At 36.7% G+C, this 144179-nt stretch overlaps 3 protein-coding genes across 3 annotated transcripts; 1 reads left to right on the forward strand and 2 right to left on the reverse strand.

Moving 5' to 3' along the window:
- Window positions 1-792: 792 nt before the first annotated feature.
- Window positions 793-35121, reverse strand: LOC115454860 (solute carrier family 15 member 1). The gene is made up of 15 exons (XM_030183571.2): window positions 34798-35121; window positions 33721-33862; window positions 32464-32550; window positions 29852-29936; window positions 28798-28987; window positions 28155-28237; window positions 25586-25765; window positions 23627-23863; window positions 22263-22508; window positions 21577-21680; window positions 20572-20718; window positions 16994-17237; window positions 13706-13813; window positions 2387-2530; window positions 793-2163 (listed from the first exon to the last, which is right to left on the reverse strand). The coding sequence occupies exons 1-15, from the start codon at window positions 34877-34879 to the stop codon at window positions 2005-2007; spliced, it is 2238 nt and encodes a 745-aa protein (XP_030039431.1). The 5' UTR covers window positions 34880-35121; the 3' UTR covers window positions 793-2004.
- Window positions 35122-37261: 2140 nt separating this feature from the next.
- Window positions 37262-73240, forward strand: LOC115455389 (trypsin epsilon). Its single transcript, XM_030184039.2, has 8 exons — window positions 37262-37297; window positions 37358-37479; window positions 38106-38239; window positions 39520-39681; window positions 43600-43693; window positions 51980-52102; window positions 67377-67573; window positions 72832-73240. The coding sequence occupies exons 1-8, from the start codon at window positions 37270-37272 to the stop codon at window positions 73238-73240; spliced, it is 1269 nt and encodes a 422-aa protein (XP_030039899.2). The 5' UTR covers window positions 37262-37269.
- A 13287-nt stretch (window positions 73241-86527) lies between these two features.
- LOC115455377 (protein scabrous) lies at window positions 86528-128394 on the reverse strand. The gene is made up of 6 exons (XM_030184030.2): window positions 128125-128394; window positions 108125-108281; window positions 105861-106028; window positions 90550-91011; window positions 90070-90270; window positions 86528-88053 (listed from the first exon to the last, which is right to left on the reverse strand). The coding sequence occupies exons 1-6, from the start codon at window positions 128295-128297 to the stop codon at window positions 87343-87345; spliced, it is 1872 nt and encodes a 623-aa protein (XP_030039890.1). The 5' UTR covers window positions 128298-128394; the 3' UTR covers window positions 86528-87342.
- Between the last annotated feature and the right edge of the window lie 15785 nt (window positions 128395-144179).

Raw genomic sequence — 144179 nt, forward strand, 5'->3', positions numbered from 1 at the left:
AATTATACATCACGCATTTATTCCCGAAGGGGTATGCAGAGGCGCAACTTGGGCATCTACTTTCTGCCAAGTGTGTTTCATCCCATGATGTGATAGGAGGTTCGCCGAAGGACTCACTCGATATATGGATATAGCTATATCGGGCACAAATTCCAGACTACGGGCTGATACTGAGTGGAAAATCTCAAATATCACTTGCCCGACACGAGATTCGAACCTAGGACTTCAGAGCGCTGCCGTACCACGCATGCGGTACAACTGTGTGTACAACCGCATGCGTGCGAGGCAGTCTGTGTGTTGTGGAGCGTATTTATTACCGTTATGTATATTTTTATTAACCACGCAAGAGCTGTTGTCTCCCGTAAGACATATTAATTTTAATATTGGCATGATCCCGAAAATAAATCATTTGACAACATGTAAAAAATATATCCTGATTTTGAATCGAAAATAGCGACTGCAGTTGTTTATTGAACATGGCGGTATGCATATAATTGAAAACCTAGATTGAAAACAGACTGATTATCCGAAAGGCAAATTACGTCACAAACTGCGTCAATGACATTTCGAACTGCCAAACCCATAACCGCTAAAGGTTAGCTGAACTTCGGAGATCCACTTTGTAGTCTGAAAATTTGAGCTCGAAATTTCAGACGTTATTCTTTTGTACTTTACTCCGAAACATCTATATCGGGAGCTCGTCTCCGAAACCACTTATCCGATTTGTCTGCTAAAATAATATAGGTACTGCCCGTGTGAATGTTGGAAAGGGGTAATAATAAAAGATATCTATTTACTGCGTATCTTTTATTTCATTTATGAACATACATTGTTATGACAAAGTTGGTCATGTATAATCTTGTGTCTTCGATTTGTGTTCTGCGATTACTAATTTTTGGTTTATGCTAAGGTTTTGCTGAAGTTGTTGGACCCGGTATCCTTAATTTTTGATAATGGAAAAATACCGGGCTTAATACAGGACTAAAATTACTTAAGTTGGGCAATAATTTGCATAGGTTTTTCTAGCACTGTTTGATGGATTGAATTGGATAGACGTCGCGTATATCAGGCAGCCGGTAATAAAACTTCATTCAAAAATGGACAAGCTTTAAAAAAATTACTTTGACGCTATAACGGTGCGGGGCGAGGGCTTACGAAAGATTGCTACAACAATAGAACCAATAACCATCAATCCTAAATGATGTGACGTATCTAATTAATTTGCCATTTGCAACTGATATTGCTTTGAGGTCGCCACACATCAAGTTGATGCCACGCACGGCGTGCTGTGACGTGCGCACTATATACTCCCCTAACAATGACTCTAAAAATCTTTGTCATGCTTGTAACTCATAATATAAAACAAAGTATCCGAAAATATAGGTAGTCGACAGTAACAAATACTGTTCCAATTCTGATAATTATTTAATTACTAGAATGTTACCTCTGTTTGATGTAGATAGCCTCAAGCGTATATAATACATAATTAATATGAGATTTGGTATCATATTGCGTCGTCGGAATGCGCTACTTACGTGTAGGTATAATTTATACGTAGATATCAGTATGGACTATGTTACCAGTTACCACTGTTTTCACAAGAAGTTGATACGTAATTTAAGTTTCAGCGATCAATAATATTGGTTGGGCCGTGCGAGCCGCCGCGATCCCTTGCGATACTGTGCGATGTCCCGCGGTCATGTGTATAGGTCTTTTATCCGCAAAGAGGATTATTATAATTATACAATATAATTGAAACTTTGGACTAACCACAATTGATATTTGCCTTACAGTAATAGTAATCGTCAAATACTACAATAATTATTGGCAATGCTTGAATGCGTAGAGAAGCCGTGCCTTAATCCTACTAATTTGGGGTGAACAAAGTATATTTTTATGCCAAGCCTCTTTGGAAGATGGATTGGAATTAAGAATACCAGACCATGGTTCTAAATTTTTTTTTAATTATTTTTAAATTTTTTATTTTTAATTAAAATGACTAGATTAGTCTTTAGCGAGCGTGGTGGGCGGTGGTCCAGTGGACCGAGAGCTGGGCGTGCCGAGCCGCACAGCCGCGCGCGCCGGCCACAACGTCGAAGATGCCTCGCTCGCACCGCTGAACGCGCGAGTGCTCGTCGTAGACAGCGAGTGCACCGATATCACCTGCAATCATAGGCTAGTCATTTCCCAGCGAGATCTGACATTCTGACTAATTGAAAGAGAAAGCAAAAAGACTTCTGTGTCGTTTTTATTTACAAAATTACGTGTAAAAATGCGGTACTCTATACTCTAGTCTATCTCTTTTTTTTAAAGATTAGAATTATTTATATATCCCAACAGTCAATATCTTGAGATGGGTTGGGTGTAGCCGCGAAACCGGACTAACCCTAGACCGGTGCCGTAAGAGTGGTCGACTCTCCGACGAGGAGCCGTCTCCCTCCACACTCCTGGATTCATAGCCCTGTGCCATCCGCAGGAACACCAGCATCGCCAGAGCCAGAAACCCAGCGTACACGAAGAACTCTGTCGCCTGAGAAATTACACACATTATGTATTACTAGCAAAGTTCTAAGATTTATTTATAGATTATAGATTATATAAAGCGGACATTGGCAGTATTTTCATTAAATTTTTTTCGCTCATACTGCGGTCACTTAATTTACATTGAAATAGCAAAAGACCAATGTAATTATACTTTTATATTTTCTCCATATCATGGTTTATAAGTTTTTAATAACCATTTTAACATATTCTCGGAGAATATTTTATTTTTCTAGTAATATCTAAGGACGCTATGACATTTTATCACACGGAAATCTCATATAAGACGACGACTTATTACCAATTAGTAATAATTTTTGAAGCTCTTGGTCCTTATGTCCGGTCTATAACTAACTGTACTGTATTATTTCTTTGATTACTAGCGACCCTCGCTGGCATCACACGGCTAGCAGAGCATAATTTATATTAAACCTACTTTTTGAGTTAGAGTATCCCTCAGCGCGCTTCATCGCTCGACTCATGTACCAATAGTGAGTGACAAGTGGGTGAAAATTCTGAGGCCGCTTGAATTTATTTTGTCGCGCGATAGTTTTACTTTGTGATAACTCTTAAGACATTAATTAAAATTGTCTGGTATAGAGGATTATTTATTATTTTTGTATCGGACCCTACAGTCGTCACCGGGGGAAACCTGAGAATAAGATACTGGAATCTCCCGATTTAGCGACTGTAGGATCCTGGAGGAAAGTTGAAGGGGATATCCGAGGAAGGGTGAGAAAGGAAAAAGGAATCCTCTTAGGATGGGAGGAGAAAAGGCCAGGAAATGTTTGCGAGCCCTCGTAGGCCAGAATGTGAATTGACAACCATGAGGTATACACACTTAACTGTGTGTCTAGAGCTGCGACAAATATCCCCCGTGCATGGGCGACTATTCCTAGTGGAGACCGAGTAGGAACAAAGGATTAACTACATATAATGTGCATGAAATGTGTAACGTAAACAACGCGCATAATTAAGCGCTCGTATTCATAAACGTTATTTATCTAAGGACGAAGCATTGCTGTGATAACAAGTCTGTTTCTCAGCTTTGTTTATCTGACAGCTTGCTGTTTGTTCAGCTTTGTTTATCTGAAAACCAACTAGATTAAATTTGTATCTCAATATTAGCCAATCACAATGGCCCTATGTCTACCCGCTGCGAAGGCTGCCATGCCGTCAGCACTGAGAAACAGACTTGTTATCACAGCAATGCTCCGTCCTTAGATAAATAACGTCTATGAATACGGGCGAAGGTATTGAAATTTAAAGAATTAATATCGTGTCCGTATAAGTAACTTTCCAATAACCATATTAAATGTTACCTTTTTTGCAATTGAATGGGTAAAGCATTCTACCCTTAACAGATAAGCGTATGCCAGCGCAGACTTTTTTAAAAGAGGGGAATAATTCCACACTATATTCTTATGCGTTTTCAATGAAAACTCTCAGTCGATTTGATTTTTCCGACATCTTTAACAATCATCGTTATATTTCTATCAATTTACATAAAATATGAATTAATTGTACACATGAACAACCTTCAATAATCTTCCTCTTGAATCACCGTTCATTGGTTAAAACCGTATGAAAATTCGTTTGCTAGTTTTTGAGTTTATTGTGTTCAGACTTCAGACAGACAGAAGCGGCGGGTGCTTTTGTTTTATAATAAGCGCTAATAATGGGGAACACTAATTAGAGAGACTCGAGTATGTATGTGAAATGGGAATCTCATCCAAAATATTATTAAATACGTTAAAATTTTGTTTGTGTCTTTTACAAAAGGCTAAGATATAGTAATTGGCAAGATAATAAAAACATCATATGTCCTACTAAAACCTAACCTAGAAGTTTATTTTGCTTTCTCTCTCTTTCGTTGGGGTATTTTTGAAAAGCCACAAAAGTAATAACAAGTCCAATTCTTCAAATCGCCTATACACGTTTAGTTTAAATTATACATTTTTTACTTTGTGAGGTAGAGAAAAACCCCTTTATTTGATTGTTGTGAAGAAAATATTTTTATTGTACGACAAAAAAGTGTATAATTAACACTAGGTACAACTATTTGTTTGTTCTTAGACTGTTACAATTAAATCATATTTCTTTCTGTATAGGCTATTTAAAGTTTTTAATTTGCCGTAAATGTAGGTGATTGTACACTTAAAATTACTTGAGCAGGGAGAATATTAGTCAATATAGTACCGAGCGCATTCGAAGAGACAATTAGTGTTGCTAGATTCATTTCCCAAACATCGGGAACTCCAAACAAAACTGGTATGAAAAATGTATATCGCTATAAACGTTGCATGCCTGTTCTATTGCATCAATACTTGTGATACAATAAGATATTTTATCTGTTTCAAAGAGTTTTAAAATGATATAAGGCGGACATTGGGATGGTTGTCATACAAAAAATTAAGCTTATGTGATGGTTACGTAATCTAGTGTGAAATAGCAAAACATTATGTAAAATACTTTATATTTTGTCCATATCATGATTTCATGTTTTTAATGGACGTTGTCAAAAAATGGCTAAAATTGTATTCTGTAATTATTTTGCTAATATAATGTTTATTGTAAAAATAACGTTTAACAATTTATTTATTTGGCAGATAGAATTTTTTCCTGTACTGAAATAGACAAATGAAAAATGTCAATGCAATTAGATTTTACTAGTAGAGATATTTCTATTCCGCATTTAACTAAATCTAAATTTCATAAATTTCTTGCATCGCATTACCCGAAGCGGGATGGGTAACTGAAAAACGAGATTCTTCGTTCAAAGCGTGATATTGACAACCCCGACGATAGGGCTTCCGCTAATTGGTTATTAAGCTCATTCCCGATCCTGTCAAAGACAATCTTGGGAACTAATTCAAAGTGGGGGACTGGCCAGCCTCCACGGACTGTCGTCAGCCATGGATAATACTTATAGATTATTATAAGCGTTTTATTAACTTGAAGACTCCTGAATACCTTCATTGATAAAATAAAATATCAATGTGTTTTATAATTGAAAAGTTATGATTCTATTGCTACACACCTTTCATAGCCATATTTTGTTTCGTTACGTTTAGTTAAATTCATAACTTTAATCGAGGATAATTTACGTGGAATGATTGATACATGCTCACCCACGCCTATTATACTCGAAGGGGAAGGCAGGGATGTAGTGTACTTGTGGCGATATGTATTGCATTTCATGATTCGATAGAGGGCGCGCGTGTCGCCACATCGGGCACACTCTACACTCCAGATTGGTCCAGAACAGGAGAACTCAACAACATTCACTCGACCAATGGATCAAATCCACCATCTCAGGCCAATTGTTACCGTTACCATAATTAAAAAATAATAGTTGTAACATGTTTTTTAACTAAGTATATAAAATACTTTCATTAGTAAGAATTTAGAATCCTTTATATTTATTAAGTAATCCTTATAATAGGTTATTTTCGGAAAACCCACAATGTACCTACGTGACCACAACCTACTGCTTCTACAATGAATATTCCTAATCCTAAAAATTCGCAGACAAAGAAACAACAAATTAAGTGAATCCACGCATCCATCAAATGGACGAACGTAAATAGAAGTGTATGTTTCATTAAGCTTCCAAAAACATTCGTTGACACCAGAAAAGAATTTATGTTTTATTATATCTCCTGTAAACCCCTTTACCAATGACACCAGAGAAGAATGTCAAAGGGAGTTAATCCTCAAAGGTGCAGGTGTTGTGCGCAGTTATAAACTGCAACACACGATCTCACTTCAAAGAATCAGCTCGCTGTTGACCTAAACGACTCTGTAACGTGATTGTCTGAACAAATCTTTTACTTGTGTTTCATATCACAATGGTTCCGTTTTCCTTTGTACTGTATAAATATATATTTGTAATCTTTTATTAAAGTTGTTTCTATTTCATAATATACGCGATAAAGTTATTATTTTGTACGCAATATAAAATTAAGTAGTGGATTTGAGATTAGGTGGACTTACAGGGGTGAGTTTAAATATTTTTGTATCAAAAAAACTGCAAAGGATTGATACTACGGTGTCTAGTTTCACAGCCCCGCCTTTTCTGCCCACGGTAACGCGTCTACGCCGTCTTCTATTGATATTGGAATATATAATCTATTCTCGAGGATCGGATTATGCTCAACAATATTAGCTATAAAAACGAGCTTAGTAGGATAACGTAATGAAATTATTGTAAATAAATAAGCGCTTATAGAAGTTTAACCAATCCACGAATGTGTGACTTTAAATCAATTTACAGGTCTGCCTACTACTTCTCGGCACAGTATAAGGAATAAGAGGTGCCTTTTTCACTTATATAAAATAGATAGGTATAAAAAATAATCCGGAAAAGTGCAATTGGACTCGCGCACTGAGGGTTCTGTACAAACTTGTAAGTTATCTAGTTTCAGAAATGACACACGTCATTTTGCCGGTTATTGCACCAACCATGTATAATAAGTACTCGTAATAATAGTTAATTAGCTTTTTTTTGTTATTAAAGTATGAACGCTTTAATTTACTTCTTGGCAAAATTCATAATTCCAGATTAACACAACCTACTACCCTATAGGTTTTGAAAACCTTGTGTAACCGCAAAATATGCAATATCAACGGTCATATCTTTTGCATCGGATTCACTTAAAAGTTTGATGGGGTTCCCTTTGAGGTAGGTACGGAATCCTAAAAATATGATGAAGTGACTACAGGAGTGACATCATTGCTATTACATTGTGGACGAACGAAAGAGTTGAATAACAATTCAAAGCCTATACTAATTTTGGAATCGCAATTATTGTAATTTTTCTACAAATTTGAGTACTATTTCCTCTAGTTTGTATCATATCATTTGCTTACGTATAATCATAATGTTACTTATATATACCCATCGATATATATTACTACGTACTAGATTTGGCGTACCGAACATTCCCTGTGTTCAACTAAATTGAACTGTAATCCATTCAAACTGATTTTAGTTTGGTCAATATTGACCGCTTGTGGCTGTGTACGGAGTGGCGCTTATGATATAAAAACTCGAGTCTAAGTGTAAACCTGGATTTGAATAAAAATATTAGTCAAATTAGTAAAATTATTTGTTTTTCAAGTGAATAAATAGGTTATAACAGTGACGTTTTGGCTGCCATATTAGTTCAGATTTGAACAAATAGTTTATATGGACGTTCGTATCTATAGAATATACGATAATGTATCTACCCTTGTACTAATCACATACTCTACCTAACGTTGTCAGTTCGTCGACACAGTCCTGCATGTATGTACCTATGCTCGCGACCGCAGCCTTTAGAGGGGCCGACCCCTGAGCGGAGCCAATCGTGGTCTACGAGTTGATACGTCAGACAAACCACAACGCCGTACCAACTCAACGTACAGACGGATTTGCACGACCTCTCGTATTACGAGCGGAGAGGCGGTCATGTAAAACTATCATTTAGACTCTAAGTATAATTGGTTGTAAATTTGGTCGCGTGTTTGTATTTTGTACAGGCGATAAGACTGTGGCTAAATATCGGTTTTGATCAACATTAAAATAAAACTATTTTCCGATTTTATGGCAATTTTTATATTATAAATTTCTTCTGGTGTTTCGAAGACGATTTTTTTTTAAATTTAAGCCGTTGGTGATCTAATCTTGCTAAAATAAAGAATGATATGATTGTAAAATGTGGCTAGATATTGTAAGTTTGACTTTTCGGATGACTAACATCTCAGTCCCCCCGTGACCACGAAAGCTGCAAAGTATTCAAAACGTCGGGAGAAAATAGTAACATAAAAACCACGACAAAATCCGAAAAATAGTTTTATTTTAATGTCTAACATTCACGTACATATAAGAAATCATTCGATCAAGATTATCCGAAAATGATTTCTTTTATTATTTTTACAATAGTTGTAAAACGTTTATAGTATTGCCTGATGACTTTGATCGACTCTACTAGATAGATATTTATTATGTATGCATAGATATTTACAACAATAAGAAACAATAAGAATATTCGTTTGATATATTATTTCAACGGTATGGATTATGATATGTTGACGTGGAAATGTAATGTTACATGTGATTTATTTAAGATGGTGTGGCAAAACATTTTTTTAAATCAAGTCAAATTTATATGTGGGGCTGACGTGACAAGTCAACGTGGGTGGTGGGGTTGGGAGGGATTTTTTTTATTGCTTTCAATGACGAGACGAGCTTTCCGTTCGCCTGATGGTAAGCGATACGACCGCCAATAAACAGTAGAAACACCATCCAACACCTTGAATCACAAAGTTTTATTTGGTAGTCCACTACTCTCGCCATTGTGAGACATGAGGTATTGAGTCTTATTATGTCCAGTAGTTACACTGACTACATTGTTATTCAAACCGGAACACAACAGTGACTACATACTGCTGCTTGGCCGCAGCAATAGGCATTGCGGTGGTACCTACCCAGGCGGACTCTCACATATGAGAGACCTACCACCAGCAAAATATATTAGAGTATCAATGAACGTAACAAGTTTTATGGTTTAAATAAACTTTGAGCTGGTAATAAATCACACCTTATTTATATTTTGTAGAAAATAATCAACAGTATATGTCAGGCAATCCAACATCTTGCTCATAGAAAAATACGTTACACAAAAATGATTTTCCACAAGTTTTGTTGTTTAACGATTATTTCAAGGGTAAAGACGATGTATTATTTTCATAGGTTACAGGTATTTCGGGTTGGCCGGCATTGTCGATTTATAACTGGGTAATAATTAATAATAATATCAGCCCTATATTATATACTGTCCCACTATTGGGAGCAGGGGCCTCTCTACTACTGAGAGGGATTAGACCTTAGTACACACCGTGCTGTCCTAGTGCAAATTGATAGATTTCACATTTCCTCAAAATTCTTATAGAAAACTTCTCAAGTATGATATTTTTTCGCATCAATTATATCGTCCAGAAATACTACTTAAACTTTATAAGCGTGATTTCAATAACAGCTGTCAGAATCTAAGTCATATTTTAAAAGTATAGGTTTTACGAGTGGTTATTATTCCAACACCCCGCTAGAATGCAACTTAAGGAAAATATTAAAAAACTCACATGGAGTGCCTGACCCGGGAATTGAATCCAAGGGATTGGGTAAACAATTTATGTGTACGTTTTTTCAACATAAAACCTTTTTTAATTTTACACAGTATTTCATTACCATAGTATCTGAACTTGACTGACTGAAACTTCAATCTGAACGTCAAGTCAATACAAAGTCTTTGTTATGGAAATAAGATTTAAAATACTTTACCACACACTTTTCCACGTCGCCATGGTTTGTATTGTGGGTAAGCGACAAGCATCTATTTGGAAGGCTTCGAAGCCTGTCTGAGTACAAACAATAACGGACAGCGTAGAAAGATTATTTACTAGTGGAAGTGACTTCCCCACGTGCTGTTGCCTCTTACCTTTATTTGAACGAATATAGTATCTTTGCCAAGCGATTTGGATCTGTTTTCCATACAAACACGATCTGAATCTTTAATCCGCTTTCGAGAATCAACCAATCAAAATAACTCATTGTAAGCATGTAAAAATACTTTGCTTTGATTGGCCAATTTTTGAGATAGGTCGATAAAGGTATTGGGATCGTTTATAGAAAATGACAGTGACAAAAATAAATACCATATTAATTAATTCTATACTGCATATTTTAATCTACTACAATTCCTAACAGTGATAAATCAAATTTATTTTGTACTAGTAGGCCCGGCACTTGTTCTGCCACAGACCGCATTCACGTGAATAGCATTTTATTTGGATTACATTTAAACGTTTATATCTCGACAATAGCGCTACTTATCGGGTCCAATACTCAATCTTTTAGCTGGAACCAACTTAACAAAACATTGTTACGTGGTGTCGGATATTATCGTGGACTACACGCGCGACAATTGCTGTAAGTAAATTTTACTATGATACCTTCCTAATCGAGTTTCGGCCACGGTAGCCAATCTCAACGGGGATCACCCAAGTACGCAGGAGATATTATAGTAAGGTGTGCGCAATAAAAGTGCACTCACTGTTCCTTCACTCTCATAGTCCGGTGAGACGGCAGTCCGACATGATCGGAGAGATCAGGCTCAGGACCAATGGATTTACGTGCTTCTCGAGGCACGGGGATATCACACCGCCAACTTCCTAACTCCGAGCTGCGACTGAGTAATTTTTTTAAGATGAAAAAACCCAGTCATAATGGTTTGGGCCCGACTCGGTATTCGAACCCAGGACCTCAGCGCCGTAGTCGTATGTGTACCGTGTACAATTACAACTACGCCACCTATACCTATAATCTTACCGCAATAAGTTCACAAACTTTTATCTCGATCGAATAAACTATATGGGAGCGTAATAAATACGAACAAATATTGATTTTCAGATAAAGTATATGAAACCGGTGGTCATCCAATGACCGAAATTCGACCATCGAATTTAATATATGCGTAACACATATACATAAAATATATTTTTTTGCATATCTATATGTATCAATCTTCCCAAATTACAAACCAAAAATTGGGTACAACATTTTCGCTTCACGTAATATTAGATTTGATAACAAAGTACCTGTTTAACGACTTCAGCTTGCAAATAAACTTAGTGATGAACTTACAGGCTACTTTTCTCAGATAAATACATTAGAATTTTCCATTAAGGATAATCGATTAAATTTATTTTCAGAATACTATTGTCGTTTCATTTATTTTTTATTCTGTGTTACAAGGTATCAATTTTAAAGCGGCGCTCAATACATTTCAACCGTTATGGATGAAAATAAAAGCCTCCGAGAAACAGTGTTGGGGGGTCATTCTAGCGTAGTCGACATTCATGCCTAATAGACATAATATAGAATATATTATTATGGACATTAGCCTTTTGAATGTCGCGTACAACTCAACAAACGTAGCGTAACGTATCCTGGACACAGTGATAATAATGTATAAATAAATATATACCAACCCGCACTAGGCCAGCGTGGTGGACTAAGGCCTAATCCCTCTCAGTAGTAGAGGAGGCCCGTGCTCAGCAGTGGGCAAGTATATAATACAGGGCTGATATTATTATTATTATTAAATGTATACCTACCTTTTTTACAATTACCATTAAATATTTGTCAAGATTATATCGAATCTGGATGAAACTAACTCGTGACCGTGAAAAGTAGCAATGGCACTTTAAAGGTCGTGGACGATGCCTACCAGTGGCGAAGTGTACACACTAGGCACATATAACTCGATTCATGCCGGCTTCCCTTTCAAAATTTAAGTAAAACCTGTCATTAAAACGATTTGTAAACCTTGTTTATGCATATTAGTATCTATATGTTGTATTGGGTTCTCTTTGGAAAGATTTCACCCGTCGCCACTGAGAAGCATTTCGAATATACGGGAATTCCCCCCCACCTGTGTCTCTCCCGAGCTACTCACACTTCACACGGAGAGTGTTCCGTATAAACGGACGCCTCAGGCTGGACAATGGAGCCCAAACAAAAGAGCCATGCATAATTAACGACAGTAGCTTGGCGAGCACTACTTTACATATCCTATTAAATAAGAGTAGCCAAGTTTTTCTAAGCACAAGATTAAATTCCTCCCGTGCAAACAAATCAAATGGTGAGTGATTATGTGTGATGTCGCGCGGTTTTCGAGTTTTGGAACAAGGAATCCATAATATGCCCATAATATCCATTAGTAGTAAGAGTAATTTTTTTGTAACTTTTTACCGCCTTTGTGGCGTAGTTGTACTGCATGCGCGGTATGACAGCGCTCTGAGGTCCTGGGTTCGAATCCCGCGTTGGGCAAAGTGATATGTGGGTTTTTCTGCTCAGTATCAGCCCGGAGTCTGGAATTTGTGCCCGATATAGGCTCATCCTCTATCACATCATGGGACGGAACACACTTGGCGAAAAGTCGGTGCCCTGGTTGCGCCTCTGCATACCTCTTTGGGGATAAATGCGTGATGTTGTGTGTTTGTAATTTTTGAGCGGCATTTTCCATGATTTCATTGATGTTAAGCCGATCGTCATTTATATGTATTATCTTTTATGTTGATGATAGGATATATTTTATGTCCGCGCGTATAGCGACCTCCGTACACCAGGTATTAAAACCCGCCATAGCATCAGCCTGTGTATATCCGCTTCCAACAGGCCGGCATAATTATGTCGATCGTCGAGGGATTTGTAGAGTACAGACGAATAGTCACGAACACGAATGTATCATATCATAGTCACATTCATGCACGAACTTTTCGCCAATTGTTTGTGAGACATTATATGATACTTCCGATGTCGCGCAAGCCACATGTTTATTTCGAATCGAAAATTCGGTTACCCCTCCTGAGAATTTCAGTCAAGTGCACTATTGCTAAACTAATGAATCGATATTGAATCCACTAAAAAAATTCACAATCTACGCAACGCAGTAGTTTCAAACGATATCGCAACTAATTGATATAAAATGATTAGTATATTCAAAAGTTTCCTTGGGGAATACAATTGCTATCGAATAAGAGCCGACAAGGTATTCGTTTGACACAATACGGAGAAAAAAAAAATCGATGCCAATAGTTGCTATTACAAGAAACCGAAGCTTCGAATCGGCCTCGTCGTTCGGCCAACTCCGTTTTCAAAGAATTCCACGTTTGTATTATGCAATACGAACTTAATTTAATTAAATAACTTCGTTGAGCCATTGCATCTTGTCTGTAAAGGGGCGATTCCGAGCGTCACCGCAGCAGCGAACCGAGGCCGCGGACTCCAGTCGCCGGCCGCAAACTCCGCCACTTGTTTTATCGATATTATATTGCTTGTTTCCCACTATGGGGTGCAGTCATAATAGAATTCGCCTTAACACAGTATCCTATAATTCCTCTTAAATGTAAATTTTGGAAGTTATACTTTTTAATATAGTCCTTAGGCTATACGAAGATCACATAGCGAATAAATTGGTAAGTTTTATTATTATAATTTTACTATTGTTCATAGAAAAAGTCACAGCAATAATGTTCGTAAACCCACTTTTACAACACAGTTCAAATGTTGAAACGCTGACTGGCAGTTTTATTGGTAGTATATTTGCTGATACCTTACCCGGGACTCGAATATCTTCGTCTGCGCCACAAGAATCACGATCAGGTTCCCAAACGCGACCGACACGTACCACGCCGCTATTGTTATTGTCTTCATACTCTTTGGCGCCTGAAACAAAGCTTGTACCGATAAGGGGCTTAAAGATTAAATCTGAGTTTGAAATACGCTTATAAATCTCGCATATGGAATAGACCCTTAATAATAGGAAATAAATTCTTTGTTCGTTTCACAGAAAAACAAAACTACACTCACCATGAGCCTGAAAATAAAGTAACCAGCATCTGCATACAAACATCGATATATTATTATCGAACGAAATATCAAATAGCAGAACCTCACCCCCACCGTGACTTTGATTGTTAACCCCAATATTACCTTGGTCAAGAAAAGAATACTATATTAGTCATATATTTCAAGCACATTTATATAGACATAATATTTGGGTGAGGTACATATCACATACCAAAACCTCACCCCCTCTTCTGTCATTCCATAATGTACATACAATTGGTAATATAGACACAATTATTTTGCCATCCAATTTTGAAAGAACAAGATACACCTCAATACACAATATTAAGTGTTCATTGCACCCAAAGTAATAATATGTAAAGTTTTTTAAAATATCGCGACCATTACATTATGTACCGTACGCCTTTTGCTGTGAGTGCATTAATAGAGCTCCTCAATAGACTCTAAAAGTCATGTCTCCTACAAAACATACCTCAAAGGACTATAAACAATTTCATTTCATACTAAAAGGTTTGAGTGACGCGACAGGTTGAAAATAGAACAAATTGATATGAAATATTGAAAGTGCTCAGCTTTCACGAGAGAACAATGCTGTTAGGGGCGGTTTATTGTGTTAAATAAATATTCAATACATTCGCGCCCGGCTTTTGTACATGGGGTACGAGACTATGCCGCTTTCACACCCACCACTACAACCCCTGTGAGCCAGGATCGGCAGAAGCACGCATACACCGAGCAGTGCAGCTCGGCGAATCTCAGGGAGCACTAATTAGTCATAATACATATTTGTTTATAATTATTTCCTATGTATACGCGATTGGACATTAAAATAAAACTATTTTACGTACGAAACGGAACGTCGGGAGAAAATTCTAATATAAAAACCGCGACAAAATCCGTAAAATAGTTTTATTTTAATAGTTCTAGCTAGTTCCCTTCATAGTAAAGATGGACTCCATATTATGAACTACAGAAGGTATTTATAAACTTAATCAGAGATATTTGTAATGGAAAAGGATGTAAAGCAATACGGGTAGAATTGGTCCTATCATTTGAGCTGTTAGATTTGATGCCAATGGTAGTTATGGTACAAATAAAAGCACGGAACTTCATGTCTCTACAAGATCCATGGGGTAGACAGAGCCTTGACTAATGTTTTTGGACTTCACCGAGCATATGAACCCGTTGAATATTTACCCGACTTGGAAATAGAATTTCAAATCTCATCGCTCACAGCTCGCGCTGATGTAATGTTTCTATCGGATATGGTTAGTATGTAATTATTTTAATTAATTAATACAGATACATCAATTACACTAATTAGAGTGTAATCAGTGAAATGTACAAGTATTATACATCAACTATAGTACATCACGAGTCAATTATAACCTAATCTAAAAGTAGAGATATAAAAATCAAAATCAAATGAAACGGATACGTGTTTCGTACGCACACAAACATTTTCGATATTGATGGGTCATGAAATAATTGACGTATTTAATGGAGTACGAGAAAAAAGATGGGCAGTATACGTTATTTACGCGTAGTGTATGCAGTCGCCTCAATTGGGACAATTTCGAGATTCCAGATTAGCGTCTAATGGCACATTATGATCTTTATTATATCTTTGCTTGTGGCTCCGCCCGCGTGCATAAGTAACTTCTGCTTTATATAATAATAGTATATTCAGCCTTATAAACCTTTGCGATGAGTTCAATTTGCAATAAGCATGTTTTGTGAGTGGTACAGCCAGTATAATATTTGCTAGTGTGCACCGTGGCTCGGTAGGAATAAGCAGGCTCGACCGGGGTAGTGTCAGTCTCAGCAGTCTCACACCACATACATCATGCAATATTTTTGAAGTGGTTGGTAGACGCAAGATGTTACCACCAGTGTGCCCATTAACGTTATGTGGGTTCCGTCTCTTTATGTGATAAGAGGCGAGCCTGCCACCATATTTGACACAAATTCCAGTCTCAGCGATGGTATTAAGAAACTCAATATAACTGCCCGATCCGAGGATCGAAGCCGAGACTTCAGCACTGCAGTCGTATTGTAACAAAACTAAGTTACCGACGCAGTCTAGAATTAAAAAGCAATTAAACCTCCCCTCGCCGCCTCTTCTGCAGATTACTCGACAGATCGGCTTATAGGCTTATCAGCTGCATTTTACTAATTATTGTCATCGTTGGTTTGACTCCGTCCGAACTAGATATTGTAAAATAATCCCTTTATCATTTATTAGAATAGACCATTCTTAAAATTAAATATTGCCATATATTTTAAATAGTGTACCTATTTATTTTGTAAAGCTTTAGTCAAGGATATGGCACCCTTATAAAGTACATTCCATCCAAAATGTATGCAATACGGTTAATAATCAAATTCAATGATAATTCATTTCATAATAATTTTCCATAGGAGCTTTAGTAGGAAAAGGAAAGTAAATATTATGGTAGTAAGTATACTTATTAAGAACAAAACAGATAAATTAATTTAGAATATGAATGACCAAGTACAATTAATATTTAAACATCGTTTCCAATATAGCAATTGATATCGTCAAAATTAATTATAGGATCTACATTTGGTCGCAGAATCAAAAACCACGTAGTTTCAGACACTGCACTGGTTTCCACCATTTCGTATGTACAAAATGGCGCATCGCTGCAGCTCGCACAAAACGACAAAATCGCTGATTGCTGATGTTTAAAGTGTCGTGTGTTGTGTCCCTTTTAAATGAATGACAATCCGGACGCGCAAACGGTTCTCAAATTGAAGGATTTTTGGAAAATGTGTTAAAAAATCAGAATAATTTATATCACCTCGTGGGTCCAATGGAAGAGTAGTTGAGCAGTGAGGAAGGCAGACAAAAAAAGTTGATGTGATTTTTTAAAAAAATAGGTAACTAATAACCTTATAAGACTTTATTCCTTATTCCGGGTTACGCTGGACCGCCATAACGTGAGATTACAATTTCCGAAAAGTGGGTACATTGCAGTCAACTACTATGGTTACAAAAGGCGTATGTATTACCTGAGTAAAAGAAAACTCTAATCCCGAAACGGCGAACATGATCTCAGCGACGGACACCAGCAGGTACTGGGGGACGATCCAGGCCAGATGCAGCTCGTTGGGAGGGTTCGGCGCGTGAAGGATGGCCGCGTCCAGCCGGCCCAGCCTCTCTCGCAGGCAGAGCACGTACACGCCGCCCGTGCGCAGGTATCCTTCCCCGGACCCTGACATATCGCCCTTAGCGTCTTGCGCGCGCCATTTGAATCTGACCACAAAAGATTAAATGGTACAGTACGGTCGCTATGTCTTGGCCGGTTTGAAGTTGAGTCACATTCTGCATATCTGCTGCTACCTGCCAGTCCTCAGTGACAATAGCTTTGTCGTCACTTGTAACAGACTTTAAGCTGCTCGTGACTGAACGGCTTTAATCTACAAAGATGAGAAGTTATGTGAAAAGTATTTGTCTAAAACATGAGTATGTTTGACTGGTGGAGTGTCGCCTTTCATTAGTGGTAAGATAAGTAGCAGCGGCGATAGCCTAGTTGGGTGTGGAACGGACTGCCAAGACGAATGTCCGCAGGTTCAAATCCCAAGGGCACACACCTCTGACTTTTGTGAATTTATCGTTCGCTTTAACGGTGAAGGAAAACATCGTGAGGAAACCTGCACATCTGAGAAGTTCTCTATAGGAATTTCGAAGGTGTGTGAAGTCTACCAATCCGAACTAGGCCAGCGTGCTGGACTAAGGTCTAACCTCCCTCTCCTCAGTTGTAGAGGAGGCCCGTGCTCAGCAGTGGGACAGTATATAACACAGGGCTTATATTATTAAGATAAGTAGGCCTACGTGAGTGCCTTAGTCTTTAAAAATATATTATAGGTAAGAGTGGGTACATAGTGCACCATAGCTCTGTTCTGAATGGAACGACCTACCGAGAACAAGCTTCGCAGGGTCAAAACACCTGACACACATATTTAACTTCCCGAAGTTTTTTGTATTGTTAGTTAAATATTGTTTACTATAACGGTAACGGGAAAGATCGTGAGGAACCTTATTTTCCTAAAATAAGTAAAAGTGGAACAAAAAGAAAAGGTTTGACAATCAACCTAACGCGGTCGATTAAAGAGTTGAATTTCGAGGCGAAAATTATACGCGATTCGGTAAACACCACACGCGGGCTCCGGATTTTTACGTCAATTTTCACTTTAGAAGTGTTACTTAATTTAGTTTCCTTTCTAGTTGCCTTTTATATAGGAATAGATACCTATTCAGCTATCATTTATCATATGTGGTATATACTGGGCGTTTATACAATGCAATCTTTCATGATAAATGCAATACATTGCTTGAAAATTCAGAGTTCAATTGTTTATAGACAGTCGTAAAATCAGGCACGCGTCAAACTACGTGAAAGCTTGATTCGAATATAGTTACATATAGATTTATATTTTCAATGAACCTCTTTATACTATTTAAATATTATCAAAGCACACTTTGCATCTCTGTCTACCCCATCTTAAATCTAATAAAAATTAAAATCGGATGAAAGCTTGAACGAAGGTCAAACAAAGACAGGGTCACGTATCTGGAACAAGGTCAGTGTCTGTAATTATGAGTGCGTTTCGAAAAAGCATCATTACGGACGGCTAGTGACGTCGTTATATCGAATTAAAGCTCAGATATTCCACTGGTTAATTTATTTAGAACACACGTATTGCTATTTTATGGCAAAAAAAGCATGAAAGTAAAACTAAAGCAGTGGAAATGAGAGTATAAGAAGTATGTGTGGGGTGACTATGAATGATAGAGTGCGGGATACTATGGTCATGGATATGTGTGGAGTGACAGAGGATGTAGTTACAAAAATTGAGAAGGGTATGCTAAGGCGGTTTGGGCATTTGGAGAGGATGGATGATAAGAGACTGACAAAGAGGGTTTATGAGGCGAATGTGGATGGAAGAGCCGGTAGGGGTCGACCGCGCCGAACTTTCGAAGCAAAGTGGAAAACCATAGTCTCTGCCTACTCCTATGGGATAGAGGCGTGAAACTGTATATGTGTATGTATAATGATTTCTTATGTTTACGCGAATGTTAGACATTGAAATTAAACTAATTTTCCGGATTCTATCGCGGTTTTTTGTTTTTTATTTTTCTCCCGACGTTTCGAAGACTTTGCAAGCCTTCATGGTCACGGGGGGGACTGAGGTGTTGTTCACCCACAAAGTCACAGTTACAATATCTACCTACATTTTACAATTATACAACTTTTTTTAAATTTTAGCTGTTGGTGGTCCGATCTACGCAGAATGAGCTCACAGTGTCTTGAAGTCTGCAGTCGTCGGAAGCTGTTAAAAATAATCCTATTCAATATTGCGAAGTTCCCTTTTGCATCCACGAAATCCAAGTCCGATATGAATGAAATTAAAATGGTACTAATTTGCCAGAAATCTAAAGCAGAAAGAATTGACGCAGTAATTGGTGAAATACCTACGTAAAAAAACATACATACAGCTGAACAAGAACCTTGTTTTATTTTGAAGTCGGTTGATAATTATTCCCTACGCACACCTACAGTAGCTTGGTGTTTAGTTTAGTTAATAAATATCATCGTTATCATCTCAATAGGGTCGCTTTTTCATCCTTATAATAGATCGGTGCTTTTAATAGATAGCTTATAGATCGGTGGGTACAAAAATATATCTTATGTCCGTTCAGATAGAGATCGTAATTGGGTGAAAAATCTATAAATGTTTTATGCAGTTCCTTTTTAAAAAAAATCAACAATATTTTTTAAAAGACAGCCATCTAGCGTGAATGAAAGGAGACTGGCAAAGAGAGCTACTATATATTATTTATGGGAAGGATGAGTAAGCAATTGCAAAAAGCAAGGTAGGCAGTATAGGACTCCAGTACATCGCAATAAAAAAGGCGGCCGTCAGCGACTGACGAAGGAAACATTGTGTTAGTTAATTCATTTGTCACATTGGTTCATCCAGTGTAGCGATACCTTTATTTATCCTGGCACAGAATAACATGAATTTAATTCTTTACACACTGTTTACCTCCTTAATCCCAATGCGTTATTATCTATGATTTGTCTAGCAGACAGTGATCAAAAACAGAGAGTAAAAAATGAAACATTGTTTTCATACATTTGTTCATGTATTTATCTTTTAATTTGTCGCCGACTCCAAACATTGTAACCAGTATATAGGTTATGTTAAATATGTTTTTTATAGTGGTTTTTGAACGCATAATTGTTTTGTTGAAAAATTTGAAATTTTTTGCTTTTTTGTGTCAGTAAAAATCCGTATACCTTGACGACATCTTAGTTGATGACATCATTTTAAGAGTTTTCTGATGTGTCTCCAAATTTCAGGGTCCAACAACAATTCAATTTATGTAGGACTATATAGGAAGCACCAGCTTTCAAATTAAAAAAAAAACAATCATCAAAATCAGTTCACCCAATCAGAAGTTCTGAAGTAACAAACATAAAAAAAAATACAGTCGAATTGAGAATTTCCTATTTCTGAAGTGAGTGAAAAATGTTGCACCTCTGTCTACAGGAGAAGGTAAACTTGTGATGTTATGTACTAACTTGCCGGGCTGCATGCACATGTAGGCCGACTCTCCGATATGGTCGATCGGCGCGTCTGATACATAATAAATGTCGCTAAGACGCTTGTCCGTCTCCACAGCAATGGACACGTTTTTATTGGGACCCGTGTCCCCCACGTACACGACCCTGGAAAATTAATATTAAATAGATCTGACCAAATATTTCAACTGTTTTTTAAGCTAGTGAATAGCGTAAGGAATAAACCCGATAGGATCTGCCAGAGGCTATTACCGCCCATAATATGCATATGGTCTATCGATTTCGAAATACTTTATTTACAAATGTGCTTGATTGTTATGTTTGAATCGAAACTACGAATATGTCTAAAGAGGCCTAGGTGTGCTGCGGTTCCCGTGTGGAGTTGCTAGCCTCCTATCGGGAGCGAACCGGGCGTGATACAGTCTTTTACGGAGCTACGAGCTGTCTATCCATAATAATAAATAATATCAGCCCAGTCTTATATACTGTCCCACTGTTGTGCACGGGCCTCCTCTACTACTGAGAGGGAATAGGCTTTAGTCCACCACGCTGGCCTAGTGCGGGTTGGTAGACTTCACACACCCTCGAAAATTTCTATAGAGAATTTCTCAGGTATACAGGTTTCCTCACGATGTTTCCTTCATCGTTAAAGCAGCGATAATTCACAAAGAATGCAAACATATTTTTTTTAGAAAAGTCAGAGGTGTGTGCCCTCGCGATTTGAACCTGCGGACATTCGTCTCTGCAGTCCGTTCCACGGTCAACTAGGCTATCGCCGCTTTCTATCTGAACGTCATAAACTCGAAAACAACCGGACGGATTTTCATCGTTTTCACCAACGGAGTGATTCAAGAGAAAGGTTTATGTGTATTAATGTTTTGAACGCGGGAAAAAAATGATATATATGTGTTCCACGACCCGTACGAAGCCGAGGCGATACGCTAGTACTTTATACAATAACAATGCGATGGCGAATTACAAAAGAAAATTTATAGCTATACTAACTTCAGCTTTGGTTTTCCAGTAAGCGACTTGCCAAACGGATTCGGGTCCATGAAATAGAAAGATATTTGGTCATCGGAATTCTGGCCAACGACAATCGGCATGAACTGAAAATATTAAAATTATTTATTAAATTTGATAATTTAGAAGTAATTATTCCTAAATTAAATAAAAGTACTGAGTAACGATTTGGCTAATTAAATGTTGTGGTGCCAGGTAAAAGTTGCCAACTCTAAACAATTTTTTTTAATATTGTGCTTGATGATTTGTATAGCCGGGAACCCAGGACCTTCCCAGGCTTACTAATATTCAAAATCAATTAACACAACAGTGTAATGCGATTTATTATTGCGTTAATAAATTTTGAATATTATTTCAATGAAGACATTGTCGATAATAGTTTGACAATAAAAAAATATCTGCGCTGCACATCGCTATATACGTCCCAGCTCTTAGATTAGGTATACAGTTCCATAGATGCTACTGTTTTTTTTCTTTTTTACACAAAATAAGACGCAGCGTAGTCAGGTCCCCCACGAGACGCACCGACGACCTGGTGAGGGTCGGAGTCCGATGGATAAGGACGCCCCAGAACCGGTCCCTATAGCGCTCAATGGGGGAGGCCTATGTCCAGCAGTTGACGATTCCCGGCCGAAAATATGATGATGACATAAAATAAAAGTATTAACCATGCCGGCGACAGTCTTCAAGTCAGCCCTGACTATGTGCCGTTTCATGACCCTGCCAGCGCAGTCGACAGGGCAGCTGACTGTCAAGGTGTGGACGCGGTGCGGCAGCGGCGTCATGAGCGCCGTCCCGTGCTGTTCTACAGGTGCCACTCCCTCGCCCCGCACGGACACGTCTACAGGACAAGCCAGCGTGTTCAGGAACACCAGCCCGGTCTGATGGTGCCCTGGTACTTGCAGAGTGGAGCGCTAGGGAATAGATTGTTTATACAAGAAAAGTTAAATGTTAAAATTGGAAAACGGGTAAAAGTTGTTACTCAACTCGGGAATCGAATCCGCAACCTCACGGTTCACAACATAGATGTAGGTACTACGCTATTCGAATGAAGCTGGTGCGATCAGTACCCGGGGTTTTTCCAAATCTTCCCGCAGCTATAGACGACGATGTCATTTGCGTGTATTGTTTCCTTTCACTATTCAACAACCTACATTTATACACCAAAACGTTTTCAATTTACAAAAAAAAGAAATAATTACTAGTCAGAATTTTTGTTTAGTTTAGTAGAAATATTAGTTTACATAGATGTGCGTCAGAAATAAATAGTTAAAATTAAAGTCTTATGAATTGACTAATGGACATTAGAAAACCAGAATAAGAATAATATGAATCAGTAACTTTAGCCAACAATTAAATGTTTTAGGGATAATTTTAAGACATCGTATTTTTGTTTTCGCTTTTTAAATATGTGTTCAGTTGAACATATTTTTAAATTTTTTATAAATAGTAATTTAAATCTTCAGAAAATGTTTAATCATTAACATTTCAAAAAGAACTACACTCAGTGTTAGAAAATATGTTAATTATACATTTTCAAAAACGGCGATAGCCTTATTGTTTGTGGAACGGACTGCCGAGACGAATGTCCGCACTCCGCAGGTTTAAAACCCAAGCGCACACAGCTCTAGGTTTGTAAAGGTTAATCTTTGGAACTACTGAACCGATAAAAAAACAGTTATAGGAAGCTAAATTACTCTTGAGTGCTAATGCTACTTTTTATCTTTGGAAAATATTATTAAACGCTCTTTTTGCAGTATTAAACATTATATTAGCAAAAATAGTTGCAGAATACAATTTTAGACATTTTTGACTACGTGCAAATACAGAGAATAATAGAATAGTCGCCGCGTGACACATCTTCTCCACTGCCAGCCTGGCCGCGCAGCCGAATACTTCCGGAAACAGCCGATGTCATCGGCTAGGATAGCAGCGTGTAACAATATATTATATACTGGAAAATCTTTTCCCGCAGTCGGGGTCGCGAGTACAAGCTAGTGTAATATAAACTAAACAAAACACAACGGAGCACCTCGATGCCAATCTGAAGAATGCCAGCAGACATAAAAGCCAGTGCCGCCAGCATTCCTCCCAGGAACATTTTCTGCAGCGGCGGCAGGTCCGGGAACACTGGCCACACCCCGCCGGGACACACCGGGATCATGAGCAGCACCATCGCGGGGTTCATCACCTGCAGCTGGTCGGGCATCAGGGTTACTCCGAAGATCTCGCTGCGCAGCCGCGACGCTTGAAATGTCCATCGGGATCCCTTGGGGATAGGTTGAAGGTCAACAGATGGAGCGTAGTCATTTCTTATCGGATCCCGTAGTTAACCCCCGGGGAAACCTGTGAATAGGGTACTGGAATCCCCCGGCTTAGTGATTGCAGGGTCCTGGAGGAAAGTGTGGGGAAAGGAAATGTAGGGGAAGGAAACGGAAACTTCTAAGGATGGCAGGAGGGAAGAAGCAAAGGAAATGTTCGCGAGCACTTATCAGCCCTAATGTGTAGATACCAACCACGAGGTATACATACTGGATTGAGTGACTAGGATCGCGGCAAATGTCCCTCCATATATAGGCGTGCATTCGGTGCGAAGACCGAGCGCACAAGGATTTCCTCGGGGGTGGGTGGGGGGGGGGGGGGTGTAGTTTGTGGAAGGCTGACCACAGACGTAATATCTGTTATTCTATTCACGTTGTCACTATCATTTAAAATAAAGGATATAGATTAAAAAGCGTCAATTTACACATGTCGTAATCTCCGTGAAAGTTCTGGTACCTTTTTCACATGGAAAATTAATAAAATGATTCGGTTTTCTTTTGAATATTCGTTTTCAATTCAGTTTACCGTAAGGCTATCATTGCTCTTTCACGAATATACGGACATTTTAATTAAACCTTTCGAAAATGTACATACATAAAATGAACACTATTAACATTTTAAATTTAATCCGTACACAGAATATTGAATACGGTCTCAAATTTTAAACACATTATTAAAGTCTGAAATAACAGTCTTGTCATATTGACAACTCTTGTGAGGTAAATTTTACACAAGCTCCATTAATTTGTATGGAATTTTAATTATCTTCGAAGCATCCATTAAAACGGGAGCTGAATAGGTTTGTACAATATAAATAAATTTTAAAGCATGTAACAAGAAAATAATCCCGTTTGATATCGAAATAGTGGTTCAATATCGTAAAATAGGATGTATTCAAAATACAGCATTATGGGACCACTATAATAGGTATATTAGTGGTCAAATACCGCTGTATTTTGTTGTAGTTGAGAACATAGGGGTACTCGAAATACGGGTTTATGCGACCATTCTATACATACAGTAGTTCGAATATAGTGAACACATTTCTCATGTAAGTGAATAAAATTATTATTCAGAAATATCTTAAACCATTTATTCTTCTATAATTGGTTTTCCTTGTTCAATATCGGGCTCAACGGCTCGTGACCTATCAGCAAGTGTCCTTTCGTAGTGGTAAACGTAATGATTCTGTCAATTGGCGAGGAATAATTATGTCACGTCGGTTCATACTCCATCAAGACTCCACTCTCGTTACCATCAGGTTTAATGGACTTTGGCATATCCATGTACAATGATTGATCCCTTCCTAACTGAATTTCGGCCACGGCGGCCAATATCTGTGGAGATCAGGCAAGTGGACGGGCCATGTTATAGTGCATAAGTGTGTGCGCCAAACACACTTGCACTCTCTGTTCCTTCACTCTTCTTTCGTCTCTTTTCATTCTTCTTCTTCTTTCGTTTGGTGAGACGGCAATTTAATATGAATGGAGAGAGATTAGGCGCATAACCAATGGCTTTACAATTATTTTGGCCCGACCCGGGATTCGAACCCAAGACCTCAACACGATAGTCGTACCGTGTACAATTACAACTACGCCACCAAGGCAGTCAATATATAGTAGTTGGATGGTAATCTTTAGATTAGTAATAAACATATTAGGTGTATTACTTGCTGATCGAATAGCGACCAGAAGATTGGCACCGGCAGGTAGAGGTACAGTATCGCGAACACCACCTTCATGTCCGTCACCAGCTTCTCGCCGTACTTCTCGATGGAGTGGTCCAGCCAGTGCTCGCATGGAGGCCCGTCCGTCTCCGAGTCGTGTTTCATGCGCTTCACAGCCGCGTACTGGACATTTTAGATTACAATCTGGATTGTTACTAAGTATAACTATAGTCATGGGTTGAAAATAGTATATGAGGGGTGCGAGGAACCGAGTTTAGTACTCATGGGATATACAGGCAGCCAACTACTTATTTATTGATTTAATTAAGACGCAAAACAGGTTACAATAAAAAAAAAAGAAAAGTGATTTGCATTTATTAACACCGCCCTTAGTTTTGTTTTTATTTGAATCATTATAGTCATTGTTTATGCCCAAACCTAGCTCGTAAGAATAATATTAATATGTCGCACGTCGACTTTTTCGATGCCAGTTTTTATCTTTGATCTGATCACGAGAGTACAGCACTAAACATAATATTATGTAAGCATGTTTAAAAAAAATCTCATTGGTTGATTTTCACGATAGAACGAAAGAAGCGATCGGGACCGTTTATTATAATGAGTATTATATCTGTTAATATCATCAGATTTATAAGAAAAATGCCTTGTCGTTGGCATATTATGAAAATTTCAAATAGCATAATAATTTGAATTTAGTCTTCCGGAGATAAAACATCCATTTTTATGCACGTTAAGTGATTTGTTGGAAGTCTTTCAATTATCACGAGCTTTTTGTATTTTAATACTACATACAATGAGCACGATTCTAGATTCCGGGCTGATGTTTAGCAGAAAAATCAGGTAAAACTTTATCCGATTTGAGAGTAGAACCAAATATGCCATTATTTTTGTATCGGACCCCATAGTCCTCACCGGGGGAAACCTGCGAATGGGATCCTGGAATCCCTCGGCTTAGCGACTGCAGGACCCTGGAGGAATGTTCGGAGGTGATAGCTGGGAAGGAACTGTAGAGGAAAAAGAAGAAAACCTCTTAGGATGGGTGGAGGGGAGAAGGCCAGGAACTGTTCGCAAGCGTTATAGGCGACTGCAGGGGCCTGGGGGGGATAGCTGGGAAAGAATTTTGGGGGGACGGAGAAGAAAACCTCTCAGGATGGGTGGAGGGAAGAAGGCCAGGAAATGTTCGCGAGCGTTATAGGCAACTGCAGGGGCCTGGGGGGGATAGCTGGGAAAGAATTTTGGCGGGACGGAGAAGAAAACCTCTTAGGATGGGTGGAGGGAAGAAGGCCAGGAAATGTTCGCGAGCGTTATAGGTGACTGCAGTGTCTTGGAGGGGGTAGCTGGGAAAGAACTTTGGGGGGACGGAGAAGAAAACCTCTTATGATGGGTGGAGAGAATAAGGCCAGGAAATGTTCGCGAGCGTTATAGGCGACTGAAGGGGCCTGGGGGGGATAGCTGGGAAAGAATTTTGGGGGGACGGAGAAGGAAACCTCTTAGGATGGCTGGAAGGGAGAAAGCCAGGAAATGTTCGCGAGCGTTATAGGCTTCAACATGAATGGCAAGCATGAGGTACATACATGCCAATTGAGCTGTGTACCTAGGGCCGCGATAAATGTCCCCCCGTACATGCGCGAGCATTCGGTTTGGAGACCGAGCGCACAAGAATAGCCTTGGGATGGGGGGGGGGGGAGTTGTTAGGTTGACAGCAGATGTATCGTACCGGGCTTGGTAATTCAAATTCCGGTATTACTCCCGTTTCTCCTAGTCATGAGGTTAACCAAGAAGCTGCGGCACGCTCATCTCGCCATTCATAAAAAAACCACTCCTAGTAAAAAAGGTAATTGCTCACATCTCTGATCAAAGATCTATTCTTACCGTCTTATTGTCGTTACAAACGATTTCTGAGGGACAGACCATAAATCATAAGAGATAACATCTCTCCCTCCATTAGTTTGGCAAAAAAACCTGTGTAAAGGACGTATACCGCGGAAATGATTGATACCTCCAGCTATCGAGGGCTGATGAATGGCGTCTAACGGGGCCGAGTTCTTTACAATTACTGCACTCCTTCCGCACTGACCAGTTTACATAGAGCTCTGTTATGATTACGCACTAAGGACTGTCTTGTCCTATGTATGCATTTAATGAAACTATTTGATCTCTGTAATAGCTAGTTGGATTTTGAAAGTTCTTGCGGTGAAAGGAAACTAAATTATTGTTGTGTTTCATAGAATACTTTTTACGCAGGAACGTACTAACAAGGCGGAGAAGCGAGCCTAAACTAGTACTTATAAAGCTATACTAATATTATAAAGAAGAAAGATGTGTTTTTGCATGTTTGTAGATTTTAGGGGCTAGTCTCAGGACCTACTGAACCGACCTGACCTTATGAAAATCCTTTAACTACATTACTCCTGTGTGCTATAGTCATTATCTCGGGTAAATATAAATCGGAGCTTTTATCCCGGAAAAACATTCAAGCGAGCGGAGTCGGAAGCAAATGTTAATGGGGATATATTTTATTTATCTTAGTAGGAGGATGTTTAACACTCACCCACGCGCATGACACGAATTTCAGCGTGATATTGTCTCGCGGCTTCTTGATCCTGTACCATGGTTTACCCACTACAAATATAACTGAAAGGGAACACATTCTTTTATTAAACGAGAGGCATAAGTAAATAATGCTTTGGGTGGGATTAATATTTCTCAATATCACTGTGTATTCATAAATATATCTATAGACTTTTTGTTTTGTATCTGTATAGTGAAAACGTAGTATATATTTTGAGATATATTGTAAAAAGGTATGTATAGTATTGTAAGTCAGTATAAAGCATCATCATTTGGAGAGAGAATTAAGAATTTACCTACAAAAGGTCATTATAGGTGTGAGACAGATAACATTTTACAATACTTTAACTAAACGTTTATAACTTTTAGTGCTTACTTCTATAGGTATATTTTTGCCAATACAGTGTAGTGCCTACATTTATTTATCTATATAACAAAACAGTAGTTTCATTAGTAAAATCAACACTAGTTTCTTAAATTACTCCATACATACATACATACATACATACATAGTATCACGCCTTAACCCATAGGGGTAGGCACAGACTATGGATTGCCATTTTGCACGATCCTGGCATACTTCTTAAATTACTACAATACCAAAAATTCTTTCAAACACTTACTAATAGATATCAAAACCAACAGAGCGGGGAATCCAAACCCCAGCGCATAGCACGTGTCGTCGCCGAAGCACATTACGCTGCGTCGAAGGGCCGGAGTCACCACCATGCCCATGAACCCGCCCAGGTTCACCGTGCAGTAGAACGTCGAGAAGAACCGCTGGAGCCGTTGGTTCTCTTCCGGCAGGCGGAACTGAGAAGAAGGAAAATGTGGGCTAGGACTAAGGTGTAAAGTTTTCTTTGGTTTGGCTAATTTTCTGTATGACACTGCCGTCTTTTCTCGTAAAAATATTGTATGTATATTGTATAGCATCACCCGATGTTCCTTTTTAGGGGTAGGCAGGTTACCACAATATTTCGCCAGCTATGTAAGGTTGCATATATGAGAGCGAGCTCGCTGAAATTAGGCACAAACCCAGGCCCCGTACTGATCCTAATTTAAAACCTAATAATACCCGATCTGATAATTATCAAACCCGAGTCATCAGCAGTCGTATTTCAATCGTACACCACTGACACAGCATAAAATTTCTATTCCTATTCACTATGAAATAAAAATAGACTCCATTTTTAGATATTGGTCCTTCTGTGAGCCGAATATTCATTCATTTTCATTCGTTCGACGTTCCATGTTAAATAATGTAATTTTTCCAATCGTATTGAATTCATGAACTAAATTTAGTTGTGGCTTTGCATATTGCGCGGCAGTAAACGTGGCAGTAGATTGAATAAAAAAAATGGTCCATGTGGGTAAAGTTTGAACAGGGGCTTGTCTAGTCGCAATATCTGAATGTTCTCATACGTAGTCGATCGAGGAATCTAAATACGAAGTCTTTCGTAACAGACGTTATGAAGTAGTAGGTACTGGTTGTTAGCGGAAAAATAAAAAAAGAAACACTGGCATACTGTTGCCCTAATTCCACATTCGGTCACTGCTTCATTTAATTTGCTCTATTCCACTCATATGTGGATTTGAATGGCAGTAAGAATAAGTATCTTAACAATTTATTAGCTTCGTTAACTATGTATTTGGGTATTAAATAACTATATTGTGTACCTGGTCTCCGCCGAATGCTGCTACGCACGGCTTGATGCCACCAGTGCCCGTCGCGATAAGGCCTAGACCGATCATAGATGTGGTGCTGAGGAGTAACATTATACGGTAGATTAGTCATTGTTGTAAAATATTTAAAGTTATATTAAGCTTTAGTGAAAGTAAGTGTGATTACTGGTAGAAGATGAACAATAGATAAAAAATAATACATCTTTCTATAATCCTCTTACAAGAATGTGTCGCCTGTATAATGAACTATCTATAAAACATCCCGCACTTGATATTCACACTTTAAAATGTGCTACTTTTCTACGCTCAGTAAAATACATATTATCCAAGGCACCCAAGTCTAATAAAACTCCCACATCGTCTGCCTTACCTTAGACAACATATTTTATATTTATTATTATTTTGTAACTAAACTACATGTACGTGCACCTAATTTGAATAAGTTGTATACACTTTTATTATTCTCAGTAATCTGTTTAGTGTATCTTTATAATTAAATAAATAAATATATAAAATGACGTCATTGCTATTACGATACGGAAGTGCGAAAGAGATAGCGTTATATCTCAAATATAAAAATGGATTATAGGTAAAATACCATTATTTAATTAAATTGCCAATTTAAATAAGATAATCAAGTGCAAGTTCGACTCATGCACTAGATTGTTCCGTATAAATATGTGGGTAAGCACTCTTACTTATAGCTTGTTTTAGCATTAAGAGGTGATTAAGAAATGCTTAAATAGGTGTCAAAAATATCACCGATTTCCTAGTTTAAACCTTAATAGGAGGCAAGATGGTGGGGTTTGACCTACAGCTTATCGAGTAAATTTTTATCTTAATAAGCATAGCTTTGCGATTTTTTATAAGTAAGCCTGTAGGTATCTAGGTATATAAGTTCAAACTTGACAAACCTAACTTAGCCGTAAATAATAGTAAATTAGCTTTTTTGTTTAAAGGACATATTTACGGTTTTCAGATTTTTTCTAATACATGTGTTGTTACATATTGCCAAATTTCTAGGTCAACGGGAACTACCCTATAGGTCTTGATGAGATCGCAAAATATGCGACTTTCAAGTTTGATTTTTTCACATGAAAGAGGTCGTACACCCGAGTATACAATTTGAACTTGATGCTTTTACGCTTTCCTGAGAAAAAGGGGGGATGTTTGACAGAGACGCGAACAGACGGATACAAAGTGATCCTAAAAGGGATCATTTTTCTAAAGATTAATTAAGTACGTACGTACTAATTCATTTTATTCATTCCACACAATCTCTATAGAATGTGTGGAAACTAATTGCTTATTAGAGAGAAGAGCCCTTTTAAATTCCAGTGGGTAATTTTATATTATTCACTAAGTCTCATAATGCCCAGTAATTGGCCTTTTCTCAAGAGCAGTGTTCTGGGCGCTCTTCGAAGAACCACAGCTCTGTGGTCTCTACATATCGGCTTGGATCTGAAACTTAAACTGAACTATTTATTTCCCGTCTGTATTGGGGATTCTGAATATTACTAAAACCGGTGTGTAAGTAATAAAAAGTTTCTTATTGGTAGACGGTCAGTACTTTGAAATGATAACGTTATGTCTAAATAGTTGCAGTTTCATATCAACAGAAATATTTTGAAATAGGTCGAGTAGTACTCAATATCTGCATGGTAGAGTGACCAAATTTTGTATTTTGCTCGGATTTGTTCACAAGAGAAAAATTCGTAGAAGATACTTTCATTTATTTTGATTTATAAAATTGGACTTAAAAAATCATTTTTTTATGTAAAGGAATGTGTTTAAGTATTTTTTTAGCTTGGTCTTGTTATATCTGATTTTGTGCAGTAAAAATTATATAGATAATTAGACTTTAAAAAAGTCTGCGAAGTTATCAAACATGTTGCATTGTGTCCGGCGCATATAATTTGAAATGATGGTAAGTGTTTGTTGAATAGCGTTTTATTTTTTTTTATTTGCGCAGTGAAATTCTGAGTGTAAGGAACAACTTTGTTCGCTTTGTAGTTGAAGTGATTTAATTTATTTAACAATGTTAAACAACTACTTATCCTTTGTTTGCTATAATGGCATCTATGAGCTAGAGAAAGGTCAAAGAATCGATTCTCGGACGTCACGTTGTGTCAGTTTTTCACATTGGAGGATCATGTAGAAGAACAATGCAGTTATACTCAAAGATTACAACGATATTTCAACTGTTGGCAAAATTATCTAAATGAATGCGGTTGCACGACGGACATAGTCATATAAAACTAGCTAAGCGGAATTTGCGTTTATGATGTCAAAATGATTATTTTTTATCTGTAATTGTAAACTTACAAAATTATTGACTTTTCCTAAAAATGTATAAATTTTATTTTTTTCTTGCGTGAAGCCTACTGTAATATTGATTATTAAATTGGCAATATTATACTTATAGAAGAAAAAAGCAAGGGTGAAAACCTAATTATGTAAAAGTTCGCACGTCCCATCCTCAACTAGACCATCGCCACTTATTCAGCACTAAATTTACATAAATAGACGGATTATAATACTGCTATAACGTCTGATTATAATAAAGATTAAATACGAAATCTTCATGTGTGTTTATATCAACTCACGTCGGGGGCAGCATGAGAGGAGGGATCGCTGAGCAGCATGTCAACAACGTTCCCAACAGGTATATTATCGAGAAATATAATATCACCCTGAAAATTAATATTATGGAATAATACGTATCGCCGGCAGCTCGGTTCATATCAAGCTCGGACCACGCGACATGCGTTGCTGGATTTATCCATTTGCCATCGTTATGTTAGCCAGGTAACATGACAGCTACATGACATTACGCGTGCCACGAAAAAATAACCTTATTATGTAATAAATAATAATGTGTAATGTCATGTAAATGTCATGTAGCTGTCATGTTAGTCGGCTAACATCAAGCATTAAGGGATTCATCTACATATAATGAGCAAGGTGACGTAGTCAGTCGTGCGAAAAAAAATGGCGCGAAACTGAACCAGCTGGCCAGCGGACCACTGCGTCGGCGATACACTTTTGCTTGCATTTTGCTTACGATCAGACGGACGTTCACAATCGTTGCATTTCGCTAGATATATTTTTTAGTTCTTATTCTTTTGTTTACTTGTTAAATAATTTGATTAAAATTGTTGTCTTTTAGTAAATAAGTTAAGTTTTTGTTATAAGTACTAAATACAATTTGAGTTTTGAGTTCAAACAAACAAATGTTAAAAACTCTAAATCTGTTATATAATGGTATAGATGTATACAATACATGTGCTAGTGAATCTGAATATATAAAAATGAATCTCTTTTTCCCTTGGTTACAGTATAACTTGAGAACGACTTAACCGGTTTCATTCAGCTTTTTTTTCTTAAATTTTCTAATACTTTGAAGAAAGTTCTTATGGAAAGAAAAATTAAGAAAATTGTTTCACGATTTGAATTTATCAGACAGCTGCTTTTTTATATTTTTGGATAAAAATGTATATATTATGATTACTTGTTTATGTCATTGGATTTCTAGTAATGACACATTTTTATGTTTATATATATGCCAGTGCAATATATTAAATGAACGTATTTACTCCTTATACTGTTATACTTTATTACGGGTAGGGTAAACGAATTCTACTGCACTCGTAAGTGGAGTGTCGAGATTCTGCCGACTGACGCTTAATTACCCCTCGCCAGTTGTAATAATTATGCCGGCCTTTTTAAAACCGGTTGTGTCTTAACTTATACTATAACCAAAATTGTAGTATTAATACGATTACTTTTAAGTCCTTCCTCACTGTATGCGCTACAGAAGCTATTATATTAACTGTTTATTTCTAAAAATTCTGTGCACTGACCTGTAGCGGCCAATAAAGTTATCAGCAAGTATCGCTCCGACGAGCGGCATGGCGTAGCACATCATAATGAAGATGTGGTACACCACAGTCGCGGCGTTCTCGTGGAGGCACAGCACGTTCCGGAGGTACAAGGAAAGTATCGCTGCAAGGTCAAGGGAAAGATCAGATCGTTACCACCCGCCTATCTTAATATATCCCATCGCTTTGTTTGATCTATCGTGAGAATCGACCAATCAGCAAATTTTTGTTACGCTTAAAACGTATTTTGATGGATTAATTCTCAGTTGGATAAATTAAGATTGAAGATTTGTTAGTCGCTTTTGTGGTTAATAAGGTTAGTGAAAATATATTTGAAATTAAATGAAGTCAAGCAACCCAAGGTCGGTTGGCAGTTAATTGTTTTTCTCCTATATATTTATACGGCCACTGCAAAGGGACTGCACAAGTAGGTAAGTGGAGTAGGGTTCAGATCATCATCATCATCATCATCATCATCATCATCATCATCTCAGCCACAGGAAGTCCAGTGCTGAACATAGGCCTCCCCCAAGGATCTCCACGTTAACGAGTGTTCAGATAATGACGAGAAATGATTATTGCAATATATCATTCCACCTGCCTCGGTGGCGTAGTTGTATTGCATGTCCGGTACAATAGCGCTCTGAGGTCCTGGGTTCGAATCCCGGGTCGGGTAAAGTGATATTTGGGTTTTCTGCTCAGTATCAGCCCGGAGTCTGGAATTTGTGCCCGATATGGTGATAGGCTCGCCCCCTATCATATCATGGGACGGAACATACTTGGCGAAAAGTGGGTGCCCTAGTTGCGCCTCTGCATACCCCTTCGGGGATAAATGCGTGATGTTATGTATGTATGTATGTATCATTCAACCTGCCCCTTATCCAACTCCAATACAATCCGATGCAGATCTTAGCATGGGCATGTCTTGGGTTCCCTTGTCTGCTCATGCAAATCTTGTCACAAAATTTATATGTAGGAAAGCCCGCCCTAGGACTCGAACCCGAGACCATTCGCTCATTCGATGCTATGTGTACTAGCTATATTTAAAAAAGAACATACTTCTTAATCCACAGAAGGAAAATCTTTCGCAAAATTCCGTCGCTATTATGCAAAATATAGACGTAGGGTGGCTGTGTATCATTGTACATGTTAGAACAGTACAGTCTTTAAACTTCTTGTTATGCTTTCCACCGTTTAGTATTACCACTCTCCAGGAGTAATAGCAAATATAATAAATAATTGTTGTCCAGCGCAGCGCACTTTGAAAAGAGAATTATAATTTATATGGAAAGCACTATTCCTGTATCTATAACAAAAAGAATTATTTATTATATTATATTTGAAAAATCTATAATGACAGAAGAAAGCAAAGAGAGTAATAGCAAAGAGAATTATAATAGGCATGGAAAGAGGAAAGCATTGTGGGATTGATCCAAAGTGCATACATCAAAGAGGATTATATATACTACGGAAAATAAATGCTCTTTGTTAGAAAGAAACGTCGCCTTGAACGTTAATTAATGTTAATTTCTAAAAAGTATCGCTGTAACAGCGAGTATAGTTTTTTATTTTCTTTGGGCGATTATTCCGATCTTTCCTTAAAGATCATTTAGTAAATATCGGGAGCATTTTAATTAAAAAGAGCATTACAATACTACGGAAAATAATAATTCTATGCTCCGAAACATACGTTCCATCACGTGTTATCCGCTCAGAATTTACAATACCTATTATAATCCCTTCGCCCAGAATCCTATGCTGGAGAAATCATGTTATGTGTTTTCCGACCCAGAGAGCAAACCTTTTAGTTGCCTCAGCCGTAAATCGAACTGGGAAAACAATTGGAAACCAACATAACATTTACCATTAAAACCATTATTTACAAAACTAATTGATCAGCGAACCTAGAAGCTGGACCGATTTGGTTATTTTTTTTAAATTGTAATATTCTGAGTTCTATAATGACATTTTAAACCCAAGAAATAATGCCGGAGATGAATTATATCGCGTGCAAAAATTGTGATAATAACAAACATTTTATGAAGCATGTTCGGTCTACGAGCGTGATATCTAAATCTCGCCCTAGGCGCTCAATTGACCCAAGATACTACACGAATGTCTCTCATCAAGGCCGTCTTTACGCGGGGAGCAAGGACTCGGGCCCAAGGATCAAGTGGCGTAATTTAATCGCCCTGCAAAATAGTAGACGGTATAAGACCCGCTGATGCCGGTGGTGGGATATATTTTATATCCGCCCGGATAGCGACCACCAACAAGGTGTTAAAACCCGCCATAGTGGCCCACGTAAGTGTGTCGCGTTTCGCGGTCAGTCTGTGTATATCTGGTTCCAACAGGCCGGCATAACAATGGTTTGACGTCCTTTTTAAGGCACGGGGGTATCACCGCCAACTTTCTGACTTCGAGCTACAATTGAGTAATTTTTAAGATGGAAAAATTCAGTCACTATTATTATTTTCCCGGCTAAAGATTCGAACGCATGAACTTAGTGCGGAAGACGTACTTGTACTTTCAATTATACCTACGCTGCCGAGGTAGACACAAATATTGAAGTAACGCAACAATAACTTCAGTTCAGAGTTTACTTAAAAAACAGTATGGTTAGTGTGAGTATTATTAGGTATTCTGGCATGCAAGAAGCTAGAATCGTGCAAAGTGGTTGTCCATAGTCCCTGCTTGCCCCTACGGGATAGAGGCGTGATACTATATATGTATGTATTGCAAGTGGACAGAACTGCTCAACATAAAGTATCCTGATACATTACTGATTCCGAAACTAACCGAAATTTGACAAAGCATAGAGTAACAGAAGCGTGTATTTAAAAATTGTATTACAAAATTTAAGATTGTTTATTTAATTCTTATAACGTTTCAACATGTTAGTTAAAGTTCTAACCATTAATAATACTGAATAGGCAATTAATGTATTACGATTGTAATTTAGTTTTATTTTGTAATATGATGGAAGCACGCGATCGCGGCCATATAGATATAGTTTAGGCTTACCGCTCACTGTCGTTTGATAGACCATTTTACGGCTTACTTCCATGGGAAAGTATAATGTAAACGACTTTTTTATCTGATTTAAAAAAAGTTGATGTCGTACTGATAACACCATTAAAACCTATAGTGTGTATATAGAATGGCTTTTCATACGTTCGACCCGATTAACACCTAGTTTATTTTGTTGGTGGTAGGATATATTTTATAACCGTCCAGAAAGCCACTGAACACAAGTTGTTAAAACCAGCCGTAGTGGCCCACGTAAGTCGTTTTGTGACCAGCCCGTGTATATCCGGTTCCAACAGGCCGACATAATTGTATCTACTGCCGAGGGGTAATCATCTCTCGTCAATCGACATTCTATTGCACCCCACTCTATTTATCATCAGGTGCAGCGGGTCACATTGCATAATTGCATGTAATAATAAACTAAAAATTATAAATATTAAATCATTTTTTTAACGTTGTTGCGTCTCTAATCACCGTGTGCGCCCAACCTTATATCACAACATGACGAAGCTAATAAACATATTTTTAGGTTAGTGTTATTTTTTTTAAATAAATTTACTAACAACAACTAAATAGCTTTATTTTTCAGTGTTCTTGGTACAAAAATGCGCAACGTTCTTTGTAAATGAAACTAAGGAGTACTTATACGGAACATTGCTCGTGGACGTGGGATATCCGAAGTCCGGAGACATTCCCCTGCTTAATAGGAAGGTGGGTTTCTGGTGTAATAATTACTAGAACGCGCCTTTGTGTGCCATCTAAAAATCAAGTTAGAAAAAGCTTATATTTCCTTCCTCATGAGATTCAGTTTTGATTATTTATTTATTATTTTTATACCTGCATAGTGAAGTGACCCTGCACCTCATTGTAAGTGAAGTAAGGCCAATAGAATGTTGACGGCCGAGAAATGATTACCCCTCCCCAATCGACTCAATTATGCCGGCCTGTTGGAACCGCATATACTCAGGCTGGGGCCTTATTCTCTATCCCGCACGTTATTTTGACAGTGTGTAACAAGCACGGAACACAACGCATCATGTGTAGGACTATAGAAATGTGGCTTACAGAATACCATTCCACGCACATTTCTCGAAGATAACATGACACGGCCGCGTTACGCGTTTACACTATCATACAGAATAAGGGCCCTGATCCCGGAACGCGACACACTTGGCCACTATGGCGTGTTTTAAAACTTTGTACAGTGGTCGCTATTCGATATAAAATACATCCTACCACCAATATCTCGTGTCATTAAATATTATATACTAATTATAGAATGGACTTGTACTAAAGAGAAACAGCGGAATATTTTTAACAAAAGTAATTGATTCCAGGTGTTTAAAGGCACGCGTGTGTCCATACGAGAACATCCATACGTCGCGAGCGTTCGGCGACAGTACAGCCACTACTGCACTGCCTCCATCCTCACCAAGAACTTGCTGGTAACCGTCGCACATCCCTTGGCTGGGTAAGTAGATATACTGGTGCAATCAGTCCTTCGATCTTCAGAATTCCACTACTGAACCTTTAAGATTTTCAGTCTTATTATTTGTTTTTGTTATTATTTGTGTATGAAGCGGGCCCACCTAGTGGGATGACCCTGTTTATTTACTTACTTAGATCCACATATATTTATTGTATGTCAATCGGCTGATTTTAATAAATGATTCCAGTCTTAATCTTTAATCCCACCCAGAGAATAAATCAATCGAAATAAATTATTTGTAAGCTTGTCAAAAAACTTTCTAAATACAAAATTTTCGTGATCGACTGAATATTGGTATCGTTTATTGAAGCTAGCAGTTATCAACGAAGAACTTGAAACTAAATTTGCAATTCAAGACTTCCTAATAAAGTAAACTCTTAGGTTCACACTTCACAGCCATTTTCTCTTTATAATAGATAACTAGTTACAAATAATGGTATTTACACTGTCCGCTATCAGGAAGTCATACCACGATCTGATACAATGCGCCGCGTCCTTGCTCTGAGCCCGTGACGTCACTTGCAACGACCCTCTCGTGTTAAGTAGCGCAGTAATTGACTTTAAAATATGCGGCTATAAAGATTTTTATTTAAGCCTGAGTTTCAGTTCAATACATTAATATGCTTTATTAGTTGAGTGGCGTATCGCAGGTGTATGGTTTCGAATACCACTCCTCGCTTCCAATATTGTGGACTCGTATGTATTGTTTTAATATTTGGCTACACTAATTTTGCAGAAATATTATTATTTGCATGAAGTGCTCCAAAATTACCAGTACGTAAGTTAAATCGGATATACACAGGCTGATCACGGAACGCGACACACATGCGGGCCAGTATGGCGGGTTTTAACACCTTCCCCCGTATTCGTAGACGTTTTTTATCTAAGGACTGAGCAGAGCTGTGATAACAAGTCTGTTTTTCAGTGCTGACGGCATGGCAGCCTTCGAAGCGCGTAGATATAGGGCCATTGTGATTGGCTAATATTGTTGTATCTCAATATTAGCCAATCACAACGGCCTTATATCTGTTTTTCAATGCTGTTGGGCACTGAGAAAGAAACTTATAATCCATCCATCCTTTACTCCGTCCTTAGATAAAAAACGTCTATGAATAAGGGGACTTGTGTAGAGTGGTCGCCATTTGAGCGGATTTAAAATATATCCTACCAACAACTATTGACATAAGATAGCCTACATGTAAAAGCTTAGCGAGCCGCAGGTTGAATATACCTGGTTTATAATATTGTTCCATTATTCGCAGTGTACCAGTAAGCGAGCTAGGCGCAGTGGTGGGTGAGAACTACTCGGACCGCGGCAGCCTCGTGCACACCGTGGTGCTGCTTCTCATTCACGAGGAGTTCGACCCCTATACCCTCGCCTCGGACATAGCGCTGTTGAGAGTCTACGAAGACATTACTTATAGGTTCGAATCCGTAAAATACTAAACAAACTGAAATATTTTCGAAATTGTATCAGCGTAGTGTCAGGGCAGTAGGGTTTGTGTCTCATGGGTTCTAGGTTCAATCTAGGCTGGGAAAAAAATATTTATGCAAGTGGTCGCGACAAATTCTTGTATCTCTGTGTATTTATTCGCAAATTGTCTAATTGGTCAAGATACGAGTGCAAACTGTACAACTCAAATATTAGTTGCTGTTGATATCAGTTCGATGTTTTAATAAGTGTTTGTCTTTGTTAAGTGCATACAGTATGTATAAAGTCCATGTATAATTTTTTATTTATTCTGTTTACGCGAATGTTAGACATTAAAATAAAACTAATATTATCCGCAAAATAGTGTTCTTTTTATAATTTCTTAGGTTGAACTGGTTTAGTACTAGTTTCTCTTTTTAAGAAAAATAAAATCGACACTCCCATATGTACTCATATCCATAGTTATGTTAAACTAACTGACTTATAGTTTCACAGCTTAAATATTTAACTGATTTCCATGAGTTAAGGTATGGAAATAGTTTAAGATCCAGGGAAAGACATAGACTATTTGTACCCAGGGAGATCATATGAGAATTTTTACCCAGGAATAACTTTTTCACGTGGGCATACCCGCGAGCAAGAACTAGTAAATAATAAATATTATGTCGCATTAGCAAGGTTTAGATTAACAAGACAACTAGCAGAAGTTAGTTTCGGTTAGCGCTACAGTAAACAATTACGACTGACTTCTGCAAATTTTGAAGTTTGCAGAATTTGTAGCGAGTCGCTTTTGCATAGTATTATTGAAATATTGACACTGGAATCTGGAAGTTCTTGTGCAATATATCGCGGCGAGAACTAGCTCGTATTAACATAGTTTTAGAAGGTCTTCACGTGTCAATTAAATTTACCCTCGTGGTAACCAGCTCGTCCTTTGTAATGAAAATAGAGGTAAGCGAATGTACTGTGTATTTTTGGTGTGAAATCGGCGTCCATTTTCCATAGATAAGCCGGCAACAAGGTTCATCTGCGTGAAAGCCACGTTTACATCCGGGCTTAGAATATTCTATAGTAATCCGAAATGCATTTCTCGATATTTTGCAATATATGCAATGGCTTACGTACGAAAATGGTGAAAACATATTTTAGTTTGTTAATACTATTAAAGCAGGGCTGGGTAATGATTTATATAAAGTAATTAGCTGGTCTTTTTTATTAGGACACGATAAAATGACGCTGCACCTGATGGTAAGTGTAGTGGGGTCCAATAGAATGTCGACTGACGATTGATGATTACACCACGCCAGTCGACACAATTATGCCGGCCTGTTGAAACCGGATATACACGGTCTGATCAAGACTAACTTTCCTGGGCCACTATGGCGGGTTTTAACACCTTGTGTACGGTGGTCGCTATCCAGGTGGATATAAAATATATAACATGTCTTACCGGCAAACTATTGAACTATATAACTAAGTACTTCGTCACACAGTGTTGGATGTCTCATATATTTGTCTTTTCCACATAAAGTAACTTAAGATATAAATCAAACTGATGTATATAGGCCCTTGAAAGGCAATTTTATCTAAGCGACAATCAGGAAAATTTTGAATAGACCGTTGTAAAGTTTTAGTTTTAATAAGAAAATTCATAACAATATTTTTTATCCTTTAAATAGTGAGTGTGTAAAAAAATATAGTGTTATTATATTAAAATTGTCCTAGAGCTGCAAAACCTAGATCAAACGATGGAGAAAAATCTGGCGATTTCGCATATTCATATAATTCATTTTCGGTATATTAGCCACATATTATTGCCTTTCAATTGTCGATATGTAGGTTAAAGTAGCGATTGTCTTAAGATGCTGATTGACCGCGTCCCAAGTGACAGCGCACTTAAGAGCGAAACTGAGTTGCATCATCATCAGCCGCATGATGTCCACTGATGAATATGGGTCTCCCCCAAAGATTTCTAGATTGACCTATTGGAAGCGGCCTGCGTCCAATTATCAGTGACGACATACGCCAATGAGACGTGGACTTTAACTATAGGCCGTTTAAGGAAACACAGTCACTCAGTGACCTATGGAGAGGACTAGGACGTGTTTCTCTACGTGATCGAATCAGAAATGAGAAGATCCGTAGAAGAACGAAAGTCACCGACATAGCCCATCTGGTTAGTAAGCTAAAGTGGCAGTGAGCAGGACACATAGCTCGCAGAACTGATGGACGATGGGGCAAGAAGGTTCTGGAGCGGAGGCCACGAACTGGCACACGCAGCGTCAGACGTCCACCTACGAGTTGGACAGATGATCTCATAAAAGTCGCAAGAGGTCGCTGGATGCGAGTCGCATACCTCCCATATTTTACCGAACTATCATAAACATTGTAATTACTAATTATTCTAAACATATTTCGCAAATGTAATCTGTTTGGAGCCGTGAAGCTTTCAAAGTTCGCTCGTTAACTTCACAAAGACATTTCGCTGGCGCGAGACCGGAAATGAACTACGCAAAGAAATTCGCCTCGGAATCTTTCGTCGCATAGCTTTTGATACTGGGACACTCATTAAACTTTCCGATTATAGTTATAGTTTATTTATTGTAGCTATATACATGGTTTTTGTTGTGTAGCGTTGAATAAATATGGCGTTAGTTCAATATCAAAATAGCGATCCGCTCTAGCTTCATGCGGATAGCACTAATTGAAAATAGTGGTGGAAGGTGATTGTTTTCGTAAGGGAATCTGACACAACATGTCGACTTGTGAAAGGCTAATTGACTTAGGAAACATTTTGGGCGACACTAAGTTTCATACATATTTAAAATCAGCACTTTTGTCTATGTTTTTTTAAACGAGGTAAATTTTTTTGAAGAAAAATGTTGCTTAAGTCCGTCTATATAGGTTCTAATATGCATAAATGCGGTCTACAATTCGGTCTAATGATAATTATTAGATTGCTTTTAATTATACGAGGCAATAATGTAGTTTCAGATGAAATATATATAAACAGGATAGTTATGGCGTAATAATTACTCGTTTTTGCACAAGCGGTTAGATATCCATAATGCATTGTACCGCAGGAAAGGGCTTGTTTTAACATGAAACCTCAGGTAATGGAATTGACTCGTTTTCCTGTTGGCCCACAAGTTGAGGGCTACAGACCACTGAACGCAACTACCACGGCACTTGCGTGGCACCGTGTGTGTTACGGGAACTGGCATAACTTTTAAGGTCCATCACATCGGAAGGCAAGTGGCGGTGGAGGCTGAGCAGTGAGAACCATGAGGATTCATTTCATCAATTTGTAAAGCATACCTGTTTGCAAATTTGGCTGCACCCGAAACGGCAGTGAGTTACAAATTTGGCTTCGTTTAAACAACCGGCTGTTTGTTAACTATCTACGGAATTATTTTAGAAATTGACCGTGCTTTAGACTTGAGAATCGAACTCAGAACCCGAACCGAACCAGAACGCTGCCACTACACCTAACCGATTTATTAAGACAAATATATGACAAACATCTTGAGTACATTACTGCGTGGTGGGGATTTTTTTATACCTCTGTATATTTACACTAACAATTTTTTCTAAAAATTATGCGTATATTCTTTGAGAGTTACCACTGGCTTTAACGGTGAGGGAAAACATCGTGAAGAAACCTGCATACCTAAGAAGTTTTCTACAGGAATTTTGAGGGTGTGTGAAGGCTACCAATCCGCACTACAGCGTGATGGACTAAGGCCTAATTCCTCTCAGTAGTAGAGGAGGCCCGTGCCTAGCAATAGGATAGGATATAATATAGGGCTTATATTATTATTGTTTTGTATCTATGCCATAAAAAGACCCCTACCACCTATGGTCAAGATGCTTGCCGGCTAGATACAACAAATAATTTAAAAATTTTCAGGGGTTCCGTGAAGCCTATCGAATTGATCGCCCCATCAGCCTCATTGTCTGAGAGCCGGGCCTTCGTCACTGGATGGGGTCGCTGTGATAGCATGGTAAGTCAATCCACTGATTGGTTACACAGAAAACGTAATAGATGATAACAGAGTCAGTAATGTAGCTTGCCATAGAGGGGCCATATATCAAAATTTGTTGGGGGCTCTTCAGGGCAGTGCGAACTTTTGGACGTCCGCTTAGTTTAATGTAGGTATGGGCCAAGAGGGGCCCTATATCAAAATTTGTTGGGGTCTCTTCAGGGCAGTGCGAACTTTTGGACGCCCGCTTAGTTTAATGTAGGTATGGGCCAAGAGGGGCCCTATATCAAAATTTGTTGAGGGCTCTTCAGGGCAGTGCGAATTTTTGGACGCCCGCTTAGTTTAATGTAGGTATGGGCCAAGAGGGGCCCTATATCAAAATTTGTTGGGGGCTCTTCAGGGCAGTGCGAATTTTTGGACGCCCGCTTAGTTTAATGTAGGTATGGGCCAAGAGGGGCCCTATATCAAAATTTGTTGGGGGCTCTTCAGGGCAGTGCGAACTTTTGGACGCCCGCTTAGTTTAATGTAGGTATGGGCCAAGAGGGGCCCTAAAACTCGGGGGCCCCATATCACTGATACAGCGGTAGCTACGCCTCTGTAGGGAGCTGTACTAGATAAAAAAAGGAAACTTATCGACGCGATTTTAAAAATAGATAGCAACATTTATTGTAACTGGCTAATATATTTTGCAGCTGGTTGATGAAAATAGTCGTTCTATATTTGAATTCAATTGTGTTCTTTTAGCTATTTAAAATGTCGTGCAAATGTGGTGTTATAATATACCGAAAACTAGTGCGTAAAATACATTCAAATGCTGTGCATGCGCAGTGTGTGTAAATAAATGAACGTCAGTAATTGTTGACGCATCAATAAATAAAAAAAATAACTTAACACAAGAACGTAAAAAAATGTAAAAGACTACTTTAATAATGCTGTACGTTAGGTTCTGTCGTGATTTTTCTCTTATCATCCTAACATATTAGTGTGGTACGGCGATGCAGGGCCCATATGACTAGATTCCTGCCGGCTTCCCTTTCGTAATTTATGTAAAATCTATTTATCATCAGGGCCCTTATTCTGTATGATAGTATAAACGCGTAACGCGGCCGTGTCGTGTTATCTTCGAGAAATGTGCGTGGAATGGTATTCTGTAAGCCAAATTTCTATAGTCCTAAACATGACGCGTTGTGTTACGTGCTTGTTACACACTGTCAAAATAACGTGCGGGATAGAGAATAAGGCCCCTGATCTATTTGAAAACCACATTTATACATATGAGAGGTAGAGTTTGTTATGTTCGATTCTCTTTTGAAATAGGTCACCTTCGCTATTGGTGTGGTATGTAATTGCCATCATCATCATTGTCAACGTTGATTTGTGCTCATTATTAGTTTGTGATAACCTCCAATACTGTATGCGTATGTTTTACATGATTAATTTATAGGTGAAAGCTTGTAATCATTTTATTGTTGTGACACATTTTGTTAATTTGTATTACAGCTTTTCTTGGATAAAAATAAGTAATGTTTTGTTTGCATCTATGTTTATATCCCCTCAATTAAAATAATATGAAACATTTTGTTCACGATGTGTAAAATTGCATAAGTGGGAGTGGAGTCTTTAGTTAAGCAATAGGGGACCGGACAGGTATTACCAAAAAATCTGAAATTCAGTTTAAAGTAAAGTTTGTAATATTAAAAATATTATCTCATATTTGTTTTTGTAAAAGAGTTGTGATTTGTATTTTTAAAACAATAAATAAAATACAATAATTATAGTATTTTTAGTCTATTCTTTACGGCAAATGAAACACCAATCACGGCGCACGTCACACGTGGGTAAAATGTAAACAAACAGACGTCATTTGGATGTCATACCGCGTTGTGTTATTTTAATGCTTTAAATGTGTTTTTTGTCACAGAACTGCTCTAATAATTAATATTAATTTATACGGGACGTTGTTACTATCTTCCAGCTTAACGTTTACAGATTGTTTAATCGTTAATCATAATGGACCGCAAAAATATCGTTGGTGCGTCGTACCTGAATGTAATAATACTTCTATATCTTTACCAAACAAATTATTTATAGATGTACCACGAAAAACAGATATACGAGTAAAGTGGTTGCAGTTAGCAAGACGAACCTACGACGGAATGTCTGCAGACTCACCGATTTAGTTCTGTGAGGATCACTTTGATGTAAGTAAATAAAAAAATAGTGTTTCGGTTTAAAATAAATCGATGAATATTTCAATTAATTAAATCATTTGTACACCCAGGGAGGTTATGGTTATGAGATGTATTTATTTATGTTTTAGCTGCCACATGATATGGAATAGAATATTTATTTATATAGAATTCTGGTTGTTACACAGTAACCTGAGATTGCCTGAGATTAACACGGTCTATGCAGTGTTGCCAGATCATAATTTCTCTTTACCCCAGGATTATTTGGAATTTAAAATTTTACCCTTAAACCAATCATAAATAATTCGGTACTTTTTTTTCTATATCCTTATCTATGCAGACGCCACTTCTTTCTTCACTTCCACTTCAATAATTATTAATTTAATTATCTCATTTTATTAGGAACAACTAGCTGTACACGAAAATTGTATTGAATAAAAATTAGAATTGTTTCATGGCCTACAATTTTTGTAGGAAACATCTTTCTCTAAGCTCAATATTTATTACAATACCGTGAAATAATAGCTTTAATACTTTAACTCGTAGAATTACCCAAAAAATTACCATAAAAAAATACCCTGCTGATTCAGTTTTACCCTAAATCTAGGGTAAATAACCCTAATCTGGCATTATTGAATCACTGTTCAAATGACAAGACTTGTCAAGTTGCTTTATCCACGTATGACGTCACACGAGACGAAATGACATAATGTAGCGTTTGCGCGGGAATTATAGCTATTTAACATTTAGGCATGGTTTTATGTCTTTTTTAAGCTTTATTTGTGCAAAATACTATTTTTCTTGGCTATTTATATCCACAATGATCAATTTAAAACACCTTCTGAAAATTTGTCCGGTCCCCTATTATACAGCAATGCGAGGCGTAGATGTTAAGTTATTACCAAAAACAAATTTAATGCGAAATTCTTATTTCAACTCAACTGTAGACATTCAACGTTAAATGGATGTAAGACGAATAATCATTTGACTAATTTTTTATTCAAATCCAGGTTTACACTTAGACTCGAGTTCTTATATCATGAGCGCCACTCCGTACACAATCACGCGCTGTCAATATTGACTATACTAAAGTCAGTTTGAATGGATTGCAGTTCAATTCAGTAGAACACAGTGAATGTTCGCAACGCTAAATCTAGTACGTAGTACATATATATCGATGCGAATAATTGTTTATCTAAGACATTACGGCCTAAACACAATAAATTGGATTGGATTGGACATTAGGGCGATTATTAGTTAGTTTTTATTTAAAAGCGTAATATGGAAATGGAATTGAAGTACTCCAACGACACTTCCCATTTGATAACTTTAAATGCTTAGGCTGTCAAGGAAGAGGCGTTACAAATTATAGCCCGATGACGTGCAGATTACAAAGGAAACTGGGGTAAAGTTTCTTAAGGTGTAAAATAACATGTATTTTTTTAATTTATTAAATTTTTTGTCTAATAATAATGAATCCATTTATTCTACACAATATGTTACAACATAAAGACTTGAAGTTAAATAAAATGACCCGCGGTTCAACGTTTCTTTGGCATTCTTTAACGCTTTCCACTGGGTTCTATCACACACTTTATTTGCTATTTATTTGCTTATTAAATGTAAGTATAATAATTGCTGTTGTTATATTTTATGTGTTTATGACTTAGCAGTAATTCAAATAACGACGCGTGTGACCAGTTTAGTGATATTTCACCACTCATAAACTCCCATAATGCGAAAAGAGTCATCGATGTAGGCTTGGAATTTGTTTTAGCATAGTTTTAGCCTCTGGAAGCGTCACTTATTAATTGAAATGCAATAACTAACTGGCAGTGTTGGCATGGCAGGTACACAAGTGCCCAGGTGGAAAAAAGAGGCCCTCTAGCGACCCGTGTGTGTAAAACCAGTAGCGGCCTTAACCGATGCGAGGATAAGGTGCCGGTACTTAAGTACTGATCATGGGTAGAGGGTGGCAGGTAAAATAGCTGCCCACCCTCTCTAGATTAGACACGAGTATATGACAGTTTTGTTTGTGTCTGTATTAAATTATAGCGGTCATGAAATTATTGCATTGCTCCTCGTGGAATAAAATTTGTGATTTTTCCTCCTCCTGAATTGAATACTGGTCACAGTCCAGGAGCCCCCCACTCGGGTACATTGCACCGATGTACATGTACATGTATCCATTACAGTCGTAGTCCAGTTCCAGAGTCCCTAATTTTACTTCCAGAACAATCAGTGCACCCACGAGCAATTGCTAGCATCACAAACCATTCGCATACTACAAACAGTCCGAAACAAATATGGTTTTGTGCGAATTACGCGTATTCCAAGCGTGCAGCGTCCCAACTGTTTCATTTAGAAACAGCATATAATTCAACTGTACGAAGCTGGTCTGATTCTCACATGTTTATTAGAGAAATGTTCGCTGAAAATGTAATTTGTGGGAAAACAGATCTAAATGTTGCAATTCGTGGTGCCTCAGTTGTATGGACAGAATTTAGTTGGTTATATACTTGTAAGTAATTAAGTACACCTGTTCCTCAGTGGCGACGCGTGAAATTTTCCGAGAGGGATCACGACACAGCATATAGGTGCTAATATGCATGAATAATAATAATATAATAATGGATGGATTGATACCAAAGAGCCTCGACCAACATCTTCGGAAGCTCTCAATTGGCCGTTGGGTCGAAGGCCAGATGCAGAAGGCAGAAGTTTTATTTGGAATTACAGATATTGCTTTCTTAATGTTGAATTTCGATTACGGATAAATAATATGGAAATATGTCTTGCTAACACAGATTTCATTGACATCCTATCATTTGCATTGCACAGTACTACAAAACCTAGTTTTTAATCTTTACTTCAAAGGACGTTACTGTATCAGCGTATTTTTTGCATTAGCAAAAAATACGCTGTCATATAAATAATAAGTTGTCACAACATTAGTTCAGTGACAACTTATTTATCCCTTGTTTGCTCCGTGGTATAATTAAAATTGTTAGCTAAGTACATACGAAACAAATATACATACGAAAACAATGTTCAATTTAAATTACGTACCGACCTCAAAAAGTCCATATCTTCTATATATTAATAGGTGAATTTCTTTTTACCTCTTTTTAAGGACATTGCACCCACGCAAGATTGTAAGATTTGGCATTATATAAGTATAAAAAAGGACTGCAGAAGAATAATAATAATATTCGTCAATTACGGTGGACTTGCGACCAATAGGCGACTACCAAAGCATAAAAACAAAAATTCGAATGAAGATTACATTATTTGTGTTTTATCATTTTTTATTTAGACAGTAAATGGCTATAAGTCTATCCAATAAGCCTTTACTTTAAAATTACAGTTAATGGCTCAATATTACCTTTCAAGAGTAATTGATAGGTCCCCAGCATGTTAATGCACGACGTATAATGGAAATTTTACATTCAATAATTATGAAAATCTACATCATTCACTGTAATTTACGTTTAAAATTAAAATGATTTAAGGCCATCACATGCGGCGACGTTTTATGCGCATACGAAACCCGCTATTTGCTCCGTTTGTGCGATCATAAATTAATAAGATTAAATACATTAAACTATATAATGAAAGACCGCACACCAGGGCCAAATTTTTGCTCCATAAGTTATTACTAATCAATGAGTTCTAAAACTATATGGAGCGGACATTGAGAAGATTATCATATAAAAATTTTGCGCTTATGTAATGGTTACTCAATCTACTGTGAAATATAGCAAAACACCAATGTAAAATTTTAATTTGTTCATAATTTAGGGCATGTTACATAACTTCTGTCGTCTCATAAATGTGAACCGACGTAATACAAAAGTCCCACTGTAATCTCTGTTCCTAAATAAATAGTTATAAAATGAGTACTACTTAAATTAACTGTAATATGATAAAGTGAAAAAAAAAAATTTGAAACTCGTGAATAAGGCCTTTAAAAAACTGTACCTATAAGACAGTTCTGAATAAAATGATGGATTGTCTATTCAACTGTAATAAGGGGAGACTCATAAGTTAAGATATTAACGGCTGTTTCGTGGCATAATAGTAAAGCGAACGCAATAGGTATGGCGCGAAACTTTTTAGGTATTATGATGACGGAATATTGTTTTGTATTCTGTAAAGTTTGTACTTGATTTTTTTTATTGCTTTGAATGACGAGACGAGCTTGCCGTTCGCCTGATGGTAAGCGATACGACCGCCCATAAACAGTAGAAACACTATCCACCACCTTGAATTACCAAATATTGTTTGGTATTCCACCGCGCTCGCCATCCTGAGACATGAGATGTTAAGTCTCATTATGTCCAGTAGTTACACTGGCTACAGTGTCATTCAAACCGAAACACAACACTGACTACACACTATTGCTTGGCGGCAGAAATAGACTTTGCGGTGGTACCTACCCAGGCGGACTCTCACACGTGAAAGACCTACCACCAGTAAATTTATCAAATTATTTATACATGGAGACTAATTTAGCAAATTAAGTTTTCTTTTTATATTTACGGTATTTTATTAGTCTATAAGCCTTCCGACAAGTAATCAAATAAATATCACTGCCGAGATTCGGTCTCGGGTTCAACTCTCGGTCAGGCGATGTTGAACTTTCTAACCAGCCGGTGCGTGAGTTGAGAACTGTGTCCCATAATTGTCAAGTTTCGCCCATGTTACAGGGGTCCATAGTTGGCGAAATTAAACTCATGGATTCACTAAGTATGCACGTCCTTCAGTGGTCTTTATTTTTTATTTTATACATATACGCTAATATTTAAGATATTTATAAACATTATAATACATTATATTTTGCTGAAACTAATATTATTTTTTATGTGTCATATTAATACTACCTACATCTTTGGCCTCTAGAGGTTTGGGTAATACTTTTATTTTTCTAGGATTTGCTTGCGGCTTTGCCTGGTTGCATTTACCACTACAAAAGTCCAGAAATTATTGTAGCTTTGTGAAAGACGTCAAAATCATCGCTTAAAAAAAGTATGCACTCTGATAAAGTAAGTTTTGACCCAGGACATGAACTATTTGGGTGCGAAATTTTATCCATATCCGTTCAACAGTTTTTGCGTTCACTTCAAACAAACATCCAAAGATTTGTACAATTTTTCGCATTAACAATATTATTTAGATCCAAGTCTCGTTTGGACTTTACCTTGCATGCTTTATTTAATCACAAAGCATTGCGCAAGTTTTATTATGTTCCGCTATGAAGGACTTCGTAAATTATAATAGTTTTTAACATCTAATGTTGCAATGCAAAAATTATACTTCAGCCCTAAGGCAAAGATGGAAGCAGAGAAAGCCGTGAGCAGTGCTGTGAGGTTATATTTTCCCGCCCGTCTGTCTTTGTTTACTTTGACCTTTAATTATAAAAACAACGTTTTAAATAGTTGTTGGAAAAATTCCGTTTGTTATTCAACAAAGTCTGTTAATTAATAGCATAGTTTAAATGTAACAAAAGACGGCACATAAGATAACATGTCTATATTTTACTTTTATTAAAACTAATTAGATTAATGGAAGCAATAGTTGATGCTTATAATGTATTATATTACTGATGTAAGTTCGCGCTTGTATGTTCAAATGGTAGATGGGCATACAACAAACTAAAATGTTATATTACAAAATTTGGTAGAAACACAATTCTGAGCAACGTGTGTATTTTTTATGGAAAACAAACAATTTATTATCTGATCTCAGAATCGAGTCCGAAGCCTCACGGTTTATACTTAAGTCACTCACAGTTCACCGCTTATATTCCGTCCCATGACGTGATAGGGGGCGAACCTATCGCTACAGCGGGCATTAATTTTAGATTTAAGGTTAATACTGAGCGGATAACATATTAATTGCCTAACGCAGGATTCAAATCTGGACCCTTAGAGCGATGGAACGCCGTCGAGGCAGTTAATAAACATTCAATTAATAGCCTGATGGAGAAAATAAAAAACCTGCTTTGCGTAGGTCACTTTGTTTTTTTGAAGTTAACATTATCAGTATTAAAATTAGTTCTATATTTGAGGACATATCATAGTAACATAGTCAGGCTATATTGTAATATTTTTCCCAGTCCCGAGAGCTCTGCCTCCCTCGCACGTCGAAGTACTTCCCTGAAGAAAAAATAGATCCGATGCTTCGAAGTATCAACTTCAAAGTTGATTTGCCAAGTCTGTACTGCGAAGGATATTTGAGGGTAAGTTACGCTCATTAAAAGATTTGAAAGGATGATAGTTTCAGTCATAGAATTTATATATAACATTTCACCACGCATAGTATAACAAATTAGAATTTTAATCGTAGGAATTTTGTTCTCTTCATATGTTATTGCCCATCTCAGTCGTAGTTTATATAAAACCTCAGCAAAGAATGACATCATCGTCATAGTTTACAACTGAACTTTGTTCTTCCCAAAGCAACTCTTGTGCGCTTGGTCTTCACACTGTATGCACGGGGGGACATTTGTTGCGGGCTGATGTACACAGTGCAGTGCGCATGTCTCGTATTCAACATTGAGGTGTAAAAAGAGCTGCGAACATGTCCTCTTCACCTTCCTAGGAAGCTCCCATCTTTCCTCCATTTTGTTCTTCAATTGCCATCGACGGCTACGGCTAAGCCGGGGAACCGCCTGTTTACTGATCGGAGGGAAACCCCGCATCGGCTCCTCTAAAAAACACCCCGATCTTTTTATTACCTATGTACGCTTCGTGACAAACCACCACGTTGACTTTGACACATAATAGGTAATATTGTTAAGGGCCTGTGTCACAGTTTTCAAGTTTTTATTACATCTAATGTAGATAGTAGTCATTTCTACCATTTTTTGAGAGCATAGATTTCTAATCTAAGATACAGTGTGACTTTGTATTCGACTTATACCTTTATGTGACGACTAGCATTTATTCAGGAGTTGTAAAGCAGGCCCTAAGTCTCATAATACTGAATAATTATGCTGGCTATAATGTCCTTCAAGCATTCCCATATGTACCGTAAATGATTAGTCCTCAAATACTTTGCTTCCTCTCTGTACGCGCTTTGGTGTTTGCAAAGGAATTAGCAGTACTTGAATTCCGCATTGTTAGAAAATCGACACTACCTATTACGCTGAAAAATGATTTTTCACAACACAACCAATAAAATTGCAATTTTTAAATCCACAATCGGATTTCTCGTTAGTTTCGGATTTGCGATTGCAAACTCCTGTAAACAAAGTTGTCACGCGTTTTGTTTTCGTATTGGCGTATTCTGGAAAGCAAATGTTCAATTTATTAAGTTCGCTTTACACTGATCGAGTCGCGATTATACAGGGTGGTTTTAGAGATGGGTCAGCAAGAGTGGCTACTTTAACCGCTGTAGCTAAAAGTAACTTTTGTTTAAGACTGTCCTTTACTTTTGAGGACTTCTTATGTCTTCAAATATTTTGTTGAGAATGCAAATGGCTTTCGCTTTTACACAAAAACAAAGTTTGATTTTACGTACTCGGCTTTACCTCAATCATGAGCATGAGTAAAATCGGCACGCACACTAGGTTAGTCAAAGTATTCACCTCCTCGCCAAGAGTGTGTGCACCCTTACACAAATCGAAAATCCAATTCCAGGCGTACTGTTCTAATTGAAAAACTCACACAATAGACTGCCCGCCTTAGGAATTGAACATTGGAATGAGACAACGAAATTAACAAAACATCGCAGTACGTCGACATGTCAGAAAATAATGCAGTTAGAATGGCAGTCAGGCGTTCAGATAGTTGTTTATTAGGTTGTGAAAGCAATATTAATCAAGTTGCTAAATATATCAAGAAATAAGGGATGCGCGAAGGAATACCGAGCTGAAATAACCACACGCCGATTATTAGTACATAGCGTCATCATAGCGTCTTACTTTACTTCTTCATGATTGCGTCGTACTATTTTTCTGTTTACAAAGTATATAATAACTGTAGATACTATATCTATATATGATACCAAGTAAATTATTTTTTATTTTATTTTATTTATTAGGGATCAACAACAGAATTTATAATATTACATACGAATAACTAAAACAAAAAAAAGCATCTGGACTAATTGCAAATCCTAAAAACAGGCAACCACAACATGCGCAAGGTTAGAAAAAACAATTTAAACATATAAAAATAAAAATGAGAAATTGTTACCAATGTAAATCTATATTCTATATACCTAATAACTAATATTGAAGTTTATTATTATCAGAATGCACATTATACCTCATCAATATTTACCAAAACAGCTTGTTTGAATGTAGATAAGGAATCATGGTAAATTTCTAAATTCTTTACTTTAGTAGACAGCCGGTTATAGAGAGCTGACAGACGATGGATGGGTGAGTGTCCTCCTACATTGGTTCGACAACGACGGACTTGTAGCACAGGGCGAGCCCGCCCTCGAAAAGTCGAGGAAAATTTTATATGATTTTAATGGATTTAAGTACATTTTATTAATGCCACACCATTTCATAAGTTTATTTAAATCTGATTGTAATAGTAATAGTGTGATTGTAATATTATTAGTGTAGTAATAGTGTAATTATAATAGTAATAGTGTAGATAATTATTATTATATGGTTAGAAGAGTCTGTCTTCTGGTTGATATTATTACTTTACATGGGCAGCCGGGGCTTACATCATTTAGCCAAAAAAGATTCAAAGCATATTGCAATTTATTTTAGATATGACGGTCAATTTGTTCGTGCCCTAGTCTTTTCGTAGTATCTGATTATTTATCAAAGCGTTGTACTTGAATACCCACTATTTTTCAATACATTGGTTTAGATAGGTCCAAGTAAAGGAGTCATGCGTAAAATCGAATAACGTAAGGACGGTAACGACTAAAGAATGTATGAAACAGAAGTAAAAAAAAATTGGTCATACCAAGTGTTATATATGTCAACATGCGAATGCTATACACACATGCGTACACGCTGCTTAAAGACGCAGCGCCAATAAATGAGTGTGCTAGTAACCGGCTTTTAGTTCACATCTGTCTGAGACGCAATACTAAGCTATAGGTATTCCTTTGGCTGACCCGCCCTGTCACCCTGCGGTCACTCTATAGTATATGACTACGATCCCTGTCACCTTTCAGCCTATGAAAATAAAAGCGCCATTGCTCCAATAACTGATTCAGTTTAGTTTTTACAAATGGTCTGCCTGACAACAGACTCCCTCTGGGTGATCCAGTGTCTGTTGTGTTAGGAAATTTTGACATATGTTCCTTAATAGGGAATCGAATCCAGGGCTTTCCGATCTACAGCTTCTATAACTACGTTTCTTTTTGATCAAGGTCAAACTTTACTATAGTAGACAGAAAAGATACTATACATTATGTTGCCATCTAACAGCGTGCAGTTACTGTTGTTTTTCACTTTGAAGAACTTTAACCAGATTAATTAGGGGAAATGGTTTGTAACCATTATGAAATAAGGCCTAATACTTCTGGCCTAGTTAAAACTATGCTAGTATTTTAGTCGAGCAGCGAGTAATTTAGTAACTTATCATGTCTGTTCTAATCTACTTAACTCAATTTTCGGTGTTCAAACACGGTCAGTAACTAAATTACTTGCTACTCGACTACAATAGTCCTAACTAGGTATCAGAAGACTTTCAAGCGTTGTCAAGTGTTAGTTGAATTCTGAGATATGTGGGAAAATAATGAAGCGTATTACTGTGTCGATTATTACTTCTTCTAGAGATTTGGAATTTTGTTGATGTCGCTTATCCGCATAATCACGCAGTGTTTTAAGATTAGGTTATCTTTGAATAGATCGGATACTTGTTGAGGGAATATAGTATTATAGACGGATTAGAGTTCCTTTTAGTAGTGTACCATACTAGGGAAGAAGAACTAAATGAAAATAAACAGTAATTACTTTTTAAAATGTCATAAAATAAAATATAGTTGCCAAGTAAATATGGTAGCCTAAGATATAGGCTTTGCCTTCTTTGGGTACCCCTGGAAATTTTAGTTTTAAGGATCTCATATTTTTATATAAATTTATTTTAAGTAGAATGAAGTCTCTGTTAGTCTCTTTTAAATAAACGATTACATTTCAATAAATAGAAATATAAGAAATGCTCCTTTTAAGAATCCAATACAATAGTTATTAAGTTTGGGTAACGATCTTTCAAGGAGACGTCTATAACAACAGGCGGCGATAGTAAACTCACAATAGAGTGTTTGACTTATTTTTATTTAAAACTTTTATAAAATATATAATAATATAAATTTATACGTCGTATAAATTCTAAAACAGAAGAAATCTATGAATGGTGGATGAATGGTGAAAAATATACAAGTTATAGGCCATTGAAATTAGGTAGTAGAGCTGAGTATCAAATCACAGACAAGGGTCGAAATACTTGCACGTGACGTCAGCGGGCATTACGAGGCGTGCGAAAGAAAGAGACGGAGCGATATCCCTAATCCACGCCCACTTCTGCATGTAGCAATATTTGAAATTTGAATTAATGTCTCATTTCTTATCGAATTCTAATGTCGTTTAAATTTTAAAGGACTTCTTTACACATATTTAAAAAAATGCACAGAATCGAATATAGTCAAATATCCATTTTTTTTCTGCACATACGATCCCACTGACAAAAAGGCCAGAAAATGCTTCGTTTCAAAAAAAATCTATCGGTTTTCTACCACATCGGTACTGCCTCGGTTGAATACATTCTTGTCATGTTTATTTGCCTAGCAGTATCATAAAACGTGTTCTGCTACAGTACTCGAGAATTTACGTGGCACTACTACAGAATATTCATGTGGAAAATTCTTTTCGATCCACGTCGTGTTTATCAAAGTGGAGAGGGTGTGACGGAATTTTACTGACGAAAAACCCCGTGATGGTCTTTCATCAGTACTTTAGAATTACTACCGCACCTCGAACTGATCAAGCAAAAGCCACTCCAACGCTGGCAGTTTAAGAATAACTTGGGGGAACATTTAGGGTCCCCCATTAGACCAAGTTGAGACGAATATTTTCTTTTTTTCTTTCTAATTTTTCTCTCAGCGTCTTCTTCCCCGAGTAGATTCAATCCTTTCACGATCCCGCTCTGCAGATTCCATTTGCCGTAGGTGTTTTAAAGAAGGAGGCTATAACTCACTTCTGTCCACAACTAATATCGTCTCCAAGGCGGCCGGCCAGGAGGTCTTCTCCAATCGCACCAATCAAAGTCTGCCGCCATTTCAAGTTGCAAACGATATATGGTCCTGCAGTGGAGAATTCTCAATGTTTTGACTAAATTGGTGCGCCGTAAAAGGCCATCGCTCTGACGACCCCTGCGTAAAAGTGGCGAACTTTCTCCCTCAGTCGTTAAAGATTCGGTAGGAATCTACAATGTCGATGCACGAAATCCAGGAAAAGCCCCAAGTATTTTATAGTCTTATCTGGATCTCAGACTGGCCTATTTGAAATAATGAAAAGCTTTAGTTTATGGAACTATACGGCCTCAATTTTGTGAGCCATTTGGAGGCATTATCGGCAAATTTTTCTGTGTACTTAAAATAAGGTTTGGCCTTTGCTTACCTCATGTTGAATACGTCAATAAGAAGGACAAAACCGATTTTGATGAAATTTTGATGGAATCTAATTCCAATTTGTTGTGGGTAGCTGATTTTGGTAGAAAAGAGCAAACTTAGAAATAAAAACGTGTTTATTGACTTATCATGGACATAGGAAAAATCTTTTTCGAACTAACAAACTTCATTTTTAAAGGCGATTTACTATTTAGCACAGGGTTTGAAAAAGTTTTAATTGGAGGGACGTGTAATTTCTTACCACATTTTGTATCTAATGGAAATTAAATTAAGTTAGTATCTTCCGCAAAAGCAAAAATTTCACATTTCCGTAAATGTGATTGCTGTTGAAGTTAGTGAGTTAGACAGTTTCAACAGGGGGAGATGGGGGTAATGTTGGGTGTAATTGTAATGATTTGTGGTTAATAAAAACTACAAAATGTAGGAGCATTTGAATGAGATTTAGTTAATATGTATCTCAGGATAGCAGCGGGTAGTGGACTCCAGGCTTTCCTTAAAATCCTTGGGTGGTTGTAACCGGTTATCAATAAGCGAGCCGTTGCTTAGACTGCCCAACGAGAAAAAAAAGGGCAAGTGCGAGTTGGACTTGCGCACCGAGGCCTTCGTACAAAAATGTAAGTAAATTATCTAAGTACCTTTATAAGTTCAAACTTGACAAACTTAACTTTGCGGTTCGATGCCTACACAGGCTATTGCATCAATGCCAAATAATAAGGTTATGCGGTACATTTGCTTTTTTTCTTATTAAAGTACCTACGTATTTCCCGGCTTCACATTTTTTCTATTACATATGCTATAAGACATTAGTTCTTGTCGCATTTCAATATTCTAGGTCAACTGGAAATATCCTATAGGTTTTAATTCCCTTGAGCAATAGTAACATTCGAGACATAAATGATCATATTATCTTTGATCGCGTTGAATTACATATTTGAACGTTTCACAGCTGTAAGAGCCTTTGGACTCGATTTAATATAAATTTCAACGTGATACCTCTAAGCGTTTCTGAAAAAAAGGGTTTTGATGGACAAACGGCTCATTTAATAACTATAAATTATTTTGGAGTGTAGATTACAATGTGTCTTTTGTAATTGGTCGGGTTATATATTTAAACGTAATGAGTATTTACTTTAAAGTTGTCAAACAGTTTCTTAGTCAGAGTATAATTTATTTGATCTATAACTTATATCTAATGATAGAAAAAAGCTTAACGACCGATACCTATGAATGTTCTTTATAAGTACCATCGAATACATAGCGAAATGGATCAATAAGTGTAGTTTGTTCGAGATGCTCACAGACGAGTTATTGTGATTTATTACTACCAATAACGCGTAGTTAATGGTTAGAATAGGTTACTCCGATATTTGTGTTTGAAAAATTCATCGCAGTTCAATTCAGCCAAGAAACCTAACAGTAAGTAATTAATATCGAGACAGAAAAAGACGGCCGATTTAACTTTGTTTCCATTCTTTTATTTGAACGTTTTCTACTAGACGTTTGCAATATCTCAATGCCTTCCACAAACTTTGTAGTAATGTTCACAAACCAATTAATGATGTTTCTGATACGTATTTAATGGGACTGTGTATCTGGATATATTTGGGAAGGCTTATATCGAATAGTGGATTATTTGTGGGCTCCCAATGTTTACTAGTGGTTATCTTGTGTCTGATAATTGTGTTTAGAATATTTAGGTACAAAAATACCAATAAGCTATAACTTCCTCACCTCAAAAGCTGGCTGTATAAAAAATTCCTCAGTTATTGTAAATTTTAATTGAAATTATCAGATGACCGACATGCCCATTTGTCCCCTGTCCACCATACAAAATCTGTTTTGAGAGAACGCTTTTATTTGGATTTGTTAATTACTGAAAATCATAGAGATAGATCAAAACTCAGAAATGATAAGATTATTTATTGTCTAGTAATTCTTGTATTGTTATTTGATTTTTGCCGAGGGAGTGTTCCTTTTTATGATTTAACAAAGTGCATAACACAATCATTATTAACAAGCATTAAATTACATTAAGACTAGATTGTATTCCTTATACCTATGCCCTAATTGAAATTAAACTACGGAAACGACTCTACAAGAAACAATTAACAATTTTAACATCTGTTTAATATTTGAGAAGCAACTACTGGCGCCACTTGATAAAGACATGTCATTTTGTTTTTACTTTCCTGCATATATAGCTCTACATCATCTACATTTATCTATACATAATGTTAAAAAGTAACCGTATCTGTATTCTGTACATCAACTGGTTTTGCAAAAAAATTGGGAGAAAATCAGTGCGTAAAATATTATTTAAATTATAGAAACTGGAAGTCCGGGCAGTGCTAGATTTGTGAATAGGCCGTATAGGCCGCGGCCTATGGGCGACAGTCTCTTAGGGGCGGCAGATTTCAGAGGACGCTCACTCGATTTAATTAATCATTCGTTTATTTAACTTTAGTGCCTTCCATAATACAAATAAATGGAAAATTTATAGTATTTTAGAAACCTACATACATATATTCATACATAAATCTACCTTTATGGGGCGGTGGAAATCAAGTGGCCTACACTCATAAAAAATATAAATTCGGCAATGGTGCGGAGGCAACAGGATAACTAATAATTTAGCCATCGCGCAAACTAAATTAAAAGCTATTTAGAAATCTGACCACTAAGTTTAAGAGATAAAAGGGGATTTAAGGGTCGAATGTAGAAGCTAGAAATAATATTATATAGACCAGTGAAAGGAGAGACACTCTCCATCTTTTCATGTATTATTATGCGCTAGTCAGGAAATCCCAACGTCGCACACCCAAAAAATAAGGTACCTCCTTTTAGTTGGATGCAGGTTTAAATTCCTAAATCTGGAAATAAATTTCCGTAACGAAAAGCCTTTAAAGGAAACTCTCATACTTCCGCCGACAACTAAACGATAGCGCGATGTAATTTTGATCAGCGCCATCTATCGGCGATATTAGAAACAATGAAACTCGAATTTCATGCAAGCTTGGCTTGCTGTTAGCATTAGTTATTATACTTATGTTAGAGTATTAAATCGGGTACTTTATGTAATGCCTTGGATAATTCCATTAGTGACTCCAGGAATTAGAACATGGGAGATCTTTTAGAACCAGATAGAGTACAAAAAATATACTAGAATTATTCCAATCGCATACCGAATGTATAAAGGCGGATTTTCAATGATTAGACAAAAGCTGCAAAACGACGCACATCCAGAGTTGGGTATGGCAACATTGGAGTTTTCTGCTTATTATCAGTCCGGATAATTATATAGTAATGTACTAAAATTTGCATCCAATGTGGCGATACACGCGCCCCCATTATAACGTGGCGAAAAGAGGTCGAACTAGTCGCACCTTTGCCTGCCCTTTGGAGACCTAAAAGTTATGCGTGTGTTTGTTTATTTTATAGCGTTTTAATTCTGATTTTTTAAATGCCATTAATCCTTTTCAATGTCAAATAAACATGATATTATGAGTAGTAATATTCCCAGATTTATTATTAAATATAGACGCCATACCAAAATAAAAGTTACGAAACATCAATCTTATTCATCCCAGATAATACAGTCTCTGTAAGAGAGTGAGTGAAACAACGAATACTTCATCGTTTTTAATTATGTAGAGTCATCAAATAAAACGTCAATTTAGATACATTGGTTAAAACAATGCATCTAAATAAATAAAATATATATAACTTTTTCGGAATGCGAATGTACTTATATTATCACCTGGAAACATTTCCATTCTCACACTACGATCTCCTGAAAAGTGGACATTGCAAATGAAGACACGATATAAGTGACAATGGGTATCTCAACATCAAAGAATGAATAGAAAAAGTCTGTTAATAGCAACGGACGCACGGCTAAAGAATATAATGCACAGAGCATTACAATACTACGGAAAATATAATGAGTCAAAGGATTACACGCCCCAATAAATGTCATACAGATGTTTGAAAATTTAATTTTACACGTCGTCAAAAGCTTTAGAATAAAGTTTATAAACTAAAGTACAACTGCAAAAAATATTTATGAACTGACATGAGTTAAACTAGAAACTATTCCTTTTCAACTCAACATGAAATTCTATATACAAGGTGTTTTCATTATTGAGTATTAAAATCTTATATAAGGTACAAATTTGTGCTATATACCTATTTTATATCTATATATATATAACTTCGAATAAAAAATATTTTGTCACCGAACAAACATACGTAAGAGATATTCATAAAATTCTGTATAAATAGTAAATATATATGAAAATAATATATAAATGGAACGGCGTGTCGCCTCATAAGCGTCCCACTTAAGTCACTCATATACTCAATTCCAGTACTGTTACGCTCGAAATTTAGTGAATAGGTGAAATGCACCAAATGTGCACGTATATGGGCATTGTTGTTTCAAAGCTTGTCTTACTTGCTGTTCCCCGAGGAACGCCAGATTTATCAAATACTAGAAGTTTTACCCGTTTATATTCCAGGAATACCGTGAAGGATAAATATCTTGTAAGAACTCAGATTCCTTACATAATTCTGCATAATTTTTAACAATATCGCAAAGCAAGTTAGGTTTTATGTTATTTCCCTCAGTTTATTCAATATTATGTAAAGAACGCGGGTTGTATGCATTTTCTTTCTGCATAGTATATGATTGAATGTTCATGTACACATTTATAAAAGGCTATAACAATCCACGAAGAAAGGACTATCCGACACTAAAGAATTTTCCAGTTCGAACCAGTAGTTCCTGAGATTAGCTATCTTTAACTGGTTTTTTAAGTATCCGTATAAAAATATATGGTACGTGGAGATCACTTAATTCCGATTTTAACATTTTCCAGCCTTTATACAACCTTTATAGAATTAATATTAATTATTCATGATGCATACTAATGATGTCATTATAAGGTGCGACTAGATATTCTAAACGGAAATCTGCTTAGTTGGATCCATATGCCAATTAGTATAAACTCAAAGCTCGTGCGGGGTGTATGGGGACTCAGGACGGGGGGGGGGGGGGATAATGCTCGTGTTTTGATTAGCTTATGTACACCCAAACTCAATAGCTGCATTATCTGATTGAAGCTGTTTTAAGCCATCAGTCTGTATATGGATTGAAAATCCTTTTATGATAGTATTCGCTCCATGCGTTTAGTTTCAGAGGCCAGAGCTAAGTTTGGGAAGGTGTTTGATACAACGTAAAATATATATTTTCCTAGTTATACCTGAATACGACGATTGTACGTGATTTTTAATTGATTCAAAAACAGCAAAAGTTTTTATTCTATTATTGTTCTTGAGGCATTTTAAAAGCTTAGAATTTAGTATTTAAAGAGTTGGAAAATAAAAAAGACAGATCATATAACTGGATCCCGACTTTTGCCAAGCGCTTGCAAAAATAAATGAGAAAGAAAGGAAGGAAATGAGTCCTTTTCTTTAGTTTCCCGCTTGTCATTGCATCTCAGAACTTGATCCTTATTAACGACACTATCCAATGACGTAAAAATACATACTGTATTTTATTGTCAAAATAAACGGATTTGAATCTTGGCTGTGTTATTTAAAAACGGTAGGATTGGTTTTTTAAAAAATAAATTTTCCTTCTCCAAAATCAAGTATTAAATTAAGTTTGCTCCATTACGTTTAAAAGTTAGAGTACCTACTTACATTTGAATATATTTCATACGGTGCTAATGTACCGATATGTGGCGAATGCTGCCAGCTTATATTAAAGGTTTATAATTTCTTAGTAGCTCTTATATTTCTTATTTGACTAACTCGATGGCGTGGTTGTAATTGTAAGCGGTATGAGTACATTTACCGCGTTGAGGTCTTACGTTCGAATCCCGGGTCGGGGCAAAAAATAATTACGACTGGGGTTTTCCATTTTAAAAACTACTCAGTCGCAACTCGGAGTCAGGAAGTTGGCGGCGTGATACCCCCGTGCCACAGGAAGCTCGTAAAGCCGTTGGTCCCACGTCTGATCTCTCTCCAGTCATGTCGGATTGCCGTCTCACTGGACTATTAGAGTGAAAGAACATGAGTGCACCTGTATATTGCACACACACGTCTCACGCACTATAATATATTCTGCGTACTTGGCTGATTTCCGCTAAGATTGGCTGCTGTCCGCAAAATTCGAATAAGAAGCAATCATTCCTAACATGTCTGGTGTTAACTAATTCATTGCATTTTACCGCATTTTGAGTTCGAGAACTTATTTTGTAATTTATACTTCCAAAATAGATTTTTACAATTATATCCATTTCTCTATTAACTCTGTTTGGAACAAGTTCCTTTTAAAAGACTGTTCGTCGTTTTCTTTTTATGATAAAACTATTATTAGAATACAATAAAACATTTGTATCATTATTTGACGCTTCCTAAATCGTTGCAAATGCTAGAAGACGTTATTGTCCATTGTCCGCCCTGTGGAAGGGGGGCGTTTGGAGAATTCCACCACGGTATCCCCTGCCTGTCGTAAGAGGCGACTAATAGGGGCCACGAAGGGGTCGTCGGCGGGCAGCAGGGGGCTGTCTGCCTCTGGTGTAGGCTGTGCATGTTTAGCACATTGTGTGACTCCCGGGATGGACGGCAGCATGGAAGGTAGGCCTCATGCTGTCCTAACTTTTGTAGAACAAATTGAGGAAATTGTTATACAAATGTTTTCTTTTTATTTATTGAATTACAAAATTAATTGTATCAGTTCATAATGTTCCTAATAATTTAAAAACAAACTATATTATAAGAACTTTGTTACATCGTCTGCATATGTTAACTGAAAACTAATTCGTTCAAGCGACAATTTTCGCCGTCCATTCGCATCTTGTTTGAATAGAAATTCATAACGGAATACATTTGAACATTTCGTTCTACCGGAGTGCATATAACGTTAGCTAATAAACACATTCCGACGGTACGGGCGAACTGGCCCTTTGTAAATACGAAGCTTTGTGTTCTGTAAAGCAAAATGATTTAAAAGGGATATTTGTCGCAGATATATTTGAATAGAGCAGCTGTGGGGTGGCTATTATCATGATGTAGACATTTCTTATACACGCTAAGAGGCCGTTCAAGTATTACGTATCGTAATTTGGAGGGGAGTCTCGTAAAACGTTACGATGTGTTACAAGCGTGGGAGAGGGGCTTCGTACAACGCGTTATGTAACATTCTTTTTTTTATTTTAAAACAATAACAAAGGTATTTTAGCGATTTTACTTTGCGTGACATCATTGTGAATATTGGAAAGAACATGAGACTTTAGAGTTACGTAACTTTTGAAGTGGAGGCAGGGGCGTTCAGGAAAACGTTACGGCGCGTTACATGGGGGGTGGGAGATTAAAAAATCTTCAAAAATTGCGTTACTTAGTATTTGAACGGCCCATAATGTTCGATACAGAAATAAAACCTATTTTACGGATTTTTGCCAGGTCGTATTAATCCTGGGTGTGTCTGAGGCGATTTATCTAGTTTTTTCTAGATTGAATGACGAGACGAGTTTGCCGTTCGCCTCGCTTATCATACCCCGCCCTAAATAATAGACACACCAACCAACTCCTTAAATTATAAAATTACACTGCGCTCGCCCCCCTGACACATGAGATGTTAAGTCTTATTGGTTAGTTATCGGTTGGTTTATGTAATATTTATGTAAGTATATTTAAAGTCAATGATAGTTCTTTTTATTTTAACCAAAATCACCTCAGTTCCTAACAATATTATGAAGAAGAGAAGTAACATGTCACTTACGAGTAACTGAACGGGACACTTTATTTGACTTCGCCGTTTGTCTGTTCGACATAAATGTCGACGTCGTGAGAATTGGTTTCTGTATCTCCGGCGGAATCCCGTTTGAGAGATACCTGCAGGTTTTTGCCACTGCAAAATGTTTGAAGTGCATTTAATTTCAAAAATGAACTACTTATTTAGATATTCATTTATAGCGCTTGATATTGTATGACTGACGATAGATATAAATAAATTAATATTATCTATCGAATTCGCTATATTTTCATGGTGTTATTCGGTAAAAAGGTTTTTGAGTTATATGTCTAAAGATGGAACAGAATAAGAAAATCTGTTTACATTTGACGAACCTCAGGCAGAGGTAGTATTTTTTTTTTGAATGACGAGACGAGGTTACCTTTCGCCTGATGGTACCCTTATGGTATCATATACGTATCCCTATACGACCGCCCATATACAACAGCAACACCATCCAACACTTTCAATTACAAAGTATTGTTTGTTATTCCACTGCGCTCGCCACCCTACGACATGAGATTTTGAGTCTTATGTCCATTAGTTACACTGGCGACAATATTCTTCAAACTGGAAAACAACAGTGACTACACACTTGCTTAGCGGCGGCTAAAGATATTGCGGTGGTAAGTTATTATCGATTTGCACAAGACATTGAGCGGCCAGAATTATTATTATTAGTGGCAAAGACGTGTTTGCATCATTTACAAATTATCTAAATAGTATTTATATATTTACAAATGATAGTACTTACATAATATCAGATAATACAACTGAGTTAAGATGCGCACTATAATATATCAAATAATATATGTACTATATAATATATGTAGGCCGAAAGTTACGGTTGCGTGGGTGCACGGACGGAATTGAAAAAAATGAGCGCAAGATGGCGTCTCTCGGGAAAACCGCGCGAGGTGAAAGGTGTCGAGAAAAATATAATTCGTTTTTAAAGTAGTGAAAGGTTTGATTGATGCTGTTTCCCGATCCAACGTATAATATATCAAAGTTGTTACCGTTGAAGTTGTCAAGATAAGTTGTAAGGGCTCAATGTATTACAGACGCATACAGCCACTATGGCAGTTTATCTCTACCATAGCGCTAATCAGATATATTTTTTGTTAGTACCATACATAAACATGTATTGTTGCTTCGTTAACGAAGTTTCGTTCAAGTGCGCGCCAAGTACCCAAACTTAAGTTCATAAATTGAAATAGCGCACTTATTTCAATCGAGCGAACGAGTGTCATATTATTACTCAAAGGAAAAACGTTGTATTGCCCTTTTATTTCAATCGAAAATGAACTTTGGTTACGGTGATTAGAGTCGTAAACGATTTAAGTGGTAAATGCATTTCGAAATATTATCAGCATTGTATTTGAATCCAACACTTTTTAAATATGCATAGAAATGTGCTGTTTTAAAATTGAAGGCTGGCAATTTTTTTGTTCACGTAACGATATGTGATCTTCATCGACCTGAAGAACCCACAATGCTATGATTATCACGAGTTCTGGTTCTTGGAGATCATCACGGTTAATAAGAATCATCTGTCTATCATCAAGTGACTTACTTCAGCATAATCTTAGGGCCTATCAGAAACATCTATTGTCCGAAATAACTATGTAAAATATACACGCTGCCTTAAGATTAAGTAACTTGTAGCAGTTTCTGTGTGGCGTTTTCTAAATATTGTCATATTAATTCGCACGCCAAGAACACACGATCAACACATTAAGTGACGTGACGGTACTGCCAGACACGCTCTCTGTCTGCCAATACCTTTGAAGGAAAGGAATAAGGATTTGGGGAACGCAACAGTAAGATCACAGTTCACATCAATTACTTGTATACCTCTAGCCAGAGGCGGTCTTAGGTGGGGGGCGACCTGGGTAACCTCCAAGAGCCTTGTGTTTAAGGAGGCCTCGCACGACCTACCCTGAGGATCTTATTTTTAACTGTTTCTTAACTAACAAAGTCAGTTTGGGCACTTACTAAATTGGAAAAATAGAAGACTTTTTCTTAGTCCAGTACGGAGGCTAGTGCCGGCTAAGGCCACCGCTGCCTTTAGCAGTTTTATCACTTAAATTCTTAACTATCTCACTTCTAGCATGAGATCATAATGAGACCAGGGATGCTGTGCGTCGGTCAAGCGCGGGAAGAGGATCCAGTGTGCCCGTGCCTGGCGGTTCCCGGTGCTCCCCTGGTGGTGAGGGCTCGGCTTGTCGGGCTCCAGTCCTGGGGCTTCGGTTGCGGGTACCACCACGACCTTCCGCTTGTCTACACCGATCTACGATATTATCAACCGTAAGTTATGACATTCGTAATCACTCAAGATGATTACCGCAACTTTAGCTGTATTTTGCTGACATACATGTTCTCTCCTTCCTATAACTTCTCCTTCAAGTGGAGTGTGAAGACTCAAATAAACGGCCTGACGTAATTATGCCGACCGTCTCGGAATATTTTTATTTCCTGCTGGTCAACACGTTCTTTGGACTGCTCTTCACTTCACACAAGGTGTAGTGAAGCAACTTTGCTATGCTAATGAAAAATACAAGTTAATTAAATTGGTATACCTATGTAAAGGCTATTAGTTCTTGTTCGTTAATCCGCTCGCGTGGAAATGTGTTCCGCGAATTTAAATTTCCACATTACCCTTTTTTTAGGGAATAACAACCTTCTATTAATAGGTCTTACGTCGCAAATTCTATTTAAATCCGTTGAGCGGTTTCATTAGTTTCGTTAATAAGGACATCAATATTATGCTTTAACGTGGTTCTTGACTCAAGTCTTACTTACTTTTACAAAAATATACAGCATACCGAAGTACGGAATTATTGGAATCCGCTCAAAGTATTCGGAATCTAATAGAAGTGTCAAATAATAAAAGATGCATTCACTGAATTGTGACGTCACTGAGCCTCAGCCCGGCGTATATAACGGCGTATACAACAAATATAACCAGATTATATTACTATCCTTACACACTGCAATATATGAAACGCGATTTCTGCCACATTTTATAAGCAACTTTCATGCTGTCTTCAAAAGGTTTTTTTTTTAATTCTTGTAGCTAAAGCATAAAGCAAACATAGACCACAACAACCTGTAAGACAAAGAAAGAAATAAAAGTTAGGCACCTGTTCGAACAGCCAAACAGTTCAGTGCTATGTAATTTTGTAAGTCAAAGTTTTGAGTGCTTTAACTGCTTGTAACTGCAGCATAGATAGAACAAGCTTGCCTTGGTTTTTTATTAATTTAAGGTGGTAGCTCAAGGTCCATTTTCATACATTTTGTTTCGGCTTTAATCTGGGTAACTAAACAAGTATTGGCAAGTAAAGAATTTAAATTCACGTCTAGTTAGTGATTAGTTCTCGCAGTTGAAAGAAAAATGTAAAAATAATTAATAATCATGGATATTTCTGCCTTTAAAATTTCGTCATATTAAATTTTAAAGGCCGAAATATCCATGATTATTAATTATTTTTACATTTTTCTTTCAACTGCGAGAACTAATCACTAACTAGACGTGAATTTAAATTCTTTGCTTGCCAATACTTGTTTAGTTACCCAGATTAAAGCCGAAACAAAATGTATGAAAATGGACCTTGAGCTACCACCTTAAGCCAGTTTTTCAAAATTGGAATGTCATCCGCAACAAGCTTATCTTCTTATTTTCAGTTGTAAAAAGTCTTGTGCCGCGGTCTTAAGTTTTGGGTAGCTTAGATATCGAAGAAAACCGAGTCTTAAAGAAATTTCACGCGGGCGGTTGTATATAATACTCTTCCACAGTGGGCGAGCTACGTATGAAATAGCGGAACCTCGCTCCCGCTTGACACCCTATGAGAACCGCAACAAAACACAATATTGTGAAAATAAAATTATACATTTGTTAAATCATAAAAAAAAATACTATTCCACATGTTATGCAGCTCCAATATGGATCGGTGTCCCTTTTCAGGGACGTTGCAGTTCAAATTATCTTAGTTTTTACTATTTCATAATCTCTCACGTTCGGAACATCCAGACACTAATAAACCGTGTTTAAAACCGACACGGTGATTCCCGAATTGGAAATCGAACCGAAAGACTCAACAGCCCACACGATTACCACTGCAGTCTATACCAACGAGGAAACTTTTTAAGTGATGTAAAAACATTTTATTTCTAGAAATATTCCATGTCTACTCTATTTTTTACCCGGAAAATATGCAGAAATATAACGAAGTCGGGTGAAACCGTTCGAATATAAATCTCAATTAATGGATATAAAACTTGCACTCATGTTTCAATACATTGAAATTTCATCAACAAATAACAAATATTTCTGTAGCCGGCTTTAAAATATTTACCCGCGGTGGAGTGATTTTGAATGCGAATATTTTAAGTCGGTTATTGTACAAGCTATCTTGTTTGTAATCGAGGTTTATTGCGTTTACATCTGATCAGAATTGTGTCCGAGTACTTTCTTTGTGCAAGTAGCATGTAGGTATGAAAACTCGCTTAGGTTTAAGTCTAAAATTGCATGCAACTTGCATCTTGCTTGCATATTAAATTGTTTACATTTCAACTACTCAAGCTCCACGCAAATTGCACCTTGTATGCAAGACACATTGGTAATGGAAACGTAGAATCGGATACACTACTAACAACTAAATTAGTAATTTGATGTCGCTTACAATTTTATAATAATGCTACTAACATATTATATGGAATATTCACATACATGCTGCAGACATGTTTGTTTGATGTTTCTCTGTCCATTTGAGATAATTGATAAGATTTTTTACCTACACTCTATATACTTCCATATAAATGGTCTGTCACATAAAATTCACTTGAGACTTGTTATACAGGCCCTATGTCCCGAATGTATAGGATACTATACGCATACAAAGGTGTAGAGTGGGATCTTTGTTCCGATAAAGAATGAAATGTAGTGATGTCGTATCTCGTATTGAAAACTAGTCCATTGAAATGTTACATTTTTTAGGCCTTACCTTGCGTTTTTTAGAGGACGCAATTTTATTTTTTAGAAGTGTAGGGGGGGTCAGTGTAAAGCTAAAACCAAGTTTGTGGGGTCGCCACCCTTGTCCCTCGGCCGCCATCTTGGGTTGTATTGGTTTTTACGTTGTATCTCTTAATCTATTTATCTGACAAAAAAATTATATACATTTTTGTTGCAAATTAAATTCTCTGCAACTTTGGTCTAGTAACTTTTGTCGTAGAACTATAAATAAAAAAAGTTATAAGCGAAAATGTTAAGAAATTCAATGTTAAGCAATGTCCATTGCAACGTCATCAGAACGTGTGTTTATAAGGTTCATAATACGTACAACACAAACCCGCGGTTGTCGGCTTGTACGCGAATTACTTGGATCCTGAATCGCTTTGGGACAGATGAAGCAATTGCTTAACATTTTTGCTTATAACTTTTTTATTTATAGTTCTACGACAAAAGTTACTAGACCAAAGTTGTAGAGAATTTAATTTGCAACAAAAATGTATATAATTTTTTTGTCAGATAAATAGTTTAAGAGATACATCGTAAAACCATTTCAACCCAAGATGGCGGCCGAGGGACAAGGGTGGCGACCCCACAAACTTGGTTTTAGCTTTACACTGACCCCCCCTACACTTCTAAAAAATAAAATTGCGTCCTCTAAAAAACGCAACCCCAAATGTAACTTTTCAATGGACTAAACGGTTATATTCAAAACTAGAGACATTACACACCTGTGACGTCACTGCAAAATTAAGACAAAGTTTTTGTATTGCGGGAAGTCTACAAATAATAGTCTATCTAATATTACGTTACATGAGCTCATTCTGAGTAGATCGGACCACCAAAAGCCAAAAAAAAATTTAAAGTTGTATATTTATAAAATGTATGTAGATATTGTAACTCTGACTTTGCGGATGAACAACACCTCAGTCCCCCCGTGACCATGAAGGCTGCAAAGTCTTCGAAACGTCGGGAGAAAACTAAAATTTAAAACCGCGATAAAATTCGTAAAATAGTTTAATTTAAAAGTCTAAATTCGCGTAAACTTATGAAATCATTATTACATTACATGCCCAATAAGTAAACGAAACTATATTTCACAAAATTAAATCAATTAACCTGCTATGAGGAATTCACAAACGTAATGTATTATGCAAATGGTGTCGGCCCGCCATTCCTCCGCCGACAGCGTGCATTTTGGTACACAATTGTTAGTAATAATTGAGCGCATATTTCCATCATTGGATTCTCTGTGATTGAAACAGAGTCTGCTTATAGGGTAAAACGCTTGAATTTTGAATTGGAAAATGTTAACTGGTAATTCAACTGGTCTCTTATATGTGAGCTTCCGCCTGGGTAGGTACCACCGCAATATCTATTTCTGCTGCCAAGCAACAATGTGTCACTGTTGTCTTCCGGTTTACAGAACATTGCAGCCATTGTAACTACTGGACATAATGAAACTTCACGTCTCATGTCTCAGGATGGCGAGCGCAGTGGAATACCAAACAATACTTTGAAATTCATGTTGTTGGATGGTCTTTCTACTATTTATGGGCGGTCGTATCGCTTATCATCAGGCGAACGACAAGCTCGTCTCTTCATTTAAAGAAATAAAAAGATATCAGCTCCGCTTGAGGTTTCATCATACGTGAACAGATTTTCTTATTTAGTTCCATCTTTAGACACATTGGTCCTTGGTACTGAAAATTATAAGACACAGGCTAATTTTGTTTCCAATTAATATTTTTATTTCCAAGATATATGCTGACATTCAAAGTTTATTTGGTTTTGCAAAACAGCCTGTAACCACTTGTCTAGTGGCTCTTTCATTCTACAACCTCTCTACACAAAAAATCCTTAATAAAAATATTAAATGTGTTTATGTGTCGTTTAACTTTAATATAATATTTTAATCCAAGCGGCTTCGTGTCGAGGGACCGAACCCTACACCGGGAAAATGAATATACTTGTGTAGAAGTCTATCCTTCTTTGTGTTGAAGATTACATTTTTCTGTTAAATTATTAATTGCCCCGCCATAAGGCCTCGATATCTATGTAAACTATACATCCGAATCATTACTATGAGCCCAAACATGCAATTGTAGGTAGTTCAAAGTTAACACGTCTTGAAAATTCTACTGAAGCAATAGTATTTCTTAAAAGAGCTTCATAAGTTATAGCTAAGAGTTATCTCGCCTGCATCAGTTTAAATAAAAAAGAACTTATCAACATCGCTCTATTTGTCGAGAGCTATGATGCCAAAGACAGATATACGTTTTAAACCTAAAACCCCGCCTTTTGGAGGTTAAAAGGGCCTTTCCCATAGGACCCAGTGACGCAGTGACGAAGGACACTGAAATCCTTCCCGACAACACAATTTGTTAACTCATACTTTGTATAGAGATAAAACAGTGACACAGAATCTTGCTTACTAGCTTTACTTTTATTTAAACTTATAGATAGAGAGATGGAGAAAACGGCACGTCACCTGATAGTAAGTGATCGTACCCACAACACTAAAGGAATGATCGATGCGTTCCTCTATTTGTTACAGATGGTTAGTTCACAACATTCCAATTCTGAGAAAAATAGCTCAATCCAATTTAACAAGAATATTTCGGGCGACGCGCGGCTACATACTTTCACAGTGGCTTGCCGAGACCAGATTAATTAGGCCCGAATTGGAGATACGTGTGGACAAAGATATAGTTCCGACAAAACTGGACAAGGTCTTGGCAAAGTTGAGAGGAGATGTGTACGATATCAGGGATTATATAAGTAACGGCGTTTTCCGCAAACGCAAGAAGGAGATGTACGATACAATGAGACAGCATGCGCACGCCGTTAGCAGTATAACCGAGAGTCAGCTAGAATTACGCCCCTTCCTTAGTTATAATGTTTATGGTTTTAATGTCACTCAAACTGGAGTTAACGCCACTGAAGATGCTAAAAACCGAAGCTGAATTGCACAGGAAATAGAAGCAAATTTTTTTATAAGAACGAGTTTAGGTATAACTTCACGATATTGTTAATTTTGTAAAAACAAAACGCCTCATTTTCTGTCCACCCCTAAGTCTATGATTTGCTGCTTATATTTTATATTCGCCCGGATAGCGACCACCGTACACAAGGTGTTAAAACCCGCCATAGTGGCATGTAAGCGTGTCGCGTTCCGGAATCAGCCTGTGTACATCGGTTTCAAACAAGCCGACATTATTATAGTTTCGACTGGCGAGGGCTAATCATCTATCGACCCCAATTTTACCATTAGGTGCTGTAAAGTTATTTTGCAGTAGAAAAATAAATAAAATTATTAACCAAACAGAATTGTAATAATCGACTGACTGTATTCTCGTTTTATCTCTCTTATTTTTACTGACAGTTTTTACTAGATAATATCAAATTGTAAAATTTCTTTATATCTACCACCTTTGACAAATTTAGATATATTTTTCTTCATATATCCTGTAAAGGAAACTATAGTCTATAACAATAGTGTAAAAATTTTGTAAACATAATTGTATTATATGTATGTTTGCTTTTTAATTATATGCCTAAGAAACTGATATGTTTTCTTTGACAGTGGTATATGATGGTTCAACTCTATGATTGGTTTAAATTCTTTAAACATTACTTTTAAAAATGCCGATATCAAATATGGTTGATGCCGGACATAATTCTTGTTCCGTCGCACAATCGTTTTGCTATCTCAACTCGGTCACGTCCGTGGCAGGACGCGAGCGCGCTGCTAAAGAAATCGTTCAATGACACCAACTATTTCTTTGTTACTTTCTGTGATCATTTGATTTTCATTTGTTTTTTGTATGACGGTAAAATTATATCAAACTAGCTGACCCGACAGACGTTGTCCCGTCTTAACTATGAATTTGCAGCGCGCATTCTGTCAATCACTGACAGTTATTTAAAACAATTGACGGTTATATAAAATTAATATTTTCGTTAAGTTTTCTAATTTTCCGCACAATTTTTTGAATTTTATCTTTCATAAGAACCTTCTCATGACAATACCAAACACAAAAAAAAAGTAGTGAAATCGGTTCAGCCGTTCACGCGTGAAGGCGTGACCAAGGGAAATAGGGATTCATTTATATATACATATATATATATATGCAATACATTTACAGATAATATTCACAAGAATTGTCACAACACAAAAGAAGCTAATGTAAAAACACTTAAGAGCGCTTTCGAATCGACAAAGCGCCGCGCGGAGGCAGCGCGGTCGCAGCGTGGCTTCAGCGCTGCAGTCGCGCATATTTTCTTTATAAAGATTTTTTTACAGCGTATTGAAGGTGCCTCAATCTTGTAAATTACTTCTTACACTCGCCCTCTAATACACGTAATTAAAGATAACATGAAATGTGGGTATGATAGCATGTGGCTCAAAAGGAAAAAGGCTGATCCTATGCACACATGTTTAATTATCTGGTTGTAAATCGTATTTGTTGCTTTGTCTAATACCAATTACCTGGGATTGTGTTGCCTAGTTAACATCATACATGCAACATTGCAAGCTATAGATTGAAAATCAAAGCAATCATTCGCTCTCGAACTTGTGGCAGAAAGCGCTGCCAGCACATTGAGGTTACGGTAGGGATCGATTGTTCAAGTGTTACGTAACGCAATTTAGGGGGGAGGGGGGTCCTGTAAAACGTTACGATGCGTAACAGGGGCGGGAGGGGAGGTTCGTACAAAGCTTTATGTAACATTGTTTTTTTTATTTTCAAACAATGACAAAGGTATTTTAGCGACTTTCCGGTATTTTACGTAAAATAATTGCAACTTTAGAGTTACATAACTTTGGAGGGGAGGCAGGGGCGTACAGGAAAATGTCACGGCGCGTTACATGAGGGGGTGAGCGGGTCAAAAATCTTCAAAAATTGTGTTATGTAATACTTGAACGGCCTTTAAGGTCGATTATCGTTATTTTACGTTTATATTTGACATCGTCTGCGCGGCGCCTTTCTTCAAGTTTCTCCCACGGTAATCAAATATGATAACAAATACTCGTCTATATCACAGCACCGTAAGATTACTGATACCCTTAAGATATTATGTATTGAAGGCATATAATATTTATTGTCTTTGTATAAGGGGTTTTATTGCTAATGGTTATGCGTAGGCGCATCACTACTGCTGAAGTTATACGGCATCATCAGTATCATTATATACTGTCCCATTGCTGGGCATGGACTTCCTTTACTACTGAGAGGGATTAGGCCTTAATCTACCACGCTGGTCTAGTGTGGATTGGTAGACTTCACACACCCTCAAAATCCCTTAATATACGTATTCTTAATAGCAAGCTGAAACTTTTATTTCCATTCGTTATGCCTCTTTTTTGACAGGGTACCATTCCAGAGTTATTTTATCCACTCATATTTTGCCGTCTATAAGATGGTAAGACGGGTCAGATTTATTACCTTTTCCCTGGCACAGTTGTAGACTCCAGGGCGATCTGAAAAAACCAGTACCATATTATCAGACCCGGTCATCAAACCTCCACCACGGCTGTTGCACTCCCACGCTACATAACCACTTAAACACTAAATAAAATATTTAATAAACCATCGATATCATTTTGATAGTTTTACAAAATCATTTTATGTGAGGAATTATTTTTCAATTCATTTCACAGAGGAAGAAAACAAATATTACGGTAAATTTAAAATCGTTTTACATATTTTATGATGGACATATTTTATAGAATAAGATTTTCTGTTAAATAAATATTGTTAGTATTTGACTGTATTCGGATTTTCGGTTACCATGAAGTAAAGGAAAAATGTTTTTAGTTAAAATTTTATTTGTAAAGATATATCGACTAACAACTGCCTCGGTCGCGTAGTTGTATGACGGTACGTGTGCAGTGCCGAGGTCTCGGGTTCGATCCCTATTTTAGGGAGTGATATTACATTTCCACTCAATCTCAGCCCGGAGTTTGGAATTCGTTCTCGATATGGCGATACGCTCGCCCCTATCCCATAATGGGACGGAATACACACGACGGGAAATGAGTGCAGCAGTTGCGCCTCTGCCTACCCCTTCGAGGATAAAAGGTGTGAATTTGTACAACTCTATTTTGTGACTAAAATTTTAAATTCATTAGGACTACTTGGGTATAAAAACGGGAACTAGCACGGGAAAAAGCCTTTAATAAAGTTCGTTTAGGAAACAATATGAATGTATTAATAAGTGAAATAATTGATATTACATTATCCCGGCAATAAATATAAATATTATAACATTGAAGGATGAAAAGACTTAATAAATATTAGGTACCGACTTTTAAATTATTCATCTCATATTCTGTATAAAGAAAACCAGAATTTTTGACGCAGCTGCGACACCACGGACGGTAAGATTGCGTAATTTTTTTATCTTTGGCCAATTATTTGAACAGTCGTATCACAAGCGATGCCAATTTGTGGTCATCCCTTCCACTCCAACCGACATCTGGTTAGCGTATAACTTACTTTTTAAATCATTTTTTCTCTCCTTTACAAAACTACATTTTTAAATACATTTTCCGTAGAATACATTACATAATAAATGCTCCACTAAGGATTGTTCGCTATAAGTTTCATATTCCAGTTTACCCTGTGAAGAATATACTTCTATTTTATTTCGTAGAATAGAAAAATAGAGTGCCCTGTGTCCGAGTTTACATTGTGTTTCGATTACTTGACTATTGATACCGTGATGCTAAATTTGCTGTTACTAAAGCATCTTGGGAACTATTAGATTGTGAAGATTAGGTCCTAAACCAAAAAAGATTATATTAAGTTTGCTATTTTAGCGGGAAGGAGAGTGTGTACAAATTTACAAAAATGTAAAAAACAGTCACATGGAAATACTCGAGCGCGTCAGACATTCATAATGTATACGCGCTATATCTTTCTGATAACTGAGAGATATAACTCTGACGATTGCGGAAGGGTGGATAGAAAAAAAATATTCAAGCGCCTCAGAATAAGGCAAGATAAGTTAAGTACATACAGAACAGTGTATATTTCAATAATCCGACGATTTGAGCGTGGCATAAGGAAATGGTTGAGTCACAAAGCTGTAAAAAATCACTTTAAAATACTTATAATAATAATTTATATTTACTTATAATACATCGTTCGGCATTCAGTACCATTATAATGTGCAGTGATATGCATATACATGTGCTACTTCCTAAACAGTTATTAATTGATACTACTTTATGTTGTTAATGCTATAAATATACAACTTATAATATTTTATAATAAAGCGCATTCGCTGTAATGCGGTAAGGACGTAGCCACATTTAATACCCAATAATTTTAAAGTTTTTTTCTTTTTTTGGGTAACTTTTTGGTCATATTTAAAAGACAATCGCGTATTTGACTTTATTTTACTTATTATTTTTTTTTTTGACTTTTTTTTACTTTTTTTTTTTATTTTGACACTAAGACTCCGTTATCATATTAAACAGCTAATGTAGATAGTACCCATCTTGTCACCATTTATTTGAGATTTTAGATAATATTGGCTTTTGTATTTGGTTGGTTTATATGAATCTCTGCTAACCGAATTTCAGCCACGGCGGCCAATCTCAACGGAGATCAGCCAGGTACGCAGCAGATATTAGAGTGCACAAGTGTGTGCAAAATACACAGGTGCACTTACTGTTCCTTCACTCTCATAGTCCGGTGAGACGGCAAGCCGACATTACCGGAGAGAGATCAGGCGCAGGACCAACGACTTTACGTGCTTTCCGAGGCACGGGGGTATCACACCGCCAACTACTTGATTCCGAGCTGTGACTGAGTAATATATTATTAAGATGGAAAAACCCAGTCACAATTATTTTGGCCCGACCCGTGATTCGAACCCAGGACCTCAGCGCGGTAGTTGTACTTGTACCGTGTACAATTACAACTTCGCCACCGGGGCAGTCAGTTGGTTTAGTTATTTATGTGGTGAATAGAATTCACTTGAAAGTTGTGAAACAGTCCCTTGACCTACCATAATGGCTCTATCAGATGATTAAAAAAATATTATGAATCACCCGTTTTAATTGCGACTAAGATTTTTAAAAAATCTAATAATGCAGATATACTTTTCATTAAACTGAAACTCGAGAAATCTTAGACTTTTTCGGTACCTATATATATATACATATATTTCACGCTTACTTGATTAAATCTTGTATATTTCCGACTTTGAAACAGATTCTTGTAAACGCAACAATTTGCTATATTTTCCGTTACATGTTACCTCAAATTATCGATAGAGACGCAAATACAAACAACATCCGTATTTTAAAAGAAAATACCTTTGAGTCCCATCTGAGAAACCACTTTACGATTTACTCAATAAGAAAATCGCAGTTCCTGGAAGAACAATGTATTGTTTAGTTCATGAGAAATGTTGAATGCGAGAACCTATGTACCTGGGTCAAGGGTCCATACAACCCTATTACTGTCGGCTTCACTTTCTTAATTTATGTAAAATGTAATCATTATTAGTACGTATAAATGGCGTTAAATTTCTTTTCGGGAAATTTCATCAACGCCACCTATGCGTACCTACTTATGGTTTGGTCAACTTGTCTTGTCTTGTATGTAGTTTCTATTAAGTTAGATGTGTATTTACCAATGACGAAGGGTGACATTTTCCAAAAGAGAACTGGGCGCAACAAATAGGTACTACTAACATCCATAAATGTGGTTTGCAAATCATTCCAATGATTATAATTAGATTCTACATAAGTTACGAAAGAGAAGCCGATAGGAATCGTGTTGTATGGTCCCTTTGCCACTGGTATTTACCGCCTAGTACATAAAGCCGGTTTCGGATAAAAACTAGGCTAAGTTATGTAAGTACCAATGGCTAAAGAAAATTTTCAGAAAGGGACCCCGACACTTATACAGAGTCATTGTGACATTGCGTTACTAAACGAAACCACATACTCGTCTTCACCTTTGCTGACATTGTGCCAAAAATCTTCTATTGATAACTAATATTTTCACAAAAAATCCTGGTTTTAGTTTTCTGATTTTTTGATCATTTTGTAATCTAATGTGAATATGGCGTGTGCGTGAGTGTATATCTGACTGAAAGTATGATGAAGCTGCAACGAATTCTCTTAGAGTACTAGTAGTGGCTTTAGGGCGCGTAAAATTAAAAATACTTTTCATTAATATTTATTTTGTTTGAAACTTACACTTTTTAATTTTACATCTACGGCTCAAGTAGGTACTTAACTTATTGTAAATTGTTATTTCGAAGTAGATAAGTATGTGGTTTCATTTAGTAATGCGATGTCAAAATGATCTTGTATATAGGTATTAATATGCATTAAAGCAGTCTACAAATCGTTATAATGATTACATTTTACTTCAATTATGAAAGGAAAGCCGGTATGAATCGGGTATATGGATGTTTTGCCACTAGTAAGTATATTTATTCATACTACGTGCATGCCACTATCTATGTGAAACAAGTTATGTACTATATGTAATTTTCTCAGCTATGCGAGTTAAGCAAAGTTCTCGGTCTGCAATCCTTACTTTGATTCACAGGAAATCTCATTATTCACGTCAGGATATAAACTGATCAACGAATTAGGAGTAATTAGTGGGCAGTCATTGTTACTTTAATATTTCTATATTAATTAAAGTTATCAGAAAATCTCACGGACAAATGAAATTTGGTCAAAACTGCACCCTCACGTTGTCTTATGGTAGAGAAACGTCAATAAAAATATTTCTCTCAAATATAAGAATATTTGTATTAATTCAATATGACTCCTATATTCTATAAAAGGCGCACTTTAACATGCCAATGCTTTTATCGCACCACTGTAAATATAGAAAGCAGGAAATCAAATGAAGTGTGTGATGAAAATAAAATCCTTCCCCGTTATTTTAAGAGCGTTTCATTTATCAGCACATCAAATGACATTCGTGATAATTTAATAAGAATATTCTCAATATGTTATAACGAGAGGTTTCTTCTGAACTCTATAATGATGAATTATTTATAGGTTTTATTTATTTAATTTTAGGAAAGCTTACAAACTTCTTCTTGATCGAATTCTTCATCAAAGAAGGTCGTGTCCATCTGACACCTTTTGACGGAGTCGATAACGAGCTGTTTCCAAACTCTCCTGTCTTCAGCTTCCCACAGGGCAGTGGTAATAGCAAGTCCTGTTATACTTTTTATTTGATCAGACCAGCGGGTAAGGGATCGTCCTCGTGGCCTTTTACCGTTTACTTCTTCCACAACCAGCAATTTGTCGAAGTTATCTGGTTGTCTTCAGCTGATATGGCCAAAATAACTCAGGAGTCGTTGGTAGCATATTGTGGAAAGCCTTGTCTTGCTTACAGACTTATTTTACATTTATACAATATTATATTCTAAACAAATTGCTGACAATACGCCTCCACCAATAGATAAGTAAGCACATTAAATGTATAAACTAAAGAACGAAATCTTATTTATTTCTATGTGACCTTTTTACCGAGTATACAGCTGGCTATATGGCATTATACTGGTGGTAGGTCTCATATGTGAGAGTCCGCCTCGGTAGGTACCACCGCAATGTATACAATATATGCCAAGCAGCAGTGTATAGTCACTGTTGTGTTCCCGTTTGAAGGAAATTGTAGCCAGCGTAACTACTGGACATAATGAGACTTAACATCTTATGTCTCCGGATAGCGAGCGCAGTGGAATACTAAACAATACTCTGTAATTCATGGTGTTGGATGGTGTTTCTACTGTTTATGGGCGATCGTATCGCTTACCATCAGGCGAATAGCAAGCTCGTCTCGTCGTACAAAGAAATAAAAAAATATATATATTATAAATTAAATAAATATAGACCTATGCATTTGATAAAGTATTCAACTAATTATCAGCATTGCTGTGTTTACAATCGTTTACATATGTCGTGCTAGTACAGTTGAACAACGTTTCGATTCAAAGGCAATTGAAGTTGTCCGTACGAATCAAAAATATTTTTTTCCTATAATATGTTTTACCAAATAATACATCTAATATCCCTCTTTGTTTGAACCCTAATAGAATACGGAGAAATATTTTTGCAAATAAATCAGGGCAATCAATACTGCCATTAGCTATTTTCATAAGAAGACAAATGTAATTTATTAGGCATCTAATTTCTAGGGGCAAAAGGTGATACTTTTGACAGCGAGTATAATATCCTCACGTTGGTTAATGCGTTTTAAAAAATATTATGTTAGAATTCCCTTTGAATTCTTTCTAACCTCTTTATGTAAGATTCCAAACTTGAAATGCGTATTCGAGATGGCTACGTACGAATGAACAATATAGGAATTTAGTGGTTTTAAATATTGAAAACCAGCTGTGGGACTTAAAATAAACCTTAACGTCTGAGAAGCCTTATATGTAATGTCATTGATGTGCTTCTTGAAGAGTAATTTACTCTCATATATAATACCCAGGTCCATTATACTATTCACTTTAATAATAGCATCGCTATAAAAGCTATGGCTGACGTCGATGATCGATTTTTGCCTACAGAACGTAATATAGCATTCAGATATTATGAGCGTGTTTATTACGATGGAGTTCCGTGTTCGCAAATATAAAAAAAAACCGAACAAGCAAATAATAAGTTTGTAATAGTAAATTCGCTTTTTTTGTTATTGAAGTATATATTTAGCGTATTTACACACACACACACACATCATCACGCATTTATCCCCGAAGGGGTACGCAGAGGTGCAACGAAGGCACCCACTTTTCGCCGAGTGTGTTCCGTCCCAGGATGTGATAATGGTCGAGCCTATCGCCATATCGGGCACAAATTCTAGACTCCGGGCTAATATTGAGCAGAAAAACCCAAATATCACTTTGCCCGACCCGGGATTCGAACCCAGGGCCTCAGAGCGCTGCCGTACCGCGCATGCAGTACATCTACACCACCGAGGTAGGCGTATTTAGATTTCTCAATTTACATGTACTGTAAGACAAAAGTGATTCTATAATGATTTTGAGGTAGGGAACCCTAAAATAGCAACACACAGGCATAAAAGCGAAATATTTCAGGTTTAAAAACACATTCAGTACTTAAACAGTGAATTAACTAATTACAAAGTATAAACAACAATAAGCCAGTTTTTCTATACGGAACTCAAATCACGAGTCAGAATAATGTTTAGCCAGCATTTTAAACAACCAAATTCCTTATTATTATTTTATGGTAATTCCCACTGGTTTCCAAAACACAGCGTTGGCAAACTACCTCTGAAATGAATTTATTTATAAAAATTCGTAACATTGTAAAACTTTGTTATTCAATTAGTTTTTACTCGGCGCACCGGCCTTATAAGTACTTAGCGATAGTGTATTTTGTAATTAGTAAATGAATTTCTAGAACTCGAGAAGTATTTCTAGAGATTGGAACATTAAAAAAATACCTTAGCGTAATACAGATAGTAATAGATTCACAGCAAGATTTTGTATTCACTTATGTACAAGACGTGTAATTAATAATTATAATGGGAAATATAGGTTAGCGCTGAAAAATAATCATGTGTGTATTCGCTGTATTGTAAAATAGGCCTTATTTCCATATAAAACGCATGATCAGTGAATAATTATTAAGTGAGCCACTCGTTTGCCTATTACATATATTTAATCAATTCCTTATAACAACCTATCATTATAAAAAAAAAACAAACAAATCAGATTATGGCTAAATATGGCTTTGGCTTTTTACACAGGAAGGAACATTATTGTAAATTGTTTGACTAGACTACCTCGATAACGTAGTTTCTTTTACGTTACGACTGCAGTTGTTTAGGGTTCGAACCCCGCGTCGGAAAAGTGATATTGGGTTTTTCATTATCAGCCCGGAGTATGAAATTTATGCGTGATATGTCGATAGCCTTATCACATCAGATCATGGGACGGAATACGCACCGCGGAAGTGGGTGCACCAGTTCTGCCTCTGCCTACCCTTTCGGGGATAAAAAAGGCGTAGGCACGATTTGTAACTATAAGTAAAAATTAATATTGCATCATATGAATGAATATTCATTACGAGTTTACTAAATTATATTTAACTTTATAACAAAGCAAGTAGGCTGTAGAGTGCCTGTCCGTAAATAATAGCAATGGTACAGAAGTTTGAATTGTAAACTGCACAGCGAAGCGATAAGACGGAAGTTTCTCTGACGGAATGACCAGGCACTGGGAAGTGTTCCCAAAGAAGTGAACTTTAGAACGAGACGAAATGACTGTGCGGCTAATACAGACATATGACATATACATGGTTATTTTGACATTGCGTTGATAAATTAAATCTTATACTTGTTTTCTTAAAAACACTATCATAAGTTACACGTAAGATAAAAAAGTGTAAGCTTGAACAAAGTACATATTAACAAGGTTTGCCCGCGGTTTTGCCCGCGTTGAGTTTTCCGAGATAAAAGTCCCGCTTTACATTTTCCGAGGATAGAAAGATCCTGTAAACATCCCAAGGTTTTAAACTACACTGCCATATTTCATAAAAATCCGTTTAGTAGATTTTGAGATAATCGATAACATACAGACAGAAAGGGGGACGTTGTTTTATAATATGTATAGATAATGAAAAAATAATTACCAAATTGATCTTCTCTGTAAAAACTTATGCGTGCACTAACATTAAAAATATTTATACGTGTCGAATTAAGAGCTTCCTCCACTTGTTTCGTCGGTAAAAAGTCATTTTAATTTTACATGGTCCAAGGCCACTACTACTACACGAAGAGAATTTGCTGCAACAGCATACTTTGATTCACGCACCCGCAAAACTACTTAATGACCCAGTCACAAAACTAAAATCAGGTCTTTGGCGAAAATATATATCTTTTTAACGCAATGCTAGCAAAGGTAATGACGAATAGGTTTTTTTTGCGCATATGGAGCGGCCCCGGGGTGTCGTGTTGCATTAAGCTGCACGGACCCTTCCCTGGGGTATAACTATTAAATCTCAGGATGACGTAGTACAGTTATCTAAAGTCGTGTTTACCATCATGCAAACAGCTTGCTCTGTTTGTCATGCTTGTATATAAAAACATAATTTTACAATCCGATACAGATTTTCGCCACAATCGAATGGATGAGGGCGGTCCAGTACGTGTCCCTATGGCGCTCAATGGGGGAGGCTTATGTCCAGCAGTGGACGATTCCCGGCTGAAATGATGATGACACAGATTTTGAACAATTGATGTTATTTTTGCAATGATATGACGTGCATGCCGCTCGCTTGATGGTAAGCGATACCACCGCCTACAAACAGTTGCAATAGGAAATATAACTTTGAATTTCTAATAGGAAGCCACATTACTCCTGAATATTTTATCCCGAGAAAATATTTATCCCGGCAAAACTTTTTCACGCACGCGGAGCCGCAGGCGAGTTAATGTTGAATAAAATTCTTGTTCGACTATTCTCTTAGTCATAGTACGAGTGGAACTTCTCTTCAATGTACAAGCTATAATAGTTTTTGTTATGCGCAATACGATCTTTTTTTGCATAATGGTTGTATAACTTTACTATACCAAGTGGTTTGTTGTTAGCAAGTTTTATTTATATTATTCAAAGTCCCATGTTAATATTGTTTTCAGAAGGTATCTATTCGAATTTATAATACATATAGAAAAACAGATTAAACATCATCTTTCTACAATATTTATTTCCTTATTTAGATAATAACTAAAATATACACCATACATATCTATTTGTTATTTTTTCTTAATTTGATAAATAAAAAAATATGTAAATATGTAAGCGAAAGTCATATTCTAGCGACAGAGTCATAGGTAGGATATGTTATTCCCATACAATATTTTTTTCTATTTACGTTAACAATAGGTTGTAAATAGTAGGAAGACGTCTTGGCTGGGGCCCCTGGTGATGAATTTTTATAGGGTCCGGGCTTGTCGTAAGTGCTACATGTTAATCGCTGACAACTCAAATCAAATCAGGGGCCTTATTCTCTACCCCGCACGATATTTTAACCGTGCGTAACAAGCACGTAACACAACGCATCATGTTTAGGACTATAGAAATTTGGCTTACAGAATACCATTCCACGCACATTTCTCGAAGATAACATGACACGGCCGTGTTACGCGTTTACACTATCATACAGAATAAGGGCCCAGTCTTATTTCACATAAAACTTAGTTCCTACTTCTTACCATACTTTATGTAATATAATATTTTTCAAACCCATCGATTAGTTATTTAGTGTTTTCCAAACCTGCCACCAGACGTCTGCCCTACACTCACCCCTTATACGAAATGCAACACATACCAAACCCATGTAATAGCCATACAAACACAGCATATTTTGTACAATATTTACCAATGAAATTTAATATGATGCGGTTGCGGTAGCGTAGCAAATAGCTCAGATTATACCAACAAAGCTTTATTTGTGGAAATAAACAATAATTTGTTATCATAATATAATCTGACGCAGTATAAAATATTGTTTATTCGTTCGTGGTTAATATGTTTGAAATTTTAATTACACTATATTAATAAACCTTTCCGTCAAGTAGTGTTATATCAGAGTTTTAAGGTTATATAGAGCGGACATTGGGAAGATTGTCATACAAAAATTTTGCGCTCATGAGAGAATAGTTTGAGTAACCATACTCAAACTATTGTAAAATAGCAAAACACAAATGTAAAATACTTCATAATTTTTTCTGCCTCGGTGGCGCAGTTGTACTGCATGCGCGGCACGACAGCGCTTTGAGGTCCTGGGTTCGAATCCCGGGTCGGGCAAGCGATATTTGAGTTTTCTGTGCATTATTAGACCGGAGTTCAATATCGCTGTCTCTGTCTCGTCATACAATGTAAAGACGATAATTGGGTGACTTGATTGTACCTCTGCTTACCCCTTCGTGGATAAAGACGTGATGTTTTTGTTTGTGTGTGTGTGTTTTAAAAAATCATAACCTTCTTTTATGTGTACTAGAATTAATGAAAGTAAAATCTTCATTCCCTTCACAGTGGTTGGGGGAGAAACCCAAGAATTGTTTTCTATTTCCTTACCATTTCTAGTGACATATCGACCTAACCGCTTCCGCACCGCTGGTTTGAAGTAAACTCCACTGACGATCTTAGTGTACCTACAGGAAATGCAGTGGCGTGTGTGATTAGTCTTACTTAACACACATACATCGTAAATAATGAAACACAATTAATATATTTTCATAATTTATTTGGTTTTCTTCCATTGGTACATGGTATGGTATTATTACTATAGAATAAATCGGTTAGAATGATCCGAACAAATTCATCTACTCACTACACATTGATATTGATTAAATGCGGTTAATACCCTTCTGACTGTTATTTCGTTCCTTTTTTAAAATTCAAAATAAATATTCATAACTGTTTCTTACTCACTAATCGATTGACAGTATATATACACTTTTCAAATATGAGTACGTAAAGATAACCTATAATATAATAAATACTACGGCAAATTCTGTCAATCAATTTGTCGAAATTCGACTTTTGACAACGAAAAACAATGTTTTTCGTCGTGCGTGACGTTTTTTACATATGATATCGAATAAATATAACGATATTATACGATAAATTTAACGCAACGAACATAATTACAGGCCTGCGCAAGCATTTCATGCCTTGATCAATAGATCCTTACACTAATCCTATTATAAGTACGAAGCAGAGATAAGATATGACGGTAAAATCAAATATGTACAGCTGTGAGGACAGTTGAAACAGATAGACGAGAAATAATTATAAAATATAATAACGTTATAGACATGTGAGACATTCTTTAGGACGGTATTGTAGAGCACCTCCCTGAGGTTCCGATAGAGGCATTGTCCCTGACATTGGAAGCAGAAAGATATAAATTATAAAATAAGACATATATTTCTACAGCCCGTCTATCTAATATAATCGAAATAGGTACCCTCGCTTATACTTAAGATCTTTGGTATTATTAAATATTAAGGTCAATAATCGTATGCTTATTGTAATTCGCTTAAGAGCAGCCTGGTCGGCGGAACATGCGCATCTCGGTGGTGGCGACGGCGATCCACTCGTTCCTCACCGAGTCGAACCACGTGAGGCCCAGAGTGTACTTGCCGTTGATGTTCACGTGCTGGCAGTGTGAGAACCACCAGCCGCCCTCGTAATTTCCGGCGCAGTGGGTGTTAGAGATGTCGCGGTCGCGGTCGATGGCCGAGAATTCCATATGGTTTTGGTAGTCGAAAGCATCGCTAGCGTTTCCTTTGAATCCACTGACCTCAAGCACGTAGCCGGTGTCGCCGCTGCCAACATAGAAGTGATCGTACTGAGCATACCAAGAGCCGCCGTAAATGTCAGACATATCGATCCTCATGGAGGAGCAGTTGTTGGCGGTGAGCAGGTGCATGGTCTCCAGGCCGAGCCAATATTCCGAAGCGGGGTTTCCGAAGCCATAGACGTATTCAGAGAACTTCCTGTTGAACTCCACGGTGCCATTCCATCTGCGCTGGATGAGGGTTGTTCCGTTAGAGCACCACGTGTCGACGGTCTTGTGTCCGGGATGGATGATGTAGGTGCCCGGGGCGGAGATATTGGAGCAGTCCCTGGGAAGCTGGTTGACGAGATCCTCGTATTCCCGCTGCACTGGTTGTAGTTCCTTGACTTCGCCCATCAGTTCCGGGAGCGAGATCTCGGTGGCATTTGCATCGGCTGAGTTGGATTCGCTCTGTAACAAAAGTGTTATGAGAATCTAGTCACTGAGTTCTATTTCCAATTTAGCTAAAATGTACGATGTCATACCAAATGTAATAATTGTTTAGAAGTTACAGTAAGGCTATACGGTCAAAAGGCATAGGCGACGAAGTACATGCAAATGCAGTGCAGGTTAAACCAGATTTGGAACGTGACAACGCGAGGAAACGGAAACGACTTTTGACATATCTATATATTTTTTTTAACTAGCTATGGCCGGATAGAGGCTATAAGCAAGACGCCAATCTAAAACTGTTAACGTTCTATATGAGAATTGGCATATCCTAGTGATAGAATTATATTTAAAAATATAAGGGATTTACCCTTATATTTTTAACTCTTTCAGTTAGCGTTAAAGGTTATGATGAGAGGCATCTTGGCTTCAAGTCCTGTAGTACAAATGACACCTAGGTACTTTACATTCACCTATGTATATTAATAACTACGTATAAATGGCCTAAACAGCAAATGATAATCGAATTTTGCATTAAACACATTCCTATATTATAACCCTACCAAAATCTACAATCAGAATATGCACTATGCACCCAGCCTTACGGGTGACACTGACATAATTTCCATTTGTGTAATATATTCACATTATCTAGAAAGCATTGGGGTGAACAACAAACTTGGCTTTGGATTCTCAACTACGTGACGACGCTATTTCTGTTTGCTAATACTTGCACGTAGGAGATATCTTGCACGAATATATTAGAGTGTTCATTACTTAATAATGGCTCAAAATTAGCAGAAACAATTTAACAGATTTAGTTTATGCTAGATTGTGCTCGCGCCTTCGCCCGCGATTCATTTCGAAAAAAGGGTGTCCTCGAACACTCAGCGATACTATGCCTTTTTACTAGAATTTGACTAATAACTGAAGACAACTGAAGGTCAAGTTAAATTAAGTGAGAGATGTTGTCCAGAAATTCCCAAACCATCCACTCAACCATGACTAGCACCCACTTCTAACATGTTAATTGATAAGTACCAACAAATTGATTTACCACTAGAACTTATAATGTTTTTACCACCTGTTATCATCGTAATGAGCGAAATCAGAAATAACATTAAATGACAACATTGAAGTTATTTTGTGCCAGCTGAGGACATATTAACGCATCCGTGAGCAAGCCTAATTAGTACGTCGACTACATGTTGAGATAATCTAAACTAAAGTAATAAACTCCTTGAAAGACACCCGCTAACCCAAACTACTTAGAGTTCTGCATTTACATAACTATCTTAAAGATTACTATACACAAGCAGATTGCTCGCTAGATCATGTATACAGTAGTAATGCCTACCACGAAATTGTACTCGTCCTAACTAAACGTTTCCTTATAGTGCTCAAAAAATTACGACAAAAAATTTATTATTTATGAATGCAATATCCTTCAAACGAATGCAACGTGCTTGCGGGCAGCTAAAGCAGTATACGAAGCTGTAAATTCAACAGGTTCCCAAGACAAGTGATACATTTTTTTTTTCCGAGAGTGCTGAAATTCAGTCCCTAAAAATTAATTACAGAAGATGGAAATTAAATCTCTTTATTTTGAAATTATGGTTACAGTGGCTTCAATAAAAATTTACTTATAATATAAACAAAATTAATTTCTAAAGAACATGGAGTTACAGTTTATACGGGACTTTTAAAGTACGTTATCCTGCTCTAAAAAGTAATCTAGAAAAAACTGAGATAAAAGTGTTCTGAATCTTGTGACGAAGACATTACGGCTTATTATTAAATAATATCTTTTTGAACGAAAATTTAAAGAGTGATAGTAATTTTATGGTCTATAATAACCTCCTAAGGAAATCGTTATGTTCTTCTAAGAAAGGAATGATGGGTTTTACTGGTTTTTCTGGTATTCAAAGGCCCATCGCGCAAAAAGTTCCTACGTCAAGTTCACACCAACTCAAATTTAAGATAACCAAATCATGTTTTATAAAATCAAAACACATAAATATTTTAGATGAAACCTACCTTCAGGATATGGTCATTGAGGCGGTAGAAGTGTTCCTTAGACCTGGTCTGGAGCTCGTAGACCGAATCGTTGATCTTCTTCATCGTAAGGCGATCCATCTCAGCGCGGTCGATCGCATTACTGACGCTGACGGCGATGGCCTTGACGGACTGACGCAAGTTCTCCTGGTCTTCCTTTAGGTACGAAGACTGGGCGTTTAACTGCGCGGAAAAGTGAGGCTTATTAAAATATTTAACCACAAACAAACTCCCAGAGTATTAGTGATAATGGTAAATTTTGTAAAGTAAATATCGATATAAATTTCAGGTAAACCTAAAATAAAATTATAATTAAATGTCGTCAGAGTAAAGAGTTCAGACAAGCCTTTCTAAATTTTTTTTAATTCATTGAATATTTTATTGAATAGTATTTACTAATAACTATTATTTGGCTTCTAAGCTAGAAGACTACAAAAAAGAACATAATTTATGAATACAAACCTGTGCAAAGCTCACTTCCAGCTTCGATATCTCCTTCCTGAACTCCGGAATAGTTTTATCGACCTTATTTTCGATTCCTTCAACGTCCTCTCGCAGTTCCAAAATAGAAGCATGGACCTTGTCGACGTCTGAAATCTTCTGCGAGGTATTTTTCATTTCCTCACGCAGGACTTTGGTTTCGAGTTCCAGGAATTCAACTTTGGCAGAGAGGAGGTTCCAATTGGGTTCTTCGAAGCGGTCAAGGCGGCGTTGGACGTCGAGGATCTGGGTCTGCAGGTTCTGCTGGTAAACGTCGAGCTCGTCCTGGCTGCGGGCGAGGCGGGAGATCTGCGCGTGGATCATCTTGTTGTGCCGATATTTGTGATTGCGCTCGTGCTTCAGTTTGCCGGCCCGCAGCTCATGCGGTTCCAGTACGTCGTTGTAGCTGTTAGGGTTGATCTCTTCCAATTGCTTTGTCTTCAGCTGGAACAAATGGTTTTATTAGCATGTATTTTTAAATGTCAACGAAGAATCATAAAGTATTTGAATTTATATTTGCATCGTGATTGTTTATGAATTACGTAGATTTTGTCTGACGTGATAAATGTGCAGCGCATAAAGGAAATTAAAACACGTGGAACCAGTCTTGATTATGAAAAATTAAAGGAAAAAGAGTTTATTTTCTATTTATAAAGTGGAAAAAGTACAATAGATCATTTCCTATCCAGAATGAGAAAAGAAAGAAATTGTTTCACTCGCGGGACAACTTAGTTATTAATACATTCACAAGAATAGGTTAATTTGTGAACACAAACACAATTAAGTATTACTGCTGCGACTTTATTCCATTATTAAAGAGATCTCTACATCTAAAGATGAAACTAGGACATTTGGGAGGTAAGAATCTAATTGATAGGCACCAGATTGAAATATTTGTATATTCAAATATTTGTTAGTGTGTTATAAATGACACAATAAGACATTTCTTATATACAATGATAGACCACTCTCTAAAAATTCTTTTACTTGCAATCACATACACTGCACCAAATGAAAGTCGCATAAAAGTCAGGCATTAGTGAGATTAGCTCGGGACATGGCCATGTAATATTTATGTTTAGCGATATGAAAATTCCTTTTAGAATCAAAAGGATGGAGTAGATTAACTCGTGTTAGAGATGAGGGGAAGAAACTAGGGGACGCCGACGTCGAAGGACAACCTGACCAAGAAACTGGTTACTGAAGAATATGTAGGCATATTTACAATTAATTGTTTCTTGTTAAATTAAATTGGCCATTTATATTAAATTAACCTACTGATTACTATTTGTATTTATGTTAAATATACATACCTAATTTAAAAATATACTATATGACATCAGTGACTAAAGGCTTTTATAGTTACTATTTATTATATAGAAAATACTTTATCGAAAATTACTGATGATTGCTGATAAATGTCAAAATCACACATTTCCATTTCATATAAACTCTAGTACTTGTCCTTATAGGTTAGTTACGTCGTGGATCGGGGGTTTCAGATTAGTTGGAGCAAAGGCTTGTTGGTACCAGAGGCAAACATTCTTTATACTGAGCCTGTTTGAGAGCTGAATAATGTAGGCACAGATCCCAGGGTAGAACACATGCTTCAACAAACTTTAAAGGTTATTCTTCTGTGAAATAAACGGCGTGTTTCATTGTAAAATGTATGTGTGCTTTGGATATAAATCGATAAATTCTTAGTTCGATCCTCGTGGTTTTGGAATGATATATAATTAGCTTCCATTGTTTGTCGATGCGTGATTTTTAATTGAATATATTCTTATATATTTTGATTTACAGGTGGAAAACATATCGCACATCCGCAATCATCGTCATTATTATTCTCGGCATCGTGAAATACATTTCAATACTATTTGGTTCGTCGATCGGCACATCAAGCGAATGAAATACTGCAGTAATGAGACTTGTATATATTATGAGAAAAATCTGTCTTTCATTCAACGAATAAATTGTTTTATAAATAGTATAAAAATTATGTTTTTTTTTTAAATTGTTCTTTTAATGAAATAATCGGTTATTAAGTGTACTCATTATTTTTTTAGTGAGGTGTTACTTATTTGTACTAATAAAAGTCTAATTCTGGGACACGTAAAAGCTATGTAAATTAACATTTTAATTTAATTGGATGATTGAGACAAATGTAAAATATTTTATACCATTGCAAAAGGACATCAGACGTCTAAACTGGCCCACTGCAGACAGGAAATAACCTTAGGGACGTAGTCTATCGTTGGTTAATATTACAATTGGACTATTTCACTATCGTCGAGTCCAGTGTGGTACATTTGTTTTGACAGGATAAAAACACAGACATCAAGTACTTGTACGTATTCGGCCTTCCAAGCTCATTAGACATTCAACCCTGTTTTTATATTCAGTTTACGTATTTACTTAAGGGATGTTTTCTTAAAAATCCACTTCGTTGCTTGCGAAAAAACGGACAATGTATGAAAAATTCACACGGAGCAGGTAAAATTGTAAAGATGTGCGTTAAAGCGCGAGACAGAAGAATGCTAATGAAGATTGTTGGTGACAACAAATAAGATGGCGCAAACGACCTGTTAAGTGTTGCCAGTGGTATCTTAAAAAAAGGAATAACATCCAACGAAGAAATCACACACACATCATCACGCATTTTATCCCCGAAGGGGTATGCAGAGGTGCAACCAGGGCACCCACTTTTCGACAAGTGTGTTCCGTCCCATGATGTGATAGGGGACGAGCCTATCGCCATATCGGGCACAAATCCAGACTCCGGGCTGATACTGAGCAGAAAAACTCAATTATCACTTTGCCCGACCCGGGATTCGAACCCAGGACCTCAGAGCGCTGATGTACCGCGCATGCAGTACAACTACGCCACCGAGGCTGTCGAGGCAGCACGAAGAAATCAAGTCTTTGAAAATTGTTGACGCGTATTCGTTTATTAAATTTCACGGTATTACCAAATTTAAAAATAGCACTTTTCACATAATATTTTCTGGGGAATTGTAAAACGAGAGGCTCCGTCCATATTAAGAGATTCCGCACCACCGCCAGCTCGCCAGTAAACGCATATTCATGCGCTGAAGCTTTCTTTAGCAACAGCCTGAGCCGACTCCGGTGGCGGAGATTTTATCCTAACAAGTACGCTCTGAAAGGATACACGTGTGAAATAGCAACGGAATATTCAAGTTACTTGCAAATTTGCGTTACATGTGCATCGAAATGCGACACAAGGGATTACAGGCGACGTTGGATCTCTAGTTGACAAATAACTACCGACTTTAGTGAACTTTGTGACTAACTCGTGTTGAACGTTTTGGTACATTAAGTCATCAGATAGTTAAAAGTAGTTTTATTTGTGCGATGTCGTGTGACTGATTCGATGTTATTATAGAAGTTGAAGTTTGTGAGGTTGTTTGCATCTTGTTAAAAGAAATAACAACTGCTGAATGTATTTGGAATTGACATTGGGACTTTTATAACCACCAAGAAATAATTTCCTAATGAACATAGGAATTGAATTTATCAGAAAATTAACATCACAATAAATCAATATGTCATTGTGATAGAAACAATTAATATTATAGTAATTATTTTCACAAGTTAAAAACAATAAGGATATTGAGTTTTATAATTTTTGGAATTGTCCTGGACATGAACAATATAATAATGTATGTTAGCATTTGCATTACAATTTTAGTCACCGTTTTGGTCATTTGTTCTGCGGACCATTGATTATGGATTATCGTGCAGCCTTTGAAGTATTTCCATCAAGACTCAACAGTCTCAAGAAGACAACAGTTCGCAACTCAAACTCCTGGATGTTAATAGTTAAACCTGTTTTCAATTGGCTACAAAAATGACTCGCCCAAGTCCATTACCAGCTAACAACGGCAGCCATTTACCAAATCGCCATGATCTCTTTCATTTTCCTTTGTTAATTTCGTTGAGAAATTCCCAGGCAACGTTGATTTCCCGCGGGATCCTCAAAGTTTTACATTTACCCGAACGACAGTTATTTTTGGCTGATCACGCGTGTAACTATTACGATAACTCGTATTGAGGTGATCTCTATTTTTTTTATTTTTGGTTGAAGTCAGTTTGATATGGGTATTAACAAATTAACAAATTATGAACAGATTGATTTCTTATGTTTACGCGAATGTTACACATTGGAATAAAACTATTTTTGTTAGTTATCCAAAAAGAATGACAACTCAGTCTCCACTGGCACCACGAAAGCTGCAAAGTCTTCAAAACTTCGAGAGAAAATCGAAATGTAAAAACTGCGTTAAAATCCTCAAAATAGTTTTATATTCATTTAAGAAATTCTTTTTGTGGTATAAATGGTTAACAGAAATTAAATTATCGAAATCATAAATTCTACCGTCATGCTGTAAAATTGAAGTCGATGTGTATTTCGAGGTAAATGAATCTTACAGTAAAAATAAAGAAAAGTAGGTAGATTATGTACGTAGTTAACGGTTTCCAGAAAATAAAAATAATTCTAGTTATTCAACATTAGACATAGAACGTACAGTACGAATCTCGCGGTACTACACGCAGTGTTTAGGAATGGCTCTACGTTAGAATAACCCGAATATTGGAAAAAGAACACCTCTAACTGTCACGTATTCCCGTGGGTTTGAATTTCACTATATTCCAAACCGCATGCATCTTGTTGACGTAAAAATTCAATTTATTCCACTGCATTTTATATCTCCATTCGTTTTTATGATTTTTTCGTGCGTTTTGTTGCGGATGAGGGATCCACGCGAACTGTTAGACTGGGCACGTTCCGACTGGATATCTCCCTTCTGTAAATACATGAAACAATTTCGACAGAGTGTTCCAATTTTGAATTTATTTACCTACAGACGTTTTTATTTTTTTTTATTGACCTTCGTCTTTTTGAATTTTTCAATATGCGTTCGGAAACTTTGAAATAACGTTCGATAGAATTGCAATGTTTTTAATTGAATATATTTCTTATTCGTTGGCTATTCAGTGTGAGGAATCTAAGGAAAAACGACGGAGTATGAACGGATACCAGAAATATATATGTGCAAAATAAGTACTCTGTACAAGTTATTTCTACTAAAATAAATTTGGATTCATTAAGGAATCTAAGTATCGAATCGTAGTTCCGAGGCTAAAGAACAAGTACCGCTATTTTTAAAATAGTTCGTATCAATAAAGTATTTAAATCACACCATTTATTGAATATAAAAATATTTTATAAAATATTGTTACAGAGAAACTATGAACCTTACACTAATTGGGTTAAAGCTAAATTAAAGACCGCCGATCCGATGAGGGGTTAATTTGATTATTGAACGATTTCAATATTCCGGTTGGGCAGTGACGGCTAAACTATAACATTGAAATATAATTTTACGAATACTTGTTAAATAATTATGTAGATAGTAGACTATCTACTTGAGAAATAATTAACGTAATTATTTAACGCGGCGGCGATAACCTGGGTGTGGAATGGACTGTCGAGACGAATGTCCGCAGGTTCAAAACCAAAGGGCACACTCCTCTGACTTTACTAAAAAATTATGTGTGTATTCTTTATGAATTGTCGCTTGTTTTAACAATGAAGGAAAACATCTTGACGAAACCTGCATACCTGAGAAGTTCTCTATAGGAATTTCGAGGTTGTGTAAAGTCTACCAATCCGCACTAGGTCAGCGTGGTGGACTAAGGCCTTATCCCTCTCAGTAGTAGAGGAGGCCCGTGCCCAGCAATGGGACGGTATATAATACAGGGCTGATGATGAATTATTTAACAAGTATTCACAACATGATCTACTATACTCGAGGGTGGCGTAGTTAAAAGCGCATTGTCAACTTCGGTCTCGAAGCAGCGGTATTCAAGCTTTGTTGTGATTTAAAGGATTGTGTCCAGCGTATTAGGAATTACGTGAAATTTTCATCCTATCTCAAGATGTCCAGCGCAGTCACTACGAAGTTCTAGATGAAGTTAGTACTGTTTAGGTGCAGTTAATATATTACAGGCGAGCGAAATATTCATTCCTACTTTTGTTGACAATATTTGTGTATACCACATATTAATGGTAAATAACATAAGCAATAACAATGTGATAAAACCTCATAGAGGCTTCGTTAATATATTATAATACTAGCTTACAAGCTGGCCCGCAGATCCGTTCGGGTAAAAAAGATTTTCCGGTATAAACGTCCCGTTTTAAATCACAGGAGTAATATAGCTTACTATTAGTCTAAAAATTATCAAAATCGGTTGAGTAGTTGTTGAGATTAGCGTGTTCAAACAACCAAACTCTCCAGCTTTATATATTAGTATAAGGTTGTTGGTGACTAAATAGAAAACATGCAAACTAAAAATTACTCGTATAAGTGAACATAATTGGCCGTAATACGGACGGAAAATCTGTTTCAACTATGGCCAAATGTGTATGCAAGTAAACTGAATTTATATTTATTTATAGTTTATTAAATTAGCGTATTCGTCTTTGTTTGAAACGAAAACCTTAATCAACGAACGATGCTCGAAAGCTTTTAAGGCAAGAAATCGTATTTAAAAATTCAAACGAAACTGAAATAAATACTTTTACTTCATAATAACACGAATCAAGCCAACAGAATGCAACGTAAATTAGAAAAATAAAACAAAAATACTGTGAGCCGTCCATCCGTAGCGAATAAGTTAATAAAAACAACTTCGGCTATGAACTATATTAAATCTGTGCGAAAGTGGATTAATATTTTGCAATAATTTTTATTCCAATAACCAATAACGTCGAGAATCAGTTGTAAATCAAAAATATTTTCGATATAACTGCACTCACTCCAACGCATTTAGTTCTTAAATCGTTTCATAGTGAATATTTGTTACTTTGTAGTAATTTAATATATTTTGAAAGGGTTTGATTTTTATTTAATTACTCGTGTTTTAATTTGTGCCAGTACTACTTCATAGTTCAACAGTTTTAGATCATGTTTGATTCTAAATTTAAAAATAGCTGTAAAATCGGAATTTATATTTGACCGAGTTTAATTTTAATCAAGTGGAATATTCCGGAAAAAGTAATAATACTTTTATTAATACAAATTTTATAGCTATTTGCTAGATAAAATTTGTTTACAACCAGTGCAATTTAGACATAATGCTACAAACAAACTCACACTTGTAATCTCATTTGTAGTTATGGCTAGATCACAGTACAGAGGACACTTGCGAACGGTTCTGTCGCCGTAAACATTTCATTATGCAATCCGATTTATTCACAGCGAAGAAAAGCTCTTCAAATTAATTATGAGAAGCATCTCAGCAGTTGGAGGAAACTCGAGCCCTCTCAACCTTTTTGAAGTGCACCGCTTGCCTACATCCGTTCACATTTCGAAATCAGGACGCGAGACAGTGGAATTGTATGAGTCGGAAGATATGGTGTTTTCCATTCGTTCATTTAGTTCATTTGACTTATCTGACATAACTATTAACCGAACTACACTAAAGTTCGCATTCGGATGAGAGATGGTTTTGATTTTCGAACGTTTGATGTCCGATTTTATGTTTAAATAACTATCATTCATTTTACAAAAAACCTTTAAAAATAGGTATTCGTTTTTATGATTCAAAAGCACGATTCACGTCTTATTTCATTTATTCGAAACTGGTTTTTAAAACGGAAAACACTTTATTATAATACATATTATGTTTGCAAGAGGTATGCACACTATCTCATGTGTCCTGAACACGGGCAGCTGCGAGCTCTTTAAATATGCGCTTATTAAACTCCACGAAGATAATTGAACGCCTTGCTATGTAGGAATGGAATATCCATAATGCTTTATTTTATCTTGACGCAGTGACTGGTCGCCAGGCTTGTACCAGAATATTAATTAATTTATATATATCCACATAAAATTAATATACAGCAACTATTTAGTATATATAAGGCTGCGACAGAATAACATGACAATCAGGCAGGGTCCTAATTTCCTATTTCACCCGCTTTTGACACTATATAACAACCACGTATGACTAACGTATCTCATTGCGTTTATGATAATTAAAGGCATGCAGAAAACCAATCCGCGCTAATTCCACGTGGGTAGCGTGACACGGCCGCACAAGATTACACTGCCATACAGAATAGGGTTCCAGTAAACGACTTTTTTATTTTACCGACGTATGAAATGGAAAGCCAGTCGTAATAAAATAAAGCGCGGACGTTCCTTCATTTTTAATTAATTAATTGCAATTACTTTACTCAGTCGCCTCTAATTTCGTATCTCGTAAATGGAGACTATTTAATTTGACCGTGTAACGTAGCGGAGGTAAATGGGATTCCTGATGCATTATTTGATATCAGACCCAAAGAATGATTTACATGTTTACCATGGCTAATTATTGTTTTGACATAAACATCATGGGGATAGGATATCTATATTAATAATAATTTCGTGGATTCGTGGAACCGTAGGGGAATGAACGAAAGCCTTATTCAATTCGAATTAGAAAAGAGGGAAACTCTATCATGTGGCGAGTAATACTTATTATATTTTTAATCCTGACATACAAAAATAAATAAACTATATAGAAGAAATTATAAAAACTTTAGACTGCAAAATCACAGACAGACCTTAGACTAGTGGTAAAAATATATACAACATAATATTGTTTTTAGCGCATAATATTGTCGCGTAATATAATTGACAACATTATCGGAAACGATTAAGCTGATTCATATATTAAACTTTCAAATCCAAAAATCGATGACTGGATCCAATTTGATACACATACAGCACGTTTTGGATGAAAACATCTTTTGTACTCTAGTTAAAATTATTTTCAATATTCAGGACAAAATTTGCATGCAAACCCGCAATAGTAAACTATAGAAAATTCAATCAGTCACCGAGACCAGCGTCCGTGCCGACCTTTTAACTGCAGTTGTGTAAACTCGAAAGGCCACACACGATTCTTTTGATTTTGTCGTTTTAGAAAGCTCGGCTGAGCTTTAAGCCCCGGATGGCTATACATTGGCTCACTACTGAAAGCTCCATATGGCTTATTTTGGGTACGTTCAAACGAATAGTCATAATGCGCCAGAGCGTTGGTGAAGCGCGACATTTCTAATACTGGTGATAGGTTTCTCGTATCTATAGTATAGAGTATGGCTTCGAACAACCAGTCTGACTATCAAGCATTATGAATATTGTCGATTTTGGGATCATACTATCTATCGAATACATTCTTAGACTGACAATATCTTTTTTATCTTTTTTTAACGAGCTTGATCGTTATTTCACGACTATGTCGCTCCGTACGTCCACTTTTACCCGTGCCTACTAACTTTTGATGATATCAAAATAATTTTTTAATAAAGCCCTAGCCTCTTCCGATACAGGAACGGACGGAATAAGTGGTTGTTTTGATTCATTAACACAGAATCGCCATTGACTTCAACAAGTGGGGTAGTAATATATTGTAGATGGGAGCTAATCAATATAAAGAGAGCGCTGACGCGCTTCGTGTCATTCGAAGTTTACTTGTCAAGTTCATCAAACAGCTGTTTTGGACTAAGTATATCGTTTACCCTTCGGCTTTTAATTACCACACTTTGGAAAACGTAGATGAAGAGCAAAATCTGGACCGACCGCCTTCACCCATAATACCTTCCTCATTCAATTCCGAAATATATGTGTAAAAAATCTGAGAATTAAATTAATTAAACATCTAAATATGTCTCAGTATTTTGTAATTAGTGTACGAGCTACATTACTGTTCCAACGTAAATAGTTAGCTATTCGCTAATGAAAGCTCGATTCAATTGTCAAATCCTTCGCAAATTAATACTACACCACAAATTCGCAAACCGCATGCTCATATAGTGTTAAGAATTTAATATCAAAATTATTGCCCGCGATTTCGGCAAGGAGTCCTGCACAAACCACGGAATGCATAACCAAATACCAACTTAATTCAGCTGTTAAACGCATTAAAAAATAATAGCCGCTCTAATTGGCCGGGGCCGGGGGTCAGATTTCGTGCGGTCACTGTGAGGTCCCGTTTTTGTCGCGGCCTCCCGGTTCCCACAGGAATTTCGAGGCTCTCACGACTCAACGGACATTGTAAACAAGGATTACAATTTTACTACCGTTGAAGGATGTTTCGTAATGTATGTGAACTTTTATGATTTTATTGCAAATTACCAGAGCTTTATATATAAAGTAAAGGTATCTTACTCCTTCACTATTTGAGACCTAGGTTTCCCTAGTAACGACCAGTGACCAGTGAAGTGATTCGTTTTTGTTATAATTATCGTCGCATATACCTAATATGCCAAACATATCAAACAAAAATTCTAGTTTTTTAAAACGATTAGTTTAACGATTTAGTTAATCGAACCTAAGAGCGAATATTTAGAGTCCTTACAATAAGGCGAAATTATCTACAATATTGTGTTAAATAACTCTTCGCGTGTCAAGTGAGCAGCGACAAAATATCGAGTTAAGGGCTTTAGTTTTAGTCCGGTTTGTTTAGGAGTATATTCATGTTTGAACTTCAAGCTGATTTATTCCTATTTATTATATATTTAAAAACTTTATTGTACCCATAAATTTCAAAAGAAAAACAAATATATATACATATTGAGCAAATAATTTAAGCACCGGTGGGACAAATGGCGGTCTTATCGCTCAAGGCGACCTCTAGCGGACTACTATAATTATTATTATAGAAATAAATAAAGAGACTAGTGGTTCACCTGATGGTAGGTAACATGGCTATACAGTAAAACGTCACTTTGAACAAAGTATTGCTATGCATTACACTGCGCAGGATTATGAAATGTTTTAATTTTAATGTTAAAAAGACTTGGATGAATAGCACTCACCTACATGAGTCATACTCAGACTTGGAGCAATATCAAGCAAGCAACTTAGACTGTGCGGGATGGCCAGTCACTGGATGCCTATCTCGGGGACATAGGACCTGAATGAAAGGAAGTTGGCGGTGTGATGCCCCGAGCCTCAGAAGATACGTAAAGCTTTTGGTCCTGCGTCTGATCTTTCTCCGGTCATGTCGGATTGCTGTCTCACCGGACCATGTGAGTGAAGGAGCAGAGAGTGCACCTGTGTACTGCGCACACACTTGTGCCCTATAATATCTCCTGGTACCCGGCTGATCTGCGTTAAGACTGGCCGCCATGGCCTAAATTCAGTTAGGAAGGAATCAAATCGATGATAAATGATGACTGACATACAAGTACTCTATACTCACAATTTACGTCACGGATAATGTACTCAAATTTTCTTTGATAGTCGCGAATAAATCTTAATATTACAATTCCATTATCGTATGTAGCCCGCACTCATGTGGGGTCAGTAAGCGAGTTAATATCATAATTCCGTGGCTCGCAGCAACACGGTCATCACTAACAACGTTATTGAAACTGAATTTACAGGGAAACCGGGCTAACAACCTGCACGCGGATACACTACGTTACAGTTATTGAATTTCTAAGCCCTTTACTAACGTATTAAACAGACTTATATTGCTGGTGGCCGTTGCAAGTATCATGTAAGCATTTTTTTTATTTTTAATCCCCGTCCTTAAAAGGAAAAATAAGGAAAGCTCTGAGCACCCAATCCTACGTTTACGTGGTATAAAAGTGTTGCTAACGCAGATAATATTTTAGGTGATTCTATATAAGTTTGTAGGAGGAAATTGAGGTCCCCTATTTTATACGTTTTTCACTTTCCTCCCATTAATGCTAGGTTATGGACAATGGATTCATCCGAGGCCTCTACCCAATTCTTTGTGCTCTTACAAACGCGAAACCCTAAGCGGATGAAGACCCTGCAGTCGCCATAGATGATAGTCTCTTTATAATATCTATTCTATAGCTGACCACTATTGTATCGAAGTATAATCAAGGTCCGGTGTACGTGTTATCTAGCGTCGCTCAAATGGTTTCGGCTCGGAAGTGCCATCAACGACCGTGTTGGTTTACGAGCTAATCGCGTTCCCGGATCACTGATCATGCTGGCTATAGTTTAGTATGATGGTATTAACATTGCTAACATATTCTCTTACCTCTGAAGGGTAGAGAAGGAAATTTCACTATGTGACACACAGCTTGGTAGGGAGTCTATCTCTAATTATTGTTCTTGTAGGAATGATAAGCGGCGATAGCCTGTTTGGTTGTGGAACGGACTGCCGAGACGAATGTTCACATGTTCAAATCCCAAGGGCACATCTCTGACTTTTCTAAAAAAATATGTGTGTATTCTTTGTGAATTATCGCTTGCTTTAACGGTGAAGGAAAATGTCGTGAGGAAACCTGCACACCTCAGAAATTCTCTATTAGGAATTTTCAAGGGTGTGTGAAGTCTACCAATCCGCACTAGGCCAGCGTGGCGGACCTTAGTTTTAGGCCTTAGCCTAATCCCTCTCAGTAGTAGAGGAGGCCCGTGCCCGACAGTGGGACAGTATATAATACTGGGTTGATATTATTATTGGAATGATAACACATCCTTATTGACTAATGAAGTGCAGCGATTCCCTGAAAACTTGTCTAGTATTAAACGAAATTAATCTCTCAGTATTGAGGAATTAAAGGTGGAAATAGAAAGCTAGGCCGTGTAAAGCCGGGGTCCTGAGTAATTTATTCAAATGGCATTCCAAATTCAAACGCGGCGAGCGGTTAAAAATCGCCGCCGCAACGGTCGCGCGACGGTTATGTGCATATACCGTGAACACGCATGCCACCTGTTATTATTGTTTTACACGCTGATATAAACTTTATTAAACATTAATTAAGTTACGTTTCGAATGGACAGCGACATTGCATCAAATGTTCTTAATAAAAAGAGGGTAATGTGAAATATCTTATTGACAGATTTTCAATGGTTTGAGGTATCGTTTAGGAACGATAACTAGTTACTTTTTGCATCTGCATGTTAGATAGTCTATTCTCGGTATAAGCTTTCACTGTGCTATTTTTCAGAATAAATAGCTAACTTGGTCAAAGTAACTTAAACTGAGTGTGCAAATCTCCACTCAATCAGCGATAGCTGCATTTAAAATCAAAGAAACAAACTTAACCACGTCTAATATTAGGAGGATGAACTGATATTTTGAATTCCTGCGTCAACAACCAAAAAGCAGTTATAGAGATTGCGAAGGGATTTGTTGATCCTCCGGCAATCAAACTATGAAAAAATGCATCAGTACTGAAAGTTGTGAATCATTTTTTAATGAAAATACGAGGAAATATATAAGTTCTGGTCGAAACACAATGTGAAAAACAGATAAATTTATTTGGTATAGCACATGTTACTCAAAGATAGTGCAGGTTTCTTCATAAAAGAAAATGAATTAGCACCTCTTTAATTTGAAGTCACTTTTTTAAATTTATAAAAATTTACTAATAATTAGTATTTAATTTTCGGCTATGAGATCATTTTAATAATTTAATAAGAATAAACTCTTAGACAACATAACATATATCTAAACTAACATTACACCTTTCTTTACTTACCCTTACTCCAGAATATTTATGAAAATTCAATAAAAGCACGTTAGGGAACGGTTCCAAAGAGGCCCGTAATGTCCAAAACCCTTTACATAATATAAAAGATTCGATTCCAAGGAGCCCCTGGGACCGGGAATCATCTTAGGTGCCGATATATTCGGACAAATTGCGAAAACAATGACTTTAGATGGTTACGGTACAGTAGTCAAGAACCCTCTAAATATTTTCATTCAGTGATTAAGTCTATCAATAATGGATCATGGGAATATTATAGAAAAATATCATCAATGACTAACTGAACTACCTACCTAACCTAGTTAAATTGAGTCAAAATGTTTACGAGTTGTTTTGTACCCCGGCTACATTTTCGTTCTATAAGGCAGGCCCTAGACTTTCTCCCTTATTCGTGAGACGGAAACAAACTCGGCGGACCGTGGATGTTATTGCATCCCTATGCTATGAAATGCGACGCTAAAACAGGGGCCCTGGAACATCTTCAATATTGTTAAAATAATAATACTCTATCTCTTTCTTGTGGAGAATTAATATTTCCAACTTCTTGCTTTACGATTCATTTCGTTGCGGGGTGAAGACTTATTGTTTGTTCCTTGAGACTCGCCGAGCGTCACCGATCGGTGTGATACAATGCTGATCCTGGCTTAAAAGATTTATAGTGATGGTTGTAGGATGAAAATTTTAATATGTAATCTAAGCAAATCTGTGGATACATCTGTTGTCTCACTCTCGCATCCCTATATAGTCGATTACCGTATGTCTCAATACAAGCATGTGCCGTTTGGCGGCAATAATACCAATCTTAGATCGATTTCCTTGCAACTGGCGGTAGACATTGGGGATTACGCGCTACTCACGAGAAATCGTCTGGAGATTACCTTTTCTTCTAAACCAATTATATCTACTCCTATTTTTATCCCCTGATCTTAGTTGCGGTTAAAATAATCTATATAACCTAAGACTTTCCTGTACCCGTATTTCTTTTTAAATATCATTGTGCCCTGTAATTTTTTATTTAACTAAAATCAACTTTATAATTATGCAATACGATTTAATTATATTTGAACAACAAAAACCAATTAACATCGTATTTTGTAGTCTTCATTTATCAGTTTCGAATGACAAAACATTGACTGCATCAAAGCCTGTCAAGATGGCTCATTTCACACGAACAAATTCTATTGTAATCCAAGTAACTCCGCCTCGTAGTATTTTTAATCTTACGCCGCAAGCCATTCATTATTCAGGTTTATATACAAAGGGGCTTACCTACGTCCGAACTCGGACTAATCGTGCGAGTTGATCCAAAATGTTCTTTTTCAATGGTGGTACGCGATACATCACGTTATCGCTCCGTTTTCGGACTTTTAAAGACTTTCCTTGCCAATTGTTAATGTTAATATATCACCTGAAGTTTTGGGTTTGTGGCAGGGGTGGAAAACTCAATAGTTTTAGGGAGTTTCTGTTCTATGATTGGCTTAGTTGGTGATAGATTGCTGTCAGTGGATCTTAGACCATAATCGGTCTCTCAACCAGCTAAGCTGGGCGGTGAATGTCAAATCTCTGTTTAAACTGCACTGGTATTAAAATGAAACGATATGATAACATAAAAAAGAGGGAATAAATCAATATATTTTTTAAAGTCGATCTGCAGTTCCTTCACGACGTAGATGCTTCAGCTGCAGTATGTATGAATGAAGTCGCGCCTATTTTTGTGTACATATAAAATTCCACTCACCTCCTTAGCCATTTTCGCGACGTGAGTCCTAATTTCGGCGACAGCGGACCTCATCTGCTGACCCTCGTACTTGAGCCGTCCTGCAGCGCAGTCCAGCTTGTCGACCCTGGTCTCCTGCGTGCGAGCTAGTTGCGCTAGATCCGAGGTTTCGCTCAGAGCCTGCTTGAGCTGTGGAAACGTACATTCTATAGGACAAGTCACAAAACAACAGTGATAGGTGTAGAATTCGGGCACATTCTTAGACACATAGGAACTAAAACTGTCGAGTTGGATGATCCTCTGTCTATCCCTAAAAATATCATGATTAGGTATATAAATGTTCAGAGTAGCTTACACTAAACATTTATTTTTATTTATTTATTTAAATAAGGTTCTGCAGCAGTACCACATTTCTTATTTCTAATATAAAGTACTAGTCACATTCTGATGTGTGTACCAATTAAAGGAGTACACGACACTCATAAATTACTCGTAATTTTCATATTTTACGATACAGAACTAAGTAAAAAAGACATTGATTCAGTAACAAATTAAAATGTTTATTTAGTACATATTTTGTTACTCTTTAATGCTTTGTCGTTCTTAGCTCCTTGTTTAATATTTAATATATTTAATAATTGTCTTCTCGCTCATAATTTGCTATGGAGGGAAGTATTAAGTAATATTTCAAAATCCTCCCTATCTATTTGATTAATTTTGTTGCAGGATAAAGACAAATTAGTGTTCCCTGAGAGTCGCGAGGTTCTTCGCTCGGTGTCTTAAAATGCGTGCCACTGCTGAACCTGGCTTACAGGAGTAGTGGTGGGTGAGGTGGGGAAGTGTGTCTTCTCGATCATAATTCATTTATATAATAAAATCAAGAGCGACATACAACCACGGTGCTTTGTTTATACTGAAAATAAGTCTGTTAACACAGCCGGACAAAGTTTACATCCCGCTGAGTAAACTTAAACTTTAACAACATGACTGACGGCTTAACAGAATAGTTTTAACTTGTTATATCTTACAAATTAGAATGTTTAACAAGTCTTGTGAAATTTCATGTTGCCGTGTAGTATAATGAACGGCGCGTATTGCTTTTTTATCCATAATATTTAAATACTGATAAATAAATAAGGTAAAAAATTTGCATTGACAGATGACTACGTTTGCATTCGATTGAATGAATAAACATGTGTACTTTATCGTAAAAACCCGGATTTACGGATGGCCTTTATGAAAAAACACTGTTTGCTATCGTAGTAAATAAGCTTGAATATACACTGGTGGCGCCAACCCTCGAACCACAATTTATGTTTTTATTTTACCGTCAAAGTGAATACAGTTGACACAGACTGCCAGAGGTTTATTCATAGTATTGACACTTGGGGAGGGGGTGGTCTTGTCCCAAGATCCAGTACGGTACGTTGCATCTCTGGAGTCAGTGGCAAGCACGTACTATTTGCGCTGTCCTCGATACTTCAGTTTAATTAAAATCTAGACCAGCATTTAGCAATGTGAATGGTATTAGTTGTGTAGCGTGGGTGGGTGCCGCTGTGCTGCTCGGCTTTAACATTTTTTGCGGTCTCGATTGCAGTATTTTAAACCTGTGATAATTGAAAATAAAAGAGTTTCGAAGGTGTGTGATATCTTCTAACCCTTAGTAGGCCAGAATAATGGTGTATGGATTAACTCCACTCAGTACAAACGAGGCTCATGTCCAGCAGTTAGGCCATATAATGGTGTAATTAATGTAAAAAATACAGTTAAAAACAAAGAAGCGGTAATCCGTACGAGAGTTTATGGCGCTGAAAACTTAAATGTTATTTTATGCACTTTAAAAATTTAATCCTCGGAAATTTTTCTTGAAACTTTATTAAAAGCTAAGCGGTTACATTTCGCTCCGGTGACATTTATTATTATTGAGTAAAGCTTTTTTATTTTCTCTTTCGGTATGAAAATTGTTTTTTAATTTTTCCTTAGGGTTGCTGTTATACGATTTGTTCCAGACATTAAGTTCCTTTAACCTCAATGTCATTTCTATTTATTTTTAGTTTGCGCGAGAAATATGAACTGTTAATGCCAGGATTAGGGACAGATTATTTAATTTTGGATTTAATTTCTAGTTAAGTTGGAAAGATGGGAAACACTAGACAACAGCTGCGTGCAATCGTATACTGGTCACTTATCTGGCTATCTTTGGTGCATTTTGTCCAATAGACAATTCGAAGGCTACCCAATCGGCTGCTGGTCATACCAAGAGACCATGGGATGATAAAGGTTACCTCGTTCCGAATGATGTGCAGCTGGCGCAGCAACACCGAGTTGTTAACGTTCTCGCTGAGCTCACGGAGCTCCATGCGTAGCTCACTCATAGAGGTCTTCGCCCACTGCAGAGTCATTTGCTCGTTGCGCTCGTAGTTGTTGGTTGGGACGCTTTGCCTACGACAAAAGAAGGGTTATTAAAACGTTTATTTGTTTTACTACATTTTGTAGAATCCATATTAGTTAGTTGTTTAATCACTTCGCAATAACAAGAGGAACAAAGTGATTAATTATAAGCGAATCTTGTAGAACATGAAGACATAAGTTCACACTAACATTTTAAAACAAAAGTAGCCAACAATATGAAGATAGGACAGCGAAACAACGAGAGTGGTGCACGCAACACTCTAAACTGAATCTTAAGACGTGTGTACAAGTCTTACATTTGTCCAAATAATCTGAAATTTACAATTCAACCGTGTGCTATGAATGTAAGTTTTTAGAAAGCAATGAATAGCGAGTGCAGGATGCAATGTTATGCAACACCGCACCGCCGACACCGTGTCTCCTGCGGCCCTTCCGGTTCCACTTGTATCATAATTATCTGCTATGGACGTTTAACGGACTTGTGGATCCCTTTGGGCATAAGCTCACGGCTTCTTCGAAGGGGTGGGCAGAGGCCAGTTTTCTTATATTTCACTACATACTTGTACACTGCAGGAGCGATACGAACAGTACTATACCCGTTTAATAGGGAATTAAACCTAAAGGAAAATTTATCCAACGTGGAAAATGATTCCAAGTACAAATTCCTACGAGATGCTTAAGATTTGCGAAGCTACAAAGAATGTCAGTAACCTACAAACCAGAATTTCGCAGAGCTTTTTAAAAATAATCGCTTAAGTTAAGACTACGATAAACGTACAAAGGCTTGAAAGTTCGGTGGAAAGTTTTTGAAAAACAAGAGCGAAGAACTTAAACTGTGGAGTTGCATGTAATGTTGTAAAACTTCGGGCCGCGCCAGTAAGCCAGTTCAAATTAACAATACAGAATACCTCTTGCTTTTTACAAGCTTAAACTTCTTTAGTATTCATTAAATCAAGACTGAGGAAAATTCTCCTATATTGCTTATAATTTAAAACTAAAACTCAACTCTACTGACCTGATTGGATCATGAAATATAAAGAGCTTTGTAAAGGTTGTATCCGAGTAGCCATTGATAATTGTAAATGTAATTGAATTTAAAATGTGATTCAGTTTATAAAGCTTGCATGCGCTGTTGAAGCCATTTTATTGCGTGCCTACATTATGATCATAATGAAACAGTATTGGTGTTAATATTAAATTGTAATAATCGCTCGAGCCTGCATCTCGGAAACGTTACATAGAACTAATACGTATTTCCTTTCATTGTTTAACAAATTTTATACTTAATTGTTTTATTTTATTCCAGTAACTAATTATTTGTCGCGTCTCCGCATGCATTAGATTATCCGGGTTTATAGACTCGCTTTACATTTTCCCAAAATAAAACAGAACCTATAGATTGTTAGACCTCCAGAAATGCATCGGTGGGAACTGTATACATTTCCATGCAGTAGTTATTGCGTGATGCGTGTACAGACAAAAATTCTAAATACAGTTTTTATTGGATTAGTAGGCATATTAACGACCGGTCTGCTTGGTGGTAAGAAGCGTCCCCTGCCCATGGACTTTACAATCCCAGAGGATTGCAAAATCAAGTCAAGCGGTTTCCTACCAGTTTCCTACTATTTTTTAGTCTGTTGCTCTAATAAAGACCCCACATATTAGTTTTTGCTTCAATATCTACAATTTACTAACATCAGATGGTCACAATTTCGTTGTATGTGTGCAGAAATTAACTTTATTTCTAGTACAGTCCACTGCCTAAACATCTAGTTTTATCATTTCAGTATCAACACAATTTTGCGTTTTACTTAGTAGTTATCTGTGTACACAATAATATCTATTGGTTTCCGTGAGCCGCGCTGAATAAATATTTAATATTTGTTTTGGTGTTTTCGACACACTATCCAGATACCCTCAGGTGCTTTCTTATCTTATTTGTTCATTTGCACCTTCGGTTATAATTTGAATTTTACTTACATTAATGTCAAATTATATTTACAATCCGTATTGATTTGCTGTTATAATATCGGCTTTACAAGCATTAGTTTCGTTATATTCTGCTATAGTAATTTGAAATCGTATAATTATTAATTACTATTGAAGGCGTCGGAGTATACTATGAGTAGCTGAACTCCACGGTGTCAATATATGCGCTGTCGATTTTTGGTTAACAGGAATTAGCATCACATTAAAACTAGTTTCGTATCCTGGAAACTCCCGAGTTATACAAAGACTTTTGCATTTAATTCATTACCAACCATGCTTGTCCAATGCTGGGTTATTGGAACTAACTTGGCGCTGGTGGTAAGATATTTGTATCCAGATAGCGACCACGATACATAAGGTGCAAAATCCGCCATAGTGGCCCGCGTTAATGTATCGTGTTCCGAGATTAGCCTGTGGATATCCGGTTTCAAACAGGCCGGCATAATTGTACCAACTGGCGAGGGATAACTAACTCTCGTCAATCTATCCCTATGTGGATTCCATTTTGTGTCACTTGCCGCGTCTGAATAAAAATGAGGAGACCTTCACGTTAAGATAAAAACTTTAGTAATGAAAATAATAATAAGATCTTTAAAATGAAATTATCCACGTCACACTATCTATATAAATAAAAAACTGGACAAGTGCGAGTTGGATTCGCGCACTGAGGGTTTTGTACAGCCTTGTTGGTGAGGTATAATATAAAAAAACAGACATAAACGAAGCTCCATGTTGTAGCGGTACTACGATTGTTATACATAATTGAGATCTTTTGTAAACCCAATTTCCTTCGATCATATTGAGCATCAATGACCGCTGCGCGCGCAGAGTGAGACATGCTCAATGTAAAGTATATTTTTATTATACAAATTCGCTTTAAGATAGGATAGGGCGAATTACGTATCAAATAGCGGAACTTCGACCCCCGGTCGACCCTTTGTTATAATCTTAATTCCATGACGTATGTCGCGTGAAATAAATGATTAGGAAAAAATGACTATTAAGCATTGTATTTGAGAAGTGAACGTTTTCATCGATTTAGGGTTAAAAGTTCGGACTTTTGCGATTTTTTATCCTTTATTCAAAGCACACCCACAATGTCGCCGAAAAATATCGAAAAACGCTAAAATTCTCACAATTCTTTGATTAACGTTCGAGTGCAATCTCCGATAAAGTTTGCATTCGATTCGCACATTTGAAACCTATCTCGCCGATCTAGATTTTTGATATTCAAAAGTTATTTCATTGGGCAGCCACATGTTTCAAATCCAATCTAAATTCAATTAAACTTTCGGCTTTCACAGAATTTCGTCGTACGGGCGGAATTTATAAGAATTTTGCGTAAAAAAAATTTGGAACTAAGCAATCATAATTCAGATTGTTTCTGGAATTAGAATTAACAATATCGGGGCAAGAGAAATCCGTTTAAAGGTGATTTTGTTGTACATTTCGGTCTATCACATTTTTGTAAACGGTAAAAGTATTTCAATGTTGCGTATGAGTATTGGGTATGGGGACCGATTATTTGGTAGTGAAATTTAGAACGTGGTGATAAATCTTATAAGACCGAAAGAGACTAATCTTATATCCCGAAGTTGGCGAAGTTTGTACTGTTTCTAAAATATTACAAAATATTTATTTTTATAAAATCCTTCTTCTAATATATCTTAAAGACCTCATAAGCGTTTAGAATCTCTACAAACTTAAACCTTATTCTCAGAATGTCGCGAGTACATTAAATACACGAAAGTTTTGTACAAATAAGTTTCAATTTGTATAAGATGTAGTTACTGGAATAACGCTATTACTTAAGTCTTTTCGGTACCGCAAAAATCTTTTAATCTCAACTCTAAATAGTGAACAGAACTTCGGTGGTATTTTGAAATAATTGTTCCTTACAACCTTATGGCTTAAGGCTTGAATAATAAAGATTATTTTGCCATTTAACTAACCGTGATGACCTACTAATTACTATTTAAACCGTAATCTAGTACTTTCTGTACTTATACCATTGGTGGTCCTTGTAATTAAATAAATAAATAAATAATCAGTCTAGCTACCTCTAGCTTAATTAACGAGAACCACAAAATAGTTATCTCATTATAAAGAGCTATGTTAATTTTCAATTCTACAAAAAAATTCATGCATGTAAAAATAAGCAAAAACAATCCATTCATCATTACTCATTTATTTATCTTACAGGTAATTGAACATTTTATAGAATTATATGATAAATTAGTACAAAAAACAGCGTATGAAACACACTAATGTTATTAACAGAAGATCACGAACCGTTGGGACATCCTTTGACATGTCAAGTTTATTATAGATCTAAGATTTCTGAGCTACGGCCAAGTATCGGAAGTATTTATTCTGTGTCACGATACCTACCACTTACCATCCGGCACCACCAGAACCAGTTCCGAACCTCCAGATGCGCTCACATCTGCTCATAAACAAACTAAAAAGGTTTGTAATATACTGCCGAAATATTCGATAGATTATTAACAATATATTACTTATACGGAGTCATTTTGTAATTGCGTTACTAAATGAAACCACATGCTTATCTACTAGGAAATTACCTTTACAATAAGTTACTTGAGTCGTAGATGTAGAATAGTTTCGGAAAAAATAAACATTAATAAAAAGTAATTTTAATTTTACGCGCCCTGATGCTACTACCACTACTCTAAGGGAATTCGTTGCAGAGGTAAAATCATGCTTTCAGTCAGAAATACAATTACGCATATACCATATTCGCATTAAACTATAAAATTATCAAAAAATTAAAACATTAAAACCAGGATTTTTAGTGAAAATATTCATTATTAATTGATGTTTTTTTTCACAATGTCAGAAAATGTAATATCATAACGCAATATCAAAATGACCCTGTATACTGATATACTTCGATTAGTAATATCCGCATTGCAATTGTACAATTAGAAGTTACGCAAATTGTTTTTTTATTATTATACTAATTGTAGCAATTATTGTTGGATTTTTCTTAAATAAAATAATAAAAAAATAAAATATATCAACGGGTAAAAAGCTATTTGTTTTAAGCCATTTTTTTCGATATTTATATATTATTTTGAGTGTTATTTATTCCAAATTATAGTATAGACTACATATCCTAAAAATTAACGCAATTAATTTTATTATAGTTTCCAGTTTTCGATCCACACTTTATAAAGATCAAACTCATTCTACGTGGTTTTAATTGCGCTTTGTCGTACATAATATAAGACGTAAATATTCACAAAAACAATACTTTCTTTATGTCGGGTGAAATAATTTAACAATCTACCTCAATTTCTTACAAACTGCCGAGAGACGCGAAACATTTAAAAATGACCTTGGCGTTCCATCAAAAATGTATTTCGGGTCAAAAATGTACCTATCCACCAAGCTCGTGAAAGCCTGAGGTCCGAAAACACCTTACGACAACCTTATAAAATGTTAAATAACAGATGCAAACGTGCCTTGTGCCAGACATTAGAAATCGAAATTCGATAACCGACATTAATTCGGACCCGACATTATTCGAAATTTGAATGGGTTTGAAAAAATAATCGAATACCTTTCGTCTGCAATCGAAATTTGACTTTTAATGGTTACCACAAGGTGTATTTTATTTGTGACGTTGCAGCAACTGTCTATCGACCATATGCCGTCGAAATAGTCCACGAGTCATTAGAAATAACACCTGTCGCTGTTAGAGGCTTTGTGTACGACTTACGGACGAGGTAGTCACCCGGGGGCCATAATTATAAATTTGGTTAATTTACGTTCCAGTTTTCGTAGTATTTGTATTATTAGTATTTATAGTAATATTATTTTATATGTCCAGAGCTTTTGGCAAGCGGTTTATGAACACATATTGGCGATAGAAATAGACAATGCGGAATACTAGTACTCATATTTAGACTGTAAATTGTTTTCATATCGAAGTGAAACGTAAGACAAGCTTCTTAGTAGCGTAACTTTTAATTAAGGTTGAAAGTTCAAAAGAGTGCTTTAGAGCTTAAACTTCGAGGGTACTAAAGCCTATATCGACGCTGTACGAATAGATATTAGATGAGAAATTAAATATCGAAAACTACGAAATTAGATATCGCAAAGTACGAAATTTTTATTATACGAGGAGTTATTGTGAAAGTCTCCATCGCGGATGTTTTTAATCAATATTTATTATAAGAAGATGTAAATAATAATGAATTAATACTTATTAATTCCAATACAGTAATGTACTAAGTTAATCCAGACAATTCATTACATACAATGCCTTATAAACTGTCGCTTAGGTACTTTGATCGTTTCCCCAATACGTAATGTTCATCAAACGCAATATAAAACATGAATTGTTATAAAATATATTTTTTGTTCGAACAACGCGCGCGTGTCCGCGCCGGATGTGGGTTCGCGGCACATTACTTCCGCTCCACATATAAATAAACATTCTATAACAGAACAATGTTCACCCCCATGACACCCCTCCCGCACCGCCCCGCACCGCCCCCGCCAGCAATTTTGATTTTTTGCTCCTGCGCCATCTGCGTTAATTTTTTATGGTTAAGTATCAGCTTTTGCTCGCGGCTTCTGCCAGGTGCGGAATAGGAATAAAATTAACTATCGACAAAGTAGTGCCTGTATTTAGAATAAAATTACAGTTGTTTTTATATATGAAATTGCAGACAGTAAGTATATCCGAGATTCCTCACAAAGTTACAAATTTACAAACACTGCCTCTTTGTCTGTTCTTAAATATGTACGTTCGAAATTCAAATATTTGAATGTCTTTTGTTGCGGCTGCCTCCTTGATGTTAAATCGGGGTGTTTTGAGAGGTCCGACGTCGCAATTTCAGTCATAGTGCCCACACAAAGGACTGGCGGTTTGCATACTTCCGTACACAAAACCGCAATAAACTGGAGACCTTAATTCGAGACGCCGCCGCAAAGCGACCACGCCGCCTGCTCGCGCTGCATTACTCGCCCACCTGACAACCGCGCACTCACTCTGTGCGCGCAACGCTCAATGTAATACAATATTGTATCATTTTACAGTTGTTGCTTGGTAGCATTCCTGGTATGTAATCTTCGGAGTCTAGGATTCAATTTTCAATACCAACATCGGGTATTTACAAGTGAGTTTGTTTCGAATCGAAAACACCATGTGTGAGCTGTCCGGAACGATCAAATATTTACTTTAGTGTCCCCTGTCATCGAAATTGCGCTTCGCCGGTCCCTACACACAAGAACTCGTGTGGTAGGATGCACAAATTATTTTGAGCACGACTGCATAGCGACGAAATGCTACTGTAGCACTACTACTAAATGCTACTGTGTACTATAGAGCCTGTCGTACTGAATTCTTCCGGGGTACGGCCGGCATAATTCTTGCGACTGCTGCTAAGTCTCTTACGGTGAGCTTCTACATTAAAAGTAAAAGTCAAACTGTTACTTTTGGCTAAATTGACTTTTACCGTGACCGAGCTGTTAGTCATAATTGAACTGCCGTATAACCAGGTGAAGGATACCTATCCGTGCCAGGGGAAAATAAATATTTTCCTGCTATAAACGTTGGAATAAACAATTAATGCTAACAGTTCGAATCTGCAGTTAAATGTTAACTCAGCGCTTTAATCAGTTTACAAAGAGGCGTGCTGCGAGGTAGCCTCTCTACAATGCTGGCAGGGATCATTACGGTACTCGCGCGACACACAGCCATTGCAAGAGGGATTTATTTTCGAAATAGTCCAAGGACGCAAAGTTTGTTTATTGATATTTGGATTATACTAACAATTTCGTACCTTCACTTTCATGAAACGCATTCTGCACTATATTGACACTTATTGACATCAAGAACCTATCAATGGCGAAGCATATATACAACCCGATTCCTACCGGCCTCCCTTTTATGTTAATTAGTTTTGTTTTAGTTTTTGTGTTGTGTTAAGTTATGAAGTTGGATCCTAGGTAAGTTTTTAACTTGATCACCTTTTAAAGAAAATTAATTATATGCATTAAGTACTTCAAATGTGTCGAAAACATGCAACTTCTGTTTACATGTGCGCGCAACCTAAATGTAATTGGAATTCATCGTAGTACTATAATAGTGTTGCGTCGCGGTTGGCCCGCTCTCGTCACAGTTTAACTTTAGAAATTTCCAAAATGTGTAGTGAACCTACAACAGTTGTAGAATTAATATCGAGTAAGTTGTAAGTCACGATATCAAGAGCGAAGAACTTGGCTTCATCTCGTTGTAGAATGTGGCGGATGTCAAAGGCGTCAGTCTGAAGAGTTCAACAACTTTTCGGTTTCGATGTTCTTCGACAAACATAATTTTGAGAATGAAATAGAACAATTTAAGTTGGATGTTGGCGGTTCATTTGTGAATGGATAATAGCGGTCATAAGGCGCTCTCATACGATTTAGGCGAGCAATTAGCTCGTTGGTGACAGCCTGTAAAAAAGCAATCTCGCAAGAATCTATTTGAATAACAAGTATCAGTTTTCTGAATTCTGAATATGATCCCGTCTACTTTCATTCAATAAGAAAAGGACAAAGTCTTAAGAAACTTAATTTTCATGATTTCACTGTATCACTAATTTGAGCATATTTATTAAACACATAAAAACATTCTAATCTAAAATGGGCCTTAGGGTCCGTTATGAGGCAATTAATTGAGCCACATGTTTAGTTAACGCGGTATAAAAACATCGGCAGCCTTAAAAATAAGCATTGACAAAATCGAAGAATAAAACTCAAAACGGGCAGGTGGCGTCGGTGTATCAACTATGCAAACTGGATGAGCACGCATACGTATCTTGCGGTAGGGTTGCCACGACCGAAAATCAAGTTCTGGAATTCAGGTCACCGCCGATGGTCATCAACATCGACTGACTTCGGAACCGAGTCAAAATTATCTCGATTTATCTTGTAAAGTTTTGTAGAGACATCTTTGAATATTGTTGAATAAATTAATGTCATTTATCACTTTTATATTGATTTATACCCTGCCCCTGTAAATCTTATTCAGAAAATTGTCTCTCCAGAAGCACTACGATCGCATTATAGAAAAAAACTAGATTACCGACTGTCCCGAGTGCTTAAGTCGTCGCTAAATGTTGTTACGACCGCAATCGAAAAACTAAATCGGTTTCGCAGTAATCCGATCACTAATACAGCGTGGCCGTCGATATCTTGCAATATGTGCATATTTGTCACTTAAAATATTGTATCGTATAACTTTAGCTGTATTAAACTTCTGTTAATTCACTCTAAGATAAAACATTGTTTTCATTATTTAGATTAGAAGTGTTTATTGTAAGGTTTGTACAAATTAAATATGTATTGAAGAATCTTTATGAAACTATGTAGCAGCCCTATCAAACATACATGTCAGTTGCAATCGTGTCTCACGTGTAATAAGGATTAAAATCATATGACACCAGGGAAGCTGCTAATGGTCACGAAGACCGCATCTCGGCGGAGCAGGTGCGCCATGATATTTAGACGTACATATATGCGAGGTTTATTTATAATTATTCGATATGCTTCAACTAACTGGAGTTTTTGTTGGTGTTGTTATATTCAATAATTTGAAGTGGTTACGGATGATTTGAAAACATATTCATTCATTGATAAAGCCAAATTTGACGTATCTGACCCAAAAACAGTTGGTTAATTTACTGAAATTTCAATTTCGGAAAATTACTTATTTACGGTTTTTTATCTCTCCCTAAACATTCCTGAATAATTATACGTTATAAATTTTAGTTAGCCTATTTGAGTTACATTTTTTGTCACATCCCGAATTTTGATTTTCAAAGTCAAACAATTAGTCCCTACGGAGTCGAAGTTGCAAAGATTCTTCCGCAAGTTCTAAATACATTTTAAATTGACAAATATCTATTTATACATGAAAATCTCGCAATTTCACGTTACACCCTTCATTTCATTATTCAAAATAAAGTTTTGCGTACTTCGAGACGGATCACCGATTTGCGAAGGAGGAGGTCAAATCTAGTAACACACGACCTTGCACGCCAAGAGCACTTGTAGATCTGATCTCGAAATGGTACTTCTGTCTGTACCAGTTTTACATTATGACACGTCTTAGGGGACTTGAAAGGTCTTATGGATTTGAGGAGCTCTCGTCGGATGGTGTCGTTCACCGAAATTGTTACGGCGAATGAAAGCAAAGGGAGTGCCAGTAGCTTTGCCTAACATTCGTAAGATGACAACAAAGCGATATTTGTAAAACAAACTGATGTACTTTAGAGTTTAGACCATAAGGTGGAGTAATTAAAAGACGGTGAGTAAAATAGGATGAAATTCCACAGAAAAGTAGTGTCGTCATTTAGAAATATATCGACAGGAAATTTAACTCAAAACCATTAAAACTTCCATACATAACCCTTAATTACTAGGCTATAAGATTCAAACTAACGTTACTAATATAATTTGAAATAAATTTTAACAGCCAATGTAAAATGACGTCAATTTGAGTTATTTTGTTGTTTGTACCCTAATTTGCTATTAAATCATGCGGACCTTTTATGTTAGCACGTGTTACGGAATAAAAACTCCGCAATATAATTTCTAAGTCTCTCTGTTAAAGGCGTTCTCGTAAAGGTAAGCGAGTGTGAAGGTACACTTGAAAGTGCGCATGCTCTTGAGCAGCTAAACTTGAATTCCAGTAGAGTATGTTTTTATTTACGTGGAGCGGAATATAGCGATGGCAAGCTCTTAACAATACGACTTCGACGTTTGCTCTGATTATAATGTGTCGCTCGGTGGTAAGCCAACAAAACTATTTTGAAGTTGTTTGCTCTATTGTAGTATTTAAACGTTATTGTGGCGGTCTAACATTCATTCTTTCTTGTTATCGATTTAAACTGACCGGCACAATAAGCTGTCAAGGTGTATCATTTTTTTATATGATTGTATTAGAATTCGAACAATAATCCAAGGATGGCAAGCATCATTACTAGCAATACCTCAAATAGATAATAATCCACAAATACCCAATAAAAACATTGCGCACAATGTTCCTAAAGCCGTAACACAACTAAGAAGCTGAAGAAAACAATACGAAACTGCCAAAGACCTAATAAAAACAAATTCTATTGCCTATGACCCGACAAAAGCAACAAACACAATTAAATACTAAGAGAGAATACTAAAACAGTTGCTGTAACCACTAAATGTGTTTAAAGGGCCCTTCAATAACATCCCGGACTATTAACGTGGTGCGGTCGGACCGAGTAGCGCCTACTCAATACTAAGTCATTATTACAATACGATACCGAACCGATAATGTGGTTTGCGTCCGCGGTTGGTTAATACTAATGTGTCAAGTACAGGGTGTGAGAGCCTAGTTGCATAGACCGAGTAAACCGATGTTAAATATTAATCATGAGTTTTTTGTATTGTTGCAAGTGAAATTCATTAGGATTACGGATGTAGTGTGGTTTACCGTACTTATGTTTCTTGATACGTGTCGGTGTATCTATTCTGCTTTCCAGTAAGACCAATTAGTGTTAGTGTTTACTTCTATATAATTCTGGTACTGTTTGATTGTTAATTATTATATTAGTCTCGTCATATGGTGGCATTGTGGTGGTACGACTGCAATACTGAGGTATCAAGTTCGATTCGCGGGTCGAGCAGTCGAGATATTAGGTTTTTCTACTATTTATGCCTGATATGGCGAAAGGCTCACCCCTTTTCCTAACATAGGACGGAATACAGACGGTGGAAAGTGGGAGCACCAGTTATGCTTCTGCCAGGGTAGGCAAGGACGAAAAGCGTAAGTGTGTGTTAGTAACAGCGTATAATTATTTGTTACTTTTTCAGTTTTATAAAAACCAAATACCTTTTTATCTCTAGCGTAATTTATTAATTCAATAGCCATGTTGTCAATTGTTTTCTGGGATATATTTAAAGCAAATTAACAATTCGCTGCTATTAATTAAAGGTTCAATTAATTCTGAGTTATATTAATTAAATTTAATTATGCCTTGCCACAATACCTCTGAATGGAAAATAATTATCTATTGTTATATAATTATAGGGAGACGTGTTATAAAAAACACAGTGTAATGTAATCAGCCAAATGAACCAAATAGATAGATCTATATGTAATTAACAGAAACTTAGCCTGATATTGTTTTTTTTTTATTTAAATGACGAGACGAGTTTGTCGTTTGCCTGATGTTAAGCGATACGACCGCCCATAAACAGTAGAAGTACTACCGAACGCCTTGAATTAGACAGTATTGTTTGATATTCCACTGCGCTCGCCATCTTGAAACATGAGATGTTAAGTCTCATCATGTCCAGTAGTTATACTGGCTACAATGTCCTTCAAATCAGAACACAACAGTGACTACACACTCCTGCTTGGCGACAGAAATATTGCATGGATGAGATAAGAAACAATACTTTAGATTGTTGTTTAACAAGAATCGTCAATTAAATACAGTCAATGCACATTGAAGCTTTGAATTATATCTGACATAAAAAAGAAGGTAAATACTCAAAGTACTCTGAACCGGCGGGAATGCACGACACTGGTGAAAGTGGGAGAAGCGAAAGAAGTGTTCCTGAAGCAGCAAAGTGCCAATCAATACTCTGCCTAATTTTACAGGAAAACGTCGTGATAATATTATGATTGTAGGTCACATAAAGATCAGTGTCATTACTGCAGTAAGCATGTCGGCAGTCCGATGTTGCGGTACATTTTTTTATTTGTTCCATAGACTTTGAAAGTGTATCAAAACGATTTAAGACCAAGAAAACGACTTCTAATCCGTTTAAAATTGGAATACTTATTCTAGGACGCATTGATCTAAGGAACTACTTTTTTGTATTTATAATTTTGTTATGTCAACTTAAAATAAATGTAACCACAGTTTAATAAGAACTGTTTACCGACTTTTGAGTTTCCACGCTGGGGGCTGTATCTACCAGCTCTTATTTTGGGATGTTTTGGATTATCATGTGTCCTAACTAACATACCGCTTAGCCAGACTGACAAAATAGTGTTTGAACAAAGAGTTCTAAGATGTAGAGCGGATATTGGCAAGATTGATATTCAACAATTCCACACTCATGCGACGGTAACTCAATCTACCATGAAATAGCAAAACACCAATGCATAAATATTTCATATTTTTTTCAATATCCTGATTTGCACGTTTTAATGCAAATATTACTATATTTTCTGTAAATATGTTTGTATTAATACGTAAGGACACTGTGACGTCTTATCACACGGATATTTTAAAACAACGACTCATTACCAATTGGTAACCATTTTTGGAGCACAAATTTGGTCCTGATGGCCACTTTATAACTAACTATATTGTTTGAACTATATATTATCGTATCCTCCAAATAAGTGTTCCTATATTTTCTCCCAAACTTTACAGGAGTTAGACAGCTCACTAGATGACTTTTCCTTTGTCATATGCCTCCTACGCCATGCCAGCTATTGCCATGTCAGCTGCCGGCGATAGTCTTTCACAGCTCGCCTCTCTAGTCATCTATCATCACAAATAATCCTGAGCTTCCATTTGTCAAACACACCCGATTAGATCACTGATCCATCACTATTTTAAACTTTAGTATCGACATTGGTTCATGATGCATCGAAAAGGTCGGTATTGAATAATAGATATTATGTACACACTTGCGTTATCGTAAATGTAAATCGTAAACAAATGGATTTAAGTTGAAATTCAATTGTCATATCCACAAGGACCGTTTTAACTCATCAAATTAAAAGTACTGGAAAGTAAAGTACGAAATGTGTTATAGGGCTAGATGCTAAAAGTAAAATAGGAATTCTCTTGCAGTACAGTCTGAATCAAAGTATTTTTCAATAGAAGTCGCAAGGTAATTAACGATTTTCTACAATTCTTTACATACAAATTTAATCTGATCGTTTGTGACTTTAAAATAATTTTTAGAGTTCCGTAACTATAAAGGACCAACTGCCTGCCTCAGTGACATAGTGGTATTGCATTCGCGGTACGACAGCTCTCTGAGGTCCTGGTTTCGAATCCCGAGTCGGGCAAAGGGATATTTGGATTTTTTTGCTCAGAATTGCTCAGTACTAGCCCGGAGTTTTGAAATCGTGTCCGATATGACGTTAGGCTCGCCTTCTATCACATTATGGGACAAAACACACTTGGCGAAAAGGGCCGCAACAATAATGAGACTTCAATTACAGACACAGCCAGAAAGTAGCTAGTATTGACCCTTTCAACTCATTAGCGCATAATAACACGCATTTTCAATTTGGCCAACCCGTTCATTAATAACTGATAATTATATTAAAACGTAATGATGCGAGCTACATTATTTAACCAATCACTGGTAAAACAATAACTAAACGTTGTCACACGTTGTAGATTAACGAAGCAATGTCCAAATAAAAATATATTACCAAATATATTTTTCACGTTTGAATTTCGTATTGTTCTATTCAATGTTGTATGGCAATAAAAAAAAAAAAAAAAAAAAAAAAAAAATGTAAAATGTTCTCTGAGAATGAGAAGAATATAATTTATCTTTTAAAATTTGAATTTCGAATCAGCCGAGAACTTTGTTTATTACAATATTAAAGTACGAATACAAAGTCGTTTTGTTAACTCTGGATCTACTCTAACGGTCCTTAATAATTGACTTAAGCAAATGAGTACAGAAACTTAGCGTCAATGTGTTCACCGATGCGATAGATGCATGAATAACTTTGACGATTCCACAAGCACCTGGCGTTAATTACTCCTATTTAACAAATAGGTTAATTAAATTCTGTTGGGAATAATGTTGCAATTGGCTTGTAATGTTCGAAATTTGAGACTAAGCGTAATATAATGAAAGCCCTGGGTAGCTAAAATGTTTAACTTGCAGACTCGGTTAATAGGTTCAAGTAGAATTTGCTTGGTCTATTTCGAACCAGTGTAGCTCAAATATACGCTTGCCTTAGTATTACTGTGTTTGTCTAGATATATCTATGCTATGTTCATGAATGGCCGTCTGCTTCGCCCCAGCGGTATCAAGTACTGTTGAAAATATTTCATATTGGATCATTAATTCAACTGGGAATGGTCGTTGCTGATTTGCGATAATAAAACTACGTTTGAATAAGTAAAAAAAAGTGGTAAAGGATCCAATGAAGGCCTTTTATTGTAAAGTATTCATAAAATCGTCATGAAAATATACATAAAAAGAAAATTATTAAATTCCAACACTGTAAAATTTTAAAATAAAAGAGTTAAATCAAAGTATGGTAGTATATTTTGTACTATAACACCACAAAATATCAAAGACATGGTGGGGCTTGTCAATAACGGGGCTTTCTTTGGTCACACTACCTTTAATATAATTGGTGTTTGCGGCAGTCTATATCACAGTCAGTTGTTTCGCATAAGAACAGCTGAATGGTATTCAACTTTCATTAAGAGTTTTTAAATACTCTCTCGGAATATAACTCGCGCCATGCACTTTTCGGAATATTATTGTTCATACTATTTAGTGTAGGAGAGGTTTATACTATGCGTGACAAATATTTAAAATAATCCAAGTTCTTCGAAATATTAACGATTAAAATCTTACGTAACATTAAAACAAATGATAGACAATCTAAATACATATAACTCAAAGGTGACCGACTGACTGACATAGTGATCTATCACAGCCTAAACCACTGGACGGATCTGGCTGAAATTTGGCATGCAAGTAGATGTTATAACGTAGGCATCCGCTAAGAATGGATTTTGATTAATTCTACCCCCAAGGGGATAAATTAGGGGATGAAACTTTGTATGAAACTTTGTCAATTTTAAGCCGATCGGGCTGAGACTTTACATGCATAAAGCTACTATGATATAGGCATTCCCTAAGGAAGGATTTTGATAAATTCCACCCCTAAGGGGATAAAATAGGGGATGAAAGTTTGTATAAATCTTCTTAGATTTTCGACTGATTGAACTGAAATTAAGGATTGGAGCTACTATGATGAAGATGTTCATTTAAATAGGATTTAGATAAATCAACCCCTATGGGGATAAAATTAGTTTGAACGGATCAGTACCGGGAAAATATGTAACAAGACTTTTATCATACAGTGGACTTTTATCCCGGAAAACTCTTTAACGCGGGCGAAGCCGCGAGCAAAAGCTAGTAACATAATAAAAATGAAATTGCCTGGCATATATAAATCATTCAGTGATTCTCAATTGAATATCGCAATGAAAATAAATGTTACTTCGCGCCTTTTAACACGAAAACCGTCGCCTCATTCCAAATAAGTAATATTCATATTATATTAATTATTAATTGTAAAATATTGATACGAATGTAATTGAAATAGATTTACTGTGAAATATAAAGTTCAAATTATGAATCATTGATGTACTTATAACATTTCTGGTGCTCATTAGTTATTCCTGTGTTAATTTTAAAAGTATGTTTTGTGCGTAACAAATTGATATCACAGATATAATAATGGAATGAAGTCTACAGGTGAGAGACTAACTCGCATCGTCGATCATTTTATTAATTTACTAGCTTTCGCCCGCAGCTTCGCCCGCGTGGATTTCGGACTTCAAAAATGGAGGAGGTGCTCAATTTGTCGGGATGTTTTTTTAATGTATGGTGGTATGCAGGTGGTCCGATTGTCCGGTCAGGGTCTGATGATGGGATCCTGGTGAAATCGAAGGAACTTTTAACCATTAAGGTTGCACACGCGACGGAAGCTTAAAAAATGGGGTAACTTCTCCCGTTTTCCCAACATTTCCCTTCACTGCTCTGCTCCTATTAATTGTAGCGTGATGAAAAGTATACTATAACCAGCTCAGGAATATGAAAAATAATTGTACCAAGTTTCGTTAAAATCCGTCGAGTAGTTTTTGTTTCTATAACGATTATACAGACAGACAAAAATTTTACTAATTGCATTTTTGGTATCAGTATCGATCCCTAATCACCCGCTGATAGTTATTTTGGAAATATATTTCATGTACAGAATTGACCTCTCTACAGATTTATTATAAGTATAGATTTGCGTTGGATGGATGGGTAACACGAATATAATTTGGTACATGCGTGTTTCGATCCTAAAGCCGTTGGGAAGGCGGGTTCTGGTCTCCGCCATTGTTATACCTTTAAGCGACTATTATAAGACGAATGATAAGTCACGCGGTCAAATATACTCACATAGAGACCAACGTAACTATTCTACTCACTCTCCAAGTGGTGGTAGCAATAGCGATTTTTTCCCGCAGAAAAAATATCACCTAAATTGTTTTTTTTTATTGCTACTTGAATGACGAGATGAGCTTGCCGTTCGCCTGATGGTAAGCGATACGACCGCCCATAAATAGTAAAAAATACCATCCAAAACCGTGACTCACAAAGTATTGTTTGGTAATCCACTGCGCTCGCTATCCTGAGTTGTTAAGTTTCATATGTCCAGTAGTTAGTAGACTACAATGTCCTTCAAATCGGAACACAACAGTGACTACGTACTACTGTTTGGCCGCCAAAATAGACATTGCGGTAGTGCTTACCTAGACGGAATCTCACATACGAGGTACCTACCACCAGTAAAATGACAATATTCCAACATCAGCTAAGTTAACTGGTGGATAATTCGTGAACATTGTAAAGCAAGCCGACACGTGAGATTCCCTTTAAATGCACTTCCAAGTTGAGAGCTGCTCGTCAACATTAAAAACTAAAATTACATTCCCCGGTGGACCGTTCCGTAATGTCGCTAATGGCGACTGTCAGATCTTTTTTCTATCTTTAAAATCGCAATCCTATTTTCATTCCCGGTTCCGACATAGCGGATTATGGAATCCGGTCATGGGAGCACCGAGGAAGGGGGGGGGGGTACAACTGCTCACCCCTTCGTAGATTGAATATAAGTACATAATTTTATATATAAGTACTTGTTTGACATGTTTAATTATTAGGGCTACATCCTTATTGCCCCCTGAATAATAATTGGAGATTTGCCTCTACCGACCAGCTGGTTTTTATATTATCGATATATTCTTTCATACTTATTTTTTGGGAAGTCTGTAGTCTTTTTTTTTTCTATTATAATTGTGTACAGTTTTCGCGAAAGTCGGCGGCCCGCATCCAGCGACCTCCTGCGAGTTTTATGAGGTCATCTGTCCACCTCGTGGGTGGACGTCCGACGCTGCGCTCCAGTTCGTGGCCTCCACTCCAGAACCTTCTTGCCCCATCGGCCATCAGTACTGCGAGCCTTGTGCCCTGCCCAGTTTTCCAAATTAAATACCTTTTTGGAAAACTATCAGTACTATATTTGTGTTCATCATTAACTGTTGGATAGCAGACTGACGAGTCAATTTAAACCGGTGAATTTTGAAATCTTAACAGTTATCAATGTATGAATTAACGTATGAGTAATATAAATAATAAGTAATCGTCTTAATCACTGTTTCGCGAAACTTAGTATTTCAGTGGGTGACGAGAGAGCAATGGATGTAAGCAATCTCAGCTACACCCGTATATCAAATGACTTAAGTTTCCTTTTTGCAAAGGAATGAGAGGAGTAAGCAGCTCGTCTGATCTTAATCGACGTTATTATTTGAATTGAAAAATTTCGTGGCACTACACTACCCTATTTTATTTCCGAAAATTTTGATATTTTGGTATTTTGTAACGTTGAATCATAACCATTTTTTTATTATTTGAGTAATCATAAATATTCTCATGTACCTTGAAATGTCATAAGCAAATATGTTCGCTTACGTGAGGTAAAGCATTTTTTTTTTAAATAGTAATACAAAAAGTTTCCCATAAACATTTTTTAAGACTAAGACTAAAATTAGCAAAGATCTAGGTCCTAAACCCCTTTAAGCTAAAGCTTTAAACGGATATTAAATAAAAAAGTGTAATCCTCGAAAACATATCTGGAATGTGCGAATGCATCGCCGATCTAAAACAAGATGTTCGATATGATCCCCGTTTCGACTAACCGTTCGATGTTTAGAGAGAGCGCACACAAATAAAAATCACAAGACATTAAAAATGGCTATAAAATATGTAATTTTTTGCTCGGAACATAACAAATAAAACAGGTAAAAATACTTTGGCGACATGAAATAGCCTTTACGAATATTTAAAAAAAATCATGGTACGGTAAAATGACTAAACTGGACGGTGGATGTATATGCAATGAAGCCTAAGTCAGAACATCGGCATCAGCACAATTATGCCGGCACGCATGCCGGTTATTCAAGTACCAATGAGAATAAAATATTTAAAACCCGGACCTCTGCAGGTAGGCATGGTTTATATTGTATAAAATCGCCACGGCCGGCCGAGGGACACCTGCTCGGAACTATTCGGTAGTTTTTATAGCATACCATTTGTCATCGCTAACACGCATTCACGTCGTATATCTTTAGATTCTGCGTGGAACACGTTTGCACTTTTAATATTATGTTAACATTTATTAAGTATACGTAAATAGGTTACTAAAATATTTGATAGAAACAAAATGTTATAACTTTTTATTTCATTGAGAGTTTAAAAACATTGTTACGCATTCGCCGTTGCAGCTTCGAGCTCATAAAATCGGTCGCGTCAGATAGAATTTAGAAAATAGAGTTAAAATCACGCCGAGCTGTTTTACATTTTTTGTTTTACGCAATTGTACAAACAAAAGCTCCAGGAAGGTTTACGCAAATATTTCAGCAAGGTTAGCGAACTTTCCTGACCGGCGCCGAGAACATTCAAAGAAATTCAAATTAAGAACAGTAAATATTTTTAAAATCGAAACAGCGCTCAGAAAAATTCCTATTTTGAAAACTTTCGCTTTAGCACTTACTTGAGCTCTTCGATCTCCATCTTCATCCTGGTGATGTCGGTCAGGTGCAGCGTCTTCAGGATCTCGATCTGCTCAGCCATCGCCTGCAGCTCCTGCTTGAGTTGCACCTCAGCAGCATCGCTGGATACCACCCAAATCAAAGTCAATAGAACACCGAGTTTCAAGCACTTCATTTTACGTAGCGAAGTTGCGAGTGCGGTCGGTACGCGTGCGGTTCGCGGGCAAGCACGTGTGCCTACGTCGGAGTCCCGGACTGGAATGACCGCGCGCTCTGCTGCCTCCCTAATATAAGTTACGCAGGGTGCGAGGCGCAGATGCCATCAACAGTTGTTCCGAAGCCCGGAGCAGCCTGTTCCAACGGGCAGATAAGTTTTTATCGCATAGTCGCAATGATACCCAGACTTAATTCTTAAATGTTCATTTACAATTACCTAAATAGACTAATTGCTTTAAATAATGAGGTGTTGAACGAATTGACTTGATCTTTCAAGAAATTCACGTTGAGTATATTAAGACGGTCTAAATTGCATGTCACCATTGACACGGGTATAAAAATAGAGTTATTACAATTTTTAGATAGAGCAATCAATCTTTACTTAGTAAATTGTAGTCAGCATTACTTAGTAGTTACCGATGGTTTTCGGTTGATATATTGCATGTTTGGCCGGATATGGAATTTTAGCGTAATCTGGATGATACGGAAATAAGCTCGACAAACCATAGGTGTCTTACATGTCCACATGTAGGTAACAGGCACGAGAAGGATATTAAACATAATGATGATATCGTAAACACACGAAAGAATGTCGATATGGAATCTCTTGTCTCTCAACACGTCGATTAATATAAAAAAAAACTTTCAATTGAGTCAAAAAAACCGTAAGCGACTTGACCCTTTTAGTTACAATGGCGGGTAGTGAAGTTCCTTAAACAGGCAATTTTATAGCAATACTAGCTGAACCGACAGACGTTGTCCTGTCTTAACTACATAGTTAAGACAGGACAACATATGCATACATATACACGCGCGCATTCTGTCGATCGCTGACAGTTATTTCAAACCACTAACAGTTATGTACAATTAATATTGTCGTTAAGTTTTCTTAAATTTTCTAACTTTCCACGAATATTTTTGAATTTTATTCTTTCATAAGAACCTTCTCCTGACAAATTAAACTCCTTTTTTTCATACCCAGCGCCAGTCGTCTCAATTATGCCGGCCTGTTGGGAATCGGATGTAACAGGCTAATCCAGCAACGCGACACACTTACTTAGGCCACGGAAGCGGGTTTTACACCTTGTGTACACAGATCGCTATCCAAATACGAATAACCTACAAGCAAAACTACGTCGGAGCGACGCCTTAATCACTCAATTTATAGAATAAAATGAAACATATTTTTGATCACAATCACGCATGTTCATCACGGTACTACATGTAAATTACCAGATTTTACCCCCACCCCACTGACTAACCAGAAATTAAACACTAATAGCGACACTATTCCTATTATTATCGGTAATAAATATATAGCTCATTGTCGAATCATTTGCAAAGAAAAAAAAAATTACCTGACCTTATCCAACAGTTCTATTAGTAATTCGAAACGCACTCTCATCCCTTTTTGATTGACAAAGCTTCAAAGATTGCTCGAATATTGCGATCTTGAGACGGCTATACTTCAAATCGAATAAACTTTTTACTTACTTATCGGACTAATTTATTAATTCGGAGTTGGAAAGTAATGACGGCAACTCAATTATCTCATAATTTTAACACCTTACAGAAGTAATTATGATTATAGTTTCCCTTTATGTAAGTTTTATGTAAAATTTAATTATCAATATATACATTTGCAGACTGCATTTATGGCTATCAGTATATTGTCTACCTGTATATTGTCTGGTTCCCGTTCGGAAAAAATCACTTTTCGCCACTGAAACCACTACTATAGTTATTCCAGTCTCTCTCCATTCCACTTATTCTTCATGGAGAGGTAGATGTAATTGAAATCGTTAGAGTGTGGACTATGACAGGGCTCCATTCACATGTTACTATGTTTCTATCAAATCTTACAAGTTGAATTACAAAGAAAGAAATTAAGAAAAGTACTTTATTTGTCACGGTCACAACTGATATTTCCTACTAATATTATAAATGCGAAAGTTTGTGAGGATGGATCTATGTTTGTTCCTCATTCACGAAAAAACTACTAAACGTATTTGGATGAAACTTTACAGTAATATTGGTTATAAATCAGAATAAAATATAGGTTACAATTTATAATTATTTTGAGTAATTTGGTTATAATATAACGATACATATCAAGTAACTCGAAAAAATAAGTATCCCAGAAATCTTATTCACACCGGCGAAGCTGCGAGCAAATACTAGTGTATTGTAAACAAAGAAACAAATCACACATTAAAAGCTGTATTAGAACCACTTCCCATACTCTACAAAGTTATAATTTCAAGTATTAGTTCGAATCCGGTGACAAAGCATTGCTATGGCAAACGCTGAACTTTGAAAGCATTGACGTATATTCTACCGTATGTATGCATACGTGCAGTCAAATACGATACTTCATGGCCGTCACGTATGTGCCGAAGAAAGCCATCGCAAATTTTAGTTGGGATGCCGGTGCAGGGTAGGGCAGGGTACTAGGGTTAGGGACTAGGTCCAATGCACGCTCGGATACTATGCTCCCGATAGTTGACATAGCGCCGTAAGACCGGTGAAACCAACATAACCGTTCCACTCTCCCCCAAATTGATAACGCGTATTTTATCCGTGAAAAGATAAGGTCAAATATGATACCCAATTAAAGTTCTGCTAAAACTAGGTATATTAAAATAGTTTTATAATTATGCGGCTTAATATCCCATTACTCCGGGTGACGAGTACGACGCAATATTTTGTTATACAAAGTCCTCAAAGGTTTTACTAAATAAAAAATGCATAAAGGCAACATTTCGAAAACTATATTTTATAGGTACTGTAAATGCAATTTTACATAACTAAACTTAGATATCTTTAATAATATCGCTAAATATAATGCTCTCCCGTACGTCCATCGGAAAACTCAGTTTGAATATAAGTTCAATTTAGATATGTTGCGCGTCGGCCCTGTTCGTGAAGACGTCACGTCTCGATCACAGCACAATATAAGCGTCACCTCTCAATGTAATATTATTATACCAATTATTTTTCAACCCTATAACTACACAGATTAATAATGAAATTTATGGCGAATCAAAATACTTCGTTACACAGTTATTGGAAAATAAAACATCAAAATACCTTCGCAAACATCTAAAAATAGATTAACGAAGGTAATATTCTATAACTGTTTTGTCTGCGCTCCCTTTCTACGAAACTACGTTATAAAACCCACTTCAAATTATGTTTTGTAGATTTGTTCTTTGTTATTTCAGATTATAAACTAGCCTGCACGTGGATAGCCTGTTATACGTTTTATTATTATTATATTATACTATGTCATAGTATTTATGCTCTACACCAGGGATGGCGCATCATTGGTTCGCATGCTAGAGATGACACGAGTCATAATAATTCGCGCACGCCTATAATATTACAACTAAAAACTTTTTAGGGGCATAAAAATGTTGCTAAACGGAGCACTCGGATAGATAAGGCCAGCCTAAGATGACACATACATACGATTAACGATAAAGGTTCGCCAACCCTGCCCTACACCATAATTCAATTAAAAAGTTGTAAAATAGACGTATAAGCTAAATCATATCTAAACGGGCAGGCAGGAGTGCAAGTGAGTTCGTCAAGCATATGTCCGGTACATATGCAATGTCGATATCCAGTTCCGTACCAGTCGCATGTCTTTCGCATGACTGGCGACCATCATGCTATCCCATGGGAACCTGTTCGTGTTCCGGGGTGCAGACAGGAACCTCGCGAACTTAGAGGCTAACGTCATATTTTACTTCTCAATCTCATGTTGATCTATGTCACATGCCTAACTCTCTCTGACAAAGTAAACTCGTAGCACGGCTGTGTTACCTTCGTGCAATTAGCGCGGAATGGTATTCGGTATGCCAATTTCGAATTGATAAACGCGATGAGGTATGTAACGTGGTTGTTATGGACTGTAAAGTGTGTTATTGCGAGGCTCAGTTACTATTTCGCGTGGAAAACTTACTGAGTTGAATTCACTGCCTGTGCATTCTCTGTTAGCACAAGACTAAAGGCGCCGCGCGGATATACATTGATCATCTACCTTACTAAAACCACGATAGAGAAATGCGGCAAACGAGCAACTAATTATTAGTTTTAGTACGTTAAATATTAAAATGAAAGATGTGTCGAATTAACTAGTTTAAAAGTTAAAGCAATTTAGTCAAAGCAACTTTCGACAAATCTCGACGTCTTGAGAAAACTAAAATTATTAAAACCGCGATAAAATCCGAATAGTTTATTTTCAATGTCGACTAATCTGTCAACTAAAGTTATTTCGGTGATTATATGGATACGAATTATCGAAATCTAATTGCCAACATGCTTGTTTACACTAAAACCGTCTGCGTGAAGCCTAAAGTATAATAAAAGCATAATCAGCTATAATATGATATGAAGCCAACGAAACTGTCGATTTCACGGTAGGCTTCCCACGACATATGCAGCGGCGTTTCAAAGGCAACGCTCCTGTTACAGTATAAGTTAAACTGTAAAGGACACCGTAATATTTCCATTTGAAAACAAATATATGAAATTGATGTGTGTCTGTGTTTGCAGTCAAGCTGCTGAGCTCGTATGGCGTTCCATTCGGCAAAGAAAACTTGTGTTCGGTGCGTATACCCACAAGATATGCGGCAGAATCTTTATTGTTTTTTGTAAACTTGGACGCTGAGAGGGGGGCGCAAGTAAGTGCACGTGTAAAATATTTCACTGAATAAATGTCCAACAATGGGAACTATCGACATTAGAGAATTTTTTATGATAAAGTATTTTCAAAAACTCGCACGTTTCGAATTTGAAAAAAAAATGATAGTACGTAGGCGTGGTTTACCTCCCTAAAACTAATATTGGCGGCGCCCATGGACTTAAACACTTTACAAATACTTATATAGACTACATGCAGTAACGCTATTCTGTGATAGGAATGTCTAAACAGACGGAGCCGCGGCGTAAACTAGTTTGCAAATAAATTCCATTTCAATATTCAATTTCATTTCATCAACGAAAAGCGAGAATATTCTAAGAAGGCTACTTAAATACGTGTGAACAGAGCACCATTGTGACGGCTACTCACATAATTTAATATGAAAACTAGCGGCCATTACGAAACTTATTTGCAGAGTTTGAGAGTTAATATGTACACAGTTAATGATATTGAAGTCTATAGAAACTTGCTTTTTTCTATTTTCATATTCATAAGGAACGAACAATATGTCTTTATAGAGTTAAGAAAGTACTCCGAGAGTTCTTTAGATATTTAACGACTCATTGTAAGTTTGGAGTTTCATGTTATCTTAAGGCTTTATTGGTTTAGTGGTGAGGTTTGTGAGTTGGGCGTCTTAAGTCTTTTGCTGGTCGTATATTTCATATCCGCCTGGATAGCGACTACCGTATACAAAATGTTGCGTATACTGTGGACGTATACAAATTCACCGAATGCATGCATTTGCCGCGACCCTAGGCACAGTCCAGAGTGTATACCTCTTGATTGGCAATACATATTGAGGTCTATGAGGGCTCGCGAACATTTCCTGGCCTTCTCCCCTATCCTAAGAGCGTTCCTTTTCTTTTCCCCACTTCCTTTCCTCAGATATGTTATCCCAACTTTCTTCCAGGCCCCTGCAGTCGGTAAACCAGGGTATTCCAGTATCCCATTTACAGGTTTCCCCCGGCGTTGATTCCGGGGTCCAATATAAAAAAAACTCGACAAAAATATTGAAAACTACCTTGTTTTATACTGAGGCCACATTTGGGTTCTAATCAGTATCTAAAAAAGCCTATTGAAATAAAAAAGTAATTTTAAAGAACTCCAATTTTGAGATTTTGGGTATTTTATTTTACTTAATATTACACTTATATAAAATAAAGTTTTCGAACTAAAATATATCTTGCTACTTAAGAACGCACCATCGCCACTTGATAAAGATTTGTCATTTTGTTTTCCCTTCCCTGCATATAAAGCTCTACATCGTTTACATATCAATACTTAATGTGTCTAGGCTTATTATACAGATCCGTGAAAGGAGAGCCACACTCTATCTTTACATGTATTATTATGCGCTAGTCAGGAAATCCCAACGTCGCACATCCAAAAAATAAGATACCTCCCTTTAGTTGGATGCAGGTTTCAATTCCTAAATCTGGAAATAAATTTCCGTGACGAAAAGCCTTTAAAGGGAAGTCTCATACCTCCGCCGACAACTAAACGATAGCGCGATGTAATTTTGATCAGCGCCATCTATCGGCGATATTAGAAGCAATGAAACTCGCATTTCATGCAAGCTTGGATTGCTGTTAGCGGCAATTTTTTTATTTACTATCCTTGTTTTATAGTATTTAATCGAGAGCTTAATGTCGAAGGCATTAGTGAACCCAGGATAATGTGCCTGCATTATCTGCTGCTGAATGCAGGAGTTACAACATTGAAAGTATTTTAGAACCAGATTGAGTACCTAAAAATAACATGCGATGATTAATGCAAACTTATACCTAATATAATATGAATACAGGTCGATTTCCAACCTATTACTATATTTCTATCTATTCTATATATAAAGTTAAAGAGCTTTTTTGTTTCACGCGCTAATCTCAGGAACTACAAGTTCGAGTTCAAAAATTCTTTTAGTGTTGGATAGCCTATTTATATAGGAAGGCTATAGGCTATATAACATCACACCTTTCACGCGGGCCAAGCCGCTAGCAAAAGTTAGTAATTAGACAAATGCAGTAGGACTGCCACGCGAAGACCCCGGGCCGAGTAAAGCGATATTGGAGTTTTCTAATCATTATCAGTCCAGAGAACTATAGTTGGACTATATAATATGGCGATAGGAACCAGTTGCACCTCTACCTACCCTTTCGGAGATACAAAACTTGTAAATGTGTGTTACTATAAAAATTATTCGTAGGAAAAAATTAAACATAAACAAATAATAAATCACAGCTGTTTAAATAAGACAAGTTTTATATTTGTATTCAGTAAGATTATATAACCTACAACATAATAATTACTACCTCTTTAGGATTCCGTATCTCAAGAGGAATTCTTATAGAGTCACTGCCCGTCAGTCGGTCTGTCTGTCAATACCCTTTTTCTGCATAATAATCCGATAGAGGTATCAAGTTGAAATTATATCAATTACTCTGTAGTAATCTAGACTGTTCTAGAGTCCCTTTTAGCTGTGAAATAATCAAAAGATGCAATTGTTTATGTCAGTTGTCGACTGTTTATGTATAGGTATTTCGCGATTTCACAAGGTACTCAAAACCTATAGGGTACTTCCCAATGAATTAGAGTCTATGAAAACCTTAAATATATATAAGAACTTCTTACAGAATTTCGGCCACAGCAGCCAATGTCAACGGAGATCAGCCAAGTATGCAGGAAATATTATAGTGCACAAGTGTGTGCACAATACATAGGTGCACACTCTCTGTTCCTTCACTCTCATAGTCCGGTGAGGCAGCAACCTAACATGACCGGAGAATCAGACGCAGAACCAACAGCTTTACGTGCTTTCAGAGGCACGGTGGTATCACACCGCTAATTTCTATACTCTGAGCTGTAATTAAGGCGATACCTCAAGGTCCATTTTCATACATTTTGTTTCGCCTTTAATCTGGGTAACTAAACAAGTATTGGCAAGTAAAGAATTTAAATTCACGTCTAGTTAGTGATTAGTTCTCGCAGTTGAAGAAAAATGTAAAAATAATTAATAATCATGGATATTTCTGCCTTTAAAATTTCGTCATATTAAATTTTAAAGGCCGAAATATCCATGATTATTAATTATTTTACATTTTTCTTCAACTGCGAGAACTAATCACTAACTAGACGTGAATTTAAATTCTTTACTTGCCAATACTTGTTTAGTTACCCAGATTAAAGCCGAAACAAAATGTATGAAAATGGACCTTGAGGTATCGCCTTAAGTATTTTTTAAGATGGAAAAACCCAGTCACAATTATTTTCGACCGACCCGGAATTCGAACCCAGGACCTCAGCGCGGTAGTCGCACTAATATTGTGTACGATTACAACTACGCCAATGCGACAGTCATAAATATATACTTATACCTACAAGTTTGTACGGAACACTCGGGGCGCGACTTGCACTTATCGAGTTTTTTTTTTAGTCTGCAGATTTACTATAGATATTTAACAGCTTTCCAAATCTGGACATTGCTGAGTTGCATCCAAGCACGGACCTTCGTAGTGGAGGCGATAGGGGGGTAATTTCAGATCTAGGATTTCTAGTAGGGACTGTAATGTTGATGATGGATAGAAGTGAGGCACAGCAAATTTTATTAATACAATTTTAATATAAATGACAAGTTTCAAAACTCTACGTTTTAACCACCGACGTAAAAAGTAGAGTTACAAATTTAACACCAAATACACAAAAATTTAAGTCTATAAGTATATAATTTTTTTTTATCGGTACTACCAATGTTTCTAGTGAAGTGGCAAATGAGCCTCTTCGTATTCTCTCTACCTTGAAGCTATGTCTAGCAAAATGGATTTGAGCGAGAAGCGCCAAAAATATGATTTCAAACTTAAAAAAACCTATTTATTTTAATTCTACGACATTATATTCATTAATTTTTACCAAAAGATGTCAACCTTGATTAAGTAGTCCACCATGTTGGCCTAGTGCGGTTTGGTAGAGTTCAGATATCTAAACACTTTCAGAAAATCCTCGAGTAAGTAAATTTTCTCACGATGTATTCTTTTACTATTATAGACACTCCCGACTAGGCTATCGCGCACCAGATCGAGTAACAATTGGGAAATATTCATCATCAACCACGTGAAGTCTACTGCTGAGCGTAGACCTCACAGATTTTTTGGTTTACCTATCATTTAATAATTAGTAGTAGTAATCTGTCAAATATTGGCAATAAGTCGTGGTTTAACCATCGCTCTTTGTCTAATACCATCAGACGCCTATCTTTTGTATAAAAATAGAAGGCGAAATGAAAATATTGGATAAATTATTCATTATGCCATTCGTGAATGCAAACATGTCGTGCTAAAAGTAAACAACAATCCAATTTCCCAGATAAAAAAGGGAATGCATTGCGTGTGTGATGTTTTAAAAATTATGATACCGCAGCAGGGACGGATCCACTGCCTGGGTTTCGATTGGCTAATCTCCTTCTATACTAAATGAGGTTGAAGTTATCTACTACGATAAGGCAGGATGGCGAGGGTTACTGCTACGTAGATCCTTATTCATATAGTTAGAATTCACGAGCGTGACACTAGAGTTGGGCTCGTGTATTAACAAAATAAATTCAATATATAAATATAAAAACGTGATCTCTGTGTGATGGGATTGTTTGATACTAGTTTCGTCGCTGTTCATGTCGTGCACTGTAACTTGCATCGATTCTAAACATACTTCACTAAAAAAAGCTGCATTATTCCTAACTACTATATTTTCGCATGAACGGTCAATATGCGAATGAAGATGCAAGCAAGAGGTATTTCAATTATAAAACAGTTTTATTAGCCCAGAACCCTTCCAACGTCCAGAGATATCAGATAATCTAACAGGATTCTGCGAAGTATAGAAATATTTATAACTTCATAGAACTCAACGGTAGTTATGAAGTTTTTAAAAGTTAGCAAATTCAAAAGGATATTGAATTTTTAAAAGTTTTCCATAACAGAGCGCTCAACAATCTTGAAATACAAAACTCGCTGCGGATTCGAACTGTCTGGCCGTTTGATATGTTACTTGTAGCTAAATTACAGCGAAATTCAAAACTTGAGAAGCTGACGTGACGGAGGATATAATAGAGGCTCCATGCGGTTGCCCTATTCGCCAACCCCTAGGGCTGCTACTGGTCATAGTGAATTGAATTGTGAATACAGTATTTGCGATGTGACCGCCCCACTAATTGTTAAACAACATCAGCTTATACTGTTATTCACAAACGTGTTTGGCCGTCTACAAAATGTCTTTGAAAATTTATTATTTTACCAATTAACAACTAACATAACAGTAACTCTTGTTTTTCATACAACAGACGGACCAACGAGCGAGTAGTTGTTGTGCGTGCGATATCAGAATAATTATATTTCAATTTACTTACAAATAAAAGTTAATAATCACTCTAGAGCGGAGCGGATTCTCAGCAAGGCAAAGGCGCTTGTCTAGTGTAATAAGACCGGTAACGTTACTTGATCATCATCTTGAATAAAATACTGGCCAGTAATTGTATTTTTCAATTGCACTCTCGTTGGATCCGCGCCTGCACTGTCTCGTCTGACGAGTGCGCTAAATCGGCACACTTCAAAGGGACTGCGTAACGTCACGTAACATTGAGACGCCCACCCCGCTCTAATCAAGCTCGCGATTATAAATTGCACTTGTGATTAAAGACAAGCTCGTAGGGATGGGCATTAAAAAAAAAAAAGATTTTAAAATCGATTGTTATAATTTTTTAGTTTTGATTTTATATAAATCATCGCTGGAATAATGCAACACGTTCACAAATACAAGACACGTGTCATCGGCGTCCAACATCTAGTATATGACTCCAGCACACAAGGGTCCATAACCTACATTACATTAGGTACCTACTTACCTACTAAAAATCTATTTCAACAACACAAATGGGACAAACACAACTAACTACCCATTAAACTAACAGATTCTGTCTAGATTAGTTTCTACATCAAACACGAATCGTGCGTGGGTGGTACCAGGCTCGCAGGAAACCGTGGGGTAACAGCTGTTGCGCTCATCCGGACTGCGAAGGCTGCGGAGACGCATGCCCTTTCCTTATAGGAAACATGCTTGTGTGGATCGTCTTCGACGTTCTTATATTGGGAAAGTAAATAAATATATATAATACACTTGAAGCACTTTTTATATTTTGAACATGGCGGAAGAAAATCAGTTAAGGGTAATGACGACCTCTCACCGTCAACAATAAAAAATTACAAACCATAATTAATAGTTATTTGTATTTTTTAATTATTAGCAATTGATAAAAATCCATAGTTTTTACAATAACAACAAAAGAAACTTATTTTACTTCTTAACGATACCTTATTCCAAACGAACACAATCGATTTTATAATCGATTTGAACGTAACATTCCTTTTAACTATATCAGTGGGGTTGAAACAAATTCTTATTAAATGAAACGACGCCGGCAAGACATGCACTCACTTAACAATTGATGTTGAAACGCAAGACATTGTTGATCGATAAATGTTCGCATAACACCATTATCCGCATAAAAGGGGATTTAACTAATTTTTTTTATAACTTTTATAAAATATGTATTTCGTAATAATTATAAAACAGAAAAATTCATTGAAATCTGATGAAGAATCCACTAGTTATAAGACAATGAAATTTGGTAGTAGGGGTGAGTGTCAAAAAACAGAAAAGGATACTTGCATGTGACGTCAGCGGGCATTACTATGAATGCGAAAGAAAGAGATGGAGCGATATCCCCACTTTAAGCCCACTCTTGCACGTAGCAATATTTGAAATTAAAATTAATCATTTCTAATCGAATTTGAATGCTATTTTCACAGAAGGATTCTTTTTTGTACTAATTGCTGCGACATATTTGGAAATGCACAAAATCAAACATAGTCAAATTCCCTATTCTATGACATATTTTTAATAACATTATAATAAGTAGTCCTTTGGTTGTTCATTAAAGAAATGAACGAAATTTGAATGAAATTTAACACAGAGTTTGAGACCTTGATTAATATACAAAATACCATATTTTTATCCGGAAAAAAGTACATTTTGAAGTTCATTATGGGATTAAGTTCGACAAGCAGCGAACCAAATAGTTGTTCATTTACTGGACTCAGTACATTTCATGCTGTAATACACCAACTTAACCAAACTATTAAGATAGTGCATAGCTCAGTTCTCCGTTAACATTGTTCGTGTTAAGCCTTGAATATAGCTTGGAGCGGTTAATTGAAGCGTAAATCTGATTGCCAATCGCCTTATCTGTTATGGCGTTGGACAAAGTGGCCAGCGGTTCGACACGCAGTCCGGGTAATTGAATATGTTTTGTTTGTTTAAATAATACGAGGCAATAACGTCCTAATTTGCTATATTTTCTAACTTTCCCGCCCTCACAACCATCACTAGAAATCCTGTGAGCCAGGATCAGCAGTGACACGCATTTATGACTCCGAGTACTGAAGCTTGGCAAGTTTCAGGGAAAACTAATGTGTCATAATCCCACAACGAATCAAATAGAAAGATAGGGAGGAGTTTGAAATAAATATATAATATAATAGCTTTATTACTATGGACAGTAAAAACACAACCTTTAATATTAAATTGACAAATATTGAGTGGCAGTCATCTATATATGTATTCAGCAGAATATAAGTCGATAGTGGCAATACACTACGCTCCAACGTGATATTACAATGTTGTCTTAAAATAAACAATGACTGTCCTTAACACATCTTATGTAATGTTTGGCAGCAGAGGTAGACAATGCAATGCCTATCACGGCGAATTCCTGCATGCAAGAGCCCTACCACACACCTATAGGTTATCTACTGTTTTAGTAGTTACCTATTGATGTAACAGCAAACTAGTTACTAACAGCAATTTGATGGCATGCACTTGACATTTAATTTACGGGCAGTATTAATAAATCAATTTCATCTTTAAGTAAAATCTCGAGTACACATTGACGCATAAACCAAAGGCATAGGCTGTCGTTTAGGATTTTGTTCCTAACTATATCAACGCTGGCAAATAAACAAGAAGCTGTCATAAGCCACATATGAGTTAAAATATCAGTTGATCTAACGTTTATATGGGTCTATTAAATAGGGACTATGTTTATATGGGTCTGTTAAATAGTGACTTTGAATAATTTTATTTAAATTTAAATTGTGATTCATCAAAACATACATTGCGCAAATTATTTTTAAATTTAGCACTATTGAAGTTAAAGAGGCCAATATCAACCTAGAGGAAACATCATTAAAAGATCTGCAAGCTCTAATTACGTAAAAGTTCTGCAGATATAGGCCTTAATTTGACACTGTCTCATCTGTGTCGCAGTTCCAAGGGAAACTGAGTTGCGACTTACTGGCATGCACTTACTGTTTAATATAAAAGCACTTAGCTGTTAAGCCTTCGTTAATTCAACGCATTAACAGCTTAATTGGTAGCCATGGTTATATATATCTACGACTTACCTTTTGCTGGTGGATGGATATATTTTAAATCCGCCCGGATAGTGAGCACTATCCACTATCCACATAATATATTGAAACCCAAATAGTGGCCCACGTAAGTACGCCACTATGCGGGGTTCTGATCCATGCACAGTTTCAACATAGAGAAAAAAAAGAAAGAAACCATATTGAATTTTCGCGAAAACTGTACACAGCTATAATAGAAAAAAAGGTACAACAGACTTGCAAAAAGTAAGTATGGAAGAATATATCGGAAATATATAAACCAGCTGGACGGGAGAGACAAATCTCAAATTATGATCGCGTTCCGGGATCAGTCTGTGTATATTCAGCACCAACTGCCCGACATAATTGTGTCGACTGCCGAGGTGTAATCTCTCGTCACTCGACATTCTATTGGACCTCACTCCACTTACTATCAGGTGCAATGGATTCACTATTTGGTGCACGTATAAAAATGCTTACAAAGGCTTTAAACAAAATATCTCACTACAAATCATGTCAATCATAATGACGGGTGAAAGGCACATTGACTGAAGAGACATTTTTGCGACACAAGTTTCATACATATTTAAAATCAGAACTTTTGCTGTTTTTTTAAACTAGAAAAATTTTTTCTAACCGCAAACATAATCCTCCTTTAAATTTGCGTTTCAGTTTTTAATTGGAACTCGGAATACGCTCGATCCACTGAGTGGACCAGGTATCAATCAATGTAAATATCGTGGTTTGGTTAACCCAAACGCGAACTGAACTAGTATTTTTAGTCGAGTAGCCAGTAATTTAGTAACTAAACTCATGACACCGAACATTTAGTCGAATAGATATTACAGACACGTACCTATTGCAAAACATTGCAACTACGCTCGCATTGCAACTACGCCACCAAGGGAGTAAAAATATTACTAAATTACTCACTACTCGACTTATTCTTGTGTAGTCCACCGAGCTAGGCTTTAGTTCTACAGTCCCTTTTTGGGTTTCTTTTTATTTCAATAGAATAATACGTTTTTTTGTTTTATTTTCGTCATATGAATGTTGTTCACAGTTCACGAGTTCTGTCAAAAGTTAATATCCAATTCGACAGCCGGAGAATGTATGAAAAATATACTTTTCGATGTATAGTTATTTCTTACTTAGAACATAGATTCCCAAAGAGGTCCAGTTGGACACGCAGTGGTCCATGAGAGTCTTGACGGGGCTCTACGTTGGCATGAACAAAAAATGGGGGTCAAATAATGCATAAGCGGGGGTCTATGAAAATGTATCTGGTTTGATAGTAAAGTACTAAAATGTTGGCTTGACTTCACCCATCAATGTAGGCAGATAATGTTTATAGAGGTCGTAAGAGGCACGGTGACCCCAATATAACTGTTCCGAGGCCACTGCCACGGCTGGGCGATAGTTCTAATACACTTTCTTTGCAATATCAAAAAAATAAGGTCCATCAGAACCAGCAAAAATTTGAAAGGGGTCTATGAGAAAAAAGTTTGGGAATCCCTGGCTTAGAGTGATAACCAACAGCATTGTGTAGTTTAGTTAAAAATAATAATAAATAATTTTAATACCACCCGACACAAAAAGCAAATAAACTCTAAAAGGTAAAAAAAATATTGTGTTTGATGTTCTTCAAGTATTAAAGAATTTAGTCATATTTTAATCCAAACTTTGTCATGTCGGGAGAGCGCCAAAGAGGTATTTTCTTCTACCCCGTCCAGGATGCAAAAATCGGGTTCAAAGTTAGCAAAAAAACGGTATAATACGTCTTCATAGGTAAAAAAATAGTCTATTTTTAAAATCTATTTGCGACTTTTAAAGTACACATGTTGCTATTACAAACTTGAGTGAGACCGACTGCTCATATAACGTTCACAGATTTACAGAATGTTCCATAAGTAACAAATAAATTGAACGGTGATCGTATTAAACAGCTTAATAAATAATGACAATATACTTATAACTATTTATTTGCATACATTAGAGAAAGACTTTTGTATTTGGTCGGCTTATACATTTATGTATCAATTAGCATTTACTCAGGTATTGTGAAACAAGCCTTTGCGATAATAATAAAGCCTTGTAAAACCTTTAAACCCAAGTAATATTCGAACAACGTAAACATTAGAGAAAAACTTTTGTATTTGGTCGGCTTATACATTTATGTATCAATTAACATTTACTCAGGTATTGTGAAACAAGCCTTTGCGATCATAATAAAGCCTTGTAAAACCTTTAAACCCAAGTAATATTCGAACAACGTAATTTGCTCTCTAAGAAATAATGTGCATTCCGCGACATTCTAGCGTCAAAAATAGTCAAAGAACTTTTCTGTAGCCACAGATAAGGGGTTGTTTGTCGGAGTCTATCAGAAGTGTCTAGATTCTTACCCTTCATGGTCATATAATAATAATATCAGCCCTGTATTATATACTTGCCTACTGCTGAGCATGGGCCTCCACTATTGAGAGGGATTAGGCCTTAGTCCACCACGCTGGCCTAGTGCGGATTGGTAGACTTCACACACCCTCGAAATTCCTATAGAGAACTTCTCAGGTATGCAGGTTTCCTCACGATGTTTTCCTTCACCGTTAAAGCAAGCGATAATTCACAAAGAATACACACATAA

This window comes from Manduca sexta, chromosome 27, assembly GCF_014839805.1.
Source record: "Manduca sexta isolate Smith_Timp_Sample1 chromosome 27, JHU_Msex_v1.0, whole genome shotgun sequence".
NCBI lineage: Eukaryota > Metazoa > Arthropoda > Insecta > Lepidoptera > Sphingidae > Manduca > Manduca sexta.

Coding starts and splice junctions, on each gene's coding strand:
- LOC115454860 (XM_030183571.2), bottom strand. CDS start 34,879: ATGATACACAGCCACCCTACGTCTATATTTTGCATAATAGCGACGGAA. Junction 33,863..34,797: donor TTCCTTCTGTGGATTAAGAA/GTATGTTCTTTT, acceptor TTGACCTTGCAG/CGATACTTTCCTTGTACCTC. Junction 2,531..13,705: donor CGAAGATATTCGAGTCCCGG/GTAAGGTATCAG, acceptor GTAATTTCTCAG/GCGACAGAGTTCTTCGTGTA.
- LOC115455389 (XM_030184039.2), top strand. CDS start 37,270: ATGACGAAGCTAATAAACATATTTTTAG. Junction 37,298..37,357: donor GCTAATAAACATATTTTTAG/GTTAGTGTTATT, acceptor TTTATTTTTCAG/TGTTCTTGGTACAAAAATGC. Junction 39,682..43,599: donor TACGAAGACATTACTTATAG/GTTCGAATCCGT, acceptor AAAAATTTTCAG/GGGTTCCGTGAAGCCTATCG.
- LOC115455377 (XM_030184030.2), bottom strand. CDS start 128,297: ATGAAGTGCTTGAAACTCGGTGTTCTATTGACTTTGATTTGGGTGGTA. Junction 108,282..128,124: donor ATGGAGATCGAAGAGCTCAA/GTAAGTGCTAAA, acceptor CTTTTGTCGTAG/GCAAAGCGTCCCAACCAACA. Junction 106,029..108,124: donor TGCACATCATTCGGAACGAG/GTAACCTTTATC, acceptor ACGTTTCCACAG/CTCAAGCAGGCTCTGAGCGA.